The sequence below is a fragment of the Scyliorhinus torazame genome, chromosome 12, assembly GCF_047496885.1.
Source record: "Scyliorhinus torazame isolate Kashiwa2021f chromosome 12, sScyTor2.1, whole genome shotgun sequence".
Classification (NCBI taxonomy): Eukaryota; Metazoa; Chordata; class Chondrichthyes; order Carcharhiniformes; family Scyliorhinidae; genus Scyliorhinus; species Scyliorhinus torazame.
Genome location: NC_092718.1, coordinates 11,057,661 through 11,201,839, shown reverse-complemented (window position 1 = coordinate 11,201,839; position 144,179 = coordinate 11,057,661). Strand labels below are relative to the sequence as shown.

Sequence of the window (144,179 nt, the reverse complement as noted above, 5' to 3'; positions counted from 1 at the left end):
CCGTCGACGTGATGACCGTTCACGTCGACGTGAATCAAACCTCCTTTTCATCGGCGTGACCCGGTGCTCCAGGCTCACGCCGACCAGCGAGGAGGTGAGTGACGGCCTGGGGGGTTGGCTCTGGGCAGGAAATGGCGTGGCCGCAGACTGATTGCGTGAGGAGAGGTGTGTCTCGGCTTGTGTGTGTGTGTGTGCGGCGGGGGGGGGGGGAGGGGGGCGTGGTTAGAGTAGGCTGGGCTCCGGGGGAGTGCCGGGAGGGGGTCCGTGCTGGGGTGGAGGTTGGGGGGGGTCCGTGCCGGGGTGGAGGTTGGGGGTTGGGGGGGGTCCGTGCCGGGGTGGAGGTTGGGGGTTGGGGGGGGTCCGTGCTGGGGTGGAGGTTGGGGAGGGGGTCCGTGCCGGGGTGGAGGTTGGGGGTTGGGGGGGGTCCGTGCTGGGGTGGAGGTTGGGGGTGGTCCGTGCTGGGGTGGACGTTGGGGAGGGGGTCCGTGCTGGGGTGGAGGTTGGGGGTTGGGGGGGGTCCGTGCTGGGGTGGAGGTTGGGGAGGGGGTCCGTGCTGGGGTGGAGGTTGGGGGTTGGGGGGGGTCCGTGCTGGGGTGGAGGTTGGGGAGGGGGTCCGTGCCGAGGAGGGTGATGGGAGGGCAAATGAGTTGGTCCACCTGGCCAGGTGCCAGCCTCCAACAGTTGTACCCATGCGGTCCATGCCACCTGGCTGGGGGGAGGAGGGGATATGGGCAATGATGACATGTCGTCGTTCCCCTCCCCCCCACCAGGCCGTCATGTTTTCAGATCATCCAGCGATGTTGGCCGCCGTGGTGGCAGCCGCTCATGTCTATGTTGCCCTGGATGAGGAGGAGGAGGAGGAGGAGGAGCGTGCCAGAGAGGCGGCGCAGGCTGCCACAGAGGGGCAGGCGGCAGCCGCCCAGGCTGGAGGGACACCTGACCGACAGGACGAGGAGGGGGAGGAGGACGTCGCGGCCCCACGGCAACAGAGGCACCCGAGGGCGCCCCGTGTGTACCGGCCCCGGCAGTCATACCAGGACCTCACGGACCGGGAATGCAGGAGGAGACTCCGGATGAGCCGGGAAACCGTGGCACACATCTGCCACCTGCTGGCACACCTGTCACCGCGTGGCACTGGCGGGGGACACCCTCTCCCCGTGTCCGTCAAGGTTACGGTGGCCCTGAACTTTTATGCAACGGGGTCATTCCAGGCACCGAGTGGGGACCTGTCCGGCATATCGCAGACATCGGTGCACCGGTGCATCCGGGCAGTGACAGATGCCCTTTATGCCATGGCGCACCGCTACATCCGCTTCCCCGTGGACGGGGCCAGCCAAGATGCCCGGGCCGTGGGCTTCTCTGCCGTGGCCGGGTTCCCCATGGTCCAGGGCGCGATCGATGGGATGCATGTCGCCGTGCGGCCACCTGCAGATAACAGGGCCGTGTTCACTAATAGGAAGGGGACCTATTCGATGAACGTACAGGTGGTCTGCGACCACCGCATGATGATCCTGCACGTCTGCGCCCGTCACCCAGGCAGTGTACACGACTCATTCGTGTTGTCGCGGTCATCCATCCCCGGCATGTACGAGGGACGCCATCCCCGGCTGAGGGGCTGGTTGCTGGGCGACAGGGGCTACCCATTGCGATCGTGGCTGATGACGCCTATACGGAGGCCGCGCAATGAGGCGGAGAACCACTACAATGATGCCCATGTAGCGACAAGGGGAGTGATCGAGAGGTGCTTTGGCGTGCTGAAGATGCGTTTCAGGTGCCTGGACCTCTCTGGGGGCGCCCTCCAGTATCGGTCAGATAGGGTCGGCCGCATCATTGTGGTGTGCTGCGTCCTGCACAACATAGCCCAGCAGAGGGGCGATGTGCCGCAGGCAGAGGAGGGCGGAGTGGAGGAGCAGCAGGAAGAGGCCCAGTCCTCCCCAGATGAGGGGGATGGGGGCAATGGTCAGGGCAGACGGAGTAGACACAGGCGGGTGGCTGTCCACCGTTACCGGCTGGCACAGCGGGCACGGGACAGACTGATAGCCGCCCGCTTCACTGACTAGATGGGCGTGGGAATCGGGTAGTATGGTCACAGACCGCACACCATGGCAACAGCCGACCACCCACACCCCCCACCCCATCCACCCACCCAGCACCCTCACCCCCCTCCCCAACCCCACCCACCCCACCCGCATGCACACCACCCCCCCCCCCCCCCCCCATTGCCGATCCACCTGCGGCACAACGGGCCGGGCTCACACAGTTGCGGGTGGACGCGTGTCTATCGCAGGCCATGGAGGATGATGACAACCCGCCCTGCGATGAGCTCCTGGCTCTACATCGTTGGACTATGTCTGACCCATGGCCACAGTACCACCATCCACCCGGACCATCCCTGCATGCGGCTGTGACACTGCAGCGCACGGTCCCGTCCTCTGCCCGGGGGATGTTGATGGCGGCCCAGGGGGAAGGGGGCAGACTCACCTGGGGCTGAGATAAGACCACCCCTCACACACACACTTGCGCTCAACGTACATGACACGCCCGCACACTTTGGACAGAGCACAAAGGCAGCTTCGGTAGGTGTAACATTGACTTTAATAACCAAAGGAGTTCATGCACGTGCCCTAGCCCCTAAAACTCATCTGTGCCCTGCACCCGTGCCAACTTACTCAGTGTCTAATTGTTTGGCCTTACGGGCCCTTTGACTACGTCTACGTGGTTCCCCAGACGGTACAGCAGAACTGGAGGTGGACTCCTGTGATTCCTGCCCTCTGACACTGGATCCCTTTGGCGGCCGTTTCCTGGGGCGTCCTGGCCTAGATGGGCCAGGCTGCGGCCCGGGCGACTGGGATGGCGAGCTGCCAGCCTGTCCTGCCCGTTGCCCACCCGATGCACCTGGGACGGAAGGGGGGAGTCCGACGTGTCGCGGTGTACCGGGACCTCCCCTACAGAGGGAGCCGGGACGGACCACACCACCTCCTCCTCCCTCGGGGTGCCCGATGGCCCCCAGGCCTCTACATGGGTGGGGGATGCGAACGGACTGGCCATCCGACGCCCCCCCCGACATCTGGCGCTGCCAGTCCTGGAGGCCCGTGCTGGTATCGACAGGGGTCTGCAGGTTTGCAGCCATGGAGCCCAGGGTGTTGGCCAACCCTGTCTGTGACAGTGCGACGCCGGCTCGCACATGGCCACTGGCGCCGATGCCCTCAGCGATGGCCTGCTGAGACTGGGCCATGGCCTGCAGAGACTGGGCCATGGCCTGCAGAGACTGGGCTATGGCGTTGAACGCCTCTGCCATCTGGCGCTGGCACTGGCTCATAGCCTCCTGTGAGAGGGCAGCCATTTCCTGGGCCACAGACGCCGCCTGCACGGAAAGCCCCAGGCCTCGCAAACCGTTCCCCATGTCTGACACCGTCGCAACCATTGCCTCCACCGCGGACGCCACCCGTGCGGTGTCAGCCTGGGTGGCACGCATGACCGGGACCACTCCCAGCTCCTGGACGCGGGTGGACTCCTCCACCTGCGACCGCAGCCGCCGCAAGCCGCCCGTCACCCTCTTCGCTCGTCTCCGGGTCGGTGGTTGCATCGGATCTATGTGTGGGTGTGGTAACTGCAGGAACCCGGGATCCATCTGGGCGGCAGATGTTCGCTTGGCCTGGGCTGCCCTCCGACCGCCGGGTCCCTCTGCTGCTCCTACCTCCACCTGCTGTACCGGGACGGCTGTGTTGTGCGCACCAGTGAGTGTACCAGACGCCTCATCACTAAAGTGCCCAACCGTGGTGAGTGTTTCTGCGATGGTGGAGGGTGTTGGTGACAGCAGTGGCGTTGTGTCGTGCTCTTCGTCCCACTCTGACTCCATGGCACTTTGGGGTGGGGGTTCGTCTCCACCCATCCACTCTGAGTCACTGTCCGGTATTTCGTCTTCCCGGGTAGGGGTGTCCTGGGTAGTGCTGTCCCGGGTAGGGGTGTCCTGGGTAGTGCTGTCCCGGGTAGGGGTGTCCTGGGTAGTGATGTCCTGGGTAGTGGTGTCCTGGGTAGTGGTGTCCTGGGTAGTGGTGTCCTGGGTAGTGGTGTCCTGGCTCGGATGTGACGGGGGCCTGTGGCTGCCCCCCTCATCGCTGGGTGGTCGCTCCTGCACGTGACGGGGGTGTCGTCTCCCTGTTGCTCCAGGTCTCTCCGTCTCCCGTGGTGTGCGAGGGGCATCCTGCGGGCGTCGCATGCTGGAGGGTCCGGGTCTCTCCGTCTCCCGTGGTGTGCGAGGGGCATCCTGCGGGCGTCGCATGCTGGAGGGTCCGGGTCTCTCCGTCTCCCGTGGTGTGCGAGGGGCATCCTGAGGGCATCGCATGCTGGAGGGTCCGGGTCTCTCCGTCTCCCGTGGTCTCCGAGGGGCATCCTGCGGGCGTCGCATGCTGGAGGGTCTGGGTCTCTCCGTCTCCCGTGGTGTGTGAGGGGCATCCTGCGGGCGTCGCATGCTGGAGGGTCTGGGTCTCTCCGTCTCCCGTGGTCTCCGAGGGGCATCCTGCGGGCGGTGTGCTTCTGCGGGGATGGGTGCCTGGACGTTTGGTCCTGCGATACACAATGAAGCATGCATGGTTAGACATCAGGCAGTGATCAGGTGATACGGGGGAGGGGGATATAGGGGAGGGGGGATATGGGGACGGGCTGTCGGTGGCTCACTTGCTGGTGGGCCCCCGACCTCTGCATCAGCAACCTCCCGGTCCTCAGGTCCGCCAGCCAGTTCCAGGGCCCTTTCCTCGTGTACGGTCAGTGGCCTCTCATCAGCGGGCCCTCCTCCAGTCCTCACATGCTCCCTATTGTTGTGTGCGCGCTTCTCCTGTGGTGGGGGGGGGGGGTGGTGGCAGGGGTAAAAGGCAACAGTGTTAGGCAGGTATATGAATGCACGCCATCGGTTGCGCGTGCATTGCAGAGGTTAAGGTTAGGGCTGGATTCACTTGGGGATATGGGGGAGGGGGGATATGGGGGAGGGGGGATATGGGGGATATGGGGGAGGGGGATATGGGGGAGGGGGGATATGGGGGAGGGGGGATATGGGGGAGGGGGGATATGGGGGAAGGGGGATATGGGGGAGGGGGGATATGGGGAGGGGGGATATGGGGGAGGGGGGATATGGGGGAGGGGGATATGGGGGAGGGGGGATATGGGGGAGGGGGATATGGGGGAGGGGGGATATGGGGGAGGGGGGATATGGGGGAGGGGGGATATGGGGGAGAGGAGGTATGGGGGAGGGGGGATATGGGGGAGGGGGGATATGGGGGAGGGGGGATATGGGGGAGGGGGGATATGGGGGAGGGGGGATATGGGGGAGGGGGGATATGGGGGAGGGGGGATATGGGGGAGGGGGGGATATGGGGGAGGGGGGATATGGGGGAGGGGGGATATGGGGGAGGGGGGATATGGGGGAGGGGGGATATGGGGGAGGGGGGATATGGGGGAGGGGGGATATGGGGAGGGGGGATATGGGGAGGGGGGATATGGGGGAGGCTCACCCTGCCTGCTCTGACGAGGTCGTTCACCTTCTTGTGGCACTGGGTGCCTGTCCGTGGTGTTAGGGCCACAGCGGTGACGGCCTCTGCCACTTCCCTCCACAGACGCCGGCTGTGGCGTGAGGCAACTCTGCGGCCGTGCCCGGGATACAGGGCGTCCCTCCTCTGCTCCACCGCATCCAGGAGCGCCTCCACATCGCGTGACTCGAACCTCGGGGCTGAGCGACGGCCAGCCATCCAGTCGGGTGTTGCGGTCGGGTGTTGCGGTCGGGTGGGGGGGAGCTGCGCGGCCTTATGAGCCGTCACGCCGTGCAGCGCGTATGACGCTGCACGGCGTGAACCACTGCGCAAGCGCGGATCCCGTTACGTCGCTGCTAGCCCATTTCGGGCCGGAGACTATCGTCCCATTTTTATGACGTGACGCAAGTGGGATTTGCGCCGTTTTTGGAGCCGATCGGCGGACTTTCCGCCGATAACGGAGAATTTCGCCCCAGTTGTGGCATCAAAAAAGAGCTAGGTAAGTAAGCCTCGGGGTAAAAATGCAGGGCTATAGGGAAAGGGCCACGGAGTGGGGCCGGCATAATTGTTCTTGCATTGAACCAACACAAAGGTGATGGGCTGAATGGCATCTCCAGTGCTGTAACTATTCTATGATTCGAGAATGTAAACTGGACTAGAGATGTAGGTTCAAAATGGTATGAATGGAAATTTATCATAGAATCTCTACAGTGCAGGAGGGGGCCATTCGGCCCATCGAGTTTGCACCGGCCCTCTGAGAGAGCACCCAAACCTAGGCATACCCTCCCCACCACCCCACCCTACAATTGGATTCTGTGGTGGGGAAGGATGGGCTTCAATGGTGGAAGGATTTGGGTTATTCAAGACACAGTTAAGTAGCTGGGAAGTGATGCTCCAGCCATCATGAGTTTGGGGCAAGCTTGATTAAGGAGCTGGCCTTTTCCTGCCCCTCATTTTCATCAGGTAGCGATCCCGTGATCCCAGGCTACCCACTGAGCACGGATTCTGCCAAAGCAACGATAAACCACGGCATCCTCCACAAAATCTCCCAGGTCCAGAGTTTGGATCCTTAAACTGTACAGGAGAGGAAGGAGGAATGAATAGTAATAATAATAATAATAATAATAATAATAATCGCTTATTGTCACAAGTAGGCTTCAATGAAGTTACTGTGAAAAGCCCCTAGTCGCCACATTCCGGCGCCTGTTCGGGGAGGCCGGTACGGGAATTGAACTAGGAGCAGGAGTCGGCCATCTGGCCCCTCGAGCCTGCTCCGCCATTCAATGAGATCATGGCTGATCTTTTGTGGACTCAGCTCCACTTTCCGGCCCGAACACCATAACCCTTAATCCCTTCATTCTTCAAAAACTATCTATCTTTATCTTAAAAACATTTAATGAAAGAGCCTCAACTGCTTTACTGGGCAAGGAATTCCATAGATTCACAACCCTTTGGGTGAAGAAGTTCCTCCTAAGCGCAGTCCTAAATCTACTTCCCCTTATTTTGAGGCTATGCCTCCTAGTTCTGCTTTCACCTGCCAGTGGAAACAACCTGCCCGCATCTATCCTATCTATTCCCTTCATAATTTTATATGTTTCTATAAGATCCCCCCTCATCCTTCTAAATTCCAATGAGTACAGTCCCAGTCTACTCAACCTCTCCTCGTAATCCAACCCCTTCAGCTCTGGGATGAATCTCCTCTGCACACACTCCAGCGCCAGTACGTCCTTTCACAAGTAAGGAGACCAAAACTGAACACAATACTCCAGGTATGGCCTCACTAACATCTTATACAACTGCAGCATAACCTCCCTAGTCTTAAACTCCATCCCTCTAGCAATGAAGGGCAAAATTCCATTTGCCTTCTTAATCACCTGTTGCACCTGTAAACCAACTTTTTGCGACTCATGCACTAGCACACCCAGGTCTCTATGCACAGCAGCATGTTTTAATATTTTAGCATTTAAATAATAATCCCTTTTGCTGTTATTCCTACCAAAATGGATAACCTCACATTTGTCAACATTGTATTCCATCTGCCAGACCCTAGCCCATTCACTTAACCTATCCAAATCCCTCTGCAGACTTCCAGTATCCTCTGCACTTTTTGCTTTACCACTCATCTTAGTGTCATCTGCAAACTTGGACACATTGCCCTTGGTCCCCAACTCCAAATCATCTATGTAAATTGTGAACAGTTGTGGGCCCAAAACTGATCCCTGAGGGAGACCACTAGCCAACCAGAGAAACACCCATTAATCCCCACTCTTTGCTTTCTATTAATTAACCAATCCTTTATCCATGCTACTACTTTACCCTTAATGCCATGCATCTTTATCTTATGCAGCAACCTTCTGTGTGGCACCTTGTCAAAGGCTTTCTGGAAATCCAGATATACCACATCCATTGGCTCCCCCTTATCTATCGCACTGGTAATGTCCTCAATAAATTCCATTAAATTAGTTAGGCACGACCTGCCCTTTATGAACCCATGCTGCGTCTGCCCAATGGGACAATTTCCATCCAGATGCCTCGCTATTTCTTCCTTGATGATAGATTCCAGCATCTTCCCTACTACCAAAGTTAAACTCACTTGCCTATAATTACCCGCTTTCTGCCTACCTCCTTTTTTAAACAGTGGTGTCGCATTTGCTAATTTCCAATCCGCCGGGACCACCCCAGAGTCTAGTGAATTTTGGTAAATTATCACTAGTGCATTTGCAATTTCCCTAGCCATCTCTTTTAGCACTCTGGGATGCATTCCATCAGGGCCAGGAGACTTGTCTACCTTTAGCCCCATTAGCTTGCCGATCACTACCTCCTTAGTGATAACAATCCTCTCAAGGTCCTCACCTGTCATAGCCTTATTTCTATCAGTCACTGGCATGTTATTTGTGTCTTCCACTGTGAAGATCGACCCAAAACACCTGTTCAGTTCCTCAGCCATTTCCTCATCTCCCATTATTAAATCTCCCTTCTCATCCTCTAAAGGACCAATATTTACCTTAGCTACTCTTTTTTGTTTTATATATTTGTAGAAACTTTTACTATCTGTTTTTATAATCTGAGCAAGTTTACTCTCATAATCTATCTTACATTTCTTTATAGTTTTTTTAGTGGTAGCTTTGTTCTGCATTATAAGCCAGCTGTTTAGCCCAGCAAAAGCATGAACATTCAAGCAGAGTTTACACAGACGTCTTCAGATGGAGTCGGCAGGGAAGAAATCTACTTGAAGAAGGTCACAGACTGCAATATCTCTTTTAATCTTTTACTGCGTATGCCCAACGCACTGATCTTGGAAAATGTCATGAGTCCAATGAAAGCAGGTCACCACATCACAGCTCTGGTTATAGCTCTACACCCGACACGGAAAAAGCCCACAGACAAAACACAAAACTCAAAAACCGGGAGGGGGAGATTTAATATTCAAAATTAAATAAAAGTCATCACCAACCCTTGCTGCAACACAATTTCTAACCCTCCTGAAGTCTTCTGGAATAAACAGCGGAAAGATCATAGGGTGGGTGGGAGGAGGGGCCAGGGGGTGGGGTGTTGCAGTTAAAAATGTAATTCTTACGGTGCCGAGGTCCCAGGTTCGATCCCGGCTCTGGGTCCCTGTCCGTGTGGAGTTTGCACATTCTCCCCGTGTTTGCGTGGGTTTCGCCCCCACAACCCAAAGATGTGCAGGGTAGGTGGATTGGCCACACTAAATTGCCCCTTAATTGGAAAAAATGAATTGCGTACTCTAAAGTTATTTTTTTTAAATGTAATTCTTTTGAATAGTTGCTTATTAGCCTGGTGGGGTTGTGTAAGGTGATGTAACTTCCAATGAACCCAACCTTACTTGACAACTCTATAACCCTGAACAAGCAGCTCACAGAATCCAAATTGGTATTACAGCAACTCCCCACCCACTCCATCCCCAACACCTCACTCTTTCGTTGGTGAACTTCAGCTGATTTGCTCTTTCCAGATTAAAGGAGATATTTCATTTCACTCAACGTGGATAGAAAAATGAAAATCGCTTATTGTCACGAGTAGGCTTCAATGAAGTTACTGTGAAAAGCCGCTAGTCGCCACATTCCGGCACCTGTTCGGGGAGGCTGGTACAGGAATTGAACCGTGCTGCTGGCCTGCCTTGGTCTGCTTTAAAAGCCAGCAGTTTAGCCCAGTGAGCTAAACCAACCCCTAAACCAGATTTGGAGAGGGTCAGCACGCTGACGCAGTGGGTTAGCACTGCGGCCTCACGGCGCCGAGGTCCCAGGTTTGATCCCGGCTCTGGGTCACTGTCCGTGTGGAGTTTGCACATTCTCCCCGTGTTGGCGTGGGTTTCACCCCCACTACCTAAAAATGTTCCTGGTAGGTGGATTGGCCGCGCTAAATTGCCCCTTAATTGGAAATATGAATTGGGTATGCTAAACTTATTTTTTTTGAAAAAGAATTGGAGATTATTGGCTCCCCTTCATGGGGAAGTCAAGTGCTGCATATCGTAACTCAAGGAAAATAATGAATTATTTGCAGATAGATGTAAAGGGCTTTGATATAGTTGGGATTACGGAGACATGGCTCCACGGTGACCAAGGATGGAAACTAAACATTGAGGCTATTCAGTTTTTAGGAATGACAGACAGAAAGGAAAAGGTGGTGGAGTTGCTTTGTGGATTAAAGATGATATTGAGGAAAGATATTAGGACAGATGATGTGGAATCTGCCTGGGTGGAGTTAAGAAACATCAAGGGGCAAAAAACATTGATAAGGGTGGTGTACACACCATCAAATTGCAGTGGTAATATTGGGAATAGCATTGGACAGGAAATCAGAGATGCCTGTGAATTAACATGTGTGATTATGGGTGACTTTAATCTGCATGTAGATTGGGTGACTCACGTTTCAAGTCTGGATAACTCTTTGTCAACGAGAGTTTGGAAATGGGGTCAGATTTATACTGTAGTGGGAGGGAGCATGGACTGGTGGGACTGGCTAGGGGGCCAGCGATAGGTGGAGATAGACAAAGATGTCGAGGACAGAAGATAAAAGGTATGTAAATGGGGGTGATTAAGGCTAAGAAGGATGACACATAAGGAGATTAAGATGTGAAACATAAAAACTTTGGGCGGAATTCTCTGACCCCCGCCGGGTCGCAATTCTCCGCACCATTGGCGCCAGCGTGGTCGGCACGGTGCCGGTCGGGGTATGCGGCGACTCTCCGGCCCGGATGGGCCGAGCGGCCGTCATCAAAAAGCCAAGTCCTGCCGGCGCTATTCTAACATCCACTGAGCCGGCAGAACCTCGGCGCTGAAGGGTCCGGGGGCGGCCTGTGGGGGGGAGGGGGAAGGGGGGTTCGACCCCAGGGGGGGGGCCTCCGTAGTGGCCTGGCCCGCGATTGGGGCCCACCAATTGGCGGGCCGGCTTCTCAGCACCCCAGCCTCCTTTCCTCCCCGCTGGGTCCTGTAGCCCTGCGTCATTTGGCGTCAGGGCCAGCATGGGGAAGAGGGCCACTGCACATGCATTAGTTGGCATCGGCTCCAGCGCCGTGCTAGCCCCTGTGGGCCGCAGAATGAGGTCCTGGAACGGGCGCCGATGCTGGAGTAAAACATTCCCGTTTTTACACGGCGTCGGCACATAGCCGCCCATTGGGAGAATCCCGCCCTTCACTGGGTGTGGTAGGCTATATTAGGGGTATCGCGGTACCTAGGTGGGATGTACCTTATACTGTAGTTTGAGTGGTAGAACCTGCCTGCTGGTTCCGCCCAGCAGGCGGAGCATAAGAGTCTGTGTTTCACCCACAGCAGTCATTCTGTCCCGGAGCTGCTGGGGTAACTACTTGTTCATTAAAGCCTTCAATTGGACTACAATCTCGCTTCAGTAGTGATTGATCGTGCATCATTAGGGAAAGGTAAAAACTTTAAAAAAATAAATGTAAAGTACCCAATTCATTTTTTTCCCAATTAAGGGGCAACTTAGTGTAGCCAATCCGCCTACCCTGCACATCTTTGGGTTGTGGGGGTGAGGCCCACGCAGACACGGGGAGAAAGTGCAAACTCCACATGGACAGTGACCCGGGGCTGGGATTGAGCCCGGGTCCTCGGCGCCGTGAGGCAGCAGTGCTAACCACTGTGCCGCTGTGCCGTCCTCGGGAAACATAAAAACCGACTGTAAAAGTTTTGATAGGTATGTATTGAGAAAAAGATTGATAAAAACGAATGTAGGCCCCTTTAGAAACGGTGGAACTCCTAACAGGGAACAAAGAAATGGTTGAGGAACTAAATTTGTACTTTGCTCCTGTCTTCACAAAGGAAAACATGAATAATGTACTGGAAATTCTGAGAAACACAAGTTTTAGTGAGGAACTGAAGGAAATTAGTATTAGTAAAGAAATAGTTATGGGGAAATTAATGGGATTGAAGGCGGACAAATCTCCAGGGCCGGATAATCTTCATCCCGGAGTACTTTAAAGAAGAGGCCCTATGAAATGAAATGAAAATCGCTTATTGTCACAAGTAGGCTTCAATGAAGTTACTGTGAAAAGCCCCTAGTCGCCACATTCTGGCGCCTGTTCAGGGAGGCTGTTACGGGAATTGAACCGTGCTGCTGGCCTGCCTTGGTCTGCTTTCAAAGCCAGCGATTTAGCCCTGTGCTAAACAGCCCTAGAAATTGTAGATCCAATGGAAGTCATTTTCCAAAATTCTTTGGATTATTTGTTATGGGCCAGGGTTCAGAGAACACCAAAGTATATCATGGAGTTCACCTGACCTACAACTGTTTCTAGATTTTGGTTACGATGAGCACACGGGCCTACTTTCAGGTGTTATGCAACAGAATTCTTAGACGCTTTTAATGAAAAAATCAGCTTTTGTGAGGAGGATGCACAGATGCTTCAACAGGATTTGGACAGGCTGAGTGAGTGGGAAGATGCAGTATAATGTGGATAAATGTGAGGTTATCCGCTTCGGTAGCAAAAAATAGATGGACAGATTATTATATGAATGGGTGTAAACTGAGAACGTTGGATATTCAGCGAGACTGTGGTGTCCTCGTGCATCAGTCGCTGAAAGTAAGCGTGCAGGTACAGCGGCAGTAAAGAAGGCAAATGGTATGTTGGCCTTTACAGCGAGAGAAGTTGAGTACAGGAATAGAGATGTTTTACTGCAATTGTATAGGGCATTGGTGAGGCCACACCTGGAGTATTGTGGGCAGTTTTGGTGCCCTTATCTGAGGAAGGATGTTCTTGCTCTCGAGGGAGCACAGCGAAGGTTTACCAGACTGATTCCTGGGATGGCGGGACTGTCATATGAGGAGAGACTAAGTCGGTTATGATTATATTCATTGGAGTTTAGAAGAGTGAGAGGGGATCTCATGGAAACTTATAAAATTCTAACAGGATTAGACAGGTTAGATTCAGAAAGAATGTTCCTGATGGTGGGGGAGTCCAGAACTAGGGGTCAAAGTTTGGGGATAAGGGGTAAACCTTTTAGGACTGAGGTGAGGAGAAATGTCTTCACCCAGAGAGTGGTGAATCTGTGGAATTCGCTACCACAGAAAGTAGTTGAGGTCAAAACATTGTGTGATTTGAAGATGGTGCTACAGATACCAAGACATAAGGGGGGGAAGGCGCGATCAGGGTTTTGAACTTGATGATCAGCCATGATCATAATGAATGGCGGAGCAGGCTCGAGGGGCCAATAGCCTCCTCTTGCTTCTATTTCCTATGTTTCTGTGTGTAGTGAGGCATCACAGGAGAATGCTAGTTAATATCCTTGAGACATGTAAAATTCGTAGAGGGCCTTTATGTTTCTACTCCAGTTGCTGGAAAGAGGAAATGCTGGTATATATAAATGATTTGGAGGAAAATGTAACTGGTCTGATTAGTAAGTTTGCAGACGACACAAAGGTTGGTGGAATTGCGGATAGCGATGAGGACTGTCTGAGGATACAGCAGGATTTAGATTGTCTGGAGACTTGGGCGGAGAGATGGCAGATGGAGTTTAACCTGGACAAATGTGAGGTAATGCATTTTGGAAGGGCTAATGCAGGTAGGGAATATACAGTGAATGGTAGAACCCTCAAGAGTATTGAAAGTCAAAGAGATCTAGGAGTACAGGTCCACAGATCACTGAAAGGGGCTACACAGGTGGAGAAGGTAGTCAAGAAGGCATACGGCATGCTTGCCTTCATTGGCCGGGGCATTGAGTATAAGAATTGGCAAGTCATGTTGCAGCTGTATAGAACCTTAGTTAGGCCACACTTGGAGTATAGTGTTCAATTCTGGTCGCCACACTACCAGAAGGATGTGGAGGCTTTAGAGAGGGTGCAGAAGAGATTTACCAGAATGTTGCCTGGTATGGAGGGCATAAGCTATGAGGAGCGATTGAATAAACTCGGTTTGTTCTCACTGGAACGAAGGAGGTTGAGGGGCGACCTGATAGAGGTATACAAAATTATGAGGGGCATAGACAGAGTGGATAGTCAGAGGCTTTTCCCCAGGGTAGAGGGGTCAATTACTAGGGGGCATAGGTTTAAGGTGAGAGGGGCAAAGTTTAGAGTAGATGTACGAGGCAAGTTTTTTACGCAGAGGGTAGTGGGTGCCTGGAACTCGCTACCGGAGGAGGTAGTGGAGGCAGGGACGATAGGGACATTTAAGGGGCATCTTGACAAATACATGAATAGGATGGGAATAGAGGGATACGGACCCAGGAAGTGTAGAAGATTGTAGTTTAGTCGGGCAGTATGGTCGGCACGGGCTTGGAGGGCCGAAGGGCCTGTTCCTGTGCTGTACATTTCTTTGTTCTTTGTTCTTTGTTCTTTGGAAATGCACTCAGGTCTGGCAGCATTGCCAGAGGGGGAAACATAGTTAATGTTTCACATCAATATCCTTTCACCTGAACTTCTCAAGTGCCACAAGCAATTCCACCCAATATAATCACCCAATTAAGTCCAATCATTCACATGGAGTTTCTCATCTCAGCTGTGATTTTCTTCCCTTGTCAGTGTCTCTCATGTACATTCATGACCCGTTGATGCCCTCCACTACTTTAAATTAATTTTAATGGGCGGCACAGTAGCACAGCGGTTAGCACTGTTGCTTCACAGCGGCAGGGACCTGGGTTTGATTCCCGGCTTGGGTCACTGTCTGTGCGGAGCCTGCACGTTCTCCCCGTGTCTGCGTGGGATTCCTCCAGGTGCTCCGGTTTCCTCCCACAAGTCCCGAAAGATGTGCTTGTTAGGTGAATTGGACCATGTTCCCGATGGTGGGGGAGTCCAGAACTAGGGGTCATTGTCTGAAGATAAGGGGTAAACCTTTTAAGAAAGAACAAAGAACAAAGAAACATACAGCACAGGAACAGGCCCTTCGGCCCTCCAAGCCTGCGCCGACCATGCTGCCCGTCTAAACTAAAATCTTCTACTCTTCTGGGTTCCATATCCTTCTATTCCCATCCTATTCACGAGCTGGTTTAGCACAGTGGGCTAAACAACTGGCTTGTAATGCAGAACAATGCCAGCAGCGCGGGTTCAATTCCCGTACCGGCCTCCCTGAACAGGCGCCGGAATGTGGCGACTAGGGGCTTTTCACAGTAACTTCATTGAAGCCTACTTGTGACAATAAGCTATTAATATTATTATTATTCATGCATTTGTCAAGACACCCCTTAAACATCACTATCATCCCTGCTTCCACCACCCCCTCCGGCAGCGAGTTCCAGGCACCCAATACCCTTTGTGCAAAAAACTTTCCTCGTACATCTCCTCTAAACCTTGCCCCTTGCACCTTAAACCTATGCCCCCTAAGACCCCTCTACCCTGAGGTCCTAAAGTGTACCTGAACAGGCACCGGAGTGTGGCGACTAGGGAGTTTTCACTGTAACTTCATTGCAGTGTTAATGTAAGCCTACTTGTGACACTAATAAAGATTATTATTATTATTAAATTCACGGCCCGAATTGTGCCTTCCTCAGCATCAACCTCAAGTCCCTCTACAACTCCATCCCAGAGGCGGGGTTTTACAATGAAACAGACAGTGCTACCGCGCCGGTTAGCACTGTTGCTTCACATCTCCAGGGTCCCAGGTTCGATTCCCGGCTTGGGTCACTGTCTGTGCGGAGTCTGCACGTTCTCCCCGTGTCTGCGTGGGTTTCCTCCGGGTGCTCCGGTTTCCTCCCACAAGTCCCAAAAGACATGCTTGGTAGGTAAATTGAACAATCTTCATTCTCCCTCTGTGTACCTGAACAGGTGCAGGAATGTGACGACTAAGGGCTTTTTACAGTAACTTCATTGCAGTGTTAATGTAAGCCTACTTGTGACAATAAAGATTATTATTATAGTACAGTTGACAAGGGGGAGCCAGTGGTATATTTGGACTTTCAGAAGGCGTTTGACAAAGTCCCGCATAAGAGATTATTGTGCAAGATTAAAGCGCATGGAATTGGGGACGTGTATTGAAGTGGATAGAAAACTGGTTGGCAAAGAGGAGACAAAGGGTAGGGATTAATGGGTCCTTTTCAAATTGGCAGGCAGTAACCAGCGGGGTACGACAGGGATCGGTGCTGGGACCCCAGATATTCACAATATATATTAATGATTTGAATGAGACAACAAATGTAACATCTCAAAGTTTGCAGATGACACCAAGTTGGGTGGGAGGGTGAATTGTGATGAGGATACAGAAATCCTACTGCATGATCTGGACAGGTTGGGCGAGTGGGCAAATCAATGGCAGATGCAGTATAATTTGGATAAGTGTGAGGTTATTCACTTTGGAAGCAAAAACAGGAAGGCAGATTACTACCTGAATGGTTGTAAATTGGGGGAGGGGAGTGTGCAGCGGGACCTGGGTGGCCTTGTGCACCATTCGCTGAAGGTAAGCATGCAGGTGCAGCAGGCGGTAAAGAAGGCTAATGGCCTTCATTGCGAGAAGTTTCGAAAACAAAAGCAGGGATGCAGGGCCTTGGTGAGGTCACACCTAGACTATTGTGTGCAGTTTTGGTCTCCTTCTCTGAGGAAGGATGTTCTTGCTCTCGAGGGAGAGCAGCGAAGGTTTACCAGACTGACTCCAGGGATGGCGGGACTGTCACATGAGGAGAGATTGACTAGGTTGGGATTGTTCTCGCTGGAGTTCAGACGAATGGGGGGGGGATCTCATTGAGACTTATAATATTCTAACAGGACTAGACAGGGTAGATGCAGGGAAGATGTACCCGATGGTGGGCATGTCCAGAACCAGGGGTCACAGTCTGAGGATTCAGGGTAAACCATTTCGGACAGAGATAAGGAGACACTTCTTCACACAAAGAGCGGTGAGTCTTTGGAATTCGTTACCACAGGAAGTGGTTGATGCTAAAACATTGAATATATTCAAGAGGCGGCTAGATATAGCACTTGGAGTGAATGGGATCAAAGGTTATGGGGTGAAAGCAGGACTAGGCTATTGAGTTGGATGATCAGGCATGATCGTGATAAATGGCAGAGCAGGCTCGAAGGGCGAAAAGGCCTCCCCCTGCTCCTATCTTCCATGTATCTATGATTGGTGGAATCCCCTTAGAGAGACAAAACACTGTCCCAGACAAACAGATGTGGTGGAGACTTGAGCAGTTCGGACGGATCGCCCGATTGTCTGGTGTGAAGTTTCTGAACTTTCCTTTAGTGAAGCAGTAGCCAGCTTTCCTGCATTCAGGCCCAGCAGCCTGAGGCTAAAGTGAGGTCGCCCACCTTACATCGGGGTGCCACCCTCAAGACCTTCCGCAAGGACCATGGAGGAGGCACTGGCCAATGGCTGTTGAGGGGAGCAGCAGGGCGACCCTTTTCCTCCAGGGAGGGAGAGCGGGAAACCAACCACGGCTAGAGGCCCGGCCACCTGAGTGAGAGGTGAGCAGTCGGGAGGTGCGAGGGCCAGCAGGGTTTTCATGGAGCAGCGGGAAGACTCAACCAGAGGCCAGGGCTGAGAGTGAGGAGGGCTGGACAACTGGGCTGGCCAGGGCGAGAGCAGAGGCCAGGCTAGATGGCACTGTGTGAGGGTGAGCGGCTCAGGAAGGCACTGATGTCATTAGGGCTGGGGCTTGACATCATTGGGGTGCCACATCACCAGAGGGTGGGGTATGAGTTGTAAGTCTGCCTCTGTTCCATCTCCACTAGTTAATCCTGAGAGCTTTCCACTTTTTCCTTCAATAGGGGCTGGTTTAGCACAGGGCTAAAGAGCTGGCTTTTGAAAAGTAGACCAAGGCAGGCCAGCAGCACGGTTCAATTCCCGTACCAGCCTCTCCGAACAGGCGCCGGAATGTGGCAACTAGGGGCTTTTCACAGTAACTTCATTTGAAGTCTACTTGTGACGATAAGCAATTTACATTTCATTTTCATTACATTTCACTTGTCCCCATCCACCACAACCAGCCTCTTCCACCTGGCTGGCCTTGTGCTCACAGTGACCAAAGTTCAGCAGTTATGGTGTAATTGCAAATCAATTTGAATTTGAAACATTGGGCAGAACTTTCCGCTCCCGTTTTCAGACCTCAAAACTGAAACACAGTTTCCCAGGTTTTACCATTGCTTATTATTCTCCTCCAGGTGCCTTCCATAACATTCTCCTCGAATTCTAGACCCAGGGGTCAGGGAGCAATGCTACCAAGTATTCCACCTGCACCCCACATGTCCTAGGATTGCTTTAGATGTGTATCAGGGTGGGGAGTTCCTGAGATATGTCAGGAATTCCATGCAATTCACCAACGGATCCAGGAGGGACCTCATTGTCAGTGCAGCAAGCTTCCATTCTGACTTCCTTCAGCAGATTCCATGGAAATCAGTGAAACACCCCTTCAAGGGCAGGGGCTGGTTTAGCACAGGGCTAAATCGCTGGCTTTTAAAGCAGACCAAGGCAGGCCAGCAGCACAGTTCAATTCCAGCCTCCCCGAACAGGCGCCGGAATGTGGCGACTAGGGGCTTTTCACAGTAACTTCATTTGAAGCCTACTTGCGACAATAAGCGATTTTCATTTCATTTCATCCCAGCCGTCCTCATTACACTAACAACCTTGACTTCCCAATTTGATATTGGGTTAGTGTCAACCATAATAGATGATTGGGAGTCCACTTTCAGCACACTTCCATCTGTCCAGTGGGGGTCCCAGAATTTAAGAACTGGGGGACAATTTCTTAGGCCTGTTTGCGTGCAAATCCATTTATGGCCACTAAATCTCGCAAGATTTACGGCAGCAAGATCTCAGTTTGAGATCTTCTCCAACTAACCGCCCCCCCACCCCCCAGGCAGTGACGGGATCAGGTTCATGCCCAAGAAGGATGTGAATCTGATTTCCATTACTTTAAATATAATTAAACAGCTTTACGCCAGGGCAGCACGGCGACGCAGTGGTTAGCACTGCTGCCTCACGGCGCCGAGGTCCCAGGTTCGATCCCGGCTCTGGGTCACTGTCCGTGTGGAGTTTGCACATTCTCCCCGTGTTTGCGTGGGTTTCGCCCCCACAACCCAAAGATGTGCAGGGCAGGTGGATTGGCCACGCTAAATTGCCCCTTAATTGGAAAAAATGAATTGGGTACTCTAAATTTATTTAAAAATTTAAAAAAGTTGGTCTGGAATTGACCACGCACTGGCCCAGGGTCTCGTGACATAAGATAGAAAGCTGTGTTTACACACAGACGTGGGACAGATTGAAATATGCTTCTGAACTAAAGTTGATTAGGCTGACATTAATATCTCAGTTATGCTCTGGTACAACATGGGTTAGTGTTTAAAAGGGGGGAAAGCGGGAACCGGTTACAGGGTTGGATGATCAGCCATGATCATAATGAATGGCGGAGCGGGCTCGAAGGGCCGAATGATCCTATTTTCCACGTTTCTAAACTTTGAGAATGTCCCTATTTCGCTTCTTGAACCCCACCTGCTGCAGTGCCCTGGTTTACTCTCTGTAAGGTCTGGAGTCTCACTCCCTATAATTCTCACATACTCCAGGAAGACCTGTTTCACTCCCTGTAATGCCCAGAGCCTCACTCCCTGTAATTTCCGCCTACCTCACTCTCTGCGGTGCTCCTCTCTCACTCCTTATCAAATTGCATAACACCTACTGCCAGCTAATTGCTATTCTTAAAATTTCAAGAACACCTCTACAACTGAGTGTGGCACTTAATTACACATTCAACAAAATGATGCCATATATATGCAATTACAACAGCACTCATTCCTGACATAACATTTAAGTTTGCAGAGCATTAATTAAGTCTCACCTTGACTCCAAAGACATTTCTGAACTTCTTTTAAACAATGTTAACACATCGGTTTCCCATCTGCAAAACCCAGTCAAGGTTATTTGAAACTCACTGTAGAGAATCAATGTATAATTAAACTCAGTTGACATGAAGTTAGCTTCGAGCTTCCTGAAAATTAAACAGCAGATTAGAAATTCTTAAGATGCCAATTGCAGCACTGAATTACCAGAATGGGAGTGAGGAAAACTGTACTGTTTCAGGGACACGGTGTACTGAATAAAGGAGAACAGGGTCTAACTTCTCTTCCCTCTCTGGGTTCGGAGTTTTACCATTCTATTCCTGAAAATACTGACTTACTGGATTTGTTTAACACAGATTCTCCATTAAGTGACGATGCTTCAGGTCTGAAATGTAGGAAACCTGGTGAGCAATCTGCACACTGCAAGATCCCATAACGAGCCATGACTTAAATGGCCAGTTAACCTGTGTAAGGAACTGGCAAATCCTCGTCTGTTTCGGGTTTCTCGTTTTCATCCCTGCCCCTGCAACATTGTAGTTTTTGCTTTAAACTGCAGACTTCAGTCAAACTGAAAACACCCCTGGTCTAATGCACTGGCCCAGATGTCCCCTTGATGCTCTGTGGCATAGCCCGTGATGTAATTTTGATGCACTTGGCACGCAGCCAATGGGTGCCTGTGAAATTCTGGGACATCACCTCTTATCTATTCTGACACCCAGGGTGTGGTAACACCTGCTTCAGTGATTTAGGTTGAGGGAGAAATATTGAAAAGGATGCCAGAGAGAACTCATTCCCCGTCTTTGAAATAGGCCCACCGGATCTTTTACATCCACTTGAAGACAGGTTAATGTCTCATCCAAAAGCTTTGGACGGGTCAGTGTAGATTCAGTCCACAGTGACTGTTAGGCCTCAGGCTTAAATTTGGAGGATACGTTGCATTAACTTAGTTTGTATTCTCAGGTATTGGTGCTTAACATGTTGAAAGGATTTGATAAAGCAGATAGAAGAGTGTCATAGTAATGAAGGAAAGCACCGAATTACATATGAAAAAAATGAACTATAAATAAGAACTGAGTTTTAAAAAATGGACACACAAACCCAAGGATTGGAGAACGTAAAGTCAGCCATTGGCTGAATTGCTGGGGGTATAGTTAGTGTGATACACCAAGAGACAGTGGAACCCAACCCTGTCTCTAAAGCATCCAGAAACTAATTACCATCTCCAGTAGAGACGTAGTGGCCACCTCACACTTTACGGTGTCCATGTACATAGATCCCTGAAAGTTGCCACCCAGGTTGAGAGGGTTGTTAAGAAGGCGCACGGTGTGTTAGCTTTTATTTGTAGAGGGATTGAGTTTCGGAGCCATGAGGTCATGTTGCAGCTGTACAAATCTCTGGTGCGGCCGCATTTGGAGTATTGCGTGCAATTCTGGTCGCCGCATTATAGGAAGGATGTGGAAGCATTGGAAAGGGTGCAGAGGAGATTTACCAGAATGTTGCCTGGTATGGAGGGAAGATCTTATGAGGAAAGGCTGAGGGACTTGAGGCTGTTTTCGTTAGAGAGAAGAAGGTTAAGAAGTGACTTAATAGAGGCATACAAGATGATCAGAGGATTGGATAGGGTGGACAGTGAGAGCCTTTTTCCTCGGATGGTGATGTCTAGCACGAGGGGGCATAGCTTTAAATTGAGGGGAGATAGATATAAGACAGATGTCAGAGGTAGGTTCTTTACTCAGAGAGTAGTAAGGGTGTGGAATGCTCTGCCTGCAACAGTAGTGGACTCGCCAACACTAAGGGTATTCAAATGGTCATTGGATAGACATATGGACGATAAGGGAATACTGTAGATGGGCTTGAGTGGTTTCACAGGTCGGCGCAACATCGAGGGCCGAAGGGCCTGTACTGCGCTGTAATGTTCTATGTTCTATGTTCATCTCAAGAGATCTTGTAAGTAATGCCCAGACGGAATTGTGGATTCTGCCTTCCACTTTAAATATACAAAGGGTTTAAGGCCAGATGAAAGCTGCTCCGCATTGTTTGTGCTCTGTGAGAAGAAGTGCCTGCCAGTTTTGACACAAAACAGCAAGCACAGACACCATGCTCCTTAATAATCATTTTTGCAGGTATATCTCAAATCACTCTCTCTCTGACTGTAGAAGCCAGCCAAGTCAGCAAAAGACCACAGCTGAAAAGAGAACTGGGAAGTTTCTTCACCAAACTACAGAGCACTGGAATCACAAAACCACTATTCGCCTGCTGAAGTCAACTCTACTGTGACCTCAAAACTGACCATTTGCCCACTGAAGTCATCCCTATTGGAACCTCAAATCATGGCGGCTGCAACACTCCATCATCTACTCCTCACTTGCCAAGGACTGTTCCGTATACTTTATTTATATACTTACGTTTGACTCATTCTCACTTCTAATCTGCATGAATGCATGAGGTTTACCATGTTCTTCTAGCCTTTAATAATTAACAAGCTCACTCGATCTTTAATTCACGAGGGTCTGGTTAAATTTTTAAAAAAGTAAATTTAGAGTACCCAATTCTTTATTTACAATTAAGGGGCAATCCACCTACCCTGCACATCTTTGGGTTGTGGGGGTGAGACCTACCTGGACAATGACAAGTTGACTGGTCTTGCCTTGATCAACAAACTCTGGGTGAACCTCCCCTGAGGGGTGGTCGTTATAAGAAAAACTGGTGGGGAACATGGAGAGCAAATCAAGAACTGATTCACATCTTGGTCTTCAGTGGAGTCGGCCCGACCAGTCTCCTCCGGTCACAGCACCCTCCAAGATCCCTGCACTCCCCCAATTTTAGCCTCTTGCTGATTTTCACCGCTGCACCATTGGCAGCCAGGTCTTCAGCTGTCTGGACCTGGAAAGACCGGGGACACACCACCACCACTTTAAACAGCACAAATTCTGCTCTGTGACAGTGATACGTGAAAGGCCCATTCGATTTAAAAGCTGATGTTTACCAGGGAGAAAATAATCGATCACCATTTCTCATTCCCGAATGTAAGGTTGTTGTCAAGCTTCCCTGCGCCTGTCACAATTTGAGTCATGGGAACAACAGCTTGCTTTGTCTTTGTCTGGGAGATTGATTTTAATTTAACATAATCAATGAATATATTGCTCCTAATTGCTCATACACCTGCAGATTCAATATAATTTATAATGAAAGAAACCTATTAACTAATGAGCATAATTTGCATAAACAAATTACATCAGATTTGTATTATTGGTTAAAATGTTTTCCATTTTAACATAGTGAATAAGCTCATGCATTATAAAGAGAGGATGTGCCGCTTGAATTGTTACCTCTATCAGGTCGCCCCTCAACCCCCGTCGTTCCAATGAGAACAAACCGAGTTTATTCAACCGATCCTCATAGCTAATGCCCTCCATACCAGGCAACATCCTGGTAAATCTCTTCTGCACCCTCTCTAAAGCCTCCACATCCTTCTGGTAGTGTGGCAACCAGAATTGAACACTATACTCCAAGTGTGGCCTAACTAAGGTTCTATACAGCTGCAACATGACTTGCCAATTCTTATACTGAATGCCCCGGCCAATGAAGGCAAGCATGCTGCATGCCTTCTTGACTACCGTCTCCACCTGTGTTGCCCCTTTCAGTGACGTGTGGACCTGTACACCTAGATCTCTCTGACTGTCAATACTCTTGACGGTTCTACCATTCACTGTATATTCCCTACCTGCATTAGACCTTCCAAAATGCATTACCTCACATTTGTCTGGATTAAACTCCATCTGGCATCTCTCCACCCAAGTCTCCAAACAATCTAAATCCTGCTGTATCCTCTGACAGTCCTCATCGCTACCTGCAATTCCACCAACCTTTGTGTCGTCTGCAAACTTACTAATCAGACCAGTTACATATTCCTCCAAATCATTTATATATACTATGAACAGCAAAGGTCCCAGCACTGATCCCTGCGGAACACCACTAGTCCTCCAATCAGAAAAGCAGCCTTCCATTGCTACTCTCTGCCTTCTATGACCTAGCCAGTTCTGTATCCATCTTGCCAGTTCACCCCTGATCCCGTGTGATTTCGCCTGGGCTTGCTAAATCCTACCAACTGTCCTGGCTTGAGCCAATTTCTTTAACCTGGGGTTACCCCTCTCTCTGGATCTGTAAAGACTTAATTACCTGCAAATGCTCGCATTCTAAGCATCGTCTTGCATCTTTGACTTTGTCTATATATATGTTTCTGGAACCCACCTCTTCATTCACCTGAGGAAGGAGCTGTGCTCCGAAAGCTAGTGATTTGAAACAAACCTGTTGGACTTTAACCTGGTGTTGTAAGACTTCTTACTGTGCTCACCCCAGTCCAACGCCGGCATCTCCACATCAATGGGGAAAGGCAACTGTCTAAGACTCTCTCGCCATAGTTCGCAGAGGAGCTGGAAACTGTGTAAAACCCATCAGGTCGTACGTTTGACATGAAAAGATAGCAAATATAAGGGGCTGGATTCTCTGTTGGCTGATGCCGAAGAATCTGTTCCGATGGTAAAATGGCGGCGGGTGCCGATTTGACGCCAAATCTCATTTCCCCGTCATGTCGACATCGGCGTCAATGCATTCCGGAACGCATGTACATGAACACCGTTTGCATGTCATTAGTGGGCCCGACCCGGTATTCTCCAGGGCCTCCATGATGCTCCCGCTCCGGCGATGCAGTTCACTTGCGCTTTTAAAAAACAGGTGCTGTGGCTGCTGAGGGAGAGAGGGTTAGGGTTAGGGTTAGGGTTAGGGTTAGGGTTAGGGTTAGGGAAAGTGCCCAACATCGCCAGAGTTTGCTGACAGCCGTGCCGCTGGCCAGGGGGCTTCTGCCAGGGCCGGGGGGAGTAGAGGGGGGTGGCCAGGAGGTGGGCTGTGGGGTTGGGGTGGACGGGCACGGAACACCATTGCTGCAGCCGGAAAGGCAGCCATGCAGCTGCACACGCCGCTGACTGCCCACGGTGAACTTAGTGCCACGGGTCGTTTGAGTGTCCCTCCAGGCCAACCCCTCTGGGTGCCCGCTGGCCCCAGCTGACCCATCAGCTGTACGGGCATGCTCCAGCACAACCAGTGCCACCTTGTTGGCTGGGATGAGTGTGTGTTGGGTGTGTAATGTGTGTGTGCGGCTGGGATGAGTGTGTGTGGGGAGTGTAATGTGTGTGTGCGGCTGGGATGAGTGTGTGTGGGGAGTGTAATGTGTGTGTGCGGCTGGGATGAGTGTGTGTGGGGAGTGTAATGTGTGTGTGCGGCTGGGGTGAGTGTGTGTGGGGAGTGTAATGTGTGTGTGCGGCTGGGATGAGTGTGTGTGTGGGGAGTGTAATGTGTGTGCGGCTCGGATGAGTGTGTGTGGGGAGTGTAATGTGTGTGTCTGGCTGGGATGAGTGTGTGTGGGGAGTGTAATGTGTGTGTGCGGCTGGGATGAGTGTGTGTGGGGAATGTAATGTGTGGGCGGCTGGGATGAGTGTGTGTGGGGAGTGTAATGTGTGTGTGCGGCTGGGATGAGTGTGTGTGTGGGGAGTGTAATGTGTGTGCGGCTGGGATGAGTGTGTGTGGGGAGTGTAATTTGTGTGTGCGGCTGGGATGAGTGTGTGTGGGGTGTGTAATGTGAGTGTGCGGCTGGGATGAGTGTGTGTGTGGGGAGTGTAATGTGTGTGCGGCTGGGATGAGTGTGTGTGGGGAGTGTAATTTGTGTGTGCGGCTGGGATGAGTGTGTGTGGGGTGTGTAATGTGTGTGTGCAGCTGGGATGAGTGTGTGTGGGGAGTGTGTAATGTGTGTGTGCGGCTGGGATGAGTGTGTGTGGGGAGTGTGTAATGTGTGTGTGCGGCTGGGATGAGTGTGTGTGGGGAGTGTGTAATGTATGTGTGCGGCTGGGATGAGTGTGTGTGGGGAGTGTAATGTGTGTGTGCGGCTGGGATGAGTGTGTGTGGGGAGTGTAATGTGTGTGTGCGGCTGGGATGAGTGTGTGTGGGGAGTGTAATGTGTGTGCGTGCGGCTGGGATGAGTGTGTGTGGGGAGTGTGTAATGTGTGTGTGCGCTGGGATGAGTGTGTGTGGGGAGTGTGTAATGTGTGTGTGCGGCTGGGATGAGTGTGTGTAGGGAGTGTGTAATGTCTGTGTGCGGTTGGGATGAGTGTGTGTGGGGAGTGTGTAATGTGTGTGTGCGGCTGGGATGAGTGTGTGTGGGGAGTGTGTAATGTGTGTGTGCGGCTGGGATGAGTGTGTGTGGGGAGTGTGTAATGTGTGTGTGCGGCTGGGATGAGTGTGTGTGGGGAGTGTGTAATGTGTGTGTGCGGTTGGGATGAGTGTGTGTGGGGAGTGTGTAATGTGTGTGTGCGGCTGGGATGAGTGTGTGTGGGGAGTGTGTAATGTGTGTGTGCGGTTGGGATGAGTGTGTGTGGGGAGTGTAATGTGTGTGTTCGGCTGGGATGAGTGTGTGTGGGGAGTGTAATGTGTGTGTGTGGCTGGGATGAGTGTGTGTGGGGAGTGTGTAATGTGTGTGTGCGGCTGGGATGAGTGTGTGTGGGGAGTGTAATGTGTGTGTGCGGCTGGGATGAGTGTGTGTGGGGAGTGTAATGTGTGAGTGCGGCTGGGATGAGTGTGCGTGGGGAGTGTGTAATGTGTGTGTGCGGCTGGGATGAGTGTGCGTGGGGAGTGTGTAATGTGTGTGTGCGGCTGGGATGAGTGTGTGTGGGGAGTGTGTAATGTGTGTGTGTGCGGCTGGGATGAGTGTGTGTGGGGAGTGTGTAATGTGTGTGTGCGGCTGGGATGAGTGTGTGTGGGGAGTGTGTAATGTGTGTGTGCGGCTGGGATGAGTGTGTGTGGGGAGTGTGTAATGTGTGTGTGCGGCTGGGATGAGTGTGTGTGGGGAGTGTGTAATGTGTGTGTGCGGCTGGGATGAGTGTGTGTGGGGAGTGTGTAATGTGTGTGTGCGGCTGGGGTGAGTGTGTGTGGGGAGTGTGTAATGTGTGTGTGCGGTTGGGATGAGTGTGTGTGGGGAGTGTAATGTGTGTGTGCGGCTGGAATGAGTGTGTGTGGGGAGTGTAATGTGTGTGTGCGGCTGGGATGAGTGTGTGTGGGGAGTGTAATGTGTGTGTGCGGCTGGGATGAGTGTGTGTGGGGAGTGTGTAATGTGTGTGTGCGGCTGGGATGAGTGTGTGTGGGGAGTGTGTAATGTGTGTGCGGCTGGGATGAGTGTGTGTGGGGAGTGTAATGTGTGTGCGCGGCTGGGATGAGTGTGTGTGGGGAGTGTAATGTGTGTGTGCGGCTGGGATGAGTGTGCGTGGGGAGTGTAATGTGTGTGTGCGGCTGGGATGAGTGTGAGTGGGGAGTGTAATGTGTGTGTGTGGCTGGGATGAGTGTGTGTGGGGAGTGTAATGTGTGTGTGCGGCTGGGATGAGTGTGTGCGGGGAGTGTAATGTGTGTGTGCAGCTAGGATGAGTGTGTGTGGGGAGTGTAATGTGTGTGTGCGGCTGGGATGAGTGTGTGTGGGGAGTGTGTAATGTGTGTGTGCGGCTGGGATGAGTGTGTGTGGGGAGTGTGTAATGTGTGTGTGCGGCTGGGATGAGTGTGTGTGGGGAGTGTAATGTGTGTGTGCGGCTGGGATGAGTGTGTGTGGGGAGTGTAATGTGTGTGTGCGGCTGGGATGAGTGTGCGTGGGGAGTGTAATGTGTGTGTGCGGCTGGGATGAGTGTGAGTGGGGAGTGTAATGTGTGTGTGTGGCTGGGATGAGTGTGTGTGGGGAGTGTAATGTGTGTGTGCGGCTGGGATGAGTGTGTGCGGGGAGTGTAATGTGTGTGTGCGGCTGGGATGAGTGTGTGCGGGGAGTGTAATGTGTGTGTGCGGCTGGGATGAGTGTGCGTGGGGAGTGTAATGTGTGTGTGCGGCTGGGATGAGTGTGTGTGGGGAGTGTGTAATGTGTGTGTGCGGCTGGGATGAGTGTGTGTGGGGAGTGTGTAATGTGTGTGTGCGGCTGTGATGAGTGTGTGTGGGGAGTGTGTAATGTGTGTGTGCGGCTGGGATGAGTGTGTGTGGGGAGTGTAATGTGTGTGTGCGGCTGGGATGAGTGTGTGTGGGGAGTGTAAGGTGTGTGCAGCTGGGATGAGTGTGTGTGGGGAGTGTGTAATGTGTGTGTGCGCTGGGATGAGTGTGTGTGGGGAGTGTGTAATGTGTGTGTGCGGCTGGGATGAGTGTGTGTGGGGAGTGTAATGTGTGTGTGTGGCTGGGATGAGTGTGTGTGGGGAGTGTAATGTGTGTGTGCGGCTGGGATGAGTGTGTGCGGGGAGTGTAATGTGTGTGTGCAGCTGGGATGAGTGTGTGTGGGGAGTGTAATGTGTGTGTGCGGCTGGGATGAGTGTGTGTGGGGAGTGTGTAATGTGTGTGTGCGGCTGGGATGTGTGTGTGGGGAGTGTGTAATGTGTGTGTGCGGCTGGGATGAGTGTGTGTGGGGAGTGTAATGTGTGTGTGCGGCTGGGATGAGTGTGTGTGGGGAGTGTAATGTGTGTGTGCGGCTGGGATGAGTGTGCGTGGGGAGTGTAATGTGTGTGTGCGGCTGGGATGAGTGTGAGTGGGGAGTGTAATGTGTGTGTGTGGCTGGGATGAGTGTGTGTGGGGAGTGTAATGTGTGTGTGCGGCTGGGATGAGTGTGTGCGGGGAGTGTAATGTGTGTGTGCGGCTGGGATGAGTGTGTGCGGGGAGTGTAATGTGTGTGTGCGGCTGGGATGAGTGTGCGTGGGGAGTGTAATGTGTGTGTGCGGCTGGGATGAGTGTGTGTGGGGAGTGTGTAATGTGTGTGTGCGGCTGGGATGAGTGTGTGTGGGGAGTGTGTAATGTGTGTGTGCGGCTGTGATGAGTGTGTGTGGGGAGTGTGTAATGTGTGTGTGCGGCTGGGATGAGTGTGTGTGGGGAGTGTAATGTGTGTGTGCGGCTGGGATGAGTGTGTGTGGGGAGTGTAAGGTGTGTGCGGCTGGGATGAGTGTGTGTGGGGAGTGTAATGTGTGTGTGCGGCTGGGGTGAGTGTGTGTGGGGAGTGTAATGTGTGTGTGTGGCTGGGATGAGTGTGTGTGGGAGTGTAATGTGTGTGTGCGGCTGGGATGAGTGTGCGTGGGGAGTGTAATGTGTGTGTGCGGCTGGGATGAGTGTGTGTGGGGAGTGTGTAATGTGTGTGTGCGGCTGGGATGAGTGTGTGTGGGGAGTGTGTAATGTGTGTGTGCGGCTGTGATGAGTGTGTGTGGGGAGTGTGTAATGTGTGTGTGCGGCTGGGATGAGTGTGTGTGGGGAGTGTAATGTGTGTGTGCGGCTGGGATGAGTGTGTGTGGGGAGTGTAAGGTGTGTGCGGCTGGGATGAGTGTGTGTGGGGAGTGTAATGTGTGTGTGCGGCTGGGGTGAGTGTGTGTGGGGAGTGTAATGTGTGTGTGTGGCTGGGATGAGTGTGTGTGGGAGTGTAATGTGTGTGTGCGGCTGGGATGAGTGTGTGTGGGGAGTGTAATGTGTGTGTGCGGCTGGGATGAGTGTGTGTGGGGAGTGTGTAATGTGTGTGTGCGGCTGGGATGAGTGTGTGTGGGGAGTGTAATGTGTCTGTGCGGCTGCAGCTTCTCAGCCTCCCGAGTGTCAATCACGAACCCGGCGAATCCGGCCCCGTTTCTCATTGGAATCGATGGTGTTCCACGCAGTACACCGCCAGCCCCTCCACAGTCGCTGAATCGGTCCAGGTGCGGCACCAGTCTAACTGTCGTGAAAGTCCACGAATTCTGCCCCGGCGTAAACTCTTAGCCTCAGAAATGGTGAATCCCGCCCAAGTTGTGGTTTTAAGTGTATTAGGTTTTCTCTTGCGGCTAAAGGGATCAAGGGATATGGGGGGAAGGCGGGATCAGAGTACTGAACTTGATGATCAGCCATGATCATTATGAATGTCAGAGCAGGCTCGAAGGGCCGAATGGCCTCCTCCTGCTTTTATTTCCTATGTTTCTGTGCGTAGTGAGGCATCACAGGAGAATGCGAGTTAATATCCTTGAGCCACATAAAATTCTCAGAGGGTCTGACAGGGCAGAGGCTGAGAGGCGGTTCCCCCTGCTGGACAGCCTTGAACACGCGGGGCCCTCGTCTCAGGGAATGGAGTTGCCCATTTAGGAGAGGGACAAGGAAGAATAAATCCGTTCAGAGAGCTGCGAATCTTTGAATCTCAGACACTATTCTGCTAGCTAATATGACGTTGTTGTCAGCACTATTTTAAGGTAATCACTAACCTATTCTTAATAATTGAGTTAAAGATGGCGTTAAAATGGCATAGAGAAGACTAAACCCAGACTAATCATAGAATCATAGAATTTACAGTGCAGAAGGAGGCCATTTGGTCCATCGAGTCTGCACTGGCCCTTGGAAAGAGCACCCCACTTAAGCCCACGCCTCCACCCTATCCCCGTAACCCCACCTAAGCTGTACGGGCGCGCTCCAGCACAATCAGTGCCACCTTGTTGGCTGGGATGAGTGTATGTGGGGAGTGTAATGTGTGTGTGCGGCTGGGGTGAGTGTGTGTGGGGAGTGTAATGTGTGTGTGCGGCTGGAATGAGTGTGTGTGGGGAGTGTAATGTGTGTGTGCGGCTGGGGTGAGTGTGTGTGGGGAGTGTAATGTGTGTGTGCGGCTGCAGCTTGTCAGCCTCCCGAGTGTCGATTACAGATCCGATGAATCTTTTCTGGACACTAAGGGACAATTTAGCGCGGCCAATCCACCCAACCTGCACAACTTTGGACTGTGGGAGGAAACCGGAGCACCCGGAGGAAAACCCACGCACACACTGGGAGAACTGAAACAACTGTGCTAACCACTGTGCTACCGTGCTGCCCGAATCGATGAATTACAAATAGCGTGGAGACTAATTAAAATCTTTGGGGTAAAATCAGGACATGTAATATTAATTTAATGGATTCTCAACCCAATCAGTTGCATTTATTCACCTGTTTTAAGATTAATAACATTAATTCAAATTTCAGCAATTGCACTCCAATGCTTTCACCTCTTTGGTGTTGTTTTCTTCGTATATGATCTGCTGCCCCCTATTGTTGGTGTCCAACTTATGCATGATGCCTTGGGCAGGAGGGTCTTGTGCAAAAAGAGGCTGAGGCACTTGAGAAAGATGCCTTGAACATCAGTTTAAAGGAGAGATTTATGATCATCTTCTTATCGGAATATAGGACATTCGACATTTGCCAGTAGATGCGATTAAAAGGCAACATACAGGAACGCAGGCAGGGCGTAATTAAAAGTGATGGCATTTCTAGTTCACCTTCTGCCATCTTGGTCAAATAATAATAATAATCTTTATTGTCACAAGTAGGCTTACATTAACACTGCAATGAAGTTATTGTGAAAAGCCCCTAGTCGTCACATTCCGGCGCCTGTTCGGGAGAATTCAGAATGTCCAATCCACCTAACAAACACGTCTTTCGGGACTTGTGGGAGGAAACCGGAGCACATGGAGGAAACCCACGCAGACACGGGGAAGACGTGCAGACTCAAGCTGGGAATCGAACCCGGGACCCTGGTGCGGTGAAGCCACTGTGCGACCATGCCGCCCACTAATCCAGCGATAATGGAATTGTTGGCTAATCACAGTGATCAATCACATTCAATGAGTCCACACCTGACCCAGGTAAGAGAGGAGGGAGGCTCCAGAGGTGGAGACCTCCAGGAACCGCACACCCAAAGTCACCTGTTGCTCCAAACATGCTACACTGACCATAGGCCCCCCGTAATTATATGTAAGGACTGAAGACAATTTTGTGACCCTGCTCCAAACTGTTTCCTACCTACCAATCCCATCGCTCTCCCTGGCAGCAGGCTAAGGTTAAGCCGGTCTGTTTGCAACCTTGGCGTCACATTTGTTGAGCTTCTGACGTCATAGTGAATGAATCACCCAGACCGCCTATTTCCACCTCCGTAACGTCGCCGAACGTTACCCGCCTCGGCTTATCTGCTGCAGAAGCTCTCACTCATGCCTTTGTTACCTCTAGACTCGAACATTCCAACGTACACCTGCCTGGTCTCACACATTATACCCTCCATCAACTTGAGGTCATCCAAAACTCTGCTGCCCATGACTTAACTAGCAGCAAATCCCATTGCCCTATCACCTGTGCTAGTTAACTTGGTTCCCAGTCAAGCAACATTTTGATTTAAAATTTGCATCTCTGTTTTCAAATCCCTCCATGGCCCCTCTCCTTCCCTCTCTCTGCCATAGAGTCGTAGATGTTTACAGCACGAAAACAGGCTCTTCGGCCCAACTTGTCCATACCGTCCAGTTTCTATCACTAAACTAATCCCAATTGCCCGCATTTGGCCCAAATCCCTCTATACCCATATATCTGTCCAAATGCTTTTGAAAAGACAGAATTGTACCTGCCTCTACTACTGCCTCTTGCAGCTCATTCCAGACACTCACCACCCTCTGTGTGAAAAAATTGCCCCTCTGGACCCTTTTGTATCACTCCCCTCTCACCTTAAACCTATGCCCTCTATTTAGACTCCTCTGTATTCTCCTTCAGCCCCCCAATCTCCAAGTCACCAACGTTCCCCTAATTCTGGTCTCCTGTGCATCCCCATTGATAGCTGTGCCTTGTTATCCAGGCCCCGAACTCTGGTGTACCCGTTCAGCACCTTTCCTAGTCTCTAATACACCTCTCTAATACACCTCTCTAATACACCTCTCTAATACACCTCTCTAATTCACCTCTCTAATACATCTCTCTAATACATCTCTCTAATTCATCTCTAATATACCTAATACATCTCTCTAATACACCTCTCTAATACATCTTTCTAATACACCTCTCTAATTCACCTCTCTAATACATCTCTCTAATACACCTCTCTAATACATCTTTCTAATTCACCTCTCTAATACACCTCTCTAATACATCTTTCTAATACACCTCTCTAATTCACCTCTCTAATTCACCTCTCTAATTCACCTCTCTAATACATCTCTCTAATTCACCTCTCTAATACACTCCTTAAAACTTAACTCTTTGCTCATAATTTTCTCTATGTTGCTCAGTTGCATGCTTTATTTTATGAAGCTCCTGTGGAGCGCTTTGGGACATATCATTGTTTTTAAAAAGGCACTATATAAATATAAGTTGTTGTTGAGCACCACACCTCAAATGATTCATATTTTCCGGGAGACAGCGAAGCTGCATTGGATGGATGAATACTGTCTGCTTTCACTGTTTCTCCAGGGAGCCCATTTCATTAATTAGCTTGGAACTCCACCCCACACCTTCAAGTGTAGGCTGTAGCCCCTGGTACTCGCCAGGGCAAGGTGACTTCGAGTGAGAACATGCCCAACTCATACAATCACTCCTCCTAATCAAATCCCAGCGTTCCCCTCAAACATTCCTGTTCCTCTTGTCTGTATCCTGCCAAAAGCGGCAAAAACTGTTCTCTCTGTCGGCGACCAGAACTTTACAGAGTGCAGTCACTCTAATGATTTGTACTCTGGTTGTAGAAATAGCAGGGTGGGGGGGGGGGGGGGGGGGGGGTGGGGGGGGGGGGGGTGGGGGGGTGGGTGGGGGGGGGGGGGGGGAGTACACTTTGCAACCTCTGAGAAAAAGGAACAAAAACTTGACTCAAAAATATCAAACTTGGCTCTTCGGTCACCACAAACAAATGACCCTGATTAATAAATTACCTAGACTCCGGGAAAATGGGCAGATTGTGGAGGAGGCGCCAGAATGGTCAGAATCCCAGAATAGAACTTCTGGTGGTGGCCATCGATAATAATAATTGCTTATTGTCACAAGTAGGCTTCAATGAAGTTACTGTGAAAAGCCCCTAGTCGCCACATTCCGGTGCCTGTTCGGGGAGGCCGGTACGGGAATTGAACCCGCGCTGCTGCTCTTGTTCTGCATTACAAACCAGCTGTTTAGCCCACTGTGTTAAACCAGCCCAGAGTGAGCGGTTGCACATTTGGTGGCTCCCGCTCAATGTGGATTTTTTCAGTCCTTTCCCCAACCGAAGGGCGAAGCATTTGAGCGCAAGAGGTGCAGGAGTGCCTGAGGGTGGTTTTACTCCTCTGGTGTGGCTGGTGGATGGATCCACGGACTTGGAGTGGGGTGAGAAGGGAAGAGCTGCTGGAACTGGAGAGTCTTTGCGGTACGCCACAGGGTAAGATGGCGAAGGGCAAGGAGGGCTGCTTGCCCGCCCAGTGGTCAACGGAGCAGCTGATAAGAGTTCCTCAATGAAAAGTTTTGCCAGCAGAGGAAGGAGGCCCTGGAAGACTTTGACCGGCACTTGGAGGTTGACCGAGCGCACAGGGCGCTGGTGAGGCCACAGGTGGGCGAACCGCCAAGGGCAATAGTGGTGCGGTTGCACCGCTTTCTGGATGGGAAGATTCTCCAATGGGCAAGGCAGACTGGGAAATGTACCTGTGAAGGGAACGAACTGCGGTACCAGGAATTGGGAGCAGAACTGGCAAAGAAGAGGGCTGGGTTCAACCGGGTCAAGGCTGCCCTCTTTAAAAGGGGGGCAAAGTTCTGAGTATTTTACCTGGCCCACCTGTGGGTGACTTTCCAGAAGCGAGAGTACTATTTTGGCACACCAGAGGAGGTGATGGACTTTATGAGGGACAATGGACTGGGAGGAGAGGACATTGAACTTTGGAGGCGTTTGTGTCTTTTTTAAAGATTTTGATGGTGGGTTTCTTGGAGAGCAGGTTTTTCATGAGGGAACATTGAAGATGAGTTCACCTTTTGTTATTCTTAGGAGTGTACGGTTAGGGGGGAGGGGAGCTGGGGGAGGTCGGGAGCTTGGAGGCCTTGGCGGGGCCACCACGCTAGCTGGTGGGCTAGTTAACAGGAATTAAATGGGGGTTATCAGGAGGCAGGCCTGGCCCGGGGGGGGGGGGGGTTGGTGTTTTGTTTGAGGGTGGGGTGGGGGAAAGAGTTGCTGACAAGGGTGTGGCGCAGTTGGAAAAGGATCGATGACGGTGGACTACCAAGGATGGGCCTAGAGGGTCGCATGACACGGGCCAGGAGCTGGTCAAAGAAGGGTTATGGCTGATCAACAGGGGAGGGGGATGTGGAACCAAATCAATGAGTGTCTTGAAGACGGAGGGGGCTGGGTTCTTGATTATTAAGAGGATCGGGGCTTATGGGGAGAAGACAGTAGAATGGAGATGAGAAAAGTATCAGCCGACATCGAATGGCAGAACAGACTCAATGGGTCAAATGGTCTTAAGGTTGGTAGATGAGATTTTGAGGGTAAACACAAAGTTTTCGGAAGCCCCGGAGGCAGAACTGTTGAAGGAGAGGCAGAGGCTCCAAATGGATTTAGGGCTGGTATCCATGGGGAAGGCGGTGAGTCCGTTATGGAAGGCCAGAAGGGCAGTATCTGAGTACGGGGCGAAAGCATGCAGGATGTTGGCCCATCAGTCGAGGAAGCAACAGCCGGTGAGGGAGATTGAGAGTGAGGGATGATAAGGGTATGGTGATGGGCCCAGAGGGGGTGAATGGTGGGTTTGAGGCGTTCTGCAGAAGGCTATACAAGTCTGAGTCCCAAGCTGGGGTGGCAGGGTGCAGCAGCTTTTGGACGGGTTGGAGTTTCCCAAAGTAGAAGTGGGACTGAGGCCCCAGTTGGGTTGAGGGAGGTGATGGAGAGCATCGGGGTGATGCAGGTAGGGAAGGCCCCAGGACCAGACGGATTCCCAGTGGAGTTTTATACAAGGTTTGGGGTGGACCTGGGCCACTGCTGGTGAAGCGAGGGAGAGGGGGGACTCCCTCTACATTGTCGCAGGCTTCCATCTCCCCGATATAAAAAAAGGATATGGATCCGGAGCAGTGCAGGTCGTTCCGTCCGATATCATTGCTGAACGTAGACACTAAGCTGTTCGTGAAGGTGCTGGCCTCGCAGATCGAGGACTGCGTCCCGAGGGTGATCGGCGAGGATCAAACAGGTTTTGTGAAGTGTAGTAGTTGAAGGCGAACATGAGGAGGCTGCTTAATGTAATCATGCTGTCTCCGGAGGGGCAGGTAGTGATGGCGATTGACATGGAGAAGGCGTTTGACTGGGTGGAGTGGGAGTATCTGCTGGAGCGGTTCAGGTTCGGACAGGGGCTTACCGGTCGCAAGTGTGCAGCTGAACCGAGTGAGGTTGGGGTATTGTGGGCTGCTTCAGGGACAAGCAGAGCTGTCCACTCTCCCCATTGCTTTTCACCTTAGCAATGGCACTTAGGGCATCAAGGGACTGGAGAGGGATTGAGCGACATGGGGGCATCATGGATAGGGTTTCACTGTATTTTGACGACCTGTGGTTACATATTTCAGACCCATTGGTTAGTATCAGGGACATCATGGGGATTTGGGAGGAATTTGGCCAGTGTTTGGGGTACAAGTTGAATATGGGTAAGAGAGGTGTTCCCGATTGAGACTAGAGGGTGGGAGAGGATTATGGGAGCTGCCATTCAGGGTGGTAAGGGCAAGCTTTAGTTCATTGGGTATCCAGGTGACTCAGGGTTGGGCACAGCTGCCCAGGGTATCCAGGGTTGGGTGGCACGGGAGCATAGTGGTTAGCACTGTTGCTTCACAGTGCCAGAGTCCCAGGTCCGGTTCCCACTTGGGTCACTGTGCAGAGTCTACACGTTCTCCCCGTGTCTGCGTGCGTTTCCTCCCACAAGTCCCGAAAGACGTGCTGTTGGGTGTATTGGACATTATGAATTCTCCCTGTGTACCCGAACAGGTGCCGGAATGTGGCGACTAGGGGATTTTCACAGTAACTTCATTGCAGTGTTAATGCAAGCCTATTGTGACAATAATAAAGATTATTGTTACAAGTTAAACCTGGCTCGGCTGGTGGAGAAGATGAAAGGGGACTTTAGGAGGTGGGATGGGCAGCTGCTGTCGCTGGCAGGACGGGTGCAGACAGTAAAAATGACAATGCTGCCAAGGTTTGTGTTGGTGTTTCAGAACCTCCCAATTTACATTCCAAAATCTATTTTTAAAAAGGTTAATGCACTGATCTCTGGGTTTGAGGGTGGGGAAGGCCCTACGGGTTAGGAGGGTTTTTCTGGAGCGGGGGGTGGGTAGAAAGTGGGTGTTGGTTATTTATAATGTTGTTCTGCTTTTGTTTGTTCATATGAAAAGCCCTGGAATAAAATATTTTTTTAAAATACCAGAAAAATAAGGCATGGCACATTCTAGCACTGGGGCACACCTCAGCCACAGATTAGGCCAAATCTGCCCTCACCTGCTATCAATATTTAAAGAAACAACTTGCATTTATATCAGTATCGTCACACAGTGAAAACATCCCAAGGTGCTTCTCTGAAGCATCATTAAACTAAAATAGACACTGAACCACATAAAGAGATATTAGGACAGGTAACCCAAAGGTAGGATAAAAGAATGTGTTATAAGCAACACCATGAAAGGTGATTGGGGTTAGTGAAGGAATTCCAGAGTTTAGGGCCTCAACACCTGAAGGCACCAGAGCCCTAACAGTGGGCCGATTAAAATTGGGGATGCACAAGAGGTCAAAATTGATAAGAGCGCAACAATCGTTTTGAGCTGCTGGATAACAGCAATGAGGTTTATAAACCAGTTCTTCCAAACCAGAACTCGTTGCTCTTGCCTCCCATTCGATTGAGATTAACACTCCATCGAAGGACCAGGATTAAAATTGAGGCATTTCAGATGTATCAGTTGTCCAGAAGTTGAACCTGTCGATTTTTTTGTCTGCGAGACGTGGGTCAGCTTCGTTTACATGCAGCCCTGGTCGTGACCTATTATTGAAGTGCTGGTGTGAGCAACATTGATTCTGAACGCAGGTTATTATCTCAAGTGCTGTGCTGTGTCCTTTTGAAATCACTGGCTAAATCAATTTAAATGACGTTTAACATTTTGCCCTATTTAGGGAAGATGCATATGTAATAGATTAAACAGCCACAGCTCACTCAAGTATCACTCAGCATCACAAACAGCTCTGAAATATTGCAGCTGTGGTTTATTTAAAAGCACATATGCGGGGTTAGTGAGATTTGATCAGCTTCCACCTGTTCACACATCAGCGAAGGGAGGTAAACAATCAGAATTCCCCTATTCAGATTTTATCCAGCTACTCGGACTAGGATTCATGTGGGCGGGGCAGTGGCAGTGGTTAGCACTGCTCCCTCGCAGCTCAAGGGACCCGGGTTCAATACCAACCTTGGGTGACTGCCCGTGTGGAGTTTGCACTTTCCCCCCCCATGTCTGCCTGGATTTCCTCCCGTAGTCCAAAGATGTGCAGGTTAGGTGGATTGGCTATGCTAAATTGCCCGTGTCCAGGAATGGGGTTACGGGGTGCAGGGCAGGGGAAGTGGGCCTGGGTAGCGTACTCTTCCAGGGGGATGGTGGCGGCTCAAAGGACCAAATGGCCTCCATCTGCAGTGTGGGGGTTCTATGAATATTGGGTGAAAGAAATGCAGGACTCTAATTGCGATCGCCCAGCATGAACAAGCAGTTGCCCACATTTGTGTGTTCACACGCGATTCAGGCATTTAGATAACAAGGAGTTGATGGCCAGCAGCTTGAGTAGATGTGATCAAATTTAGCCAGGACAGAACATTCCCATTTTCATTTCTTTCCCATTCTTTTGATTGCCTCACACACTGCACTATTGTACAGCCGAACAATCAGAGAAGTGATCAGCATCCAAATCTCTGCCAATAAGGGTTCTTAAAGCAAGCACAATATGCAAAAGAGTAATTCACCATTTATTTCCCCACATAGGATTGAACCACACAAGTATTAAAGCCCAGGCATACCAATTTATACCGCTGTATACTCTGCATTCCCCATTTCACAAAACATTTCTTTCACAAAACCCACTCTCACCTTGCATGTACCTGCCTGGCCATGGTTAAGTTGTAAAGGGACTTGGTGTTTTGAAGACTGTCCATGGCTTGGACTTACAAATGCCTTAAGTTTCAGTGTGGAGTTTGTTTTTCCACAGGTGTGTTTTTTGCTTGTCCATTTACATAAGAACATAAGAACTAGGAGCAGGAGTAGGCCACCTGGCCCCTCGAGCCTGCTCCGCCATTCAATGAGATCATGGCTGATCTTTTGTGGACTCAGCTCCATTTTCTGGCCCGAACACTATAAACCTTAATCCCTTTATTCTTCAAAAAACTATCTTTATCTTAAAAACATTTAATGAAGGAGCCTCTACTGCATCACTGGGCAAGGAATTCCATAGATTCACAACCCTTTGGGTGAAGAAGTTCCTCCTAAACTCAGTCCTAAATCTACTTTCCCTTATTTTGAGGCTATGCCCCCTAGTTCTGCTTTCACTCGCCAGTGGAAACAACCTGCCCACATCTATCCTATCTATTCCCTTCATAATCTTATATGTTTCTATAAGATCCCCCCCTCATCCTTCTAAATTCCAACGAGTACAGTCCCAGTCTACTCAACCTCTCCTCATATCTATTTATACAACTTTCACTATAATTATTCAGTTTAATGGCAAATAGCCTATTGTATTTAATAATCAACGCATGTCTATCCTTACTGTAACAAAGACATTACCAGCAAACCTTGTCCGATGCATCCAGGACATGTTCACTGACATTTCTCCATTCACCATCCACCAAAGAATGCCCCCTTACTACCACCCACTCATCTTTGAACGATGCCCTACTACCCTGATGTGTCAGCCCAGGGTAGAGGGGTCAATTACTAGGGGGCATAGGTTTAAGGTGAGAGGGGCAAAGTTTAGAGTAGATGTACGAGGCAAGTTTTTTTACGCAGAGGGTAGTGGGTGCCTGGAACTCACTACCGGAGGAGGTAGTGGAAGCAGGGACGATAGGGACATTTAAGGGGCATCTTGACAAATATATGAATAGGATGGGAATAGAAGGATACGGACCCAGGAAGTGTAGAAGATTGTAGTTTAGTCGGGCAGTATGGTCGGCACGGGCTTGGAGGGCCGAAGGGCCTGTTCCTGTGCTGTACATTTCTTTGTTAACATGCTCGTGATGGTGGTTCAGTCATAGAATTTCATAGAATTTACTGTGCAGAAGGAGGCCATTCGGCCCATCGAGTCTGCACCGGCTCTTGTAAAGAGCACCCTATCCAAGGTCAACACCTCCATCCTATCCCCATAACCCAGTAACCCCACCCAACACTAAGGGCAATTTTGGACATTAAGGGCAATTTATCATGGCCAATCCACCTAACCTGCACATCTTTGGACTGTGGGAGGAAACCGGAGCACCCGGAGGAAACCCACGCGCACACGGGGAGGATGTGCAGACTCCGCACAGACAGTGACCCAAACCGGAATCGAACCTGGGACCCTGGAGCTGTGAAGCAATTGTGCTATCCACAATGCTACCGTGCTGTCGTGCTCTCCCGTCAGAATGCTGTGGGTCCAATTCCCACACTGAGAACAGACCACAAAAAACTTGGCCGATTACTGCAATTGAGGGGGTGCTGCAGTGGTGGTGGTGATATTTCAGATGTGCCATAAAGAACCCATTAACCTATGGAACTATTTTGAGGGAATGTCTGAACAATATTTATCCCCGAGCCAACAGTGCTAAAACAGATGATCTAACCATTATCACATTGTTTTGTCTGGGAGCTTACACTGAGCAAATTGGTTGCCATATTTCCTACAACAATAACTAAGTTTCATAAATTGACTGTAGCGTGCTTTGAGATCCCAAGGTTGCAAAAGGTGCTATCAAAATGAAAGTTCTGTATTCTACAGACAATCTGCTTTCCAGCGATGGGTTTTTGCTGAAAATGTTGCCATGCAGAAAGGCTGCAAAGGAACAAATCAACAAAGATGTATTTACAGCACAAATTCAAGCACACAAATCAAATGGCATTCTCATTTAGTTATGCCCTCATTATGGTACATAGTCTACCCCGGCTATTAAACTGAAAAGCTGTCATCTCTGAAAGCTCAATCTCAAACGGGTCAGATGTCTTGTCCAGCTGTCTATTTGTTCCAGACTCTCTCTAGATGAGCATTTATAGTTGCCCTTTTGAGTGTAGGATGACTGTTCCAATTATCCATCCTTGAAAAAGCATCAAGTTTCGTTGATTAACTGATTGCATTTTATGATTCACATGTAGCACATTAACTTGAGAGTATCATTGTCACACCGTGTACAGAGAGTCTGAATGGAATATAAAACTTAATACGGCTGCCCTCATACATAATCACTCTGAAGCTCAGTAAAGATTTACATTTATTCATACAAGGCAATTAGGTAAATGGGTACTTGAAATGTATAAAATTCTAGAGGACTTAACAGAGTAGATACGGAGAAGCTGTATCCTTTTGGTTGGGCAGTATAACTAGAGGACTAGGATAAGAGAACTACCATTTAGGACTGAGGTGAGGAGCAATTTATTCTCTGAAATTTATGAATCGTTGGAATTCTCGATCCCAGAAGGCTGCCAATGCGCAGTCATTCTGTACATTCAAACCTGAGACTGATGAGATTTTCTATGGAGGAGTGCAGGAAAGTGGAATTGGGGGTCGATAAATCATTATCTTATTAAATTGCGGAACAGTCTAGAGCAGTGTTCTTCAAAGTCGGGGGCGCGACCCGGGGATGGGTCGCGGGCGGGTGTCGGGAGAGCCACGGAGCCGTTGCCCGCGGCACTCCCGATCGCGCAAATCCCAGCACAACAGCCAGCTTTTCACAATGCTGGCTGCAAGCAGCCGTGAACATGTTTTTAAAAAAAATTTGGCCGCTTTGCGCATGCGCGCACGATGATCGCGCACATGTGCTGTGCGGCCGCTATTTTTTTAAAAACGGTTGCAGCTTTTTGTTTCACAAGTTCTGCAGTGGTTTTATTCATTTATTTTATTCATTTAATTTTTATTTTTTTCATTTATTTTATTCATTTTATTTTTTTTACAAGTTCGGGGGGTTTTTATTCTTTTTTTTCAATTATTTTACTCTTTTTTTTAAACAAGTTCGGGGGGGGGGTTTATTTGTTAAAATTTTACAGGAAAAAAATTCAGAACTTTGGACAGATGGAGGCTCCATACTTTCCGACACCGGAAGGCTTCACCTTCATCCAACAGGTTCCATTGGAGGAGCGTGTACGAGGGCCAAACGGACCCAAAACCATTTCCTCCATTTTTGTCAGCAGCAATCAAGGTAAGAGAAAATGGTGGGTCGCGCAGGTCGGTAGGCGTCGGTCGCGAAGGTTGGTCGGGTTGGGTCCCGAAGGTTGGCCGGTTGGTAAAAATGGGTCCCCGGAAAAAAAGTTTGAAGAACACTGGTCTAGAGGGACCAAATGCTCTACTCCTACAATGCAAGCTTAACTTTAGATTGTTCCCCCTTAAGTAGGCAGAGAGAGCAGTCATAAAACAAAGTCATTCTCATAAAAAGATTTTACTGGAATATATAAACAAAGGATGCATTTTTTATCCATGCACTGGAAATCCTGATGTATGTGGAGTTGAGCATCAAACTGGATCTCTCATTTACAGGTGCAAGATCGCAGCATTGCCCCAATCCTTCAATAAACACACAGACTAGGAGGTGGCTACAGGCTCATTTGTAACACAGCACATTGATTAAAAAGTTTGAATATTGTGCAACATCAGATACAAACACAGATAAGGCAATCTTACAAAAAGTTGTTTTTTAATAAATTTTATATAGCTCTGAGCCTTTTGTAAGATTGACCTCCACAAAGAATTTTATTTTTAAGAATGTGTAGCAACCCAACAACCCCGTTCCTGTTACAAAGTCAAACCAAACCAGGGTTGACGGGACTTTTCTCCAGTTGCAACCCCCTAGTCTTCCTTCCCGCTGATTTCAGTCCCATCGATGTAGGCCATGCGGGTTTTCTCATGTACGATTTGTGCAGGAACAGAGCTGGCCTTTGAATAGTACAACTGTTGGGCAATCCCGTCCCAGACACCCCCCCCCCTCCCCTCCCCACCTCGTCCCAGCACCTTGCACAGGCTTTTCACACTTGTGATTCACTGCAGTCCTTTGTGTAGATTGTTTGAAGGCCAAGCAACAGTCTGTGCCACTGTGAACCAACTTCAGCAAAAGTAAGCTCTCATTAACCAGCAACGGTTTCAGCCAAAAAAAAGTTTTGCACAATTGGATGGCCTTTTCCTGATGGGTTTGTGGGTTACGCAGACTTTGCGAGTGTGGTATTGATCCGCACACATCAGGAAGATTTCAAATCTGGGTTAACTGGCTTCAACCCACGCAGCCATAGCAGAATATTCAGTCAGGCAGGGCTGCCACTTGATCACTGTTTAATGACTTCAAAGTTCATCATGTGCACACATAATATGGTTCACACACACAAAGAATGGCCATCAAAGAATGGTGCCAGAGGGCTGGCTGCTCAAACCTGTGGAATTTTACCTCCCAGTCTGAGTCAGCACCTTCAGGAGAGAAGGAAGAAAAGGGAGGAGCAAAGAATATTGGATATTTAAATTTCAGTCCATCGTTCCTGCAAGAATCAAATTGCCTTACTCTTCAAAATTCATTGACAGATCGTTTCTTCCTCCTTACGGACTGAGCGTGTTGGAAATGGAACAACTTTTCCACAGTCAGCATCAAGCACTCAAATATCCACACATGCAGCACCAAGCACATTAAAACCCAGCTTGTTCTATCAAGATCTACAAAAAAAAGTCACAATGACATTTTTGGCTATCCAGGAAACTAATGTTTAAAATACTTCACCAGTCACAAATAGAGAAAATCCCAGCAGGTCTGACAGCGTCAGTGGAGAGAGAAACCGTTAACACTGAGTCTGTATGACTCTTCCGAGCTGAAGAGAGGCAGGAATGTGATGGATTATATACTGTACAAGAGGGGTGGAGCAGAACAGAAGGTCAGTGATAGGTGGGGGCTGGGAGAGGTAGATCACGAGACAGAGGAAGTGTTAATGGCTGCGTGAAGGACTATGGAAGGCGCTGATAGCGACGCACGGGTAAGATAGCAGAACGGGTTCATAGACGAACAACGGTCAGTGCTCAGTGAAAGCAAAAGTTAAGGACAAATGCAGAGAGGGGGTGGTGCGGGGGACACCAAACAAAAGTAGCAATTTATTTATTTTTTATTTTAAAAGGAGGGGTCAAGATGGAGGAGTGCGGTCAGTTTAAAATTGAGACAATTCAATGCCGAGTGCCAAGGGCTGTAATGTGTCCAACTGGAAGGTGAGGTACTGCTCCTCCAGTTGATGTTGGGTTTCACTGGAATGTTGACTGGGGTGGGTGATGCGTTTTGTGGTGGCATCATGCTAGCGTTGGCAGAAATGGCAGAAGATGACCCTATCATGAGAGGGAGGGAGAGGGGCAAGGACAACCACAGTTAAAGGAAAAAGGCAGACATGTCAGAATCGGCATATTTGAAAGTGGCATCATCAGGACAGATGTGACGGAGACCGAGAAACTGGGAGAATGGTCTGGTATCCTTACAGGAAGCTGGGACTGGAGTCCACCGGTGGTCAGTCTATCACCAGAAATGGACACAGGGAGATCAAGGAAAGGAGAGAGGGGAAGTGTTGGAGATGGACAATGGGAAGGAGAGATGGGTGGAAACAGAAGTAAAAAACATTAATTATTTCCAGGTGTATAAAAGAGCATGAAGCAGTATCGACAGTCATCAATGTAGCAGGAAGAGAGTTGTGGGACAGGGTCAGAGTAGGACTGAAACCAGGAAATGTTCCACATGCCACACTAGCTGACAGGCATATGTGGGGTCCATGGAGGTACCCATAGCCACACCTTTTATTGGCAGGAAGTGAGACAAGTTAAACGACAAATTGTTGAGTGACAGTATCAGTTCAACTAGGCAAAGAAGTGGTGGTTTAACAGGAATCAGGTTAAATCAGGGTGGGGGACTCCCTCCCAAAGAAGGGAGCGTGGAGGCAAAGGTTTGAAATAGGGCGAGTGCTGCTGCTGGAGAGAGAGAGAGGGGTAGAGTATGTACATATGCCAGTGCATGGCACTGAGTGGGGATCTCAGAACATGGCGAGAACAGCAATCCAAGGAGCATTGTATGTCCCGGAGAGGTCTGCAATCCTGAGTGGATTCAAAACTGCAGGGATGGAACCCGAGTTGGGCGAGTCAGAGACAGTCACTGAGGAAGGAAATGCGGCTGTGGAAGTAGGTTTTGGTAAACACTGTGTCAAACACCAAGAGGAAAATGGAAAGCAATAAAGGTGAACATGGTAAAAGACACAAACAGAAATCCCGGAGAGAAGAGTAGCATTTCTTCAAGGTACGTATTCCTGGAAGAGAAATGGCAGTGAATTAAACCAAATTGGGAGTTATTATTTTAAAAAACATCTGCCTTCTTTTCTTCAGACATACACAAAGTGCTTTCTCTTTTCAATAACGTTATCTTTCTTCCTTTTTATATACATCATCTGTCTTGTATTTTCTTTACATATATCAACTATAATTGTCACATTATCAATATTCAATAAATAGTTTTAACACAACAGACGTCATAATCACTCATTCCTCGCAAGTCCAGAGTGCAGCCTCAAACTCAATTGAGGCTCTCAAAGGTTTTTGGAGAACCGGACAATGGAGATAAAAGTAAGGTGCAAAGTTCAGGAGCACGAGCTGGAGCATAAAACTAAAATGGCCAATAAAGATCACAAGACTGATACAGAAAGAAGAACAGCAAATCTCGTTAGAGAAAAGGGAGGGCAGTGTGCTGTCGCTAAACATACCTTGGGTCAGCACCAAGTGGAGAGGGAAAGGAGAAAGGGGACAGGGAAAGAAATGCTACCATTGGGCAGGAGTGGTGGAACATATTAAATGCCGGGAGGTAGAGGCACGTGGGAAGTGGGGGGCTTTAAAAAAGTCAAATGAGAGCCTCAGAAAGGAGTGAGAAGGTTAGGAGGAATCAAGTAGTAAGCACCACAGTTCAAAATTCTGTTGGAAAAGACAAACGGAAATACTTGCGTGTAAGTTGTGTTTGTGTGCTTATGTTGTTATTGGTATCCGATGGTCTGGTCCAGCATGCATTTTAAGTGGCTGTATTTTAACTACTATGTTTTGGAGAGAGAAGGGATATGCTTAGGATGTACACAGTGACACACAAGGAAAGAGGGTTGGTGAGCCGATGATCGGGCACGCATGCAGTGCAGCCGCTTTTTTTTTTATAAACGGTCGCAGCTTTTTGTTTTACAAGTTTGGGGGGGTTTATTCATTTATTTCATTTATTTTATTCATTTAATTTTTTTTTTTTTTTTTTTTTTTTTTTAAAACAAGTTCGGGGGGGGTTTTATTTAATAAAATTTTACAGGAAAAAAATGCAGAACTTTGGACAGATGGAGACTCCATACTTTCCGACACCGGAAGGCTTCACCTTCATCCAACAGGTTCCATTGGAGGAGCGTGTACGAGGGCCAAACGGACCCAAAACCATTTCCTCCATTTTTGTCAGCAGCAATCAAGGTAAGAGAAATGGTGGGTCGCGCAGGTCGGCCGGCGTCCCCGAAGGTTGGCCAGTTGGTAAAAATGGGTCCCCGGAAAAAAAGTTTGAAGAACACTGCTCGAGGTGAAAATCTCGATGATACACCCCCGGTGACCCGCCACTGCGTGAAGATTTTGTTGGAATATGTTTTTACACATGCAAAAGTTATATTGTGCAAGTTTATCCTTTTCTTTAGTTTTGAATTAGTTAATTTGAAGAAAGAATAATCAAGACCATTGATGGAATTGGGTAGCACGGTAGCACAGTGGTTAGCACTGTTGCTTCACAGCCCCAGGTCCGAAGTTCGATTTGCGGTTTGGGTCATTGTCTGTGCGGAGTCTGCACGTTCTCCCCGTGTCTGCGTGGGTTTCCTCCGGGTGCTCCGGTTTCCTCCCACAAGTCCCAAAGACTTGCTGTTAGGTGAATTGGACATTCTGAATTCTCCCTCGGTGTACCCAAACAGGCGCCGGAATGTGGCGATTAGGGGATTTTCACAGTAACTTCATTGCAGTGTTAATGTAAGCCTACTTGTGACAGTAATAAAGATTATTATTTCTTTCTAAATAAGTGGATGTGTTATTTTGCTGCTTTGATTTGAGTTGTATGTTGTAAAGGTAATTGTCGCAGGAATGTAGCATGTGGAAGCTACAACCAGTGTGTGTACAATGTGAACGGGAGGGAGTTTAAAATGTGCTACCTTCCCTGGATTGTAATTTTACACAGGACTTTCAACACTTTGAATTCACAATGAGGATTGAGAGAAGCATAATGGGAAAATGTAATTAAATAAGCTAAATATTTTACGTTCCAAGTTCAAGTTGCGATTTCTGGCCAAAAGTCACAACTCTAACAAATGCTGAGCAACATGCGAATCTTAAAGAATATTCAAGGAGGTTTCAAAATCCTTGGAACTTGCTCGAAAATGTTGACAAAACCGAAGAGAATTCTTCATTTAAAAACACACAGCAACTTGAACAGATCAGGGGTTCTGGGGAGAAGGCAGGAGAATGGGAATGAGAATATATCAGCCATGATTGAATGGCGGAGCAGACTCGATGGGCCGAGTGGCCTAATTCTGCTCCTACGTCTTATTAGTCTTTGCTCAATTATTAAAAATTCTCTGGTTTCGGCTAATTGATTGCTGCATATAGCAGCATGCATGTTAAGTGTACCAACAACTGCTCTCAAGGATTCCAACCCCCCAGTTGGGTTAAAAAAAAAAAAAATCAATCCAACTGGATAAAGGACAAAAAAAAAAAATAGACTCACGACTCCTTACAGAAAGTTATTAATAAACAAAAAAAAAAAACATTTCTTAAACTAAAAACGGGATATTCAAGGAGGAAGAAAACAAATTATTTGATTTAATCTCCTGTCACATTTCTCCAACAAAAAGCCAGGAGTAGAATTAATAATCATTAATGCCAAGGTCCACAAAAATGGCTCACACATGACACTCGCAACTTCATTGCTACAGGCAACACGGATACAGTGAGTTGTTGATTGGTTCATCTGTACAAAAAAAATTACATAAGGAAAACCTCATCAAAATGGCAACACATGAAGGATAAAAAGTATTTTAATTACCAAAGTCACACTGCTTTGCGATGATATTCAGGTGGTGCCACTTCATAATCACTTGGACTGAAGAGACTTGAAGCATTCTTCACCAAGTACCTGAAGAGGATGGGCAAGAGAAGGAATTGCCAAGTTATGCAAACATAGTAATAGATCACCAGGAAAGTTACCGAGATGTTAGTGACAGGTTTAGTTTCCCCCCTCTACATTCAACAAAGTTGTTCTTTGGAAATTCAAACATCAAAGCACCGGAATCTCAATACCAAGGGTGGCGTACAATAAGTGGCAAAGCAGTTAAACATTCACAGACTACAAAAGAGTGAGCAGGTAGGAGCTCAGAGACAGAAAGCGGGTGAGGAGGAGCCACGAGAGTGAGAGAGCGGACGAGGAGGAGCCGCGAGTGAGATAGAGCGGCGAGGGGGAGCCGCGAGAGTCAGAGAGCGGACGAGGAGGAGCCGCAAGTGAGATAGAGCGGCGAGGAGGAGCCGCGAGAGTCAGAGAGTGGACGAGGAGGAGCCGCGAGTGAGATAGAGCGGCGAGGGGGAGCCGCGAGAGTCAGAGAGCGGACGAGGAGGAGCCGCAAGTGAGATAGAACGGCGAGGAGGAGCCGCGAGTGAGATAGAGCGGCGAGGAGGAGCCGCGAGAGTCAGAGAGTGGACGAGGAGGAGCCACGAGTGAGATAGAGTGGGCGAGGAGGAGCCGCGATGTGAAAGAGAGCGGGCGAGGAGGAGCCGCGAGTGTGAGAGAGCGGCGAGGAGGAGCCGCGAGTGTGAGAGAGCGGCGAGGAGGAGCCGCGAGTGAGACAGAGCGACAAGGAGGAGCCGCGAGAGTCAGAGAGCGGACGAGGAGGAGCCGCGAGTGAGATAGAGCGGCGAGGAGGAGCCGCGAGAGTCAGAGAGTGGACGAGGAGGAGCCGCGAGTGAGATAGAGCGGCGAGGAGGAGCCGCGAGAGTCAGAGAGCGGACGAGGAGGAGCCGCGAGTGAGATAGAGCGGCGAGGAGGAGCCGCGAGAGTCAGAGAGTGGACGAGGAGGAGCCACGAGTGAGATAGAGTGGGCGAGGAGGAGCCGCGATGTGAAAGAGAGCAGGCGAGGAGGAGCCGCGAGTGTGAGAGAGCGGCGAGGAGGAGCCGCGAGTGTGAGAGAGCGGCGAGGAGGAGCCGCGAGTGAGATAGAGCGACAAGGAGGAGCCGCGAGTGTGAGAGAGCGGCGAGGAGGAGCCGCGAGTGAGATAGAGCGACAAGGAGGAGCCGCGAGAGTCAGAGAGCAGACGAGGAGGAGCCGCGAGTGAGATAGAGCGGCGAGGAGGAGCCGCGAGAGTCAGAGAGCGGACGAGGAGGAGCCGCGAGTGAGATAGAGCGGCGAGGAGGAGCCGCGAGAGTCAGAGAGTGGACGAGGAGGAGCCACGAGTGAGATAGAGTGGGCGAGGAGGAGCAGCGATGTGAAAGAGAGCGGGCGAGGAGGAGCCGCGAGTGTGAGAGAGCGGGTGAGGAGGAGCCGCGAGTGAGATAGAGCGACAAGGAGGAGCCGCGAGAGTCAGAGAGCGGACGAGGAGGAGCCGCGAGTGTGAGACAGCGGGTGAGGAGGAGCCGCGACTGAGATAGAGCGGCGAGGGGGAGCCACGAGTGTGAAAGAGCGGACGAGGAGCCGCCGCGCGTGAGATAGAGCGGGCGAGGAGGAGCCGCGAGTGTGAGAGAGCGGCGAGGAGGAGCCGAAAGTGTGAGAGAGCGGGTGAGGAGGAGCCGAAAGTGAGAGAGAGTGGGCGAGGAGGAGCCGCGAGTGAGAGAGAGCGGGTGAGGAGGAGCCGAAAGTGAGAGAGAGTGGGCGAGGAGGAGCCGCGAGTGAGAGAGAGCGGGCAAGGAGGAGCCGCGAGTGAGAGAGAGCGGGCGAGGAGGAGCCGAAAGTGTGAGAGAGCGGGTGAGGAGGAGCCGAAAGTGAGAGAGAGTGGGCGAGGAGGAGCCGCGAGTGAGAGAGAGCGGGCAAGGAGGAGCCGCGAGTGAGAGAGAGCGGGCGAGCAGGAGCCGCGCGTGAGATAGAGCGGGCGAGGAGGAGCCGCGAGTGTGAGAGAGCGGCGAGGAGGAGCCGCGGGTGAGAGAGAGCGGGCGAGGAGGAGCCGCGGGTGAGAGAGAGCGGGTGAGGAGGAGCCGCGGGTGAGAGAGAGCGGGTGAGGAGGAGCCGCGAGTGTGAGAGTGCGGCGAGGAGGAGCTGAGAGTGAGGGAGAGCGGGTGAGGAGTTGCAGTGCGCGGGCAAGGAGGAGCCACGAGTGTGAGCGCGCGGGCGAGGAGGAGCCGCGAGTGTGAGAGAGCGGACGAGGAGGAGCCGAAAGTGTGAGAGAGCGGGTGAGGAGGAGCCGAAAGTGAGAGAGAGTGGGCGAGGAGGAGCCGCGAGGGTGAGAGCGCGGGCGAGGAGCCGCGAGGGTGAGAGAGCGGGCAAGGAGGAGCCGCGAGTGAGAGAGAGCGGGCGAGGAGGATCCGCGAGGGTGAGAGAGCGGGCGAGGACGAGCCGCGAGTGTGAGAGAGCGGGCAAGGAGGAGCCGCGAGTGAGAGAGAGCGGGCAAGGAGGAGCCGCGAGGGTGAGAGAGCGGGCGAGGACGAGCCGCGAGTGAGAGAGAGCGGGCGAGGACGAGCCGCGAGTGTGAGAGAGCGGGCAAGGAGGAGCCGCGAGTGTGAGAGAGCGGGCGAACAGGAGCCACAAGTGTGAGAGAGCGGGCGAGCAGGAGCCGCGAGGGAGAGAGAGAGCAGGCGAGGAGGAGCCGCGAGTGTGAGAGAGCGGGCGAGGAGGAGCCGCGAGGGTGAGAGAGCGGGCAAGGAGGAGCCGCGAGTGAGAGAGAGCGGGCGAGGGGGAGCCACGAGTGTGAAAGAGCGGACGAGGAGGAGCCGCGCGTGAGATAGAGCGGGCGAGGAGGAGCCGCGAGTGTGAGAGAGCGGCGAGGAGGAGCCAAAAGTGTGAGAGAGCGGGTGAGGAGGAGCCGAAAGTGAGAGAGAGTGGGCGAGGAGCCGCGAGTGTGAGAGAGCGGGCGAGGAGGAGCCGCGAGTGAGAGAGCGGGCAAGGAGGAGCCGCGAGTGAGAGAGAGCGGGCGAGCAGGAGCCGCGCGTGAGATAGAGCGGGCGAGGTGGAGCCACGGGTGAGAGAGAGCGGGCGAGGAGGAGCCGCGAGTGAGAGAGAGCGGGCGAGCAGGAGCCGCGCGTGAGATAGAGCGGGCGAGGAGGAGCCGCGAGTGTGAGAGATCGGGTGAGGAGGAGCCGCGAGTGTGAGAGTGCGGCGAGGAGGAGCTGAGAGTGAGGGAGAGCGGGTGAGGAGTTGCAGTGCGCGGGCAAGGAGGAGCCACGAGTGTGAGCGCGCGGGCGAGGAGGAGCCGCGAGTGTGAGAGAGCGGACGAGGAGGAGCCGAAAGTGTGAGAGAGCGGGTGAGGAGGAGCCGAAAGTGAGAGAGAGTGGGCGAGGAGGAGCCGCGAGTGTGAGAGAGCGGGCGAGGAGGAGCCGAAAGTGTGAGAGAGCGGGCGAGCAGGAGCCGCAAGGGAGAGAGAGCGGGCGAGGAGGAGCCGCGAGTTTGAGAGAGCGGGCGAGGAGGAGCCGAAAGTGAGAGAGAGAGCGGGCGAGGAGGAGCCGCGAGGGTGAGAGCGCGGGCGAGGAGCCGCGAGGGTGAGAGAGCGGGCAAGGAGGAGCCGCGAGTGAGAGAGAGCGGGCGAGGAGGAGCCGCGAGAGTGAGAGAGCGGGCGAGGACGAGCCGCGAGTGTGAGAGAGCGGGCGAGGATGAGTCGCGAGGGTGAGAGAGCGGGCGAGCAGGAGCCGCGAGGGAGAGAGAGAGCAGGCGAGGAGGAGCCGCGAGTGTGTGAGAGCGGACGAGGAGGAGCCGCGAGTGAGAGAGAGCGGGCGAGGATGAGTCGCGAGGGTGAGAGAGCGGGCGAGGAGGATCCGCGAGTGAGAGAGAGCGGGCGAGCGGGTGCCGCGAGGGAGAGAGAGCGCGGGCGAGGAAGAGCCGCAAGTGAGAGAGAGTGGGCGAGGAAGAGCCGCAAGTGAGAGAGAGTGGGCGAGGTGGAGCCGCGAGGGTGAGAGAGCGGGCGAGGATGAGTCGCGAGGGTGAGAGCGCGGGCGAGGAGGAGCCGCGAGTGTGAGAGAGCGGGCGAGGAGGAGCCGCGAGTGTGAGAGAGCGGGTGAGGAGGAGCCGAAAGTGAGAGAGAGCGCAGGCGAGGAGGAGCGGCGAGTGTGAGAGAGCGGGCGAGGAGGAGCCGCGAGTGTGAGAGAGCGGGTGAGGAGGAGCCGCGAGGGAGAGAGAGCGCAGGCGAGGAGGAGCGGCGAGTGTGAGAGAGCGGGCGAGGAGGAGCCGCGAGTGAGAGAGAGCGGGCGAGGAGGAGCCGCGAGAGTGAGAGAGCGGGCGAGGACGAGCCGCGAGGGTGAGAGCGCGGGCGAGGAGCCGCGAGGGTGAGAGAGCGGGCGAGGAGGAGCTGCGAGTGAGAGAGAGCGGGCGAGGAGGAGCCGCGAGTGAGATAGAGCGGCGAGGAGGAGCCGCGAGTGTGAGAGAGCGGGTGAGGAGGAGCCGAAAGTGAGAGAGAGCGCAGGCGAGGAGGAGCGGCAAGTGTGAGAGAGCGGGCGAGGAGGAGCCGCGAGTGTGAGAGAGCGGGTGAGGAGGAGCCGCGAGGGAGAGAGAGCGCAGGCGAGGAGGAGCGGCGAGTGTGAGAGAGCGGGCGAGGAGGAGCCGCGAGTGAGAGAGAGCGGGCGAGGAGGAGCCGCGAGAGTGAGAGAGCGGGCGAGGACGAGCCGCGAGGGTGAGAGCGCGGGCGAGGAGCCGCGAGGGTGAGAGAGCGGGCGAGGAGGAGCTGCAAGTGAGAGAGAGCGGGCGAGGAGGAGCCGCGAGTGAGATAGAGCGGCGAGGAGGAGCCGCGAGTGTGAGAGAGCGGCGAGGAGGAGCCACGAGTGTGAGAGAGCGGGCGAGGAGGAGCCGTGAGTGTGAGAGAGCGACAAGGAGGAGCCGCGAGAGTCAGAGAGCGGACGAGGAGGAGCCGCAAGTGAGATAGAGCGGCGAGGAGGAGCCGCGAGTGTGAGAGAGCGGGCGAGGAGGAGCCGTGAGAGTGAGAGCGGGCGAGGACGAGCCGCGAGGGTGAGAGCGCGGGCGAGGAGGAGCCACGAGGGTGAGAGCGCGGGCGAGGAGGAGCCACGAGGGTGAGAGCGCGGGCGAGGAGGAGCCACGAGGGTGAGAGCACGGGCGAGGAGGAGCCACGAGGGTGAGAGCGCGGGCAAGGAAGAGCCGCAAGTGTGAGAGAGTGGGCAAGGAAGAGCCACGAGGGTGAGAGAGCGGGCGAGGATGAGTCGCGAGGGTGAGAGCGCGGGCGAGGAGGAGCCGCGAGTGAGAGAGTGCGGGCGAGCAGGAGCCGCGAGGGAGAGAGAGCGCGGGCGAGGAGGAGCCGCGAGTGTGAGAGAGCGGGCGAGGAGGAGCCGCGAGAGAGAGCGAGGACGAGCCGCGAGGGTGAGAGCGCGGGCGAGGAGGAGCCGCGAGGGTGAGAGAGCGGGCGAGGAGGAGCCGCGAGGGAGAGAGCGCGGGCAAGGAAGAGCTGCGAGTGTGAGAGAGCGGGCGACAGGAGCCGCGAGGGAGAGAGAGAGAGCGGGCGAGGAGGAGCTGCGAGGGTGAGAGAGCGGGCAAGGAGGAGCCGCGAGTGTGAGAGAGCGGGCGAGGAGGAGCCTCGAGGGTGAGAGAGCGGGCGAGGACGAGCCGCGAGGGTGAGAGCGCGGGCAAGGAGGAGCCGCGAGTGTGAGAGCGCGGGTGAGCAGGAGCCGCGAGGGAGAGAGAGAGCAGGCAAGGAGCAGCCGCGAGGGTGAGAGAGCGGGCAAAGAGAAGCCGCGAGTGTGAGAGAGCGGGCGAGGAGGAGCCTCGAGGGAGAGAGCGGGCGAGGACGAGCCGCGAGGGTGAGAGCGCGGGCAAGGAAGAGCCGCGAGGGTGAGACAGCGGGCAAGGAGGAGCCACGAGTGTGAGCGCGCGGGCGAGGAGGAGCCGCAAGTGAAAGAGAGCGGGCGTGGAGGAGCCGGGAGTGAGAGTGAGCGGGCGAGGAGGAGCCGCGAGTCTGAGAGAGCGGGCGAGGAGGAGCCGCGACTGTGAGAGAGCGGGCGAGGAGGATCCGCGAGTGAGAGAGAGCAGGCGAGGAGGTGCCGTGCGCGGGCAAGGAGGAGCCACGAGTGTGAGCGCGCGGGCGAGGAGGTGCCGCAAGTGAAAGAGAGCGGGCGAGGAGGAGCCGTGAGTGAGAGAGAGCGGGCGAGGAGGAGCCGCGAGTGTGAGAGAGCGGGCGAGGAGGAGCCGCGAGTGTGAGAGAGCGGGCGAGGAGGAGCCGCGTGTGAGAGAGAGCGGGCGAGGAGGAGCCGCGTGTGAGAGAGAGCGGGCGAGGAGCCGAAAGTGAGAGAGAGCGGGTGAGGAGGAGCCGAAAGTGACAGAGAGAGTGGGCGAGTAGGAGCCGCGAGTGAGAGAGAGCGGGTGAGGAGGAGCCGCGAGTGAGAGAGAGCGAGTGTGGAGGAGCCGAAAGTGTGAGAGAGCGGGTGAGGAGGAGCCGCGAGTGAAAGAGAGCGGGCGAGGAGGAGCCGCGAGTGAAAGAGAGCGGGCGAGGAGCCGCGAGTGTGAGAGCGCGGGCGAGGAGGAGCCGCGAGTGTGAGAGAGCGGGCGAGGAGGAGCCGCGAGTGTGAGAGAGCGGGCGAGGAGGAGCCGCGAGTGTTAGAGAGCGGGCGAGGAGGAGTCGCGAGTGTGAGAGAGCGGGCGAGGGGGAGCCGCGAGTGTGAGAGAGCGGGCAAGGAGGAGCCGCGAATGAGAGAGAGCGGGCAAGGAGGAGCCGCGAGTGTGAGAGAGCGGGCGAGGAGGAGCCGCGAGTGAGAGAGAGCGGGCAAGGAGGAGCCGCGAGTGTGAGAGAGCGGGCGAACAGGAGCCGCGAGGGTGAGAGAGCGGGCGAGGAGGAGCCGAAAGTGTTAGAGAGCGGGTGAGGAGGAGCCGAAAGTGTGAGAGAGCGGGCGAGGAGCAGCCGCGAGTTAAAGAGAGCGGGCGAGGAGCCGCGAGTGTGAGAGCGGGCGAGGAGGAGCCGTGAAAGAGAGCGGGCGAGGAGCCGCGAGTGTGAGAGAGCGGGTGAGGAGGAGCAGCGAGTGAAAGAGAGCGGGCGAGGAGCCGCGAGTGAGAGAGCGGGCGAGGAGGAGCCGCGCGTGAGCGAGTGGGCGAGGAGGAGCCGCGAGTGAAAGAGAGCGGGCGAGGAGCCGCGGGTGTGAGAGAGCGGGCGAGGAGGAGCCGCGCGTGTGAGAGAGCGGGCGAGGAGGAGCCGCGAGAGAGAGAGAGCAGGCGAGGAGTTGCTGTGCGCGGGCAAGGAGGAGCCACGAGTGTGAGCGCGCGGGCGAGGAGGAGCCGAAAGTGTGAGAGAGCGGGCGAGGAGGAGCCGCGAGTTAGAGAGAGCGGGCGAGGAGGAGCCGCGAGTGTGAGAGAGCGGGCGAGGAGGAGCCGCGAGTGAGAGAGAGCGGGCGAGGAGGAGCCGCGAGTGTTAGAGAGCGGGCGAGGAGGAGCCGCGAGTGTGAGAGAGCGGGCGAGGGGGAGCCGCGAGTGTGAGAGAGCGGGCAAGGAGGAGCCGCGAATGTGAGAGAGCGGGCAAGGAGGAGCCGCGAGTGTGAGAGAGCGGGCGAGGAGGAGCCGCGAGTGAGAGAGAGCGGGCGAGGAGGAGGCGCGAGTGTGAGAGAGCGGGCGAGGAGGAGCCGCGAGTGAGAGAGCGCGGGCGAGGAGGAGCCGAACGTGGGAGAGCGGGCGAGGAGGAGCAGCGAGGGTGAGAGAGCGGGCGAGGAGGAGCCGCGAGTGTGAGAGAGCGGGCGAGGAGGAGCCGCGAGTGAGAGAGAGCGGGCAAGGAGGAGCCGCGAGTGTGAGAGAGCGGGCGAGCAGGAGCCGCGAGGGTGAGAGAGCGGGCGAGGAGGAGCCGAAAGTGTTAGAGAGCGGGTGAGGAGGAGCCGAAAGTGTGAGAGAGCGGGCGAGGAGCAGCCGCGAGTTAAAGAGAGCGGGCGAGGAGCCGCGAGTGTGAGAGCGGGCGAGGAGGAGCCGCGAGTGAAAGAGAGCGGGCGAGGAGCCGCGAGTGTGAGAGAGCGGGTGAGGAGGAGCAGCGAGTGAAAGAGAGCGGGCGAGGAGCCGCGAGTGAGAGAGCGGGCGAGGAGGAGCCGCGCGTGAGAGAGTGGGCGAGGAGGAGCCGCGAGTGAAAGAGAGCGGGCGAGGAGCCGCGGGTGTGAGAGAGCGGGCGAGGAGGAGCCGCGCGTGTGAGAGAGCGGGCGAGGAGGAGCCGCGAGAGAGAGAGAGCAGGCGAGGATTTGCTGTGCGCGGGCAAGGAGGAGCCACGAGTGTGGGCGCGCGGGCGAGGAGGAGCCGAAAGTGTGAGAGAGCGGGCGAGGAGGAGCCGCGAGTTAGAGAGAGCGGGCGAGGAGGAGCCGCGAGTGAGAGAGAGCGGGCGAGGAGGAGCCGCGAGTGAGAGAGAGCGGGCGAGGAGGAGCCGAACGTGAGAGAGCGGGCGAGGAGGAGGCGCGAGTGTGAGAGAGCGGGCGAGGAGGAGCCGCGAGTGAGAGAGAGCGGGCGAGGAGGAGCCGAACGTGGGAGAGCGGGCGAGGAGGAGCCGCGAGGGTGAGAGAGCGGGCGAGGAGGAGCCGCGAGTGTGAGAGAGCGGGCGAGGAGGAGCCGCGAGTGTGAGAGAGCGGGCAAGGAGGAGCCAAAAGTGTGAGAGAGCGGGTGAGAAGGAGCCGAAAGTGTGAGAGAGCGGGTGAGGAGCCGAAAGAGAGAGAGCGGGCGAGGAGGAGCCGCGAGCCGCGAGTAATAACAATATTAGGCGGGAACTGAAGAACATAGATTGGGGGCGGTTGTTTGAGGGCAAATCAACATCTGACAAGTGGGAGGCTTTCAAGTGTCAGTTGAAAGGAATACAGGACCGGCATGTTCCTGTGAGGAAGAAAGATAAATACGGCAATTTTCGGGAACCTTGGATGACGAGTGATATTGTAGGCCTCGTCAAAAAGAAAAAGGGAGGCATTTGTCAGGGCTAAAAGGTTGGGAACAGACGAAGCCTGTGTGGCATATAAGGAAAGTAGGAAGGAACTTAAGCAAGGAGTCAGGAGGGACAAAAGGGGTCATGAAAAGTCATTGGCAAATAGGGTTAAGGAAAATCCCAAGGCTTTTTACACGTACATAAAAAGCAAGAGGGTAGCCAGGGAAAGGGTTGGCCCACTGAAGGATAGGCAAGGGAATCTATGTGTGGAGCCAGAGGAAATGGGCGAGGTACTAAATGAATACTTTGCATCAGTATTCACCAAAGAGAAGGAATTGGTTGATGTTGAGTCTGGAGAAGGGGGTGTAGATAGCCTGGGTCACATTGTGATCCAAAAAGACAAGGTGTTGGGTGTCTTAAAAAATATTAAGGTAGATAAGTCCCCAGGGCCTGATGGGATCTACCCCAGAATACTGAAGGAGGCTGGAGAGGAAATTGCTGAGGCCTTGACAGAAATCTTTGGATTCTCGCTGTCTTCAGGGGATGTCCCGGGGCATTGGAGAATAGCCAATGTTGTTCCTCTGTTTAAGAAGGGTAGCAAGGATAATCCCGGGAACTACAGGCCGGTAAGCCTTACTTCAGTGGTAGGGAAATTACTGGAGAGAATTCTTCGAGACAGGATCTACTCCCATTTGGAAGCAAATGGACGTATTAGTGAGAGACAGCACGGTTTTGTGAAGGGGAGGTCGTGTCTCACTAACTTGATAGAGTTTTTCGAGGAGGTCACTAAGATGATTGATGCAGGTAGGGCAGTAGATGTTGTCTATATGGACTTCAGTAAGGCCTTTGACAAGGTCCCTCATGGTAGACTAGTACAAAAGGTGAAGTCACACGGGATCAGGGGTGAACTGGCAAGGTGGATACAGAACTGGCTAGGCCATAGAAGGCAGAGGGTAGCAATGGAGGGATGCTTTTCTAATTGGAGGGCTGTGACCAGTGGTGTTCCACAGGGATCAGTGCTGGGACCTTTGCTCTTTGTAGTATATATAAATGATTTGGAGGAAAATGTAACTGGTCTGATTATCATAGAATTTACAGTGCAGAAGGAGGCCATTCGGCCCATCGAGTCTGCACCGGCTCCTGGAAAGAGCACCCTACCCAAGGTAGTAAGTTTGCAGACGACACAAAGGTTGGTGGAATTGCGGAGCGCGATGAGGACTGTCTGAGGATACAGCAGGATTTAGATTGTCTGGAGACTTGGGCGGAGAGATGGCAGATGGAGTTTAATCCGGACAAATGTGAGGGAATGCATTTTGGAAGGGCTAATGCAGGTAGGGAATATACAGTGAATGGTAGAACCCTCAAGAGTATTGAAAGTCAAAGAGATCTAGGAGTACAGGTCCACAGGTCATTGAAAGGGGCAACACAGGTGGAGAAGGTAGTCAAGAAGGCATACGGCATGCTTGCCTTCATTGGCCGGGGCATTGAGTATAAGAAGTGGCAAGTCATGTTGCAGCTGTATAGAACCTTAGTTAGGCCACACTTGGAGTATAGTGTTCAATTCTGGTCGCCACACTACCAGAAGGATGTGGAGGCTTTAGAGAGGGTGCAGAAGAGATTTACCAGAATGTTGCCTGGTATGGAGGGCATAAGCTATGAGGAGCGATTGAATAAACTCGGTTTGTTCTCACTGGAACGAAGGAGGTTGAGGGGCGACCTGATAGAGGTATACAAAATTATGAGGGGCATAGACAGAGTGGATAGTCAGAGGCTTTTCCCCAGGGTAGAGGGGTCAATTACTAGGGGGCATAGGTTTAAGGTGAGAGGGGCAAGGTTCAGAGTAGATGTACGAGGCAAGTTTTTTACGCAGAGGGTAGTGGGTGCCTGGAACTCACTACCGGAGGAGGTCGTGGAAGCAGGGACGATAGGGACATTCAAGGGGCATCTTGACAAATATATGAACAGGATGGGAATAGAAGGATACGGACCCAGGAAGTGTAGAAGATTGTACTTTAGTCGGGCAGTATGGTCGGCACGGGCTTGGAGGGCCGAAGGGCCTGTTCCTGTGCTGTTCATTTCTTTGTTCTTTGTTCTTTGAGTGAGAGAGAGTGGGCGAGGAGGAGCCGCGAGTGAGAGAGAGCGGGCGAGGAGGAGCCGCGAGTGAGAGAGAGCAGGCGAGGAGTTGCCGTGCGTGGGCAAGGAGGAGCCACGAGTGTGAGCGCGCGGGCGAGGAGGAGCCGCGAGTGAGAGAGAGCGGGCAAGGAAGAGCCACGAGTGTGAGCGCGCGGGCGAGGAGGAGCCGCAAGTGAAAGAGAGCGGGCGAGGAGGAGCCGCGAGTGAGAGAGAGCGGGCGATGAGGAGCTGCGCAGGTGAGGAGGAGCTGCGAGTGTGAGAGAGCGGGCGAGGAGGAGCCGAAAGTGAGAGAGAGCGCGGGCGAGGAGGAGCCGCGAGTGTGAGAGAGCGGGCGAGAGGAGCTGAAAGTGTGAGAGAGCGCGGGCGAAGAGGAGCCGCGAGTGAGAAAGAGCGGGCGAGGAGGAGCCGAAAATGTGACAGAGCGGGCGAGGAGGAGCCGAAAGTGTGAGAGAGCGGGCGAGGAGGAGCCGAAGGTGAGAGAGAGAGCAGGCGAGGAGGAGCCGAAAGTGAGAGAGAGTGGGCGAGGAGGAGCCGAAAGTGTGACAGAGCGGGTGAGGAGGAGCCGAAAGTGAGAGAGAGAGCAGGCGAGGAGGAGCCGAAAGTGAGAGAGAGTGGGCGAGGAGGAGCCGAAGGTGTGAGAGAGCGGGTGAGGAGGAGCCGAAAGTGTGAGAGAGAGTGGGCGAGGAGGAGCCGAAGGTGTGAGAGAGAGTGGGCGAGGAGGAGCCGCGAGTGTGAGAGAGCGGGCGAGGAGGAGCCGAAAGTGTGAGAGAGAGTGGGCGAGGAGGAGCCGAAAGTGAGAGAGAGAGCGGGCGAGTAGGAGCCGCGAGTGTGAGAGAGCGGGCGAGGAGGAGCCGAAAGTGAGAGAGAGAGCGGGCGAGGAGGAGCCGAAGGTGTGAGAGAGCGGGCAAGGAGGAGCCGCGAGTGAGAGAGAGTGGACGAGGAGGAGCCGCGAGTGTGAGAGCGGGCGAGGAGGAGCCGCGAGTGTGAGAGAGCGGGCGAGGAGGAGCCGCGAGTGTGAGAGAGCGGGCGAGGAGGAGCCGCGAGTGTGAGAGAGCGGGCGAGGAGGAGCTGAGAGTGAGGGAGAGCAGGCGAGGAGTTGCCGTGCGCAGGCAAGGAGGAGCCACGAGTGTGAGAGCGCGGGCGAGGAGCCACGAGTGTGAACGCACGGGCGAGGAGGAGCCACGAGTGTGAACGCACGGGCGAGGAGGAGCCGCGAGTGTGAGAGAGCGGGCGAGGAGCCACGAGTGTGAGAGAGCGTGCGAGGAGGAGCCGAAAGTGAGAGAGCACGGGCGAGGACGAGCCACGAGTGTGAGCGCACGGGCGAGGAGCCACGAATGTGAACGCACGGGCGAGGAGGAGCCACGAGTGTGAGCGCACGGGCGAGCAGGAGCCGTGAGTGAGCACACGGGCGAGGAGGAGCCGCGAGGGTGAGAGAGCGGGCGAGGAGGAGCTGCGAGGGTGAGAGAGCGGGCGAGGAGGAGCCGCGAGTGTGAGCGCACGGGCGAGCAGGAGCCGTGAGTGAGCACACGGGCGAGGAGGAGCTGCGAGGGTGAGAGAGCACGAGACCAGGATGAATATAAATAGCGGTTCAGAAAACGTGGGACCAACCAAAGCAGCCGATTGATGAGCAAGTCCGGCTGAGTATTTTCACTCTTTTAAACAAAGTCATTGCTTAATGCTAAGGCAGGGACTAAAACAAAAATAAAACCCGTGTACAGAATAGTACTTACTATTATAATAGAAGTGTTCGGTAAGAAACAAGGTTTCTCGCTCAACGTAAATAAGGCCCTAGCTAACATAAAAACATTTTCGGCAGAGAGCAAATAGCTTAATCGTAAGGGACATCATGGCAGGAGACCTCAGGCCTTGCAGGTAATGCTCCTCCTGCACATTGTGGGAAATGAGGGACCCGTTGCACAGGATTGTCCAAACGCCGCTTCCAGCTCACCAGATTCCAGAGCTGGAGCTGTGGGAGGACTCACTGTGGACCCAGGAAGTGTAGAAGATTGTACTTTAGTCGGGCAGTATGGTCGGCACGGGCTTGGAGGGCCGAAGGGCCTGTTCCTGTGCTGTTCATTTCTTTGTTCTTTGTTCTTTGAGTGAGAGAGAGTGGGCGAGGAGGAGCCGCGAGTGAGAGAGAGCGGGCGAGGAGGAGCCGCGAGTGAGAGAGAGCAGGCGAGGAGTTGCCGTGCGCGGGCAAGGAGGAGCCACGAGTGTGAGCGCGCGGGCGAGGAGGAGCCGCGAGTGAGAGAGAGCGGGCAAGGAAGAGCCACGAGTGTGAGCGCGCGGGCGAGGAGGAGCCGCAAGTGAAAGAGAGCGGGCGAGGAGGAGCCGCGAGTGAGAGAGAGCGGGCGATGAGGAGCTGCGCAGGTGAGGAGGAGCTGCGAGTGTGAGAGAGCGGGCGAGGAGGAGCCGAAAGTGAGAGAGAGCGCGGGCGAGGAGGAGCCGCGAGTGTGAGAGAGCGGGCGAGGAGGAGCCGCGAGTGTGAGAGAGCGGGCGAGAGGAGCTGAAAGTGTGAGAGAGCGCGGGCGAAGAGGAGCCGCGAGTGAGAAAGAGCGGGCGAGGAGGAGCCGAAAATGTGACAGAGCGGGCGAGGAGGAGCCGAAAGTGTGAGAGAGCGGGCGAGGAGGAGCCGAAGGTGAGAGAGAGAGCAGGCGAGGAGGAGCCGAAAGTGAGAGAGAGTGGGCGAGGAGGAGCCGAAAGTGTGACAGAGCGGGTGAGGAGGAGCCGAAAGTGAGAGAGAGAGCAGGCGAGGAGGAGCCGAAAGTGAGAGAGAGTGGGCGAGGAGGAGCCGAAGGTGTGAGAGAGCGGGTGAGGAGGAGCCGAAAGTGTGAGAGAGAGTGGGCGAGGAGGAGCCGAAGGTGTGAGAGAGAGTGGGCGAAGAGGAGCCGCGAGTGTGAGAGAGCGGGCGAGGAGGAGCCGAAAGTGTGAGAGAGAGTGGGCGAGGAGGAGCCGAAAGTGAGAGAGAGAGCGGGCGAGTAGGAGCCGCGAGTGTGAGAGAGCGGGCGAGGAGGAGCCGAAAGTGAGAGAGAGAGCGGGCGAGGAGGAGCCGAAGGTGTGAGAGAGCGGGCAAGGAGGAGCCGCGAGTGAGAGAGAGTGGACGAGGAGGAGCCGCGAGTGTGAGAGAGCGGGCGAGGAGGAGCCGCGAGTGTGAGAGAGCGGGCGAGGAGGAGCCGCGAGTGTGAGAGAGCGGGCGAGGAGGAGCCGCGAGTGTGAGAGAGCAGGCGAGGAGGAGCTGAGAGTGAGGGAGAGCGGGCGAGGAGTTGCCGTGCGCGGGCAAGGAGGAGCCACGAGTGTGAGAGCGCGGGCGAGGAGCCACGAGTGTGAACGCACGGGCGAGGAGGAGCCACGAGTGTGAACGCACGGGCGAGGAGGAGCCGCGAGTGTGAGAGAGCGGGCGAGGAGCCACGAGTGTGAGAGAGCGTGCAAGGAGGAGCCGAAAGTGAGAGAGCACGGGCGAGGACGAGCCACGAGTGTGAGCGCACGGGCGAGGAGCCACGAATGTGAACGCACGGGCGAGGAGGAGCCACGAGTGTGAGCGCACGGGCGAGCAGGAGCCGTGAGTGAGCACACGGGCGAGGAGGAGCCGCGAGGGTGAGAGAGCGGGCGAGGAGGAGCTGCGAGGGTGAGAGAGCGGGCGAGGAGGAGCCGCGAGTGTGAGCGCACGGGCGAGCAGGAGCCGTGAGTGAGCACACGGGCGAGGAGGAGCTGCGAGGGTGAGAGAGCACGAGACCAGGATGAATATAAATAGCGGTTCAGAAAACGTGGGACCAACCAAAGCAGCCGATTGATGAGCAAGTCCGGCTGAGTATTTTCACTCTTTTAAACAAAGTCATTGCTTAATGCTAAGGCAGGGACTAAAACAAAAATAAAACCCGTGTACAGAATAGTACTTACTATTATAATAGAAGTGTTCGGTAAGAAACAAGGTTTCTCGCTCAACGTAAATAAGGCCCTAGCTAACATAAAAACATTTTCGGCAGAGAGCAAATAGCTTAATCGTAAGGGACATCATGGCAGGAGACCTCAGGCCTTGCAGGTAATGCTCCTCCTGCACATTGTGGGAAATGAGGGACCCGTTGCACAGGATTGTCCAAACGCCGCTTCCAGCTCACCAGATTCCAGAGCTGGAGCTGTGGGAGGACTCACTGTGGAGTGGAGCATCCATGATACTGAGGAATTTGTGGATAAAACGTTTAGCGAGCTGGTCACACTGCAGGTGAGGATTGCATAGGCAGAAAGGGAATGGGTGTCCATCAAGAAAAGTAAAAGACTGAGGAAGGTAGTGCAAGAATCCCCTGTCATCATCCGCCTCTCAAACAGATAGTGTTTTGGATACTGCTGGGGGTGGGGGAATGACCTCTCGGAGGAAAGCAGCAGCAGCCAAGTTCACGGAACCATGGGTGGCTCTGCTGCTCATATGGGTGGGCTATAGTGATAGGGGATTCAATAGTTGGGAGGCAGAAACAAACCCGTGGCACAAATATGAATCAAGGATAGCATGTTGCCTCCTTGGTGCCAGAATCCGGGATGTCATGGAATGGCTGCAGGGCATTCTGGGGAGGGAAGGTGGAAAGCCAGTGGTCGTGGTACACATTTGTACCATTGACACAAGGGATAAGGACCTGCAAGCGGACTACAGGAAGTTAGGACATAAACTAAAATGCAGGACCTCAAAAGTAGTAATCTCAGGATTACGCCAAGTTCCACACGCTAGAGAGAGCAAGAACAGGAGGATAGATCAGATGAATGCATGGCTGGAGAGATGGTGTAACCGCGAGAGATTCAGATTCTTGAGGCACTGGGACCAGCTCTGGGGAAGCTGGAACCTGTACAAACTGGACGAGTTGCACCCAGGCAGAGCTGGGGCCAATATCTTTGCGGCGGCTTTCGCTAGTCTTGTTGGGGACTATTGAAACTAATGTTGCAGGGGGATGGGATCCCAGGGGTAGGATCAGTCGGTCAAATTCAGATCAGGAAAATGGAAGGTAGAACTTGAGCTGGTGATGTGGAAGTTGTAGTGATAGACTCGGAGAAGCAAAGTTTGGCCAGCAAGGCAAAACTGCAGAGTTAAAATGTTTATACTTCAATGCAAGGAGTATTACAAACAAATTAGATGAGTTAAGGGCACAGGTAGACACATGGCAGCAGGATGTCATTGCTATAATGGAAAAATGGCTAAAGGAGGGGCAAAATTGTCCGCTCAATATCCCTGGTTAAAGAGTCTTCAGACACAATAAAGTGGGAGATAGAAAAGGAGGGGGAGTAGCACTAATGGTTAAAGAAAAAATTCTAAATGGGTCAACAAATGAGGCTTTATGGGTTGAGCTTGGAAATAAAAAAAAGGGGCAGTGAAATTCGCTTATTGTCACAAGTAGGCTTCAAATGAAGTTGTGAAAAGCCCCTAGTCGCCACATTCCGGCGCCTGTTCGGGGAGGCTGGTACGGGAATTGAACCGTGCTGCTGGCCTGCCTTGGTCTGCTTTCAAAGCCAGCGATTTAGCCCAGCGTCCTAAACCAGAACGCTACTGGGAATATACTACAGACCCTCAAATACTGAAAGGGAGATAGAAGATGAAATATGTAGGCAAATGCCTGCCTGCAAGAACAAGCGGATAATAATAGTAAGACACTTTAAACTATCCCAATATCAACTGGGATACAAACATTACGAAGGGAACTGAGGGAGAAAAATTAATTCCGTGTGTCCAGGAAAGTTATTTCAACCAATTAGTGACAAACCCAATGACAGGAGGTACAATTCTAGACCTAGTCTTGGGGTAACCATATCAGGCATCCTGATCATCACAATTCAGTATTAGCATGGACAAGGACAGAGACAAAGCAGGAGTATTTGAGGAGGCGGGGGGGGGGGGGGGGGGGGGACGACTTGTCTGATGTAGGATGGCCAGCATTGCTAGAGGTTAAATCTGTGAAAAGCACTCAAAAGTGAGATCTTAAATGTACAATTGGACATGCCCCCTCAGAGAATAAGATGGTACAGCCAAATCTAGGCCTCCCTGGTTGTCTCGCGAGTACAGGAAAAGATCAAACAGAAAAAGAAAGCGGAAGATAGGCACCAAGAACTAAGTACTGCAGATAGCCTGGAAGAGTATAGAAAGTACAGGGACAAAGTCAAAAAGGAATAAGGAAATTAAAGAGAGGCCATGAAAAAAAATTTGCAAGCAAAGTTAAAGAAAACCCAAAAATGTTTTACCAATATATTAATGGTAAACGGTTAGTTCAGGAAAGAGTGGGACCTATCAGAAATGAAGACTGGAATTTGGGTGTAGATGCAGAGGCTGTGGGAATGGCTTTAAATGAATATTTTATCTCCGTGTTTACAAGGAAATGGATGATGCAGATATAGTAGTCCAGGAGGAACACAGATATTGGATGGGATAATTATAAAGAGGAAGCGCTCAAAGGGTTCGAATCCTTGAAAGTTGATAAGTCACCAGGGCCAGATGGATTGTTTCCGAGGCTACTGAAGGAGGTCAGGGAGGAGATAGCAGATGTTCGGAGGATGATTTTCCAATCCTCACTAGATACAGGGGAGGTACCGGAGGACGGGAGAAATGCAAACGTGGTTCCGAGGGATCAAAGGAAATGCCAAACAATTACAGGCCAGTTAGTCTTACATCGGTGGTGAGCAGATTGTGTTATATATTAACAATTTGGACGGGGGCACGATTGGGAAATTTGCAGATTGGTCAAGTGGTGGATAGTGTAGAGGATGGCTATAATCTCCAAAATTATATAGATGGGTTCGTGGACTGGGTGATAAAGTGGCAGATGGAAGTGTGAGATCATGCATTTCGGGAGATCAAACAGTTTTAGGGAGTACACAATAAATGGGAATATACTAAGAGGGGGTAGATGAAGTGCAAGATCTCAGTGTACAGGTACACAGGCCCCCAAAGGCAGTAACTCAAGTAGTCAAGATTGTAAAGAAAACATATGGAATACTCTTCTTCATTGGCAGAGGTATAGAATACAAAAGTAAGGATATAATTAGGGCAGCGTGGTAGCACAAGTGGATAGCACTGTGGCTTCACAGCGCCAGGGTCCCAGGTTCGATTCCCCGCTGGGTCACTGTCTGTGCGAAGTCTGCACGTTCTCCCCGTGTCTGCTTGAGTTTCCTCCGGGTGCTCCGGTTTCCTCCCACACTCCAAAGACATGCAAATTAGGTGGATTGGCCTTGATAAATTGTCCTCAGTGACCAAGAAGGTTAGATGGGGTTATTGGGTTACGGTGATAGGGTGGAAGTGAGGGCTTAAGTGGATCAGTGCAGGCTCTATGGGCCGAATGGCCTCCTTCTGCACTGTATGTTCTATGTTCTAATAATGTTGGAATTGTATAAAACTATGGTGAGGTCACAGCTGGAATATTGTGTCCAGTTCCTGAAGGACAGAATTGCTCAGGAGAGAGTGCAGAAGAGGTTTCCAAGAATGTTGGCATGGCTAGAAGAGTGTAGCTACGAGGAGAGATCGGATAGGTTGGGGTTATTTTACTTGAAGCAAAGAAGATTATGGGTGACTTAGTTGAGATGTACAATATTTTGAGGGGAAGTGATTAGAGTGGACAGGGTAAAATTGTTTCTCTTGGCGGAGAATTCTAGAACCTGGGGGCATAGATTCAAGACACGTGGTAGAGTGTAGAAGGGATATGAGAAAGAACTTTATGCAGAAGGTAGTGAGAGTCTGGAATTTGTTGCCAGAGTTGGTAGTGGAGACAGAGACCATAATCTTTTAATACGTACCTGGATCTGCACCATAAGTGCTGTAAGCTCCAGGGCTATGGAATGGGTGCAGGAAGGTGGGATTAGAAAGAGCACCTGGGTGTCCTCGAGCTGGCATAGACAAGGTGGGCCGAATGGCCTCCTTCTGTACTGTGACTTTTCTATGGTTCTAAACTGAAGTTTTAAAAATTAAATTTAGAGTACCCAATTCTTTTCTTTCCAATTAAGGGGCAATTTAGCTTGGCCAATCCACCTACCCTGCACATCTTTGGGTTGTGGGGATGAGACCCATGCAGACATGGGGAGAATGTGCAAACTCCACACGGACAGCGACCCGGTGCCGGAGTCGAACCCGCACCCTCAGCACCATCAGGCAGCAGTGCTAACTACTGCGCCACCCAGTTCTAAACTGAAGTTAGCGAACATAAGAAATAGAAGCAGGAAGAAGCCGGACCTGCTCCACTGTTCAAGAAGATCATGGATGTTCTTCTAAGTCAACTCCTCTTCTTTGGGCAAGAACTTTAAAAATCAAGACATTGCTGGACTGTAAGCCGATGTAGGCGAGAAAGCACAGAGAAAACACAAGATGATAGGAGGACAAGTTAAGTCAAATTCAGCAGAGTTTTGGATGACCAAGTTTTCAGAGGGTAGACAGGAGTAGGTTAGAATAATCAAATCTAGTGGTAGGGAAGACATGGGAGGCATTTGCTGATTTTATATCTTGAAATTTACACAAATTTCCCACAGTACACCAAGAAATTTTAAACATTTTCCACTGGGAAATTCGATACTGACTTCCCTTATAGTGATTGTTGATCAGAGGCTTGCAGCGTACAAGAAGCCATTGGGCCCCAATGAGGACATACCCGTGATGGCTGAAGATTTAACAATTCTACTTACTTTAAGAAATCATGCAAGTAATTCAGCAGCAAGGCTAGACTCTTCTCATCCAGAGGTGTATATGCCAACATTGCTCCTATTCGCACTAACAGAAAAAGCAGGGCACAAGATCAATACAGTGGCATTGCATTAGTATTTACAGCACAGAGACCAGCCGTTCAGCCCATCAGATTCCGTATGTTCCACGTCTCCTCCCACCCTTCATCAACACCAGATACCTAAAAATCAGGTGTCAACCTGGTGAAGCCACAACTAGGTTTTTCCGCTTTAAGCTCTCCAGCCATAAACAGATATTAAAAGAACTTACCTGCCAATCGACAACATTTGGCTCATTCAATCACAGACTGGTTTCAGAGCCCACCAGTGGCCAACGTACAGAGGAACCAGCCGGTGATTGCCTGAGCGGATTTGAGCATTTAAAAAAAAATTTCTGGGAAGCTTGGAATTTGAACACTTGGGAGGACGTGACAGACACTTAAAAATGCCTCGCGGGCCACATCCAGCTTACTGGGTGGGTCTTGGACAAGCCTGACCTACAAGGACAAGGACAGCAGATACCTGGGAACACCACCACCTGGAGGTTCCCCTCCCAAGACACTCAGCATCCTGACTTGGAAATATTTCGCCGTTCTTTCACTGTTGCTGGGTCAAAATCTGGGAACTCCCTCCCTTCCTTAATTCCTGCGACTACTTCATTAACAGCATATTCCCTAGAGGTTAAAAAGGCACTAAGCAACCAGCAGAAAACCTATTTTAACAAAATCAGCTTCTATTTGGATGAATCAAGGCACGAGAATGAGCGCCTAGTCAGAAACCAGAGATCGTGCGCCAGCCTTTAACATTCTGCAACGGCATTCTTAAAAGATTTATCCTCATTTCTTGATTTATTTTTTGACATTTAACTTAAATCTGTGTCCTCTGATCATCAATCCTCCAGCTTCTCTCTCATCTTCACCAACAGTCTCGCTCCCAATTTCTTTGCTAGCCCTACCTTCCCTCGTGCCTGAAGATTAGTTTCATCATATTTGTGTGCTCGTCCTCAGCCTCATGGTGTGCGCCTTGCTCTCTTCTCTCTGTCTCGTCTGTTATAATGCTATAACGTTTTGCATGAGCCTCTCTGTGCAACATATTCTATCAGCTACTTATTCCAAGTGAGGAATTTCATAACACAATAGATAAAAAAACAATAGTAACCAAATATGAAGTTTTCAAAACACACTATTCTCCCGTACATTTTTCATTATAGCTAAAAAAAATTTCTTCCCCAAAGAAAACCACTTACCAAGGTGACTGCAGTCTGGAACAATTTGACGTCAAGCACACCAATCAAACACTGTACATTTATGTCAGGATAGCTCCAGCTGCTAGTAACTTTCAATCTTCAACAAAGCGGTCCTGATCATCAAGCGAAACCACGAGAATGGGTTCCCGCAGAGGAAGGGGGTGGACAGTTACCGACATCAGTTTCTACACAGGGTTCCACCCCAAGTCACAGAACGAGTTCCAGTGTACCTGCACCACATGGGCTGCAGCGGTTCAAGAAGGCACCTCGCCACCACCTTCTTAAGGGCAACCAGGGATAAGCAATAAATGTTGTTCTACCCAACAATGCCAACAAACTAATTTGCCATCAAGCGTTTTGCAACATCCTGAGAGCACCGTACAAATGAGAATTAATTCTTATAAAGTATTTAATTGGATCAGGGTAGGATTAGGCTGTCCTGTGTTCAGTGGCCTAATACGTACTGACTGTTCTCAAGTGAGGAGGCACAGATAAGGACGAGTTAGCAGTGGGCTGTGACCATATCCAATACAAAAGAGGGAAAAAGAACTAAAACCAATTCTTAAAATCAACAGAACTCACCAAACAATCGAAGGAGATGTGGAGCTCCGTAAATCTGTGACATAGGTGCATCTGGATGATCGGCCAAGATTTCTGCGTATTGTGGTCTCTCAAATTTGTACAGCAGTTGCGTCCCCAACATCACATTGAAATATTCCTTAATTCCTGCGACTACTTCATTAACAGCATATTCCCTAGAGGTTAAAAAGGCACTAAGCAACCAGCAGAAAACCTATTTTAACAAAATCAGCTTCTATTTGGATGAATCAAGGCACGAGAATGAGCGCCTAGTCAGAAACCAGAGATCGTGCGCCAGCCTTTAACATTCTGCAACGGCATTCTTAAAAGATTTATCCTCATTTCTTGATTTTTTTTTTGACATTTAACTTAAATCTGTGTCCTCTGATCATCAATCCTCCAGCTTCTCTCTCATCTTCACCAACAGTCTCGCTCCCAATTTCTTTGCTAGCCCTACCTTCCCTCGTGCCTGAAGATTAGTTTAATCATATTTGTGTGCTCGTCCTCAGCCTCATGGTGTGCGCCTTGCTCTCTTCTCTCTGTCTCGTCTGTTATAATGCTATAACGTTTTGCACGAGCCTCTCTATGCAACATATTCTATCAGCTACTTATTCCAAGTGAGGAATTTCATAACACAATAGATAAAAAAACAATAGTAACCAAATATGAAGTTTTCAAAACACACTATTCTCCCGTACATTTTTCATTATAGCTAAAAAATGTTTTCTTCCCCAAAGAAAACCACTTACCAAGGTGACTGCAGTCTGGAACAATTGGACGTCAAGCACGCCAATCAAACACTGTACATTTATGTCAGGATAGCTCCAGCTGCTAGTAATTTTCAATCTTCAACAAAGCGGTCCTGATCATCAAGCGAAACCACGAGAATGGGTTCCCGCAGAGGAAGGGGGTGGACAGTTACTGACATCAGTTTCTCCACAGGATTCCACCCCAAGTCACAGCACGAGTTCCAGCAATCATTCCAAGCATTGGCCGACTGCATTATATTGAAAGCCAATCACCACACCGAAAAAGAATCTCACTCACTTGTTATTGTCTGTGTTCCCACGTGACTTTTTGTAGTTGGCATATTCTTCCAAGACTGTGTCTACATTCTTTTTAGCAGGCAGGTGAAACAGCTTTAGCGAGAGGAAAGATTACTCATTAGGTTATGTAGCTGTGAAAGAGTGTGCAAACCTTGATCAATACTAATTTATAATGCAACACCCATTCTCAATTACTAAAAATAGCAATTTATCAATTGGGCCAAAGATTTCTAATTATATTGTCTGAAAGATTTAAAATTGATGTTGTGGCTCATATATTGATTATTTTATCTAATTGATGGCTATAAATCCTGCAACGCTAAAGGCTAAAAGAATACAGTAATACAATTACCAAAATGTAACATACAGTTTTATCACTTCTGAATACAAGAGCTTTCAGCACGGATCTCTTGCCAACGCTTCAATTACATTAGCAGCAATTTAATGCGACAGAAGGAAATGCCAAAGTCTAGCAGTGAACATGAGTCAGTATAACTAGTCTGCAAGATATTCAGACAAGGCCACTGACCTTTGTCCAGATAAAGGTGGATCGTGTTCACCGTCAAAACAAACTGACGGCAACATGGAATTACATAATATCTCCAGCACAAAGAGGCGCCAATTGGCCCAATAATGTTGTTTGTATGCTGCAAATGAGCATCCTCCCACTGTTAATCCAACCTCATCCACATATTCCTCCATTCGTTCCTCCAGCATTGCAGACTACAGAAATCTAATTCATGTGTTTTCGGACAAATCAGCTTCACAACCAATCTTCATACAAAAAAAATAAAAAGAGGGTGGGCCCACACCTCTGCTGTCACTGGTCCAATCGTACAACAACATCACTGTCTTCCTATATTCTTGCAAAGTCACAGCCCATTCCACCCACAAGTGAAATGTGTTAAGAGCTGTCTCCACTTAGTTTAAGCTTATCCCGGTGTATAGTTATAAATCAAAGTCTTTAAGGACTAGCTCAGTTTAAAAGCATTCTATGTATTGTTAAAACATGTTGAACATGCAAGTGATCTTTGGGCAGCACGGTAGCACAGTGGTTAGCGCTATGGCTTCACAGCGGCAGGGTCCCAGGTTCGATTCCGGCTTGGGTCACTGTCTGTGCGGAGTCCACACACACTCCCAGTGTGTGCGTGGGTTTCCTCCGGGTGCTCCGGTTTCCTCCCACAGTCCAAAGATGTGCAGGTTAGGTGGATTGGCCATGCTAAATTGCCCTTAGCTTCGATGGGGATGGGGTTACGGGGATAGGGCGGAGGTGTGGGCTTAGGTAAGGTGCTCTTTCCAAGAGCCGGTGCAGACTCGATGGGCCGAATGGCCTCCTTCTGGCGCTGTAAACTCTATCATTCTATGAACCCAGAACTACGCCATCAACACGTTGACCAATTTATAAAATTACTTTCTAGATCCAACTGGGTGCAGGATGTATGAAGCTTTATATTCTAACAAACGGGAGACTCATTTCCCTTCACATTTTCCCTCTGCAACATTGCTCCTCCCCATAGAAATACATTACAGTCCGGCATTATGAGCAACATTCATTATATTCAAGGAGTTTAACCTGCACAATTTTCGAGAGCTGTAATCTCATGGGAACTAAAGCACATCATTGGAAAGCAAAGTCATTGTGAACTTCACCTTGCCTTGCTGCAGAAAGAGGAGCGCAGATCTGTTAAATCCAAGAGACTGACAGCAAAAAAGGTTTACATTTTACTTTGAAATAAAAGTTACAGCATAGCCAGGTAGCTTCCTCTACTCAGGCCAAAAACATGCTGTGATCTCAAGGTTCTTGACAACAATTTTCAATTTACAACACTGTGGCTTGACGGGAGACTGTCAATTCAGTAATTACTGCTGAATTAGGAACGGATGTGTGCTGTGGGCTTCTGTTAAATTTGAATCCGAGTCAAGGTTGTAAATGATTTTCACTGAACCCCTACCCCAGGTCTCAAGGTGGAACCCCTACCCCAGGTTTCAAGGTGGAACCCCTACCCCAGGTCTCAAGGTGGAACCCCTACCCCAGGTTTCAAGGTGAAAGAACATAAGGAGCAGGAGTAGGCCATCTGCCCCTCGAGCTACTCCACCATTCAATGAGATCATGGCTGATCTTTTGTGGACTCAGCTCCACTCTCTGGCCCGAACACCATAACCCTTGATTCCTTTATTCATCAAAAAACTATCTTTATCTTAAAAACATTTAATGAAGGAGCCTCAACTGCATCACTGGGCAAGGAATTCCATAGATTCACAACCCTTTGGGTGAAGAAGTTCCGTCTAAACTCAGTTCTAAATCTACTTCCCCTTATTTTGAGGCTATGCCGCCTAGTTCTGCTTTCACCCGCCAGTGGAAAAAACCTGCCCGCATCTATCCTATCTATTCCCTTCATAATTTTATATGTTTCTATAAGATCCCCCCTCATCCTTCTAAATTCCAACGAGTACAGTCCCAGTCTACTCAACCTCTCCTCGTAATCCAACCCCTTCAGCTCTGAGATTAACCTAGTGAATCTCCTCTGGCACACCCTCCAGTGCGTCCTTTCTCAAGTAAGGAGACCAAAACTGAACACAATACTCCAGGTGTGGCCTCACTAACACCTTATACAATTGCAGCATAACCTCCCTAGTCTTAAACTCCATCCCTCTAGCAATGAAGGACAAAATTCCATTCGCCTTCTGAATCACCTGTTGCACCTGTAAACCAACTTTTTGCGACTCATGCACGAGCACACCCAGGTCTCTATGCACAGCAGCATGTTTTAATATTTTAGCATTTAAATAATAATCCCTTTTGCTGTTATTCCTACCAAAATGGATAACCTCACATTTGTCAACATTGTATTTCATCTGCCAGACCCTAGCCCATTCACTTAGCCTATCCAAGTCCCTCTGCAGACTTCCAGTATCCTCTGCACTTTTTGCTTTACCACTCATCTTAGTGTCGTCTGCAAACTTGGACACATTGCCCTTGGTCCCCAACTCCAAATCATCTATGTAAATTGTGAACAATTGTGGGCCCAACACTGATCCCTGAGGGACACCACTAGCTACTGATTGCCAACCAGAGAAACACCCATTAATCCCCACTCTTTGCTTTCTATTAATTAACCAATCCTCTATCCATGCTACTACTTTCCCCTTAATGCAATGCATCTTTATCTTATGCAGCAACCTTTTGTATGGCACCTTGTCAAAGGCTTTCTGGAAATCCAGATATACCACATCCATTGGCTCCCCGTTATCTACTGCACTGGTAATGTCCTCAAAAAATTCCACTAAATTAGTTAGGCACGACCTGCCCTTTATGAACCCATGCTGCATCTGCCCAATAGGACAATTTCCATCCAGATGCCTCGCTATTTCTTCCTTGATGATAGATTCCAGCATCTTACCTACAACCAAAGTCAAGCTAACTGGCCTATAATTACCCGCTTTCTGCCTACCTCCTTTTTTTAAAAACAGTGGTGTCATGTTTGCTAATTTGCAATCCGCCAGGACCACCCCAGAGTCTAGTGAATTCTGGTAAATTATCACTAGTGCATTTGCAATTTCCCAAGCCATCTCTTTTAGCACTCTGGGATGCATTCCATCAGGGCCAGGAGACTGGTCTACCTTTAGCCCCATTAGCTTGCCCATCACTACCTCCTTAGTGATAACAATCCTCTCACCTGTCATAGCCCCATTTCCATCAGTCACTGGCATGTTATTTGTGTCTTCCACTGTGAAGACCGACCCAAAAAACCTGTTCAGTTCCTCAGCCATTTCCTCAACCCCATTATTAATTCTCCCTTCTCATCCTCTAAAGGACCAATATTTACCTTAGCCACTCTTTTTTGTTTTATATATTTGTAGAAACTTTTACGATCTGTTTTTATATTCTGAGCAAGTTTACTCTCATAATCTATCTTACTCTTTTTTATAGCTTTTTTAGTAGCTTTCTGTTGCCCCCTAAAGATTTCCCAGTCCTCTAGTCTCCCACTAATCTTTGCTACTTTGTATGCTTTTTCCTTCAATTTGATACTCTCCCTTATTTCCTTAGATATCCACGGTCAATTTTCCCTCCTTCTACCGTCCTTCCTTTTTGTTGGTGTAAACCTTTGCGAGCACTGTGAAAAATCGCTTGGAAGGTTCTCCACTTTTCCACCATGAAGTCTTTGCTCCCAGTCTATCTTAGCTAGTTCTTCTCTCATCCCATTGTAATCTCCTTTGTTTAAGCACAAAACACTAGTGTTTTATTTAACTTTCTCACCCTCCATCTGTATTTTAAATTCCACTATATTGTGATCGCTCCTTCCGAGAGGATCCCTAACTATGAGATCCTGAATCAATCCTGTCTCATTACACAGGACCAGATCTAGGACCGCTTGTTCCCTCGTAGGTTCCATTACATACTGTTCAAGGAAACTATCGTGGATACATTCTATAAACTCCTCCTCAAGGCTGCCTTGACCGACCTGGTTAAACCAATCGACATGTAGATTAAAATCCCCCATGATAACTGCTGTACCATTTCTACATGTATCAGTTATTTCTTCGTTTGTTGCCTGCCCCACCATAATGTTACTATTTGGTGGTCTATAGACTACTCCGATCAGTGACTTTTTCGCCTTACTATTCCTGATTTCCACCCAAATGGATTCAACCTTATCCTCCATAGCACCGATGTCATCCCTTACTATTGCCCGGATGTCATCCTTAATTAACAGAGCTACACCACCTCCCTTACCACCCACTCTGTCCTTCCGAATAGTTTGATACCCTCGGATATTTAACTCCCAGTCTTGACCATCCTTTAACCATGTTTCAGTAATGGCCACTAAATCATAGTCATTCACGATGATTTGCGCCATCAACTCATTTACCTTATTCCGAATACTATGGGCATTCAGGTAAAGTACACTTATGTTGGTTTCTTTACCTCCATTCTGAATCTTAACACCTCAATCAGTAACCTCTCCTAAATTATATTTTCTCTTAACTTTTCCCCTAATTTTCCTTGTCGTTGAACCCATATCTTCATGGAACAACCTGTCGCGTCGCTTACCATTAATGTTTTTACTTCCAGTTTTATTCCTTTTAGTATTCCTGGTCCTATTCACTGAGCTCCCCTCAGTCACTGTACCTTGTACTGTCGCCCTTTTTGATTTTTGACTATGGCTTCTCTGCCTTACACTTTCCCCCTGTTTTACTACCTTCCAACTTCCTGCATCGGTTCCCATCCCCCTGCCACATTAGTTTAAACCCTCCTCAACAGCTCTAGCAAACACCACCCCCAGGACATCGGTTCCAGTCGTGCCCAGGTGCAGACCGTCCGGTTTGTACTGGTCCCACCTCCCCAGAACCGTTTCCAATGCCCCAGGAATTTGAACCCCTCCCTCTTGCACCATCTCTCGAGCCACGCATTCATCCCATCTATCCTGACATTCCTACTCTGACTAGCTTGTGGCACTGGTAGCAATCCTGAGATTACTACCTTCGAGGTCCTACTTTTTAGTTTAACTCGTAACTCCCTGAATTCAGCTTGTAGGACCTTGTCCCGTTTTTTACCTATATCGTTGGTGCCTATGTGCACCACGACAGCTGGCTGTTCACCTCTCCCCCTCCCCCAGAATGTCCTGCAGCCGCTCGGAGACATCCTTGACCCTTGCACCAGGGAGGCAACATACCATCCTGGAGTCTCGATTGCGCCCGCAGAACCACCTGTCTATTCCCCTTACGATTGAGTCCCCTATCACTATAGCCCTGCCATTCTTCTTCCTGCCCAGCTGTGCAGCAGAGCCAGCCACGGTGCCATGAACCTGGCTGCTGCTGCTGCCTTCCCCTGGTGAGCCATCTCCCTCAACATTATCCAAAGCGGTATATCTGTTTTGCAGGGAGATGACCACAGGGGACACCTGCACTGCCTTCCTACTCTTGCTCTGTCGTTTGGTCACCCATTTTCTATCTCCCTCGGTACCTTTCACCTGCGGTGTGACCAACTCGCTAAACGTGCTATCCACGATGTCGTCAGCATTGCGGATGCTCCAAAGTGAGTCCATCCGCAGCCCCAGAGCCGTCAAGCGGTCTAACAGGAGCTGCAACTGGACACACTTCTTGCACGTGAAGGAGCCAGGGACAGTGGACGTGTCCCTGAACTCCCACATCGCACACGAGGAGCATGACACGGGTCTCAGATCTCCTGCCATGTCTTAAACTTTCGGTTAATTTCAACAACTACAATTTCCCCCAAAAAAAAAACAAAGAAGAAAAAATAAATAAATATACCAATGAAAAGAAAAAGAAAACCAAAAAACTACTTACCAGGGATGAAAAGCACTTCCTCCCCACCCTGCTTTGAATTCCCACCTAGATTCAAATTCCCAAACTCACTCTATGCTGTCTCACTCTGGCTCTCTCTTCTCTGGCTCACTGGGAGTGAGTTTACAAGTTGCTCTTTTTAAATTGGCCTGAGTTGACTCCCCTCCCCCACCTGCTTTTAGATCAAAGTAGATTTAAAGTGACTGACACTTAACTGCCAACCAGTTATGAGAGTGGGTGGGGCAGCCCTTGTTAACCTACACTGCACAATTCTAGGTTAATTTAAATTAATTTAATCTCCTGATTAAATTTAAAAGGAGCGGACTTACTGATTTGATTAAATTCCCACCTAGATTCAAATTCCCAAACTCACTCTTTGCTACCTCACTCTGGCTGTGTCTGCTCTGGCTCACTGGGAGAAAGGCCAGTATGTCCATCACGAAGAGTGGCTCGGTAATACCACCACAGACGGAGCAGGCCGGGGCCGAAAGCACACAGCTGCTATACTGGGACTGCGGCAGGTGGCAAGGGACCCAACAAGAGGGAGAAACATGCTCGACTTCAACCCCACCAACCTGCCTGCTGCAGATGCATCTGTCCATGACAGTATCGATAGAAGTGACCACCACTGCACAGTCCTTGTGAGGACAACAAGGACGTCTACATCAGACTATTTATTAACGACAGCTCCACCTTCAACACCATAATCCCAGCCAAGGTCATTTCAAAGCTCCTAAGCTTAGGATTTGGCTCCTCACTCATTGGGGCAGCACGGTAGCATTGTGGATAGCACAATTGCTTCACAGCTCCAGGGTCCCAGGTTCAATTCCGGCTTGGTTCACTGTCTGTGCGGAGTCTGCACATCCTCCCCGTGTCTGCATGGGTTTCCTCCGGGTGCTCCGGTTTCCTCCCACAGTCCAAAGATGTGCAGGTGAGGTGGATTGGCCATGATAAATTGCCCTTAGTGTCTAAAATTGCCCTTAGTGTTGGGTGGGGTTACTGGGTTATGGGGATAGGGTGGAGGTGCTGACCTTGGGTAGGGTGCTCTTTCCAAGAGCCGGCGCAGACTGGATGGGCCGAATGGCCTCCTTCTGCACTGTAAATTCTATGATACTCTGCAACTGGATCCTCGACTTCCTGACCCATAGACCACAATCAGTAAGAATGAACACCACCACCTCCTCCACGATAGTTCTCAATACCGGGGTCCCACAAGGCTGCGCACTTAGCCCCCTACTACACTGACTATACACCTACGACCGCGTGGCAAAATTTGGATCCAACTCCATCTGCAGGTTTGCTGACGACACGATCGTAGTGGATCGGATCTCGAACAACGAGAGTCAGAATACAGGAGGGAGATAGAGAACCTAGTGGAGTGGTGCAGCGACAACAATCTATCCCTCAATGCCAGCAAAACTAAAGAGCTGGTCATTGACTTCAGGAAACAAAGTATTTACATACTGCATCAACGGGGCCGAGATGGAGGTGGTTGACAGCTTCAAATTCCACTTACTACCTTTTACAGGTGCACCATAGAAAGCATCACATCTGGCTGCATCACAGCCCAGTATGGCAATTGCTCGGCCCAAGACCGTAAGAAACTTCAGAGTCGTGAACACAGCCCAGTCCATCACACGAACCTGCCTCCCACCCACTAACCCTGTCTACTCCTCCCACTGCCTTGGGAAAGCAGGCAACATAATCAAATGCCCCTCCCACCCAGCTTACTCACTGTTCCAACTTCTTCTAATGGGCAGGAGATACAAAAGTCTGAGAACGCGCAACAACAGATTCAAAAACAGCTTCTTTCCAAGATGGCGCCGGAGCGAGGCGACTCTCTGCGAGCTCTCCCAAACAGATCCACTTTTTACTTAACCTATACTCGTTCTAATCTTTTAAAAATTAACCCTAGGACTTCCGGGTGCGGCGATGACCAGCTAAGTCGCACGTTTCGGCAGCTCCCGGTGGAACGGACTTTAGGGCTCTTGATAGGAGCCCCAACGGCAATTTTAACGGCTAAAAACACCGTGCGGTAAACCAGAAGGGTGTTCCCCCTGGACACGGATGGAAAAAGGAGAGGAAAGTGGCCGGATTGCAGCGGATCCTTTGGAACAACGGCAAGGAAGGCAAGCAGAAACCAAGATGGCGGCGGAAGGTGGCAGTCTCATATGGGGCCCTGAACAACAAGAGTTCTTGAAATGCTGTGTGGAAGAGATCAAAAAGGAAATGAAGAAAGAGCTGTTGGCCCCGATACTACAGGCGATCGAAGGGCTAAAGTTGGAACAAAAGACCCAGGAGCGGGAGCTTCGGGTCGTGAAGGCAAAGGCAGCCGAGAATGAGGACGATATACAGGGCCTGGTGGTGAAGACGGAGACGCAGGAGGCACATCAGAAACGATGTGTGGAAAGGTTGGAGGCACTGGAAAACAACGCAAGGAGAAACAACCTGAGGATTCTTGGTCTTCCTGAAGGTGTGGAGGGAGCGGACGTCGGGGCATATGTGAGCACGATGCTGCACTCGTTAATGGGAGCGGAGGCCCCGGCGGGTCCGTTGGAGGTGGAGGGAGCATACCGAGTGATGGCGCGAGGACCGAGAGCAGGAGAAATTCCCAGAGCCATAGTGGTGAGATTCCTCCGTTTTAAGGATAGAGAAATGGTCCTTAGATGGGCGAAGAAAACTCGGAGCAGTAAATGGGAGAACGCGGTGATCCGCGTTTATCAAGACTGGAGTGCGGAGGTGGCGAGAAGGAGGGCGAGCTTTAATCGGGCCAAGGCGGTGCTTCATAAAAAGATAAAATTTGGAATGCTGCAACCGGCAAGACTGTGGGTCACATATCGAGGGAGGCACCACTACTTTGAGACGGCGGATGAAGCGTGGACTTTTATTGTGGAAGAAAAACTGGAATGAGCGGGTTATTAAAAAGAACGTTCGAACAAAGTGGTGGGGCGAATGTGGGGGGCAAAGAGGGGTTTTATGTACTAATCCTGCGATGTGGTAACTTTTCTCTCTCCCACAGGTGGTGATGGGGGGAGGAGGGGAGGTGGAGGAGATGGGGCGTTGGCCATTGGGGGCGGGGCCGAGGGAGAAGCGCGGGCTTGGTTCCCGCGCTATGATAATCATGGCGGGAATAGAGAAGCAGGAAGGAGGGGGCGTCGCACAGTGCGAGCCGAGGTCACAGGGGGAAGCCGAGGTCAGCCAGAGTTTGCTGACTTCTGGGAGCAACATGGGGGGAGTAATTACGCTAGCGGGGGATCTAGCGGGGGGGGGGTGGGAGGGGGGAATTACTGGGTTGCTGCTGCTGGGGAGAGGGGGGAGCTGGTATGGGAGAGGATGGGCGGGGGGGGCACCGCCTGGGGGAGATACAGCTGCGTGGGAACTGGGTGAGGAGCTGGAAAAAGGTGATGGCTAATCGACAAGGGGGGGGGTAGGAAGCCCCCCAACTCGGCTGATCACGTGGAACGTGAGAGGGCTGAACGGGCCGATAAAGAGGGCACGGGTACTCGCACACCTTAAGAAACTTAAGGCAGATGTGGTTATGTTACAGGAAACGCACCTGAAACTGATAGACCAGGTTAGGCTACGCAAAGGATGGGTGGGGCAGGTGTTCCATTCGGGGCTAGATGCGAAAAACAGGAGGGTGGCTATATTAGTGGGGAAGCGGGTAATGTTCGAGGCAAAGACTATAGTGGCTGATAACGGGGGCAGATACGTGATGGTGAGTGGCAAACTACAGGGGGAGACGGTGGTTTTGGTAAACGTATATGCCCCGAACTGGGATGATGCCAATTTTATGAGGCGGATGCTAGGACGCATTCCGGACCTAGAGATGGGAAAGCTGATAATGGGGGGAGATTTTAATACGGTGTTGGAACCAGGCTGGATAGGTCGAAGTCCAGGACTGGAAGGAGGCCGGCAGCAGCCAAGGTGCTTAAAGATTTTATGGAGCAGATGGGAGGTGTAGACCCGTGGAGATTTAGCAGACCTAGGAGTAAGGAGTTCTCGTTTTTCTCCTATGTCCATAAAGTCTACTCGCGAATAGACTTTTTTGTGCTGGGTAGGGCATTGATCCCGAAGGTGAGGGGAACGGAGTATACGGCTATAGCCATTTCGGATCACGCTCCACACTGGGTGGACTTGGAGATAGGGGAGGAAACAGGAGGGCGCCCACCCTGGAGAATGGACATGGGACTAATGGCAGATGAGGGGGTGTGTCTAAGGGTGAGGGGGTGCATTGAAAAGTACTTGGAACTCAATGATAATGGGGAGGTCCAGGTGGGAGTGGTCTGGGAGGCGTTGAAGGCGGTGGTTAGAGGGGAGCTGATATCAATAAGGGCACATAAAGGGAAGCAGGAGAGTAAGGAACGGGAGTGGTTGCTGCAAGAACTTTTGAGGGTGGACAGACAATATGCGGAAGCACCGGAGGAGGGACTGTACAGGGAAAGGCAAAGGCTACATGTAGAATTTGACTTGCTGACTACAGGCACTGCGGAGGCACAATGGAGGAAGGCACAGGGTGTACAGTACGAATATGGGGAGAAGGCGAGCAGGTTGCTGGCACACCAATTGAGGAAAAGGGGAGCAGCGAGGGAAATAGGGGGAGTGAGGGATGAGGAAGGAGAGATGGAGCGGGGAGCGGAGAGAGTGAATGGAGTGTTCAAGACATTTTATAAAAAATTACATGAAGCTCAACCCCCGGATGGGAGGGAGAGAATGATGGGCTTCTTGGATCGGCTGGAATTTCCCAAGGTGGAAAAGCAGGAAAGGGTGGGACTGGGAGCACAGATCGAGGTAGAAGAAGTGGTGAAAGGAATTAGGAGCATGCAGGCGGGAAAGGCCCCGGGACCGGATGGATTCCCAGTCGAATTCTATAGAAAATATGTGGACTTGCTCGCCCCGGTACTGACGAGGACCTTTAATGAGGCAAAGGAAAGGGGACAACTGCCCCCGACTATGTCTAAAGCAACGATATCGCTTCTCTTAAAGAAGGAAAAGGACCCGCTACAATGCGGGTCCTATAGACCTATTTCCCTCCTAAATGGAGATGCCAAGGTCCTGGCCAAGGTAATGGCAATGAGAATAGAGGAATGTGTCCCGGGGGTGGTCCACGAGGACCAAACTGGGTTTGTGAAGGGGAGACAGCTGAACACGAATATACGGAGGTTGTTAGGGGTAATGATGATGGCCCCACCAGAGGGAGAAACGGAGATAGTAGTGGCGATGGATGCCGAGAAAGCATTTGATAGAGTGGAGTGGGATTATTTGTGGGAGGTGTTGAGGAGATTTGGTTTTGGAGAGGGGTATGTTAGATGGGTGCAGCTGTTGTATAGGGCCCCAGTGGCGAGCATGGTCACGAATGGACGGGGATCTGCATATTTTCGGCTCCATAGAGGGACAAGGCAGGGATGCCCTCTGTCCCCATTACTGTTTGCACTGGCGATTGAGCCCCTGGCGATAGCGTTGAGGGGTTCCAAGAAGTGGAGGGGAGTACTTAGGGGAGGAGAAGAGCACCGGGTATCTTTGTATGCGGACGATTTGCTACTATACGTGGCGGACCCGGCGGAGGGGATGCCAGAAATAATGCGGATACTTGGGGAGTTTGGGGATTTTTCAGGGTATAAATTGAACATGGGGAAAAGTGAGTTGTTTGTGGTGCATCCAGGGGAGCAGAGTAGAGAAATAGAGGACCTACCGCTGAGGAAGGTAACAAGGGACTTTCGTTACCTGGGGATCCAGATAGCTAAGAATTGGGGCACATTGCATAGGTTAAATTTAACGCGGTTGGTGGAACAGATGGAGGAGGATTTCAAGAGATGGGATATGGTATCCCTGTCAATGGCAGGGAGGGTGCAGGCGGTTAAGATGGTGGTCCTCCCGAGATTCCTCTTTGTGTTTCAGTGCCTCCCGATGGTGATCACGAAGGCTTTTTTTAAAAGGATTGAAAAGAGCATCATGGGTTTTGTGTGGGCCGGGAAGACCCCGAGAGTGAGGAAGGGATTCTTACAGCGTAGCAGGGATAGGGGGGGGCTGGCACTACCGAGCCTAAGTGAGTATTATTGGGCCGCTAATATTTCAATGGTGAGTAAGTGGATGGGAGAGGAGGAGGGAGCGGCGTGGAAGAGATTAGAGAGGGCGTCCTGTAGGGGGACTAGCCTACAGGCTATGGTGACAGCCCCATTGCTGTTCTCACCGAGGAACTACACCACAAGCCCGGTGGTGGTGGCTACACTGAAGATTTGGGGACAGTGGAGACGGCATAGGGGAAAGACTGGAGCCTTGGGGGGGTCCCCGATAAGAAACAACCATAGGTTTGCCCCGGGGGGAATGGATGGGGGATATGGAATGTGGCAAAGAGCAGGAATAACGCAACTGAAAGATCTGTTTGTGGATGGGAAGTTCGCGAGTCTGGGAGCGCTGACCGAGAAATATGGGTTGCCCCAAGGGAATGCATTCATGTATATGCAACTGAGGGCTTTTGCGAGGCAACAGGTGAGGGAATTCCCGCAGCTCCCGACACAAGAGGTGCAGGACAGAGTGATCTCAAAGACATGGGTGGGGGATGGTAAGGTGTCAGATATATATAGGGAAATGAGGGACGAAGGGGAGACTATGGTAGATGAACTAAAAGGGAAATGGGAAGAAGAGCTGGGGGAGGAGATCGAGGAGGGGCTGTGGGCAGATGCCCTAAGCAGGGTAAACTCGTCGTCCTCGTGTGCCAGGCTAAGCCTGATTCAGTTTAAGGTATTACACAGGGCACATATAACTGGAGCACGGCTCAGTAAATTTTTTGGGGTGGAGGATAGGTGTGCGAGGTGCTCGAGAAGCCCAGCGAATCATACCCATATGTTTTGGTCATGCCCGGCACTACAGAGGTTTTGGATGGGGGTGACAAAGGTGCTTTCAAAAGTAGTAGGAGTCCGGGTCGAACCAAGCTGGGGGTTGGCTACATTTGGGGTTGCACAAGAGCCGGGAGTGCAGGAGGCGAGAGAGGCCGATGTTTTGGCCTTTGCGTCCCTAGTAGCCCGGCGCAGGATATTGCTAATGTGGAAAGAAGCCAAGCCCCCGGGGGTGAGACCTGGATAAATGACATGGCGGGGTTTATAAAGCTAGAGCGGATTAAGTTCGTCCTAAGGGGGTCGGCTCAAGGGTTCACCAGGCGGTGGCAACCGTTCGTCGAATACCTCGCAGAAAGATAGACGGAATGGGAAAAAGAAGGCAGCAGCAGCAGCCCAGGATCGGGGGGGTGGGGGGGGGGGGGGGGGGGGGAGGAGGAGGAACCAGAAGGACTCTCAGGGTTGTTAATATATACTGTATAGTATGTATAGGTCGTTGCTACAGATAATTATATATTGGACTGTTAAATTATATTTTTGGAGAGTGTTTCTTGTGATAAGGCAGTTGCCAATTAGGGCTAGTTTTCATTTTTGTGATTTATTATTTATTCATTTTTTGTTTATAAAATAGGTCATTGTTATTTGTGTTGTTATAATATTGTGTAAAGGATGCACAATGTACTGTGTTGGTTGACCAAAAATTTTCAATAAAATATTTAATAAAAAAAAAAACAAGGTGCAGTGCAGTAACTCACCAAGGTTCCTTAGACAGCACCGTCCAAACCCACAATCACAAAATTTACAGCGTAGAAGGAGGCCATTCGGCCCATCGAGGCTGCACCGGCCCTTACAAAGAGCACCCTACTCAAGCCCACATATCTACCCTATCCCCGTAACCCCCACTTAAGTTGCCCTTGGTGTCCAAAAAAGTTAGCATGGTCAATCCACCTAACCCGCACATCTTTGGACTGTGGGAGGAAACCGGAGCACCCAGAGGAAACCCACACAGACACGGGGAGAACGTGCAGACTCTGTACAGACAGTGACCCAGCTGAGAATCGAACCTGGGACCCTGGAGCTGTGAAGCAACTGTGCTAACCACTATGCTACCGTGCTGCCATGGTAGCATCTAATTCACTACCATCTAGAAGGACAAGAGCAGCAGGTACCTGGGAACCCCACCGCCCGTAGAGTCCACTCCAAGTCACTCACCACCCTGACTTGGAAATATATCGCTGCTCCTTCACGGTCACTGGGGCAACATCCTAGAACTCCCTCCCCAACAGCACAGTGGGTGGATCTACATCCCAAGGACTGCAGTGGTTCAAGTAGGCAACTCCCCACCACCTTCTGAAGGGCAACTAGGGATGAGCAATAAATGCTGGCCTAACCAGGGACGCCCACATCCCATAAGTGAATAAAAAAAGAAAAATTGGGATTCTGGACTTGCTCACCAATCGATCGGTGGAATGGATTTGCTGCCGTGACGCAGATCAATGAGTTTTCCCTGAAGGCCATTGTTCTGTTCAATTTCTTGAACGCCATCTCATTTCACAGCAATTGCAGGCTTCCTCACTTCCTGTCAGGTTCAGGATAAAGGTTTAAAGCAGAAGCAAAAATACTTGTTTTATGCCAACTGCACGGCAATGCTAGATCCATGAGAGATTTAGTTATTGAAATAGTTTCAACCTGTCAACTCCCAAAGTCTCTGAACTGCAGCATCAGAGAATAATGACTTCTGTGGATCTCACTGACACAATAAGTCTCTCATTGAAGAGATGGATAATACCAAGGGTTGCAGTATTAGACAGATTACTTGTAACCAGTTAATGACATCTATTACACAACCCCGTCTGGCCAATCAGCATCCTGCATCTGCGAGGACAAGGACAGGGTGTGCATGGGAACACCACAACCTCCATATTTCCAAATTAACGTGGGATACAATTGCCATTCCTTTATGGTCGCTGAGTCAAAGTCCTGGAACTCCCACCTAAACACCACAAAGGGAGCACAGCCACCACACAGGCTGCAGCCATTCAAGATGATGGGGTTACCTTAAAACCCAAAACATTATTCTAACTAAATGCTGTAGGATGCACCTGTGCTTGCTGGCAAAGAGAAGAAAATATCGATTCTGTGAACCAAGGCTACCTCTGCTTCTTCGGATGGACAAACAACCAACTGGTAGAAAGCGGATTCAGGAATCCGTGCCAATATTACTCCCTCAGCCAATGCCATTAATTAATTGGTCTTTCATTTCACTGCAGACTGTGGGACCTTGCAGTTGTTAAGCGAGTTGCTGTATCTGCCTACACTTCAAAGAATTCAATGCATGTGAAGCGTGAAATGCTGTTAAGGCTCTCAATATTCAGAGTAATATACTGTATAAAATCTTCCAGCTAGTGCCAAGTCATGTATCTCCACTGCATATATATCTGGACTAAACATTTTCCACAGATGAAGAGAGACAAATGTGATGCAAAGTTTACAATGTGACAGGTTGGTTAAAAATAAACAAAATTAAACACAAAACACAAAAATCATTCAGATGACCTTCAAAAAGCTTAGCCTACAATCATTCTGCCACAACTCTGCGATCAGAGGAGAGCTGGGAAGTTGGATACAGAACTGGCTTGGGCATAGAAGACAGAGGGTAGCAGTAGAAGAGTGCTTTTTTGAATGGAAGGTTGTGACTAGCGACGTTCCACAGGGATCAGTTCTGGGACCTTTGTTGTTCGTGGTGTATATAAATGATTGGAAGAAAATGTAGCTGGTTTGATTAGTAAATTCGCAGACGATCCAAAAATTGGTGGATTGCAGATAGTGAAGGATTGTCAGAGGATACAGCAGGATATAAACTGGTTGGAGTCTTGGGCGGAGATGGCAGGTGGAGTTTAATCCAGACAAGTGTGAGGTAATGCACTTTGGAAGGTCCAATGTATGTAGAAATTACACAATAAATGGTAGAACTCTTGGGAGTACTGACAGGCAGAGAGATCTGGACATGCAAGTCCACCAATCACTGGAAGTGACAACACACGTGGATAAGGTGATCAAGACAACATACGGCATGCTGGCCTTCATCAGTCGTATTGGCAAGTCTGTACAGGACCTTGGTTAGACCTAATTTGGAATAGTGTACACAATTCTGGTCGCCACACTACCAGAAGGATGTGGATGGTTTGGAGAGGGTACGTTAGCGGTTTACTGGGATGTTGCCCAGTATAGAGAGCATTAGCTATGATGAGAGGTGAGATAAACTCGGTCTGTTCTCACTGGAACGACAGAGGTTGAGAGGCAACTTGATAGAGGTCTACACGATTATGAGTGGCATGGATAGAGTGGATAATCAGATGCTCTTTCCTTGGGTGGGAGAGTCAAGTACTAGGGGGCATCGGTTTAAAGTGCATGGGGTAAAGTTTAGAACAGATGTGCGAGGCAAGTTTTCTTTTACACAGAGGGTGGTAAATATATGGAACGCCCTGCCTGGGGAGGTGAATGGCATTTAAGGGACATCTAGACAAATATATGACTAGGGTGGGAATGGAAGGATACGGACTCCGTACGTGCAGACGGTTTTAGTTTAGGCAGGTACTATGGTTGGCGCAGGCTTGGAGGGCTGAAGGGGCTGTTCCTATGCTGTATTTTTCTTTGATACAGAACAGAAGGAAGCCACCTAACGTTTGTGCCTTCAGTAGAGCAATTCAATTTGTCCACAAACTCTTTTTGCCCCTCTGTGCAGCAGGATTCTTGACTTCCTCACCAACAGACCACAATCTGTCAGGATAGGTAACAGCACCTCCTCCACAATAGTCCTCAACACCAGGGCCCCGCAAGGATCTGTGCTCAGTCCTCTACTGTACTCCCTATACACACACACGACTGTGTGGCAAGATTCAACTCCAATTCAATCTATAAGTTTGTAGATGATACGACTGTGGTGGGTTGTAGCTCAAATAACGACGAATCGGACTACAGAAGGGAGATAGTTCACTTGGTTGCATGGTGTACCGAAAACAACCTCTCTCTAAATGTTTGAAAGACCAAGGAACTGCTCATCGACTTCAGGAAGCGCAGCACGACACACACTCCCGTCTGCATCAATGGCTCCGAAGTGGAGACGGTCGATAGCTTTAAGTTCCTGGGGGTCACCATCACCAACGGTCTGTCCTGGTCCACTCACGTTGATGCAACAGTCAAGAAAGCCCAACAACATCTCTACTTCCAAGGAAGCTAAATAAATTTGGCATGTCTGCATCGACTCTCACAAACCTCTGCAGATGTGCCAGAGAGAGCATCCTATCCGGCTGCATCACAGCCTGGTATGGCAACTGCTCGGTCCAAGATCGCAAGAAACTGCAGAGTGTTGTGAACTCAGCCCAATGCATCACACAAGCTTCTCACCCCACATTGATTCTGTCTACACCTCCCACTGCCTCAGGAAGGCAGGCAGCATCTTCAGAGACCCCTCCCACCCAGGCTTTGCCTTCTTCCAGATCCTTCCATCAGGCAGAAGATACAGAATTGTCTGAAGACTCGCACATCCAGACATAGGAACAGCTTCTTCCCCACAGCTACAAGACTCCTCAACGACTCCCCCTCGGACTGATCTGTTCCCTGTTAGAACACTATTCATGACGCCCTATGTTACTCTTGTTTGGCCCTCGTTTCGCACTGTGACCAATCACTATTTGTTGATGTACCATTCAGTGAGGAAGCTGACATCAGCAAGGTAAACGCAAGAGCCCGCCTGACCGTCATTCCCCACAACCCGAGCTAAATCATCGACAAGGGGAAATTAAAATCCTCCTGTTGCAGAGTATTTGCAGCACAGTGACAGGCATTCGGTTCAACAGGTCTGTGTCTAAACTACGCAGGAAAGTTGCTCCAACCCTTCTTTATCTCTCTCCAACAGCACACCATTCTATCCCTTTCTCCCTCATCTGGTTAACTAGCTTCCCCTTCGATTCATTAAAATGCCAGCCACCTGAACTACTCGTGGCAGCAAACCCTGCAGCAAGCAGGAGATGACGCGACTGGATGGAGTGCTTACCTGTTTTTGACGAGTGATCAGGTCCCAATCATCCACGAGCCAGGGTTTCAACTCCTCGGGAATTTTAACCTTTACTTCGACTCTGTTCATAAATGTCTCCTCCTGCAGAAGCCAAGATTTTACCAAGTTAAGGCATCTCCTCAGACAATCCCACTGAACTTGCTGCACTCTGCCGTCTCAAAATACACATCTGCAGTCTCAACGCAACCGCAATCTGTGCGAAGCATTATGAATTCACATTATTACTGCAATTGCAGCAAACACAAAAGCAGGCTTCCAACCACCTGGAAGCCTGTCACCAACCTATCATTCCGGGGGGGCAGGTGTTAGCCCACAGGTGGCCTCTATCTGGAGAACTGCATTCAGTTCGGGCACATCTCACTTCAAGAGAAAAATATATCAACATTTGGAGGCAGGGACGTGGCCCACATTGGTTGGCACGGTAGCACAGTGGTTAGCACTGTTATTCACAGCTCCAGGGTTCGATTCGCGGCTTGGGTCACTGTCCGCGTGGAGTCTGCACGTTCTCCCAGTGTCTGCGTGGGTTTCCTGCGGGTACTCCGGTTTCCTCCCACAAGTCCCGAAAGACCTGCTGGTTAGGTGAATTGGACATTCTGAATTCTCCCTCAGTGTACCCGAACAGGCGCCGGAGTGTGGAGAATAGGGGATTTTCCTTGCAGTGTTAATGTAAGCCTATGTGTCAATGAAGATTATTTTTTAAAAAACATTCACCAGAATGATACTTGGGCTAAAAGGGTTAAATTATTAGGTTTGGCTACATAGACCAATATAGAAAATTGGACGTGAATCAACTAATGTGCTCAATGTGATAAAAAATTTGACAGGATAAAAAGAGAGGAACTATCTCTTCTTATGGAGAAGTCCAGAACATGGAAGTGCAACTTCCTTTGAGCTAGGCCATTGAGGGATGATGTCAGGAAAGACTGGCTTCACACACAGCATAGTGGAAATCTGGAACTCACTCTCTCTCTAAAAGCTGAACCTGGGGGTCAACTGTAAATTTGAAATCTGAGGAATATCCATCCAATCCAATTGGATTTTAACATTTTGTAAAAAAATATCCCTACAATCCCTGGATGAAACAAAGTTATTTTAACATTTGCTATTTAGTATTTAAGATGAAGGTCCCGCTAGCACTGGAAACAGTGGGCCTGTACCACAAGTCCAGGATACAAGGCACTTACCTTTAATACAGCGTGTACATTAAATTACACATTAAACAAGATACAATGCTTATTGAATGAAACTATTTTTTTCTTCACTTGGGACCATTAAGGGTTGCAGGACATGAACACAGCCACACTGCAGATCTTTGGTAGAACTGGGTAGTTATATCATGATGAAGTAATGAAAAGTTAAACCAGCAGGTAATCAAAAGCCAATAAGCAAGCAGCTGTTGCCAGCAGCTGTAGCAAATTAGTCACAGTTCAAGACAATCAGTTGGTATATTAGCTGAAGGGAAAATACACTTGGTTGTTCAGTACCTTTTTTATTATTCCATCCACGAGGAAATCTCATTTTGTCCCAATGTCTTTTCCCTCCACTCCCTGAAAGTTGTGATTTTTCCTGGGGTGCTGTGCTGTGGATGCCAGCAATCGAGGAGTAATCCAGGACATGCCAATATCTGATGTCTGAACAAGTGTACTTGCCAGCAGGCATCTCCGGACAGTGATCAGGAGCAGAAACCTGGCCAACCGTATAAATTTACAGCACCCAATTAATTTTTTTTCCAATTAAGGGGCGATTTAGCGTGGCCAATCCACCTACCCTGCACACGTTTGGGTTGTGGGGGCAAGACCCACGCAGACATGGGGAGAATGTGCAAACTCCACACGGACAGTGACCCGGGGCCAGGATCGAACCCGGATCCAGGATCTGACCCAGGTCCTTGGCACCGTGTGGAAGCAGTGCTAACCACTGCGCCGCCTTGCTGCCCAACCTTTTTAAAAAAAAAATCTCCCCAACCAAGGGGCTCAGAGGTCAAGTTGTGGCATCAACCCCATCACGTCCAGTGCTCCAATTATTGCTTTGGCCAAGACAAGTTAACTCGCAAGAGAGCCGGAATTGAATCTGAAACCTTTCCATCTTGGTGGGTTAACAGCTCAATTCAAATGTGCCATTGAATACTCAACTGAGGGAGGGAAACTGGACCAATTTCCTCATGGAGTACTCACCATTATAATGAAACACTGAAAGATCGTATGTTAGCATCCAGGCATCAAATGCATAGGCTCTTGTAAATTATGGCATAGTACAAGCTCTGTTCGCAGAGCCATTACCGAAATACATGAATACATCTGTATAATATCAGACATTTGAGGCCAATTATCACTTAGGATTTCAGTTTAGGCCAATTTAAATTCTGGATCTCCTACTGGATGTTAGACACACGTTCAGTCACTGTCACATTCTAGCAAACTACATACACTTTCCATTGTGGGGTCCACTCTTGCCCTTTTCTTCCTGGGTGGTTGCGGCGTTTCACTAGTGCTACTTCCATCACCAGCTGTGGGGGCTAATAAAAGATCAAACACATTATTCACAGAAGGGCAATCCTACAAGTACCTACCATTAGCTGCAGCACTGGTTTAAAAAAAATATTGACTTACACAGGCTACTGGCAATTACTCCAGACTAGTGGTGAGAATTGAAACACATATTAAAGGATTTTTCATGCCTTGCTTAATAATGTTTGATATACTGCCACACTAACTCTGCTTGAGTTGCATTCAACAAGAGGAGTGATGCCCATTTTTGTTAAATCACAAAAGTGCCTGTGATAATCATGGTGTTGCTCTTATTATTATCTCTATAATTGACATGCTTATATTCCACCGTACTGCATCCTGTCACGTAGCTCGAAGTGGAGAGAGAGAGAGGCAAAATGCAAAGTAAAGGATACTTAATCACACAACAGGATGTTATTCATACTTCATATTTCAATAAACTCCAATCCGTTCCTCCTGCCATGCTACCCGCAACCCAACTGCACCCCTGACCCACCAACCCCTCTCCTCCCGTGCCCACCCCCATTCCCCACACTCAACCCACCAACGCGGCCCCCACCACACCCCCCCTGCCCCAGGACAGCCAGAGGGCAGAAAGGAAAGGGCGGAATTCTGTGATCCAAAACTCGGAATTCCAAACGGCAGAAGTTCCTCACCTCTGAGCATACCTCTGGGGCCTGGGACGTGGGCACCACAGACATGCCCGCATTGATTGCCCATTGTCAAATGGCCCTGGAGATTGTCCAAGCAGGCTGACCTCTGAATAATAAGCCCTTCCTGGGGGCTGGCAAGGAACTGAGAAAATGAAGGGGATAGGTGCTTCTGCAAGACAGTCACGCACACGAGGTTGGGTGGCGGTGGGGGGAACGTTGGTTGACTGTGGTCATTCAGTACAATTAGGGAATGAGCAAGTGCTGGTTTGCCATATCCCATAAAAGAATAAAAACATGATAAAGATATAAACACTTCAATTGAACAAATGAAGCTTTCAATTGTTCAATTATAACATTTCAAATCAAAGCTAAGTTTTAAGTGAGCCTACCTTTCTGTTTATTCTTCTTCGTTTTTCTGAAACAAAAGTTGTAAATATGGATACCAATTATATGTGATTTTTTAAATCTCATCAGCAAATTGACAACTTCCAATGGTAAAGCTGTGACAGATTTGATTGTACCTTCTTCAGAGCCAGCACTGTCTGAACTGGATATGCCTGACATCATATTCAGTGAATATGTAAAAGAGAGATCCACAATTTTAGCTTCCACCGCAACAAGATTAGTTATGCTGCAAAGATGACTGATTTTTAGCTTTATTTTTGGGTGGATAAGGGATATAGAAGTCTTATTCCATTGTTGCAACAACCAATTCTCCTTCACCACTCAACCCCCACAATACTTCCAAACACAATTCCACACATCACTGAGCCATGGTAGACATATTTTAAAAACCATGCACCTAAATGCACGTATGATATTGGCATAAAGGACCAAAATGTTGAATTGATCTGGGTGGAAATAAAAAAGGGAAAAAACTCTTTGGTAGGAGTAATTTTCATACCCCCAAGCAATACTTCCAAAGTGGGGCACAGTATAAACCAAGAAATAATGAGGGCTTGTGAGAAGGGCACAATGGTAATCATAGGTTATTTTAATACGCATATCGACTGGATTAATCAAATTGGCACAGGTTGGGCAGCACGGTGGCGCAGTGGTTAGCACTGCTGCCGATGGCGCTGAGGACCCGAGTTCAATCCCGGCCTCAGGTCACTGTCCATGTGGATTTTGCACATTCTCCCCGTGTCTGTGTGGGTCTCACCCCTACAACCCAAAAAGATGTGCAGGGTAGGTGAATTGGTCACGCTAAAGTGCCCCTTAATTGGAAAAAGAAATTGGGTATTCTAAATTTAAAAAAAAAATTTTTTTTTTAATATATAATTGGCACGGGTAGCCTCGAGGGAAATTTCATAAGAGTGTATGAGGGATTGTTTTGTAGAGCAATATGTTATAGAGCCGACCCGGGAACAAGCTATTTTAGATTTAACATTATGTAACAAAGAAGGGTTGATAAATAGTCTTGTCGTTAAGGATCCTCTTGGAAGGAGTGATCACAGCATGCTAGAATTTCAAATTCAGATTGAGCGAGAGAAGTCAGAGTGCCATACGAGAGTTTTAACGTTGAGCAGAGGTAATTATACAGGTCTGAGGAAAGATTTGGCCCAAGTAGACTGGGCACAAATAATTGAGGGTAGGACAGTTGAGGAACAATGGCGGATGTTCAGGGAGATATTAAATACTTATCAATGGAAATATATTCCTGAGAGAAAGAGCAACAGTAAAATGGAGAAAATCTTTCATGGCAAAACAAGGAAGTCAAGTAAGACAAAGACAAAAACTAGGGCACATCATACTGCAAAAGCTAGTGGTAATCTGGAGGATTGGGAGAACTTTAAAGTTCAGCAAAAAGCTATTAAAAATAAAATCAAATGAGCCAAGATGAACAATGAAAGGAAACTAGCAGAAAACAAACACTGATACTAAATGCTTCTATAAGTATATAAAGAGAAAGACAATAGCTAAAGTAAATGTTGGCCCTTTAGAGGACGATACTGGTGAGGTATTAATGGGGAATACAGAGTTGGCAGAGGCACTGAACCAATATTTTGCCTGTCTTCACGGAAGAGGATAATTAAAAAATTCCAAAAGCTATAGTTAATGCAGAGGAACTTGGTACAATAAACATTACTAGGGAGAAGGTATTGAATAAACTAATAGGATTAAAGGCAGATAAGTCTCCAGGATCTGGTGGCCTACACCCTAGGGTATTAAGGGAGGTGGCAGCAGAGATAGTGGATGCACTGGTTATGATATTTCAGAATTCCTTGGATTCTGGAAGGGTTCCAGTGGAATGCAAACATGCTAATGTGACACGCCTAATCAAAAAGGGAGAGGGGCAAAAAAGTAGGAAACTATAGACCAGTTAGCTTGACCTCTGTGGTGGGGAAGTTACTAGAATCAGTCGTTAAGGAGGAGATGACTAGGGCGGCATGCAGTGCAGTGGTTAGCACTGGGACTGCGGTGCTGAGGACCCGGGTTCGAATCCCGGCCCTGGGTCACTGTCCGTGTTGAGTTTGCACATTCTCCCCGTGTCTGCGTGGGTTTCACCCCCACAACCCAAAGATGTGCAGATTAGGTGGATTGGCCACGCTAAATTGCCCCTTAATTGGAAAAAATGAATTGGGTACTCTAAATTTATAATTAAAAAAAGATGACTGAACATTTGGAAAGTCAAAGCTCTATCCACTATTGTCAGCATGGTTTTATGAAGGGCAAGTCATGCTCGACAAACTTGCTCGAGTTCTTGGAGGATGTAACCAGCAAGACGGATAATGGGGAATCTGTGGATGCGGTTTATCTAGACTTCCAGAAGACATTTGACAAGGTGCTGTATAAAAGACTGGTCTAGTTAGCACGGCTGCCTCACGTCGCCGAGATCCCAGGTTCGATCCTGGCTCTGGGTCACTGTCCGTGTGGAGTTTGCACATTCTCCCAGTGTTTGCGTGGGTTTCGCCCCCACAACCCAAAAGATGTGCAGGTAGGTGGATTGGCCTTGCTAAATTGCCCCTTAATTGGAAAAAATGAATTGGGCACTCTAAACTTTTTTTAAATGATCTAGAAGGTGGATTGGGGGTAGAGTACTAGATTGGTTTGAGGATTGGCTGACTGACAGTGTCAGGATAAATGAGTCCTTCTGACTGGAAAACTGTAACTAGCGGGGTGCCACAGGGGTCAGTCCTCAGGCCTCAACTGTTTACAATTTATATAAATGATCTGCAAGCAGGGACAGAGTGTAACAAAGCAAAATTTGCAGGTGATACTAAAAGAGGTGGGAAAGCAGACAGTCAAGAGAAGATAACATTTTACAGACAGATATAGATAGGCTAAGAGATTGGGCCAAAGTTTTGCAGATGGAGTTTAATGTAGATAAGTGAGAGGTTATCCATTTTGGCCGAAAAAATAAAAGGCAAATTATTGTCTGAATGCAAAGCAGATTCAAAATGTGTCCGGACAGAGGGATCTGGGTGTCTTTGTTCATCAATCGCAGAACGTCGGAAGCAGGTTCAACATGTAATTAAAAAGGCAAATTGAATGTTAGCATTTATTGCAAAAGTACTGGAGTATAAAAGTAGAGAAGTGTTGTTGCAATTGTTTAGAGTCTTGGTGAGACCGCATCTGGAGAAGTGTGTCCAGTTTTGGTCTCCTTATTTGAGGAAGGATGTGGTGGCATTGGAGGCAGTTCAGAGGAGATTCACCAGGTTGATTCCAGGGATGAAAGGTTTGAAATAAGAGAGACTGAACAGTTTGGGCTTATACTCCCTGGGGTTTAGAAGGATATGGGGGGATCTGATCGAGGTACATAAAATACTAAAAGGGATTGATAAAGTAAACGTAGACCAACTGTTCCCCCGTGTGGGGCAATCTAGAATGTGAGGTCACAGATATAGGTTGAGAGGCTGTAGATTTACAACTGAGATGAGGAGGAGTTATTTCTCGCAGAGGGTGGTGAATTTGTGGAACTCGCTGTCCCATAGTGCGGTGGAATGAGTCATTAAATAGTTTCAAGAAGGAGATAAGTTATATTTCCGATTTTTAAAAATAGGTTAAAGGGATTTGGGGAACAGGGAGGGGGGTGGATTTGAGACCAGGAAGAGATCAGCCTTGATCTAACCGAATGGCGGAGCAGGCTCAAGGGGCTGAATTGCCGACTTCTGCTCCTAATTCCTAAGCGTTGATCCAGGGCGGCACGGTAGCACAGTGGTTAGCACTGTTGCTTCACAGCGCCAGGGTCCCAGGTTCAATTCCCGTCTTGGGTCACTGTCTGTGTGGAGTCTGCACGTTCTCCCCACGTCTGCGTGGGTTTCCTCCGGGTGCTCCGGTTTCCTCCCACAGTCCAAAGATGTGCGGGTTAGGTGGATTGGTCATGCTAAATCGACCTTAGTGTTCAAAAAAAGGTTAGGTGGGGTTACAGGGATAGAGTGGAGGTGTGGGCTCGAGTAGGATGCTCTTTCCAAGGGCCGGTGCAGACTCAATGGTCTTTCTGCACTATGAAATCCTCTGTGCTCGATGGTAATGGTGATGGATGTGCTGGGTGATGAAGTTACAGATTGTGACTGAACACAATTCTGCTGTTGATGTCTGCACTTGTGAACTAGGGGTTTGAAAAGGGCAAGAAAGACTCCATCTGATCACGGTTTAGGAAACTGGACAGAAATGGAAACTGCGGTGCTAAAATTGTTTTCAAAATAAGGAACTCGCATGGAAAGCTTTTAGAGGAGCTAAACATCCCAAGTTACTTACATTTCAACATTCTTCTGTTGCATGGTGGAAGCCTTCTTGGCTGGTGCAGCGCCTCTCATCTTGCCCTCTGCCCATTGCTCTCTGAATTGCAAACAAAATAAATAGAAGAACACTTTTCAAACAGCAGTATCAACATTGAAAACGTTCAGAGTGCACTGAAACATCATACAGTCACTTGCCATTCCTATTATAAAACCCTGCGTTCACATTTATAATAGAAACCAGCTTTGTGAACTTCTCATTATAATTATATCCTCTTTCTGTCAGAGGTGAGCATCAGTGGGATGTAAAGATCACACATTGTTATTTAAAAAAAAAGAGATGGGGAATTCACTCCAGTGTCCCAGTCAATATTTGTTCCTTACCCATCAAATTCTTGTTGGTGGCTGTGTCAAAACATTACAACAACCGATGGTACTTTATAAAAATATACAACTGGCTGTAAAATGCTGGGTGTCCGGAGGCTGTGGAAGGTGTCAACTGCAAGTCTTTCTTTCTCTTTACAGAAATGTATAACACATTTAGAAAAATAAGGGCAGAATAAACTCTACCTGACAACATCATTTGCCCTTCACCCTCCACACGCAATAGCATACAATTTTGACTAGAGTCAAACCTGCAGCTATACATTTCCAACAGTACCTTAATCCCTATACCCAGAGCAGCACTAATGATCTCAAGAGGGAAATTGACTTTGTCCAGCGTGGGAGTGTCACTGATAACTCCAGAATACAGCAGGGATTTGCTCACTTACCGAACAAGAACCTAATATTTTCCTTTTACAATTGGAGAATGGCTTCCTCAATTACCAACTCAATGAACGCACAGCTCTGAAACACACATTTCCTGAGAATGTGCTTTTGTTAGCTTGCCAACAATTACACAGCAAATCAGCCATTATTTCTTGTTCGAAGTGAAATTTCACAGCACAAATTTGTGGGTCTCGCTGGAACAAAAAGAAAACTCCAGGGAATTGAAGCACTTGCTGGAGAAGGCGCAATGTGGAATTTTGTAATTGTTCATTTAGAATCCAGTCAGAATGTGAATGCTTAACCAGGCAAATAAAGTATTCAAGACAGATGTCAAATCCAAAAGTTTGGGCATTTCTAAAGGCAGGGAGACAGCAAGACCTTTCATTCGCGTGCAAGATTAGAAAGCTAGCCAGAATTGCTACAGCAGGTTATAGACACAACAGCAGAAAACCATACAACATGACAAATTGGGCCGCACGGTAGCACAGTGGTTAGCACTGTTGCTTCACAGCTCCAGGGTCCCAGTTTAGATTCCCGGCTAAAATCACTATCTGTGTGGAGTCTGCACGTTCTCCCAGTGTCTGCATGGGTTTCCTCCGGTTGCCTCCCACAGTCCAAAGATGTGCAGGTTAGGTGGATTGGCCATAGTAAATTGCCCCGTAGTTTCCAAAAAAGATTAGGTGGGGTTACTGGGTTCTGGGGATAGGTGGAGGTGTGGGCTTAAGTGGGGTGCTCTTTCCAAGGGCTGGTGCAGACTCAATGGGCCAAATGGCCTCCTTCTGCACTGTAGATTCTATGACAACACATCTGAATAGTACCAGCAATGTCCACTTAGAAAAAGATATGCATTCCGAGACGAAAACCAATAACTTCAGCATTTTCTGGGTCAATTTTCAAATAAGGAAAATAATTACTTCCTGCTATAATACTCAAGTCAGTCTTGATTCAGGCACTCCTCCCAGTCAGAGGGTCATGGACACAGACCAACACCCCCTGGTGCAATACCGCGGAAGCAGTGCACATTCAAAGGTACTATCTTTTGGATGAGATATTAAACGGAGGGCTAGAGTGTCCGCTCAAGTGGATGCAAAATCCCAGGGTTCCAACATCACCAAAACAGATTATCTCGCAAACTGTTTCTTTGCTATTTGTGCGTTCTTGCTGTGCCCAAACTATCTTAGTCACATTTCCAATAACCAGAACAGCAATTAAAACAGGACTGCAACAGGCTTTCAAATAATCACCTTTCAGAACTTCGGGACATCGCAAAGTGCTTCACATTTGAGATGTAGTCACTGTTGGAATGTAGCGTGCACGCCAATCAATTCTGCACACAGCAAGCTCCCACAAATAACCTGCTTTATTTTAGTGATGTTGGCTGAGGGGGAAATATTGGAGAAAGCATGGAGGGGTGGGGGCTGGAGGTGGCGAAACAGGACAAACATACCCTTCTTTCAAACAACAATGTGAGATCTATCCCATCCACCCGAGGGGGGCAGACAGAGACTTGGCTTATTGTTTCATCTTAAACTCCAGGCAGCGGTCAGAGGTTGTACAAGGCTATATATAAATATGCATTATTTATTTTATTTTGTGTATTCCTACAAAGTGCAATGTTTGTAGGTGAGTGAGGGAAAACAATCACCCTGTTCCTTTGTTTCAACCATGGCCAAGCTACAAGGAATATGTATGTATAAAAATGGGATTCAGTTAATTGTTCTCAAGGTAGCATCATTATGCCTGGTACATCACCTGGCACAGGAAAGAGGTACGTGTCACCCATCTGCGAAGAAGAGCAGCCCAACTCAACAGAAATCCTGTTGCAAATTTTTTTTTTTTTTTTTTACACAATGGTTTTAACATTGTTGGAAATCAGGCTGCAGCAGAAGTTTATCTGCATTAACTTGCCAAGTTGTGCTCATCACAATATATAACACGTCTTTTGAATAACCCTCAGCAACAGTAAAAACAGATTGTAACACCAGGTTTCAGATTCTGCTAAAATGGCAGCAGTGGTGGATTAGTGTGTTGGAGTTCAGCCTCCAAGCCAGTGAGAATCAATCCCATGTAATGCAGCTGGAGTGCAGCACGGAAATGCCCTAGGACCTTTTTCCGACAGTTCCATTTTCTAGCATGTATTTATCATGCTATATTTGAGATAAGACCACAGGTTATCGTTGCAAATATTCAAGACAGATGCCAAATCCAAAAGCTCTAGCACACCTAAAGCCATTGCGGGGAAACATTAAGACCTTTCATTGTCATACAAGATTAGAAAGCTAGCTAGAGTTACTGGAGCAGGCTACATACATATTATGCTCAACAGCAGAATACCATATGAAAACACAGCTTCATAGGACCTGCAATGTTCACTCAGAATGGAAAAATAATGTGCTCTGTTTCACAGAGACATGGCTCACCCCCGCCTCACCGGACTATGCCATACAACCTGAAGGCTTCGCAATTCACCGGGCAGACCGCACCGTGTCATCAGGCAAAGCAAAGGGTGGAGGGGTTTGCCTCCTCATCAACTCCTCTTGGTGCTTGGATGTGGCGACCCACTGCTCCCCGGACCTGGAATACATGACAGTGAAGTGCCGCCCATACTATCTTCCACGTGAGTTCACTTCAGCCATTATCACAGCGGTCTACATCCCACCCCAGGCAGAAGTGAGGAAGGCGCTGTTCTGTACAGTTATAAACAACAACGAAACAGAACACCCGGAGACCTTGTTCATCATGGCCAGAGACTTCCAACAAGGCCAACCTCAAGAGTGTACTGCCAAAATTCCACCAGCACTTCTCCTGTCCCACCAGGGGCGACAACACTCTTGACCACTGCTACTCAAAAATCAAGGGCGCTTACTGTTCCATCCCCCGACCGCACTTTGGGAAATCAGACCATAAGACGGTGCTCCTTCTCCCGGCATACAAGCAGAAACTCAAGCGGGAGAATCCAGCTAAGAAGGTTGTGCAGTGCTGGTCCGACGAAACAGAAGAGCTCTTATGCGACTACTTAGAGACAGTGGACTGGTCCACATTTAAGAACTCAGCGACAAACTTAAAGGTGTGACACCACCATCAGAGACTTCATCAGCAAATGTGTGGACGACTGCGTGGCAAAGAAAGCAGTACATACGTTCCCCAGCTCAATCGCAAGATTGACTCCCTACTGAAGGACAGATCTGAGGCGTTCAAGTCAGACAACCCTGACCTATACAAGAAATCCAGGTACAACCTCCGCAAAGCCATCCGAGATGCCGAGAGAGAATATCAGACCACGCCCATAACAGCCCATAACTCACCCATACCCACCATCACAGCTTCCGAAGTCAGATCGGCCTTCCTGAAAGTGAACCCTCGGGATGCGACGGGCCCGGACGGGATCCCTGGTCGTGCACTCAGAGCCTGCGCGGACCAGCTGGCAGACGTGTTCGCGGACATCTTCAACCTGTCCCTACTCCACTTCCGAGGTCCCCACCTGCTTCAAGAAGACCACCACCATACCGGTGCCAAAGACGAACCAGGCAACGTGCCTCAATGACTATCGTCCAGTGGCCCTGACTTCAGTTGTAATGAAGTGCTTCGAGAGGTTGATCATGAAGCGCATCACCTCCATACTCCCAGATGGCATTGATCTACTGCAATTTGCATACCGTCGCAACTGGTCCACAGCAGGCGCCATTTCCCTGGCCCTACACTCATCCCTAGAGCATCTCGACAACAAGGATTCCTACATCAGACCCCTATTTATTGACTACAGCTCCGCCTTCAACACCATAATCCCAGCCAAGCTCGTATTAAAGCTCCAAAACCTAGGACTTGGCTCCCCACTCTGCAACTGGATCCTCGATTTTCTGACCAACAGACCACAATCAGTAAGAATGAACACCTCTTCCACAATAGTCCTCGATACCGGGGCCCCGCAAGGCTGCGTACTTAGCCCCCTCTCTACTCCCAGTACACACACGACTGCGTGGCAAAATTTGGTTCCAACTCCATCTACAAGTTTGCTGACGATATGACCATCGTGGGCCGGATCTCGAATAACGACGAGTCAGAATACAGGAGGGAGATAGAGAACCTAGTGGAGTGGTGCAGTGATAACAATCTCTCCCTCAATGCCAACAAAACTAAAGAGCTCTTCATTGACTTCAGGAAGCAAAGTACTGCACACACCCCTGTCAGCATCAACGGGGTCAAGGTGGAGATGGTTAGCAGTTTCAAATTCCTAAGGGTGCACATCTCCAAAAATCTGTCCTGGTCCACCCATGTCAACATTACCACCAAGAAAGCACAACAGCGCCTATACTTCCTCAGGGAACTAAGGAAATTCGGCATGTCCACATTAACTCTTGCTAACTTTTACAGATGCACATAGAAAGCATCCTATCTGGCTGCATCACAGCCTGGTATGGCAACTGCTCAGCCCAGGACCGCAAGAAACTTCAGAGAGTCATGAACACCGCCCAGTCCATCACACAAACCTGTCTCCCATCCATTGACACCATCTATACCTCCCGCTGCCTGGGGAACGAGGGCAGCATAATCAAAGACACCTCCCACTCGGCTTAATCACTCTCCCAACTTCTTCCATCGGGCAGGAGATACAAGAGTCTGAGAACACGCACGAACAGACTCAAAAACAGCTTCTTCCCTGCTGTTACCAGACTCCTAAATGACCCTCTTATGGACTGACCTCATTAACACTACACCCTGTATGCTTCATCCGATGCCGGTGCTTATGTAGTTACATTGTATAACTTGTGTTGCCCCATTACCTATTTTCTTTTATTCCCTTTTCTTCCCATGTACTTAATGATCTGTTGAGCTGCTCGCAGAAAAATACTTTTCACTGTACATCGGTACACGTGACAATAAACAAATCCAATCCAATCCAATAATGCTCGCCTTAAATAGTGTGGGCAGTACAATTTTTGTCGCGAGTGACATAGGCCTGCACAAGCATTACACAAGTTCTCTCTCCCTAATGTTCTCTTTGCCCCTCCTGAAAGCACCGACTTGTGCCCCAGAAGCCAGCCTCAAGTCACATAAACAACAGTTCCATTTTTCCATTCACCAGCCCTGCTCACTTATACTCACTGATTAGCCTTTTGTAGTTCCTTCTGCTTTTGCAGGTTTGTGTCCACATACTTCAGCACGCGGCTCTCCGGAACCCATTCATCCCAACTAAAAACCAAGAGAGAAAGTAATAAGACAAGACGGAATCGCTAATGCACAAGAAGTGTTCACAACTAAAACCGAAATTAAAATTATGCATTCAAAGCTTGGTCTCATCTTTAGTTTAAAAAAGCAGGGAAGAAATAAAACAGATACTAACTGAAAAATAACAGTTCAAGCAATTGGAGCTAGACAGGTAAAATATACTGACAGTTAACTGGAAAGAGAGTGACTTAAAACCAACGATAGGAGAAGTAAAAGCTTTTCAGCTACTGTACAGCAGTATAGAGCACTATAGGTTACACATCATTAAATTAAGCTAGTCTGTCCCCTAATTGAGCTGAACAAGTTATAACAATGTACCTCTTGCAGTCTTAAAAGGGACGCAGAAGATTCTACACCATGCTACTTCAGGTGAATACACCTGTATTCACTCCATAATTAGCTTGGTACTCAAGCGAGGATACCCTGAGCCACCTTGAGCAGACAGGTGACAGACCTTTTCCTGTGTAAAAGCATATGATCGAGGCATTCCCATTTCTGAAAATAACTCAGTAAGAAGTCTTACAACACCAGGCTAAAGTCCAACAAGTTTGTTTGGAATTATTAGTTTTCAGACCATAGCCCCTTCAACAGGTGATCACACTAACCTAACGAAGGAGCTACACTCTGAAAGCTAGCGATTCTAAACAAACCTGTTGGACTTTAACCTGGTGTTGTGAAACTTCTTACTGTGCCCACCCTAGTCCAACGCTGGCACCTCCACATCATGAAAATAACTGAACAGTTCTCCTATGGTAGAGGCCAGTCAACCACCCAATAAAGGTTAAATCATGCCTAAGCAGCTGGCTATTTGGACACTGGCAGTCGCAAGCTCATCCAACAATAAGCACAAGTAGGATTTTAAGTACAGGTTCACATCATCCTTGCAACTTCTACAGTACTATTACACCAATAAAACTAAATAACCAATTTTAGAGGGGTTATCAAACTCAAGATATAATAAAGCAATGGCTGATGCTTTGTATTCAACGGTTAACAAATACTAATTTGCACATGAACCCCTACACTGGGTAGATTACACTCAGGCAGCCACTGAGAACATTCCAGTCTGCATGCTGTTTATTCCAGCAGTTCTTGCTCCTCAATGCAGTCAGCAGCCCAGATGCTGCTCAAACACCAAGTCAGTATAGCGCAGAGCCAAAAACATCCTAACCTTCAAGCTGAAGGGGGAAATTTCAAAGTTCTGATCAGCAATCAGGAATATTAATTTTCCGAGGAGTATTCAATGGAATCATTAGTCAATTGTGTGTACTAATTTCTGCTACATACAATAGAGTTCCTCTAGCTCCCTTTGACTTCTCCCTGCTCCCTCATCCTCTGTCAAACCCCGAATTTCAAATTCCCCATCCATTTGCACTATGGACAGTGAATCTTCCATTCCATCCAATGCTATTCACCAGCTCCAACTGTAGCCATCTGGGACGGCCACTTCCCGATTACAAAATGGACACTTTGCAAAGATTGCAGGGAAAATGGGCAATACCGAGAAAACAAGCAGGTACAGGGTTTGTCTGCATATTGGAGCCGCAGCTCCCAGACAAAACCAAAACTGTAGGCCCATTAGCATACTAATAGACCATCTCCGGGAACAAACAAGTAACATTTAAGTAACCGATACTAAGGCAGACACCCCGGCGCCAGAGGAGACTGAAACAAAGCAGGCCAATGGCCACCTAGGACACGCCCAGCCATCAGGGCACCCACCCCTTTATTGGATGAAATCAATAGGAATGATCAAGAAACTGCCCAATTGATTGGGGCCAAGTTGAAGGCCCGCCAAAAAGAGCGCGAAGCCCCTTTGGGTATAAGGAGCCCCCAAGAGAGAATCGTTCTCTTGGACCCGGCTCTCACCGAGGAGAGACCTGTCCACCAGCTACACCAGAAGCAAGTCAGTCCAAGGTCAACGCTCGCTACCAGACAGACGACCGTGGCTGTTCCCCTTTACCAGTTCGGCAGTCTCAGAACCGAACAACGGCCATTGTTCCTCTGACTGAGTGGGCGCCCGAAGCTAAGTATAGGCTTTAGCAGTAGTGATAGTTTAGTCTGTAGAGTTTCGTGCATGAGTATATTTAACTGTGTGTGTAAACAAATAAGCATTAACTTTGAACTAACTAACTGGTGTATCGAGTCTTTGATCAGTATTCGGTTTTGAACCTTGTGGCGGTATCGAAAGATACCTGGCGACTCTGGAGCAAACGTAATTAGAATTAAGGAAGGCGATCATATTGACCACCATATTCAGAGCCAACCAAAGAGAGCAACATTTACTGGCGACCTCTGACGGGACTCGACCTAGAAGTGGCCTAGTCACTCCGAGAGAACCCAAATTTGAATCCAATTGGAAACAGCAAAACCACAAGTGTGAGAACGATACTGATCAAACATCCGAGAGTCAGAAGTGTGTTAATGCATGCGTACTAACAGGGATACAAGGTAAACCTGAGAGATTTTGTTGCATAAAACTGTCGGGAGTTTTGTAGGCCGGAAAATAGCGTAAGCCGTACCCGTGTTTACATCACCACTTTATCACCTCCTGCTCCAAATTCAGTAGAGAACCCAGAGATAGAGAGAAAATGGCAATGAAGGTAATGGAGCACCTTATGAACCCCCAGGAATTCGAGGTAGCAGCGACCAGTAGAGTAGAACAGTGTCCCGTATGGGAAGAAGAGATCAGAAAATATCACAAAGGGAAAGGATGGCCCCTTTGGAGTGAATTCTGCGCCAATGATGAAACAGGCCCCCGGAGTATAGGACATACTTGGTGGGAGAACCTGTCAGAGATTCATAAGCAGAGCTTAGGGAAAGCTCGCAAGCCGATAGCAATCGTGTCCTGCTTGGCACAATTGCGAGGTACAGAGGTGGTCGTTAGGACGCTCCATAGAGAGATTGAGGAGACAGAAATAGTGAGGGAGATGTGAGCGAATTTGAGAAGGAGAATAAGGAGTTAAGAGAACAGTTAGCAGCGAGGGACAGAGAGGCGGATGATGCCAAGTGGGTACACCAGTCTTGTCTCGCCCATTTAAGTAGTTTTCAGACCCAGTACGATAAGGCCTACCAGACACGCAACGCGCGGTCTTGGTAAGACAAGAAGGTAGAGCAACAGGTAGAGCAATTGCAGAAACAGGGCAATGATTTAAAAGCAGCCCTACGAGCGCTCCACACTTCCACGACGGAACAAAGGCAGAGCTCCGTAGATCACGCTAAGTGCCGGAAGCAAATTGCAGAATTGCAATCTCTGCTTTCTGTCCAGAATGGGTTTCAAAGTACGTTTGGATCCCAGTTAGACCAAGAAAATGGCCCCGATTGGCAGGAGTTAAATGAAACTGCCCACAGGTACGTACATGGGACATGTACGCAAGAAAAACCACAAAAGAGAAAAGCACCCCAACTCCCTACTGAACAGGCAGAACACACCATGAACCCTGTAACCACACACTGCATGGCCGCAGCAGAAGGAAACGCAGATTTCCTATATACAACCCCGTTAGCCGTGACCCAATACGGGACTCGTGTGGAAAAATTACACCGTTCCTTCCCACATCAGACCCCCACCAGTTTTTCGCTAGAGTTAAACAGCAGGCTACCATGTACGGCCTGGACGAAAAGGAGCAAGTGAAGCTCACAGTTTTAAGCCACGACCCTTCAGTCGTGGCAGCCCTTCGCGACCCACAGAACGTAGGAGGAGGCACACTCCAAGAAATGCACACAGCGATCCTGGATGCGATCGGCTATAACAGAGGAGACCCCGTAGAAGGACTAAACAAGTGTAGGCAAAAGAAAACAGAGCACTCCACAGCGTTTGTTGGACGCTTGTGGGTACATTTCACAGCAGTATTTGGAGAGTTAGCCCGCGCCCATTTGGCCACGGATAATATGGTCAAATGGACTTGAATCCTAGTCTTGCATGCGATAGAGGCAGGACAGAGAGTTTGTGCAAATTACAACCCCTCAGATGAGGCCCACAACGAGAAATTGGTTTTGAAAAGATTGTCCCGCACTTGGGAACAATCCGCCCAAGGCAAAACCGCATTTGCAAAACCAGTGGAAGAGCAGGCAGACATGAATCCAGTTAGGACGCACCATAACCCCGCATGGGTAAATGAGGACAGGAACAGCCCACAGCAGCCCAAATCCCAGGAATGCTACAATTGTGGACAGTTCGGACATTACGCACGAGAATGTCAAGCCCCCCTGAAACAGCAACGGAATCAGCCCACCAATGCCCCCAAACCAGCAATGACACCAACAGCCCCGCCTCCCCACCCAGGGAACCATACCCAAGGGAACAATTCACCAGAGAGCCTGCTCCACGGGGTCCCAGGGTCATGTTACAACTGTGGGCAGTCAGGACACTTCGCCCGAGATTGCAGGAGACCCCCACCACCAGCTAGACTCGCCCCCAGATATGAAAGAGAACACCACCCACAGCAGCTACAAGGTCCCAGCTGCCCCATGCAAATTGTGAGCACTTACCCACCACTTCTCATGGCAGCGATACCTCAGCAATGCCACTTCATTTTTGTTTCGCTCCTCCTTCCTCTCTTCTTCGGTCACACTACACTCCCCCCATATGCTAGTTACACCCCAGTCCAAATGTGATTTACGATGTCCTGTATTCTGATGGAACCTGCACCATGTTTGTCTTATGTTTGTTCGTTTAATGTACATGTTAAATGTTGTTTGTGAATTTAAAAGTTTTCATGGCCCCACGCCACCACTCTTTTAACGCCCACTGGCAGTTAATGGAACAAGTTTGTCGACAGACAACCGTTCAGAGGAACTAGTTCAGAGGAACTAGTTTGTCGGCAGACAACCAATCATAACTACTCTCCTGATTTGAAGGTAATCACGAGAGGCAGCTCCCACGACGACCACATTCTTACCCGTTCTTGCCAGTCGCTCAGGCAGTGGAGAAACGGTACTGGTCCCCGCCCTGCCTGAGGACCCCCCTCTGGTCAGCTACACGCGGGTAGAGCACAAACGGCACTGATCACCGTCCTACACGGGGATTCCACCCATTCTTAGCCGCCACGGCCCATATGCACCCCATTTTGGCTCGTTAAGTTCCAAATTCTTTTGTTTGTTTCTGGCGACCCTTAGGTTGCTTCCGTATGCTATTTACATTCTCAAACACTAGGATGGTAGATCGCACAGGCTGCGAGACGGCTCGCACTATGTCAGTATTTTTCTTGGATGTCTTGCCCAAATATTCATTTATTTATTTTTTAAAATGAGTGAGTCACAGATGGTGACCAATTATAATGGGTAATTGGCAACAAAGGACACAGACAGACAGACATACGAGATGTCAAGCAAGATAATAACAGATATCATGCTTGCGTCCATAGAACTCCAGAACCTCAGGAACCCCAGAGGAAGAAGAAGACAGAAAGACGGAAAGATGAAGACAACCTTCACGTTTTTCACCTGGATCTTAGCGGGATCCCTTTCAGTTGCGCGTGGACGCTACCCCCCCCTGACCCCTATCACACAGGCCGTGAATGATTCCCACCCCTGCATACACTGTACCCTAGTTACCCCCGAGACAGGGACCGACACCCTGACCTGGTGTGACAGGTTTATCACCTGGTATTCCTATCTTACATTGTAGAAGCACTCTTAGCACTGGCGATACTCTGCAGTGTCGTGCAGACACTTAAGACTCAGGAAAGGGCGAAGGAGAGCCTCCCGCAACCGCATTCTGGTATATACATTTAGGTCCCCTATTTTCGGACTCCAACAAACCCCCCAATCCCTTTAAGTGAATTAAAGTGCATCCGTTTTTCTTTGTGTGTGTTTTGTTCGTTCAATAAAGAAATGTAAACCTGTGCTTGACTGCCAAGCCAGAGAAACTTGTGTTCCTGCTATTTGTACAGTTTAAAAAGTGTTGTAGAGTATTTTAGATTGTTTGAGTGAGGATAGTTTATTTGGGATAGTTAGATGGTCCAGTTTATTATTTTGTAATGCATGCCTGAATGTCATAGCGCCCCGTAGAGTTTTATAATGATTTATAATGATGTATGTATGTAAAATGATTTTAGATAAAAATTGCGATTCATAGGATAGGGCAGCGTAGAGCCCGTGAAGTGCTTATGGGTGCCCCGCTTGGTCAGAGAATGAAGACGACGCGGTAATGTGATCCTTCACGCTTCGCGTTGAGGATCACAAGGAGGTAGTGTAGCCATCTGGGACGGCCACTTCCCGATTACAAAATGGACACTTTGCAAAGATTGCAGGGAAAATGGGTAATACTGAGAAAACAAGCAGGTTCAAGGTTTGTCTGCATATTGGAGCCGCAGCTCCCAGACAAAACCAAAACTGTAGGCCCATTAGCATACTAATGGCCTATCTCCAGAAACAAAAGAGTAACATTTGAGTAACCGATACTAAGGCAGACCCCCCGGCGCCAGAGGAGACTGAAACAAAGCAGGCCAACGGCCACCTAGGACACGCCCGGCCATCAGGGCACCCACCCCTTTATTGAATGAAATCAATATGAATGATCAAGAAACGGCCCAATTAATTGGGGCCAAGTTCAAGGCCCGCCCAAAAGAGCGCAAAGCCCCTTTGGGTATAAGAAGGAGCCCTCAAGAGAGAATCGTTCTCTTGGACCCGGCTCTCACCAAGGAAAGACCTGTCCACCAGCTGCACCAGAAGCAAGTAAGTCCAAGGTCAACACTCGCTACCAGACAGACGACCTTAGCTGTTCCCCTTCACCACTTCGACCCCAGCAGCCTCAGAACCGAACAACGGTCATTGTTCCTCTGACTGAGTGGGCGCCGGAAGCTAAGTATAGGCTTTAGCAGTAGTGATAGTTTAGTCTGTAGAGTTTCGTGCATGAGTATATTTAACTGTGTGTGTAAATAAAGAAGCATTGACTTTGAACTAACTAACTGGTGTATCGAGTCTTTGATCAGTATTCGGTTTTGAACCTTGTGGCGGTATCGAAAGATACCTGGCGACTCTAGAGCAAACGTAATTAGAATTAAGGAAGGCGACCATATTGACCGTCATATTCAGTACCAACCAAAGAGAGCAACACAACTACCCGCTAACATTGGCTCAGGCGCATGCCTAATCACGATATTCACCACCAAGCCTTTACCACACACATGCAAGCATCCATCGGAGCTACTCAATCCTCTCCCACCAATTGTCATCTCGAATCCCACCCTATCCATTGACCCTCGCTTTAATGTCGTGTAGTAATTTAGTAAATTAAACAAAGAAAAACTACTGCCCCCGAGTGGCTGGAGAGTCTGTGGCTAGAGAGCACGTGTTTTAAGATAATCTCAAGAACAAAAAGAAGTGAATTGGGAGAATCTCCCTCGAGTAGAAAAAGTGGAGTTGTTCAAAAGCATTGCAGATTTTGTAAGAATAAAAAGAGAGATGACTTCCAGGGGCAGACGAGTTGGTAATCAGAGAAAACAGATTTAAGATAACTGGCAGAAAATAAATTGGTGATGTGTAACAATTCACAGTGCATTGTTGCACATTGCCTGATAAAGTGGGAGCAGGGGTAGGTTCAATAATAACTTTCAAAATAGGAATTGGATAAATACGTGAAGTGGTAAAGTTTGCACGGCTATGGGGAAAAAGTATATGGGGAGATGACTAATTGGGTAGCTGTATCAAACAACTGACACCGCCCATGATGGGCCAAACCACTTCCTTCAGTATTTGTGTATCTACACATTTGTATTATTACATAATTGTTCAGACATAGAATATCCACTGGAAATGGATGGAAACAAAAATGTGGACATTTTTGAAAGGGAAGAGTATAAATATTTCAAGAGAAAACAGTGCTCGAGGAGAATGGCAGGGAAATTGGGATCAGTGGATAGTTTGAGAAAAGTCAGTCATGCAGGCAGAAGGCCTCTGCACTGTAAAAGTCCTACAAGACAATATTTATCTACATAGGCAGCCATGAACATGCATATATCACTTTAAACTCGAGCAGATTTTTCCCATTACTCTGTCACACGAGCTGTCAATGCAAGGCTAAAGCTGCACTGGGAGATTACGCAAATGAAAGATGACCCTACAAAATCAGTACAAGCCACCTCAAGTGTTTCGCAGACAAGCTCGGGCAAAACGGTCTACACCTAGCATAACAGATATTACCCAGCATAAAGAATCTGGGTTATCGAGAGACAACTTCACAGTCTCATCACTGCATGTTGCTGAAATTGAAAATATATTGGAGTCGTAAACAAATTATGTTCTTGGATACAAGGACGGAGCTGCAGATTCCAGAATGTGAGGCCACCAGCTGTGAGATCTTGTAACTGCAGATTGTAATCACAACTGATTAAATTTGTGCCTTTATGTTATTGGAATGTTCTTCCTAAAACCCCTCTGGCCCGGTCAAGCAGCAGCTTCGATCAGATTGTCGTATCCCCATCCGAATCTTGGGGTTCGAGCTCCACCTCAGGACTCGAGTGCATAATCCAGGCCGACACTCTTCAAACACCATTACAAAGAAGAATAACTCTTCAGTTGGCATTTGCTGTTTGTGGGAACTTGTGTGCAATGCTTGCTAATAATACAACTTGACTTCAAGCTCATTTGGGCATTCTGAAGATGCAAAAGGGCCACATAAATTACATTTTACTTTCCTGCTCCACACCTCTCCCCAAGCTTCCAAACAAAAAAACCCTTCCGAACTCGTCTCTACAACCGTGCAATGGGTCGAACATGTCTCATTTTACAGAAGAATCAGAGGCGACGGCAGGCCATTTTGTTTAGTCCTGCGAGATGATACAATCTAGAAACTGATTCAATAATACCTTTCAAAAAGGGTACTAGATAAACACTGGAAGCGGAAGAACTTGCAGGACTTATGGCGGAGAGTGCAGGGGGCAGGGGAACTAACAGGATAACTCTTTCAAAGAGTTGGCACAAGCACAGTGGATCCAATGGCCTCTTTCTGTACTGCATCATTCTCCATTTACCCCCTGTTCATTTTGAGAAATGGCATTCAATATACAAATACAAGTTATTGGAGTGGCAACACTGATTTTAGTAGATCATTAAAACCAGTCTACCTAAAGCAACCTCAGAGCTTTCTGACTTGCAGTAGTGAGTAAAACATTTCAATTTGATGGCAAGATCAGATAACGAACTGTGGTAACGAAAAGCATGACTGGTTGAAACATTTATCAACAGTAGTGGTAATCTGACACTGCATGAGAGGGGGTCAGTCTAACAACACCATCTTCCCTCCTTAAACACAAAAAACTAACTTAAGACACCTCATTAGAGAACGGGTGAAACCAAACAAGATCTGCACTGATATCAGTAGATTGTGTCATTAACCCAGGGTTTTCCCACAAGTTCATTTCTTATGTTAGTTTAGCTTCAACAATTAAAAATCTTGTTCCCTCCTCCGCATAGCTGTCAGAATTTAGTGACACAGGCCCAGCAACCTCCACATCCAAATGGCCATTCTTCATGTTGGATAGTGTGTTGGCAGGCTAGTTGGCCATGACGCACATCACACTTGACTCAATTTTGATTTCAGCTCTTGGCTGCACATGAACACTAGGAGTTAGCAGCTAGTCAGGAACAGAAACCCTGCCTGAATGAATTCGGGAAGAAAACCAACTACTAGTCTTAAATGTATTGGCCCTACAGCTGAGACCAACCTAACTTAGCACAGACCTGGAGCTGAAATGGGAACAATTTGAACATTCCTCCCACCTTATATTTGGAAGCAACTTAATAGCTATTGCCAATATTTGTATAAATTTCATCGACTTTACACCAAGTTGTGTTAATTTTCTTGGAAAACAATCTTGTGGGTTTATACAGTTTCAAAAACCAAATAAAAATAAAATAATTCTGTGAACCAGCATGGAAAAACAATGACATTTTATTTTAGACTAAGTAAAATAATTCTAACTAGTCTTTACAATACCTGTAATCTTGAAGATACCACACACCTAAGCTGTTTGAATAGGTGAAACAATAAAGAATTACATATTTAGCATTTTGTCTCATTAACCTAACCTATAGTTAGATGTAAACAATGCATATCTTCAGGACCCAACTCTAAACATAATGGCATTTAAGTTTTTTGTTGTTGAAGGAAGCAGTGTTGTGGGCACCGCGACAAAGCATCAATTTTGGGACGATTACTTTTCTGAGAAGGGAGTCATCTCTTTGTAATGAGTAAATGCATTTTAAAAATTTGTCCTTGGGATGAGGGCATCGCTGGCCAGCATTTGTTTAGACCATTTCAATGTAATCTCTTACTGTCACATGGTCACAATTCCCGTACCAGCCTCCCCGAACAGGCGCCGGAATGTGGCAACTAGGGGCTTTTCACAGTAACTTCATTTGAAGCCTACTTGTGACAATAAGCGATTTTCATTTCATTTTCATGCAGGCTTCAATGAAGTTACTGTGAAAAGCCCCTAGTCACCACATTCCGGCGCCTGTTCGAGGAGGGCCGGTACGGGAATTGAACCCGCGCTGCTGGCCTTGTTCTGCATTTCAAGCCAGCTGTTTAACCCACTGTGCTAAGCCAGCCCCAGTAAAGGACATTAGTGAACCAGATGGGTATTTACGACAATTAGGAATGGTTTCATTAGACTTTTAATTCCAGATTTACTTTATTAAATTCAAACTTCACCGTCTGCCATGATGGGATTCGAACCCTGGACCCCAGAGCATTACCCTGGGTCTCTGGATTATTAGTCCAGGAACAATATTACTATGGCACCTCCTTCCCTGTTGTAACCAGTAATTTTTTGGCAGGTTGCTCACTGGTCTCTTCTAATATAGTTTCAATATTCAGTAAAACATCCTAATTTTTCTTTTATATAATACTCCCAAGAATGAAAAATAAAGTCACGAATTTCAGTGGTCATGATTTTTCTTTTTACAAATTTACATGCTATTACCTTTGCTAATTTAACTGTCAAACCACTTGAATGCATTGAGCAAACTACAATTTTTTACCAAAATATACAGATCTTACAAGCTGAAGTACAAGCAATTTAAAATTTAGTTTCCTTTCTGGGGGTTTCTTTCTCTCCTTCTGCAGGTATAACGTTTTGCAGGAGTGCAGCTCCAGTTAGTTGGACCCCTCAAGTACTTCCATCGCCCAAGGAACCTGAGCCAAGTGTGCACATCAACCGACGCATCAGTGCAGAAAACAAACCCACCCCCAGTCCCAGCGCTCCTCCACAGGTCACCGAATAGTTGTCAAGAATGAATAACGTTCCCTCAAACATTTTATTTTTGATCTGGACGTATTAATTTTAGTGCGCAGGCATTTTAGACCTTTCACACTGTAATCAAAATGTGCTGACTGGTGTTCAGTCTGCTCAGGAATCTCTGGGTCATTATGCAGCCATACAGCTTGCAGGAAATATTGATGCAGAACCCTGATCACCCCCGTTTCTCCATGTCCCCACTCCCCCACAACCCATCTCGATTTCTCTACATGCTGCCATCGCTCCCAGCATCTTCAAGTCTCTTTGTGCCATTCTTTCATCAAGAAGACAAAGGTCACAAAAGCCCACAACTCTCACTGGGCGCAAACCAGTCACAGTGGCCACAGAAGAGCTGTCAGGGCCCATTCACTTTAGTCTCCCTTCTCTTTATGTTTGAGTTTGTGGGCAGCACAAGTGGCTAGCACTGTGGCTTCACAGCGCCAGGGTCTCAGGTTCGATCCCCACTGGGTGACTGTCTGTCCGCACGTTCTCCCCGTGTCTATGTGGGTTTCCTCCGGGTGCTCCGGTTTCCTTCCACAGTCCAAAGACGTGCAGTTTAGGTGGATTGGCCAAGCTAAATTGCCCTCAAGTGTCCAAAAAAGGTTAGATGGGGTTATTGGGTCAGGGTGGAAGTGAGATCTTAACTGCTGCAGATTCAATGGACCGAATGGCCTCCTTCTGCACTGTATGTTCTATGCTTGTAGAGCAGCACCTGGCCACCAGCCATGGCCAGTCCAGTAGTTTGACCAAGATCAAAAAGCATAGAATCATGGAATTTACAGTGCAGGAGGAGGCCATTCATCCCATCGAGTCTGCACCAGCCCTTCGAAAGAGCATGCAACTTAAGCCGACAACTCCACTCTATCCCTGTAATCCCATCTAACCCTTCTGGACACTAAGACCAATTTAGCATGACCTAACCTGCACATCTTTTCACTGTGGGAGGAAACCTGAGCAGCTGGAGGAAACCCACGCAGACACGGGGTGAACGTGCAGACTCCGCACAGACAGTGACCCAAGCTGGGAATCGAACCTGGGACCCTGGTGCTGTGAAGCCACAGTGCTAACCACTGTGCTACCTTGCCGCCCCAGATCAAAACCTTAGGAATTAGGAGCAGAAGTAGCCAATTCAGCCCCTTGATCCAGCTCCGCCATTCAATTAGGTCAAGGCTGATCTCCCTACCATATCCCTGTAACCCCACCTGGGGTAATTTAGCATGGCCAATCTACCTAACCTGCACACCTTTGCACTGTGGGAAGAAACCGGAGCACCTGGAAGAAATCCACAGAGACACGGGAAGAATGTGCAAATGCCATACTGACAGTCACCCAAGACATTAATTGAATCCGGGTCCTTGATGGGCTTTTCAACCTTGGAGTATTTTACCTTTCATTTTGCCTGTGGTTATGTTCTAACCTGCTCACTAACAATGGGACAGTAGAACTAGAATTCTCCAGTGAAATTTTCACTAACATTTACTAAATTATTGATCAGTAGAGATCTATGAAGCCTATAAATTGCCGCTAGCAGACTTCCGGTTGCGGTGATGCCTTGCTAGCCGCACGTTTCGGCGGCTTCAGCTCCGACGGACCTTCGGGCTCTTTTAAGAGCCCCAACAGGGAATTTTTTGACAACGCAACCCGGTGTGGGGTGTGTAAGAAGGGAGTCCCCCCCCCCCCCCCCCCCCCCCCCCAAACGAAGGAGGAAAAAAACGGCGGCGGCGGCTGCAGCGCGAGGAATCGTCGACCAAAGGGTCAGAAAGAGAGAAGTACAAGATGGCGGCGGAGAAAGCGCAGGCGACATGGGGGCCTGAGCAGGATGAAATTGTGAGACGGTGCGTGGAGCTGCTGAAGAGGGAGGTGCTGACCCCGATGCTACAGGCAATTGAGGGGCTCAAGGAGGCACAAAGGACCCAGGAGATAGAGCTCCGCGTGGTGGAGCAGAAGGTGACGGATAATGAGGACGAGATCCTGGGCCTGGCGGTTAAGACACAGACGCACGAGGCACTTCATAAAAAGTGTACTGAAAGGATCGAGGCCCTAGAAAACGAAGCGCGAAGGAAGAACCTTCGGATACTGGGTCTCCCTGAGGGTGTGGAAGGAGAGGACTGTGGAGCGTATGCAAGTACGATGCTGAGCTCACTGATTGGTGCTGAGGCCCCTACGGGCCCCTTGGAGGTGGAGTGGACAAATCGGATTCCGGCGAGAAGACCAAAAGCGGGAGAACCACCCAGGGCGATAATCGTGCGATTTTACCGCCTTAAGGAAAGAGAAGAGGTCCTGAGATGGGCTAAAAGGGTGCGGAGTAGCAGATGGGAGAATGCAGTGGTACGGGTGTACCAGGATTGGAGTGCGGAGGTGGCGAGAAGGAGGGCGAGCTTTAACCGAGCCAAAGAGGTGTTGCATAAAAAGGAAGGTGAAGTTCTGGATGCTGCAGCCGGCAAGACTATGGGTCACGTATCAGGAGAGACACCATTATTTTGAGACGGCGGAGGAAGCATGGACCTTTATCAAAGAGGAGAAATTGGATCGGAACTGAGGCTGCAGGAAATGTTATTGTTAATGTTATGGTTGAAGTTAATTGAGAAGTAAATTGGGAAGGGGGGAGACATTGGGGAAATGTGGGCGCCGGTGAGGGGGGAAAGACGGGACATAGTTGGAGAAAGGGGAAGGGGAGGGGGAGGGGAAAGGGAGCTGCGCCATAAGAGGCGGGTCAGGTAAAGGGATGTTCCCCGCGCCAGAAAGAATAAGGCGGGAAGACAGGCGCAAGGCGGATGGGAGTTCCCCACACGGGGGGGGGGGGGTCGAGGAGTGAGCAGGAGAAGCCGGGGTCAGTTGAAGTCAGCTGACTTACGGAAGTAATATGGGGGGAGCAATCACGCTAGAAAGAGATCTAGCGCCCGGGGGGGGGGGGGGGAAGAGAGAACTGGGTTGCTGCTGCGGAAATCCAAAAGGAAATGGCTAAAGAGTGGGTGGGCGGGGATGGTGTGCGACGCTGGGGGAGCAAGAGGGAGCGCGGAGGTGGGATATGGGACTGGCCTAGAGAAGGTAATGGCTAGTCGACACGGGAGGGGGGCAGGTAGCCCCCTAGTGAGGCTGATCACGTGGAACGTGAGAGGCCTGAACGGACCGATAAAAAGGGCCCGAGTGCTCGCGCATTTGAAAGGACTAAGGGCAGACGTGGTTATGCTCCAAGAGACGCACCTAAAGGTGGCGGACCAAGTTAGGTTAAGGAAAGGGTGGGTGGGACAGGTGTTCCACTCAGGACTGGACGCAAAGAATAGAGGGGTGGCCATTTTGGTGGGGAAACGGGTAGCATTTGAAGCAAAGAACACCGTAGCAGATAGCGGAAGTAGATATGTAATGGTGAGTGGCAGGCTGGAGGGAATGGAGGTCGTGTTGGTTAATGTGTATGCCCCAAACTGGGACGATGCGGGATTTATGAGACGGATGCTGGGGCGTATACCGGACCTAGAGGTAGGAAACTTGATTTTAGGAGGGGACTTTAATACGGTGCTGGACCCGGGGCTAGATAGATCCAGCTCAAGGACCGGAAGAAGGCCGGCAGCGGCCAAGGTACTTAAGGGGTTTATGGACCAAATGGGGGGGAGTGGATCCATGGCGATTTCTTAGACCTAGGGCTAGGGAGTTCTCCTTCTTCTCCCATGTCCATAAAGCGTACTCCCGGATAGATTTTTTTGTTTTAGGAAGGTCGTTGATCTCTAGGGTGGAAGAAGCGGAGTACTCAGCCATAGCGGTTTCGGATCATGCCCCACATTGGGTGGACCTGGAATTAGGTGAGGAAAGGGAGCAGAGAACACTCTGGCGATTAGATGTGGGACTGATGGCGGATGAGGGAGTGTGTGCAAGAGTGCGGGGGTGTATTGAGAGATTGAGAGATACCTGGAGGTCAATGACGACGGCGAGGTCCCTGTGGGAGTGGTATGGGAAGCACTAAAAGCAGTGGTCAGAGGAGAGCTGATCTCCATTGGGGCCCACAAAAGGAAAACAGAGGCCAAGGAAAGGGAAAGAGTACTGGGGGAGATTTTAAGGGTGGATAGGGAATTTGCAGAGACCCCGGAGGAGGAATTGTACAGGGAGAGGAGACGACTCCAGACGGAGTTTGACCGTCTGACCACCAGAAAGGCGGAGGTACTGTGGAGGAAGGCACAGGGGAGGAGGTATGAATATGGGGAAAAGGCTAGTCGCCTGTTGGCTCATCAATTGCGAAAGAGGGCAGCAGCGAGGGAGATAGGAGGAATTAGAGACGAAAGGGGAGACACGGTGCGAAGGGCAGGAAAGATAAATGAAGTGTTCAAGACCTTCTATGAGGAACTGTATCGGTCGCAACCCCCAGGGGGAGAGGAGGGGATGCGGCAGTTCCTGGACCAATTGAGGTTCCCGAAAGTGGAGGAGCAGGAGGTGGTAGGCCTGGGGGCACCGATTGGGGTGGACGAGGTTATTAAAGGACTGGGAAGCATGCAAGCAGGGAAGGCCCCGGGACCAGACGGGTTCCCGGTGGAATATTACAGAAAATATGTGGACTTGTTGGCCCCGTTGATGGTGAGGACGTTCAATGAGGCCAGGGAAGGGGGGACTCTACCCCCGACAATGTAGGAGGCGACGATATCGTTAATAAAGATCCGTTGCAGTGCGGGTCCTATAGACCCATTTCATTATTGAACGTGGACGCCAAATTGTTGGCAAAGGTACTGGCATCGAGGATAGAGGACTGTGTCCCGGGGGTAGTGCACGAAGACCAGACAGGGATCGTAAAAGGGAGACAACTGAATGTTAACGTGCGACGACTACTAGGGGTGATAATGATGCCCCCAGTGGAGGGGGAGGCAGAGATAGTGGCGGCAATGGATGCAGAGAAGGCATTTGATAGGGTGGAGTGGGAGTATCTATGGGAAGTGTTAGGGAGGTTTGGGTTCGGGAACGGGTTTATTAGCTGGGTTATTCTTCTTTATGGGGCTCCAACGGCAAGTGTAGTTACAGGTCGACATAGATCGGAGTATTTCCGACTATATAGGGGAACAAGACAGGGATGCCCGCTGTCTCCATTGTTGTTCGCGTTGGCGATTGAACCTCTGGCCATGGCGTTGAGAGACGCCAGGAAATGGAGAGGGGTGATTAGAGGGGGAGAAGAACACCGAGTCTCGCTATATGCAGATGACCTATTGTTATACGTGTCGGACCCAGCGGGGGGGATGATAGTTTATGCGAATGTTGAGGGAGTTCGGGGATTTCTCGGGGTATAGGCTAAACATGGGGAAGAGTGAATTATTTGTGATACATCCAGGGGACCAGAGTAGAGAGATAGAAGGCCTGCCTCTAAGGAAAGTGGAAAGAAACTTCCGATACCTGGGGATTCAGATCGCTAGGAGCTGGGGAACCTTGCACAGACTTAATCTGACACGGCTGGTAGAACAAATGGAGGAGGACTTTTAGAGGTGGGACATGCAGCCTCTGTCGCTGGCAGGCAGGGTGCAGGCAATTAAGATGATGGTCCTCCCGAGGTTCTTATTTGTATTTCAATGTCTCCCTATACTAATCACCAAGACCTTTTTTAATAAAATAGACAGGAGCATCACGAGTTTCGTGTGGGCAGGGAAAGTTCCGAGAGTAAGGAGGGGGTTCCTTCAGCGCAGTAGGGACAGAGGAGGATTGGCACTACCGAATTTGGGCGATTACTATTGGGCCGCCAATGTGGCAATGATACGTAAATGGATGATGGAGGGTGAGGGAGTGGCGTGGAAAAGACTGGAGAGAAAGTCCTGTAAAGGAACGAGTTTAGAGGCACTGGTGACGGCGCCGCTACCGTTCTCACCTAAAAGGTTTACCACGAACCCGGTGGTGGCGGCAACTTTGAATATCTGGGGTCAGTGGAGGCGACAGAGAGGGGTGCGGGGAGCCCTGGTGGGGTCCCCAATCAGGAACAACCATAGGTTCGCCCCAGGAAGAATGGATGGAGGATTTCAGAGCTGGTACCAGTGTACCAGTTGGGAATTGGGAGGGTGGGAGATTTATTTATAGATGGTACTTTTGCGAGCTTGGAGCATTGGAGGAAAAGTATAAGTTGCCCCGGGGAAATTTCTTGAGATATATGCAGGTGAGGGCGTTTACTAGACAACAGGTGAGGGAATTTCCGTTGCTCCCGACGCAGGGGATACAGGACAGGGTGCTTTCAGGGGTGTGGGTCGGAGAGGGCAAGGTGTCAGAGATTTACCGAGAGATGAGGGAAGAGGGGGAGGAATCGGTGGGCGAACTAAAAGGAAAGTGGGAAGAAGAACTAGGGGAGGAGATAGAGGAGGGTATGTGGGCTGATGCCCTAAGCAGGGTAAATTCCTCTTCCTCATGCGCCAGGCTTAGCCTGATTCAATTTAAGGTGCTACATAGAGCACACATAACGGGAGCAAGATTGAGCAGGTTCTTTGGAGTGGAGGACAAATGTGGGAGGTGTGGCGGGAGCCCGGCAAACCACGCACATATGTTTTGGGCGTGCCCGGCACTGGAAGGGTATTGGAAGGGAGTGACGGGAGTGATTTCGAAGGTGGTGAAGGCCCGGGTCAAACCAGGCTGGGGGTTAGCTCTATTTGGAGTTGCGGATGAGCCGGGAGTGCAGGAGGCGAAAGAGGCCGACGTTGTGGCCTTTGCGTCCCTAGTAGCCCGGCGCAGGATCCTACTCATGTGGAAGGAGGCGAAACCCCCGGACTGGAGGCCTGGGTAAATGATATGGCGGGGTTCATTAAATTGGAGCAGATAAAGTTTGCCCTGAGAGGATCGGCTCAAGGGTTCACCAAGCGGTGGCAGCTATTTCTCGACTACCTAGGGGAACGTTAGAGGGAAGACAGATGACCAGCAGCAGCAACCCAGGGGGGAGGGGGGAGTTTAGTTTAGTTAAGGTCAAAAGATAATGGGGTTTTGTTATTGGTGTATTGTTAAAAATTTCTGTATTGTTACGTTTGTTTTGTAAGAGGGGGAAAATTGTTGTTTGGGAAAAAAATTTCAATAAAATATATTTTTTTTTTTTAATTGCCGCTAGCACAAAACATTTTGCTGCTGGCCACTGGTATTATTTGGGGGAACAGCCTTTTAATTTGAACAGTAAGAAGTCTCACAACACCAGTGTTAAAGTCCAATAGGTTTATTTGAAATCACAAGCTTTTCGAAACACTGCACCTTCATCAGGTGAAGGTTAATTTGAAGACAGTTTGCCATATTAGTGAGGAAGTACAGCTATTTCTGCCCAAAACAAACAGAGCTGGTACACCACCATGACCTCCAACTTTGAAACTGACAATGTAAAGATTATCCTTTTTGAGCAAGGGCTGCCTGTTTTAAACATGGACATTTCAAGGTGGGGGCTGCAGATTGGACTCCACGACAGGTTATGCAATGAGAATCCCCATCATAAATGTGACAGTAAAATGAAGTCATGCTTGCCTATTTGTTTCAGCCTGATTAACAGAGCTCAAGTTTGTTTCTTGATTTGTTCATGGGGTGTGGGCTTCACTGGCTAGGCCAGCCATTTACTGCTCATCGCCAGTTGCTCTCGAGAAGGTGGGGATGAGCCGCCTTATTGAACCGCTGCAGCCCATGTGGTGTAGGTACACCCACTGTGCTGTAAGGGAGGGTACCCAGATTTTGACCCAGCATCAGTAAAGGACCAGTGATGTATTTCCAAGTCAGAATGGCGTGTGGCTTGGAGGGGAACCTACAGATAGTGGTGTTCCCATGTGCCTGTTGACTTTCTAGGTGGCACACACTGCTGCCACTTTGCATAGTAGAGGGACCAAGTGTTTGTAAAGGGGTGCCAATCTAGCGGCCTGCTTTGTCCTAGATTGTGTCAAGCTTCTTAAGAGTGTTGTTGGAGGTGCACACGTTCAGTAAGTGGAGAATATTCCATCACACCCGTGCCTCGTAGATGGTGGAAAGGCTTTGGGGAATCAGAATTCTCCCCCAATGGGCAAATTCAGAGCAACCCATCCCAAATTGCAAACCATCCCAACATCAATATGCCAGAGGACTTAAAGACCAACATTCACAATGTGGTCACTTTTTTTCGTAGAGATCATAGAATTTACATTCGGCCTATCGAGTCTGCACCGGCCCTTGGAAAGAGCACCCTACTTAAGCCCACGCCTCCACCCTGTCCCTGTAACCCCACCTAACCTTTTGGACCCGAAGGAGCAATTTAGCATGGCCAATCCACCTAATCTGCATAACTTTGGACTGTGGGAGGAAACCGGAGCACCCGCAGGAAACCCACGCAGACACTGGGAGAAAGTGCAAACTCCACACAGACAGTCACCCAAGGGCGGAATTGAACCCGGGTCCCTGGAGCTGTGCGGCAGCAGTGCTAACCATTGTGCTACAAATGATGGCTCTCCTGATGTTTCCCAACACCACGTGTAAAATTTCACAGAATCAGGCGGGTGACTGGCACAGCACCCATCATGCCACCCAATTTTATGCCCCTGCACCCCAGCCTGCCACCCCTCTCGGGAGGATGGTGGTGGTGGGGGGGGGGGCACAAAATTCACACCCACATTTATGCAACAATGCTATGAAATGGCACCTAGTATCCAAATTCCCAAATCCCCTGCCTCTCCTCAAAGTAGAATTTTCAGCAACAATTTTATGGTTCAGCATCTCTATCCTCCTTCAATTTACAACTTATTTCAAACGATAAATCTCTCTCTTGCTTCAAGGATAGTTTCAAGTATTAATACTGTGGCATTCTTGATGCCGGGTCCACAACATTCAGGCAAAATTTCTGCAAAATCAACTTTAATGGGCTAGCCACTATGCCTGGGTGGCCTTTTCTGACTCAAAAGGCTAGGCTCCCGGGCAGGGCAAAGAAAACATGTCAATGACCCTCTGAAGCTTCTTGGAGCACCGGGTCATTGGCCTGACTGGCTGTGAGAAGCTCGCTACCAATCACTCAGAATGACACCTTGCCCTATAAGCTGCATCATGCCTCGAGCCCCAACAACTTAATGACGGAAGCGGAATGGGAAAAGAAAGGATTCAAATCCTACACTCCAGATCCCATCACCTTGTGGGACATCCTGCCCCACGTGACCAAAGGTCTGCAGGTTGATAATTGGCCTACTCAGTCACATGACAACCCTTGGCAGAAATCCATCCTCTTGAGTAGACATCATCCTTAATTCGAGGAACAGCTATGGCTGCAGCATCTATTCTTCAAGGTTACAGAGAAGGTCAGTGTTTGAACAATGTAGCATTAACAAGACGAATAAAATTGAATTCCAATTTCTTTTTTAAGTCTGGGTAACAAATGGCTATTCAAACCATTGAAGTTCTTCTCTCTCACGCAATTTTACCTGGACCAGGTTTCTTTTTTAAAAGAAGTATTTTTATTCCAAATTTTCAACTTTTTATATTTTACAAGAAACCCAACACATTAGAACACACCCAACCCCCCCCCCCCCCCCCCCCCCCAACAGTAATCAACTCTCCAAAATGCAGATGAACCAACCGCAACTCCTGTGGAACCCATCACACGCCCACACCTTAGAGCAAATTTCACCTTCTCCAGTACTGAAGCTAAAGAAATTTGGCATGTCTGCATCGACTCTCACAAACTCTACAGATGTGCAATAGAGAGCATCCTATCTGGCTGCATCACAGCTTGGTATGGCAACTGCTCGGTCCAAGATCGCAAGAAACTGCAGTGTGGTGAACTCAGCCCAACGCATCACACAAGCTTCTCACCCCACATTGATTCTGTATACACCTCCCGCTGCCTCAGAAAGGCAGATAACATTGTCCAAGACCTCTCCCACTCAGGCTTTGCCCTCTTCCAGACCCTTCCATCAGGCAGAAGGTACAGAAGTCTGAAGACCCGCACATGCAGATATAGGAACAGCTTCTTCCCCACAGCTACAAGACTCCTCAACGACTCCCCCTTGGACTGATCTGTTCCCTGTTAGAACACTACTCACGATTCCCTATGCTGCTCTTGCTCATGTATTTGCTTTGTTTGGCCCCTTGTTCCGCACTGTAACCAATCACTGTTTGTCGATGTACCATTTGTCAATGTTCTCTTTTGATTATTCTTTTTGTTTACCATGTACATAATGTGTACGTTCCCTCGCCTGCAGAAAAATACTTTTCACTGTACTTCGGTACATGTGACAATAAATCAAATCAAATCCAGCAGGTCCTCCCTGCCACCCCGAGGCACAGGGTGGACAAGCTGACCTCCACCCCAACAATACCCGCCTGGGAGCAATCAGCAAGGTGAAGGCTAAGACATCTACCCCCGCACCCACCTTCAGCTCCGGCCAGTCCGACACCCCGAATATGGCTTTAGGGGACCGGGCTCCACGTCTATGTGCGGAACCCCGAAATGGTGATGATAACCACCCTCCAAAACCTTCCCAGCTTCAGGCAAGACCAGACACATGCACATGATTCGTAGGGCCCCTCCCACATCGCTCCCAGATATCCTCCACCCCCTCGAACAGCCGGCTCATCCTGGACTTTGTTAGGTGCGCCCTGTACACCACCTTCAGCTGGATCAGCCCCGGCCTCACACACAAGGTTCGGGCATCCACCCTCCACGGTACCTCACCCCCCCCCCCCCCCCCCCCCCCCCCCCCCCCATTAACCCAAAGGTCTCATTCAGCTCCTCCAAGCTACCTGGGTCATGTTTGATAGAATACCTTGGATTTGTATCCAAGGTATACTAATAAATCGACATTAGACAATACCTTTCCCATTCAAGCATATTCACAATCTTGATGGAACCTCTTATCGTCTGTATTTTATACTTACTTTTTATTCCAGCCACTATAATGTATGAAGTACTTCACTTGTTTGTCCTTTATAGCAACCTTTACACACTAGAATACAAAAAAAAGAAAATAAACTAGATTAAGTTCAGCACTATTTAAAACACAGCGACGTTTGAGGTATCATTAGAAATAGTACACATAGTACAATACATTTTTGATATACTTAAAATGATGTAGAAGCCAAAGGTATGTTCATCGAATAGCAGCTTAATATTGTAAGACTACTTGCAAAGAATAGCTTGCTTGAGAAAGAAAAAAATAGTAACCATCCCAAGAGAAAGGGCAAATGTGCGTGATCCTCTAAGGTACCTGTCGCCAATCATAGAATCCCTACAGTGCAGTCTACACAGACTCTCTGAAAGAGCACCTTACCTAGGCCCACTCCCCCACCCCATCCCTGTAACTCCATAACCCCACCTTACCTTTGGACACTACGGGCAATTTAGCATGACCAATCCACTTAACCTGTTCATCTTTGGATGGTAGGAGGAAACTGGAGAACCCGGAGGAAACCCACGCAGACATGGGGTGACAGTGTAAATTTCACAGTCACTCAAGGCCGTAGCTGAACCCGTGCCAGTGGCTTTGTGAGGCAGCAGTGCTAATCGCTGTGCCACCGTGCTGCCCCGGGTCCGTGAGGCAGCAGTGCTAACTGCTGTGCCGCCATGGGTCCCTGTGAGGCAGCACTGCTAACCACTGTGCCACCGTGGTGCCCTGGCACTGTGAGGCAGCAGTGCTGACCACTGTGCCACCCTGGCACTGAGGCAGCAGTGCTAACCACTGTGCCACCCTGGCATTGTGATGCAGCAGTGCTAACCACTGTGCCACCGTGGTGCCCTGGCACTGTGATGCAGCAGTGCTAACCACTGTGCCACCGTGGTGCCCTGGCACTGTGATGCAGCAGTGCTAACCACTGTGCCACCCTGTATCAAATGCATTTTGAAAATCCATATACATCAGATCAACAACTTTTTCTTCCTCAAAAAACTCCAGGAAGTTACTTAAACATGATTTTCCCTTAATGAATCCATGTTGGCTTTCCTTAATTATCTTGTACTTGTCTAAGTGACCTGATTTTGCCCCGAACTATAGTTTCCGGAAGTTTCTAATGAAGCCAGGCTGACTGGTCTGTAGTTGCTGGGTTTAACCTCACATCCATTTTTGGACAATGATGTAACATTCCCAATTCTCCAGTCCTCTCAAACCACCCGTGTCCAAGGAAGACTGGAAGACTATCATTGCTCTGTAATTTCTACTCTCATCTCCCTCCGCATCCTTGGATACTTACTTATATACTCACAGAAGACATTGGAATTCCCTTTTATGTCAGCTGCAAGTGTTTTTGCATGCTCCTTCCTTGTTTTTCTAATTAGCTTTTTCACTTCCCCTCTGGTCCTTCTGTATTCAGCCCCTAATTCCCCATTGTATTTTCAACCTGACATCTGTCATAGGTACATTCCTTCCTTTTCATCTTCACCTCTATCTCACTTGTCATGCAGGGTACTCTGGATTTATTATCCCTACCTTTCCCTTTCAAGCAGATATGCCATGACATTGCCTGCAACACTTTTTCTTTGAATCTGTCCCATTGTTCAGCCACCAACTTTTCTGCCAGTAACTGATTCGATTCAAATGTATTCTTATCTCATTGAAGTTAACTCTACTCCCCCCAGCCACCCCATCTCCCCCAGACACCCGTCACCCCGAATCCCCCAGACACCCCCCTCGCCCCTATATATAGGTCAGCTATGTCCCAATCTCTGTTCCCACTGTTGTAACAGAACAAGCATTCCTTCACCACAGCCAAGGCACGGTATGCTCTCCATCCATCTAGGAATGACTGAATAACCCCAATGAGATTTAACCTCAATATCTCCTGGCCTAAGCTCTGATATTCCAATATAGTTACCAAACCTTTCCAATTAAATGCCAACTGCGGATAAATAAAACCAAAGTATGGAATGAATTTCTGGGGCTAAGCAATAAACTCCACTTACAATACTGTACCCCTAAAACACAAGCCGATATTCATATATTAAACAGAACAGTCAGGTTGTAAACAAATAAATCAAAGCTAGTGCCACTAATTTAAGTTGCACTGAAAAAACAGACTGAATAAAATAGATCAATCCTCAAAACTGCTTGAAAAGATTCCAGAATGCCACTGCATTTGACTGGGCAATATTAAGAGTTTGGGGCAGCACGGTGGCACAGTGGTTAGCACTGCTGCATCACGGCGCCAAGGGCCCAGGTTCAATCCCAGTCCGGGGTCACTGTCCTTGTGGAGTTTGCACTCACCCAGTATCTGCGTGGGTCTCACCACCACAACCCAAAGATGTGCAGGGTATGTGGATTGGCCACGCTAAATTGCCCCTTAATTGGTTAAAAAAAAAATTGGGTACTCTAAAATTAAGAAAAAGACTCAAATTCATAGAATCCCTACAGTACAGAAGGAGGCCATTCGGCCCATCGAGTCTGCACCGACCCTCCGAAAGAACACTCCACCTATGCCCACTCTACCGCCCCATCCCTGCAGCCCCATGACCTAATCCACACATATTTGGTCACTATCCACCTAACTTGTATATCTTTGGACTGTGGGAAGAAACCAGAGCACCCAGAGGAAACCCACGCAGACACGGGGAGAAAGTGCAAACTCCACAGTCATACAAGGTCGGAATCAAATCCAGGTCCTCGGCGCTGTGAGAGAGCAGTGCTAACCAGTATCCACCCAACATCCAGTACTCTAAAATATCAAAAACCTTCACTCTCACGTAATAAAATGGACTGAACTGGATCAGTCACTAAAATCAATGAATTTAATATTATTCCCCTAAACGGAATACAAGCACTCATGAAAGGGAAGACATCAGTTTCCAATTTTGATTGAAGTTTACCTACAATGTTATACAAACCGGGTGCCTCCCCAAAATAATTCAGTGCCCGTCTTTGCTGCCAGAGCTCTGGGAGGAACAGCAGGAAAGGGGCAAGCGTCAGCCTTTGTCACCCTCCCAGGGAATTTAAAGTAGATGCTAAAACCTGGATTTCTGGTTAGGTCAGCATCTATTGCCTGTCTAATTGTCTCGAGTCAGTGCTGGTGAGCCACCTTCTTTAATTGCAGCAGTGCATACAAAATAAGAGTAAGCAGCAGGTGCACGTCACTCGGCCATTCAATAAGATCATGGCTGATCTGATTGTAACTGAAACGTGGCCTTTCCAGCTACCCCCAATGATGCGGTTCCCAGCATCTGCTGCCTTTGTCCTGCTAGGTGGTAAAGATCATGAGTTTGGAATGTGCTGTTGAAGGAGCCTTGGGTGACACGGTGTAGTGCATCTGGTGGATGGTGCACACTACTGCCACTTTGCATCACTGATGGTGGGAGTTCACATATGTGGGTGGGATGCCAATCAAACGGGATGCTTTTCCCTGTATGATATTGAGCTTCTTGCATGCATGTTGTTGGAGCTGCACTCACCCAGGCAAGTGGAGAGTATCCCATCACACTCCTGACTTGTGCCTTGTAGATGGTGGACAGACTTTGGGGAGTTAGGAGATAAGTTACTCTCCAAGAATTCCCAGCCTCCGGCCTGCTCTTGAAGCCACAGTATTTACATGGCTGGTGCAGCTCAGTTTCTGGTCCATGGTAATCCCAGAATGTTGATAGTAAGGGATTCAACGATGATAATGCCATAGAATGTCAAGAGGAGATGGCTGGATTCTCTTGTGGGTCATTGCCTGGCACTTGTGCAGCACAATGTTTATCACTTATCAGCCCAAGCCTGAATGTTGTCTCGGTCTTGCTGCATATAAGCACAGACAGCTTTAGCATCTGAGTCATAAATGGTGAACAGTGTGCAATCATCGTCAAAGATCCCCACTGCTGACCTTGATGAACAGGAGGTCATTGATGATGCAGCTGAAGACGGATGGGTCAAGGACACTATCTTAAGGAACTTCTACAGTGATGCCCTGGGACTGAGATGATTGACCTCCAACAGTCAAAACCATTTTCCTTTGACCCCAACCAGTGAAGAACTTTCCCTCTAATTCCCATGCTTTGCAAAGGCTCCTTGATGCCACATTCGGTCAAATGCTGCCATGTTGTCAAGGGAAATTACTCTCAATGGAGTTGAACTGCCTATCGATGGGCTCCTACTGGAAAGTGAATCGGCTGGGACACCAACGGAGCTATCGAGTTTTTAAGAAAGGAGCTTTAGAGGGATGAGAATTCCTACTTCAATTACACATTTCCAAATGGAGGCCAATCATGGCTTTAAAATGTACACTGTATATCCCTCAATTCGTTCCCTGAGAATTCCTTTGGAACTTAAACCTTAATTTGTAAACAAAAGTGGCCAATTTAATGCAGATCATAATTTCTCATTAGTACTCAAAGCCTTTTCCCTTTTTATCTCGCACTGATTTTTGTGCAACTGAAACTTGAAGGAGTTGATTAAATACACAGCGCCTACTGCACAACATGAGCAATTGGAGAAAATATGAAACCCATCAACGTGAAGTGCCCAGGCAATGCTTCAAACAGCTATATTAACAGGGCATGCTCGGAACAAATAACCTTGGATTCACGACATTTCAAAAAGAATCCCAGTCTGTGCAAAATGATCTGATCTCAGTTGGTAAGACGGTAAAGATATCACATACCCTCTTAGCCCTATGACAGGAAGGTGGGGAGAGGCCATTCCTATCATTTTTTTTTTTAAAACAAGGAATATCCGCCATGCTTGTGAAAGTAAAGTTAGTGAGTACCTTAAATAGACGAATGAAAAGTAGCCATTCTATGAAGACAGAAAATGACCGTGGCCTTTTGGGTGTCCTCCCAGATGGATTACCACCCATCGTACTGCCCTGCCCCCCCCCCCCCCCCCAATCCCACCCCAACATAAAAACACATCCAAGCCCTGTCCACCCAGATAGCCAAATCCTACGTTTCTGGTTTACAGGCTAAATTTTGTTGTCAGCACAAGAGATGAAAGAACCTTCCCTGCCTGAAAATGTAAATAGTTTAAGGAGGACAGGAAAAACAACACTGTTCATGACAGAAACGATCAAGGAGAAATTTAACAACAGGAATTTAAAATTATGAAGTTATGATAAACAACAACCTTGCATTCACATAGAGCCTTGAAGTAAGTGTTGGCAAGCTGTTCAAACACAGTGGCAGAACCAAGTCCAATCCTGCCAATGAACACACGCACTTGCTAATTAGAAGTTACTGGAAATGATGAGAAACAGGAACCCTTGTAATTAAAACAGAAAATAGTGGAGCACATATATTACATTTCGTAGCATTTGGGAGAAGAGCGAGCAGGCTCTTTGTTAGATTAGAAAAGGAAAAGCACTTTACCCAGTAGTGACCAACACAAAATGGGGAGAACAATTTCCTGCACTTTCATCATTGCTGTGAACATGTTCATTCATGTTCTTTATTATTTGTCCTGGGAAGCAGGTGATGCTAGCAAGAATACTTTGATTGCACATCTCCAAACAAAATAGACCCTTCAGTGCAGAAAATTGGAGACTTGTCAAGCAAGTGTGTTTAGGATTGTGGAACCAAACCAAATAAATGGAGTTACGGTACAGACTAGCCAAACAAACTCAAGACAGTTGTTCTGATGTTTAAAACTCTATAGTGTGTTGATTGGATTCACGTGCACACAGGGTAGGAATAACAGGTTCCTTTGGAGAATGGCATTGATGAATCAGTTTCATCGCTATGACAATCTGGCGGCAATTTAGTCATTTTGTTTTTATTTTCTGCCATTCGGAGGAGTTTTACAGAATGATACGCTGCAGCATATTCTCCCCATGTCTGCGTGGGTCTCACCCCCACAACCCAAAGATGTGCAGGGTAAGTGAATTCACCACGCTAAATTGCCCCTTAATAGGAAAAAAAGGAATTGGGCACCAAATTTATTTTCAATTTTTTTTAAAAAGAATGATACAATGCAGAACAAGGCTGTGCCTGCCATGCCTGTCAGCTCTTCGAAACAGCTACCCACTTAATCCCACTCCCCTTCTCTTTATCCATCACCTTGTAATGTATCTTCTTTTTCAAGTATTTATCCAATTCCTCTTTGAAAGTTACTCTTGAATCTGTTTTCACTGCCCTTTTCAAGCAGATAATAAAAACCCAGATAATTCTTCTCTCGCGATTTTTAAAGCCTATTTCTTTTCAGATGCCAACGAGCGTGCTATAGATATCAGACATGCAGTTTATGTTCATAGATATCAGATTTCCTTTCAAATCACCATCTTTGCAGTATCTGATGATTCTCTTATTGGGGTTGGTTCGCGCTCTTACTCTATTCTTTTGTGTCAATTCCCTTCTCAACCCATTGAAAACACGGTTAGGGTCCTCCAATGTGATAATTCCAATGCACATCAATACATTTTGAAGTCCATGACTTCAACATTCACCCCAAGCCCCCTTCCAGTGTAACTGAAGCAAATTATATTCTCCATATCCTTCATTCTACACAACTCACCCCCCACCCCTCCAATTTTTGTAGTCTTGTATAGCCTGCAAATCAGTGACTGCCATCTGTATGTTCTATGTATCTCTAACCTTTGGTGAAGGTTTCCTTCACCTACTGTGATTCTTGGCCTCATTATCAGCTCTTACATCAAATGAAACTTCCTTTATAGCTGTAACTAACATCATGGAGCAGAGTTCCCTTTTTTGTGCCAAATACAAAACTTCTGATTAAATTGTTAACTCTGTAAAGGCCAAATCTATCCAGCACTTACTGCTTCTATATTTGAACAGCCTCTTTTAGCAACTAACAATTCGGCACAGGATACAAGAACAAAACTGGTCTGATCAGTAGGATTCTCCCTCTCACCACCCCACAAACAGCAACCATTCTCATCTTTCTCTGTTTTTATTTGGTTGTAGTTCGGAAGAGCTGTGACAATCCTGCCATTCCTCCTAAACTGCAAATACATTGTCCTCCTTACTCATTTGGAAGCAAGACTAGTTTGCAGTCTCCAACTCTAACCCACTCTTTTCCAGGATGTGAATATGTGGACTCCTTATGCCCCTCTGCAACCCAAGCTTCAAATCATGAATTTACCTCTGCCGTCTTTTACTGTTCTTCAATCTTGGGAGTCTTCCCAGTAACTAAGAAACCCTTACTTGGGTATCTCAAGAAAAATAGCTCCATAGCCAGTACAAAGATAGAAAAAGTTGCATATGCTGCCTTACAAATAAAGCAGAAATGGTCAACAAACCAGTTTCAGTTCTGATGAATCCATAATTGAAACATCCCCCCCCTCGATACAAGCCAATTAATCGGTCATCTATGTCCAACAATTTCCTGTTATCACTTTCTCCCTAAAGACCATATTTACCAGGAGACAGATTTCAGATTGGTTTGCAGAGATATTGCTGCTTTATTGAAAAGAAAGATTATATTTTCCTGACTGAACAAATATACCAGCCGTAACTTGGTAATAGAAACCAAATAAAGATGCATTTCGCCAAACAGAAAACCTCTTGAAAGAAGAGTGCTTCTGGAGCACATACCTTTGCCTCATAAAGCAATGGCCCATGGAAACACAAGACACGTTCACCTGGTAAAAAAAAAGGGAACAAAAGTGATTCATTCCATAAAGGTTGACATTCAATCTTTAGTACAATTGCATTGAAATCAGCAAAATGACTAACACCGCCATCCACCCCACCGACCACATTTTTCCAGGAAATAACTTTTATATTCCAGTTTATTTAACTCCGAAATTATAACGAGTTGTTTAATTTGAATTAATATCACGCACACAACTTCGCTGGTGTTTTGTTAATATTGTTGAACTAAAATGACCAGAAGACTCAACTATTTTCCCAGCAAATACAACTTTGAATCACCAGGAATTGAGCACATTTTACTGAAACAGTCCACCATCTTGCTTTCTGGAGGTCAGTCACATCACATTCCCACTGCAAGTACTGGCAATAATGGTCTGGAGAGTATCTGCATATTTCAACAATTCGATGCCTGTCTGTGCTAACTATGCTGTTCAGCATTTCTATCTGGCCTCACTAATGCCCCATGTCCAGTGGCATGGGTTTGGGAGAGCTGGGAGTGAATCAAACAGAGGGGGTGCCCCCCCCCCCCCCCCCCTCCCAAATTCCTAGATCCCCTAGAAGAGGAAACATCCTCTTGGCAGCTACCGTGTCCAAGCCCCCTCAGGATGTGTTTCAATAAGATCACCTCTCATTCTTCTAAAATCCAACACGCGTAAGCCAAATCTGCTCAACCTTTCCTCATAAGACAACCTTTTCATGTAATGAATTCCCTTAATCCAGGAATCAGATCAGGGACCTTCTGTAAACGGCTTCCAACGCAGTTATACACAATACGCTAGTCGTACCAAAGTCAGACTGTGGTGGGAATGAGAGGGCAGCATTATATTACTTCAAATGGCAAACATTAGACCACGAACCAGCAGAATGTTTGAATCACTTTATAAATTTGAGAAGGGGGTTGAATTGAAAGAAGATGGATTGTATAGCATCTTATACAACCTCAGGACACGTCAAAACGCTCAATAGAAAATACCCAGTGCTGTCATAAGTGTAAGGTCGGAGGCACAGTATCCAATTTGTGTGGATCAAGGGCCCACAAACATCATCGATAAAGAAATCAGATCTGATTCATTTAAGTGCTGTTTGTTCGGCAATAAATATTGACCAGGACTTTATATACTGCATATACATACTGATTCAGAGGTTCGAAATGTTGAACCAGTGGCCACTCAAAGGTCTCATGCAGCTGCCACTGACATGTGCCTCATGTTAATGAGCCAGTCAGCCAGAAAACAGAGGGCTGGTGGGGAGGGTGAACCAAAGATGAAGGAGAGGATGTTTTTTTAATTAAAGGGGCCAGGGTGGGTGGGGGGGATTAATTTGAATCAGTGCATCATTAAATGTTTCAGTTCAAAATTAAAACTGAATAAGAATAATTACCTGGCCCTTATTGTTAGAAAAACAAAAGTAGTTTTTAAGGGATTTATATTTGTATTGGTAAACATAAGCAAGGTATAGTTTGAAGTGAGTTTAATTTAATGTTTCTGTGGAAAGAAGGGTAAAACCTTTTGCTCGATTAATGCTGGACAAAGGTGTTTCTGTGTTGATTCAGTTACAACTGTTTCTATTGTGCTTAGAAAGCGGCACGTCATGAAGAGCAAATAAACTGGAAGTATGTGGCCGTTGCTTAGCAACTGGGGCCTTGTAAGGTAGAAATGCTTTTAAGTTTTAGCTGGATACATTGCGATTGAAGAAAGACATCTGGGAGTGAGCAGCTCTCAATTTTGCAAGACTGGGGCAGGACTACAAAGTGGCAGGCATCGCAAAGAACCAGTAACTGCCCAGACATGCAAGGAAGTAGGACAGAACAAACGTCTTAAGACATCTTACTGTGCAGAAATTAGAATCATAGGGTGGTTAGAACAAAGGAGGCCAAGCAGCCTGTCAAGTCTGTGCCACCTCTTCGCAAGCCAACTCGGCCAGATGCTATAGGAAAGATAAAACAGGAGGTAAGAGAGGAGGGGGAGTTGCATTTTTGATTAGGGAGAATATCACAGCAGTACAGAGAGAGGATATATCCGAGGGTTCGCCCACTGAGTCTATATGGGTAGAACTTAAAAATAAGACGGGAGAGATCACTTTGATAGGATTGTATTACAGGCCCCCAAATAGTCAGCGGGGAATTGAGGAGAAATTATGTCAGGAGGTTACAGATAGCTGCAAGAAAAATAGGATGGTAACAGTTGGGGACTTTAACTTTCCCAACATTGACTGAGACAGCCATAGCATTAGGGGCTTGGATGGAGAGAAATTTGTTGAGTGTATTCAGGAGGGATTTCTCATTCAGTATGTGGATGGCCCAACTGGAGAGTGGGCAAAACTTGACCTCCTCTTGGGAAATAAGGATGGGCAGGTGACAGAAGTGTTAGTGAGGGATCACTTTGGGACCAGTGACCATAATTCCATTAGTTTTAAGATAGCTATGGAGAATGATAGGTCAGGCCCAAAAGTTAAAGTTCGAAATTGGGGCAAGGCCGATTTTGATGGTATTAGACAGGAACTCTCAAAAGCTGATTGGGGGAGTCTGTTGGCAGGCACAGGGACGGCTGGTAAGTGGGAGGCTTTCAAAAGTTGTTAACCAGGATTCAGGGTTAGCACATTCCTTTTAGAGTGAAGGGCAAGGCAGGTAGAAGTAGGAAACCCTGGATGACTCAGGATATTGAGGCCTTGGTCAAAAAGGAGGCATATGACATGCATTGGCAGCTGGGATCAAGTGGATCCCTAGAAGAGGATAGAGGTTGTCAGAGTAGAGTTAAGAGAGAAATCAGGAAGGCAAAAAGGGGACACAAGATTGCTTTGGTAGATAAGGCAAAGGAGAATCCAAAGAGCTTCTACAAATACATAAAAGGCAAAAAGTAACTAGGGAGGGAGTAGGGCCTCTTAAGGATCTACACGGTCATCTATGTGCAGATCCACATGTTTTGGGTGAGATCCAAAATGAATATTTATCATCGGTGTTTACTGCTGAAAAAGGCATGGATGTTAGGGAACTTGGGGAAACAAATAGTGATGTCTTGAAGAGTGTATATATTACAGAGAAGGCTTGAAGCACATCAAGGTAGATAAATCCCCATAACCTGATTAAATGCATCCCAGGAAGTTGTGAGAGGCTAGGGAGGTAATTGTGGGTCCCAGGCAGAGATATTTGAATCGACAGCCACAGGTGAGGTGTCTGAAGATTAGAGGTAGAAAATATTGAGCCTTTGTTTAAGAAGATCAGCAGGGGAAAGCCTGGGAACAACAGACCAGTGAGCCTAACATCTGTGGTAGGTAAGTTGTTGAAAGGTATTCTGAGAGACAGGAATATTGTGTACAGTTCTACACTTTCTATTATAGAAAGGATATGATTGAACTAGAAAGAGTGCAGAAAAGATTTACAACAATGCTACCGGGACTAGAGTGCCTGGAATGAGCTGCCAGAGGCTGTAGTAGAGGCGAGAACAATTTTGTCTTTTGAAAAGCATTTAGACAGTTATATGGTAAGATGGGTACAGATGGATATGGGCAAATGCAGGCAATTGGGACTAGATTAGTGGGTGGCATGGACAAGTTGGGCCAAAGGGCCTGTTTGCATGCTGTAAACCTCTATGACTCTATCTACTCTGTCCAGATTCCAAAAATGTGAACACCGCCATCAAATCTCATCTTCTGCAAGGAGGACACCCCCAGAGTTTCTCCAGTCTGTGTAGCTGAAATCCATCACCCCTAGACCCATTATCCCAAGTCATTTCTGCAGTCTCTAATGCCTTCACATCCTTCCTAAAGCATGGTGCCCAGAGCTGGACATACAACAGAAACCATTTTACAAAAGACCCACCATAACATAACCTTGTTTTTGTATTCTACGTCTTTATTCATAAAGCGCAGTAAGCCATGTGCCTTTTTAAACACTTTCTCAACCAGCTCTGTCAATTTCTTTTTTGCAATTGTTTTAAGAACATAAGATCCATCTGGCCCCTCGAGCCTGCTCCACCATTCAATGAGATCATGGCTTATCTTTTGTGGACTCAGCTCCACTTTCCGGCCCGAACACCATACCCTTAATCCTTTTATTCTTCAAAAAACTATCTATCTTTATCTTAAAAACATTTAATGAAGGAGCCTCGACTGCTTCACTGGGCAAGGAATTCCATAGATTCACAACACTTTGGGTGAGTGAAGTTCCTCCTAAACTCAGTCCTAAATCTACTTCCCCTTATTTTGAGGCTATGCCCCCTAGTTCTGCTTTCACCCACCAGTGGAAACAACCTGCCCGCATCTATCCTATCTATTCCCTTCATAATTTTATATGTTTTTATAAGATCCCCCCTCATCCTTCTAAATTCCAACAAGTACAGTCCCAATCTACTCAACCTCTCCTCGTAATCCAACCCCTTCAGCTCTGGGATTAACCTAGTGAATCTCCTCTGCACACCCTCCAGTGCCAGTACATCCTTTCTCAAGTAAAGGAGACCAAAACTGAACACAATATTCCAGGTGTGGCCTCACTAACACCTTATACAATTGCAGCAGAATGTTGCTACCATGTTAACTACCATGTTTCACCAAATAGCTCAACAGTTCCCCTCATTAAAAATTCCTGTGCATGCATTTATAATGGTAACTTCCTATGTAAACTTGTCACACCGCAATTATGCTGTCCTGCCAGCAGTGATATTTCAATACTCCAGTTTTGCATCTGCCTCATACGCAATCTGTATTGTACAGAAACCCTCCATGATCCAAAAAGCTGCACATTTAACTATAAAAATATAAAATCAAAGAATGGTCTTTCAGATTTGACAAAAGATCATTGACCTGAAGCATCAACCCTACCTCTCTCCACAGATGCTAAGTGATTCCAGCATATTCTGTTACATTAAAAGACAGCAAGCCCATCAGCACCTGAAAAAAAAGAAAATAAAGGCGGTTTCAGATGTAGACTGTTTGTCTGAAGAGTTCTGACAAAGGGTCTACACCTGAAATATTAAGCTATCTTTGCAGCTGCTAATGGACTTGCTGTGTACTTCCAACATTTTATTTATTCCACATTATAGTTAAGTATTTGCCAATACAGGTACACAGCCAGTATAAAGCAGCAACACAATCCGGACCTAAACGTGGCCATAAAAATCACCTCCCATTTGGCAATCATGTAACACATCAGAAAAATGTAATTTGAAGTTTCCCTGTGTATGGTCAATTTACTTACACTTTCAGCAAAACTATTATGCGAACTGAGATAGGGCATTTTCAATAAATATCAGCAATCCTAGAATTCCAGCTTTTCCTACCAGCAGGAACCCTGCATTTGAAAAGTGGAAACACTGCACGGTTTTGGCTAATCAAGCCACAGAAGGCATAGCTTAATCGGGCTGACTTATTGTAACCTCATGGAATTTATAGTGCAGGAGGCCATTCGGCCCATCAAGTCTGCACCAGCCTTTGGAAAGAGCATCCCACTTCAGCCCACACCTCCACCCCATCCCCACAAAACCCTTTTGGACACTAAGTGCAATTTATCATGGCCAGTCCACCTAACGTGCACATCTTTGGACTGTGGGAGGGAACCACAGCACCAGGCCGAAACCCATGCAGACACTAGGTGCAGACTCCACACAGACAATGACCCAAGCCGGGAATCAAACCTGGGACCCTGGAGTTGTGAAGCGACAGTGCTAACCACTGTGCTGCCATGCCACCCAAAACTATAACCTGCTAAACTATACACCTGGGAATGAGCAGACAATTTTAAGGATATTTAACAGGCCTGGAAGATGCACTACAATGTTCCATTGCAGGCAGCCAAGCGGAATGCAAAGTTTTTGGTCGTGGTTGCAAACGAGCCCCCAGCCCATCTGGGGAGGGGGGGGGGGGGGGTCTCAAACCTGAATTTAAGAGAAAACACAGAGCAGCTTTAACAAGAATCTTATGTTGCATGTTTTTTTTAAAGCGCGCACACAATTGGGTGGGAGTAATATTCTGCATTATTTGTTACGGCAGAATGAGCTGTAGTAAGGAAGGGCTGCAATGTGCTTACATACAAGGAGTCTAGGCAGCTGCAAATGTCCATTCAAGGCTCCCCTGGCTGCGCATGCGCACTCGGGCGGGCGGCCAGGCCGGGCCGGCGCCATTGTCCCGCTCGCTCCTCCGCCGCCGCGCCGCTCTGCGAGCCTCACCTTCCTGAAACTTCGGTCTCGGGTCCGGTTTCGGAGCCATCAAGTCAAACCGTCTCTTCGCGCTAAATCCGATTGCCTGTCCACCGCCTCTCTCTCCGAACCATAATCGCGGCCCGGGTCCGCTGTCGCACCGCCGCCGAGCCGCACGACGACCCCCCCCACCCCCCCCGGGTGAAGGCTCCTCGGAGTGACGCGGCACGCAACGGGATGACGACACGTAGCGCCGCGCATGCGGCTCCTCCGGGTGCACGCCGGGAACTGTAGTTCTTTCCCCCCCCCAGTAGAGCGCTACCACAACTTCCAATAGAGCCACACAACAACTTATGTTTCTTTTTTTTAATGTATTTTATTACAAACATGTATCAAAACAGGTTACAACAAATAAACACCCTGGGAAACATACATACTTCCCAGCAATTAACTATAGAGTCTGTCCAGATATTTTTCCCCCTTTTCACCCCCCCCCCTGTGACGAACAGCTCCTCAAACACGGTCACAACCATCCCCCACCTTTCCTCAAACTCCCCTGAAGAGACCCTTAACTCATACTTTATCTTCTCCAACCGCAGGAAGGCATATAGGTCACCTAAGCCGCTGCCCCCAGTGGCGATGCTGACCATCACTCCAGCAAAATTCGCCGTCGTGCAATCAGAGAGGCGAAGGCCACGACATCGGCCTTCCTCCTCTCCATGAGCTCCGGCTTCTCTGAAACCCCAAATATCGCCGCCAAAGGGTCCGTGTCCACCTCCTCCTCCACTATCCTGGCTAAGACCACGAACACTCCCGCCCAATATCTTCCCAATTTTTCGCAACCCCAAAACATGTGCGCGTGATTCGCTGGTCCCCGCCCACACCTCTCACACTCATCTGCAACCCCCTGGAAAAACCCACTCATCTCACCCGAGTCATATGCACCCTGTGCACCACCTTAAACTGTACCAGGCTCATCCTTGCACAGGAGGTTGTCCCGCTTACTCTACGCAGTGCCTCACTCCATACTCCCCAATTGATCTAACCTCTCAACTCCCCTTCCCATTTCTCCTTGATTTTCACCACCCGCTCGTCTCCCTGCTCCCCCAGCCACTTGTATATATCCCCAATTCTTCCCTCCCCTTCCACATCCGGAAGCAGCTGTGGCTCCAACAGGGTGTGTCCCGGCAACCTAGGGAACCCATCCAGACCTTTCGCGCAAAGGCCCTAACCTGCAGATACCCGAACTCACTCCCCCTCAGCAGCTCTACCCTCTCCATTAGGTCCTCCAGACAAGCGAACCCTTACTCCAAATACAGATCCCTCACATTGGCCAGCCCCACTTCACTCCACCTCCTGTGTACACTATCCATCCCCCCCGGCTCAAACCCATGATTCTCGCACAGCCCACCGGGCTCCCTAAATACCTACTCGGAGCAATTGACAATGCTGCCGTCACCATAGCCTTCACACTGGACCCCTTACAAGATTCCTCCTCCATCCTAACCCACTCTACCCCTTCTCCTTTCCATCATCGCTGCAACAACTTATGTTTCTGGAGAGAGAGTGTCTGCGTGGGTCTCACCCCCACAAGCCAAAGACGTGCAGGGTAGGTGGATTGGCCACACTAAATTGCCCCTTAATTGGAAAAAAAATGAATTGGGTACTCTGAATTTTTTTTTACATTTCTGGAGAGAGTCTGTGTGAGTCTTCAGAGCTGAAGAGACAATGAAATGTGTTGGATTTTGTACTGTTTAAGAGGGGATGGAGCAAAACAGAAGGTCAGGTTAGATGGGAGCTGGGAGAGATTTGAGAAATCTGGAGGCTATTCAGCACATTGTGCATCTACTAGCTCCTTGGTAGAAGTATCCAATTAAACCCATTCTGTTCCTCTTCCCCATAGTTCTACTATTTATCCTATTTTCTTTTAAATCTGCTTCCACATCTTTTCATTTCACTGCATTCAAAATTACAGCAACTCACTGTGTTGCCTACTGTTGCCACTGATTCTTTTGCCAATCACCTTAAATTTGAGTCCTCTGGTTACCAACCTTTCTGTCACCGGAAACAGATTTCTATATTTTCTCTATCAAAATCATCAAGATTTTGAACTTCTCTATGAAATGTTCCCTTACTCTTCTCTGCTCGGAGGAGCTTTTCCATAAATGGATTTGAGGGAATTTCTGGAATAGGTCATGAGTGAAAGGATTTATGTTTCCCTTCTGCTGGGATAGTGTAGATATGGGCACACCTGGTTACGAGAGCATCAGAGCTGGCTCCAGTGCCTAACATAGGGAAATAATATGCAAACTGTCAGACCTCAACCATGAAGAATGGTCGTTTACATATGAATGTTTGAAAAAGGCAAACAGGAAAAATGCATCCCCATTCAAATTGTGCTATGGGAGATGTTACATCCAGTTGAACGATCCCTGTTTAATCTTTTAAATGAAAAACAGTACCTGTGAAAATGCAACACGACATCAAGTTTGCAATGAAGTGTCAAAGACTAGATTCACAAGCTGCCGATCCTGGGTGCAGCTCGAGTTCACAGTTTTCCAACTTGGAGGTGAGAATGAAATTCAGCCATAGCTGCCAACCAGAACTATTTAAGTTGTATTATAGTGTTTACATTGCATTAAATGGTATCAGTAGTTATGTTGACGGCCGGCAGCATGCATTCATATTATCAACCATTTATGCTGCATTTAATCAAGTTTATCTTAATCTAAGATAATGCTTCATGTTGACATTGATAGAGAAAACAGTCCATTTCTCAGAAAAAGCATTTCTCATCTTGCTCAGACCACAGATCACAAGATAATTGATGCCCGTTGCCTGAGAGGATGGTCAAAGCAGATTTAGCTGCTATTTTAAGAAAGGAATTGGATAAATACTAAGGATGAAAGACTGGAGTCTCTGGGAAAGAATAAGGAAGTAGGACTAATTGGATCGATCTTTCAACAAGGCAGGACAGGCAGATTAGGCCAGAAGGCCTCCTGTGTTGTGTGAATCTAGAATAGTTAAGGATAAGGTCAGCTCATGTTACTCTATCCGTCCATCTAGCAAAATCCTAAAGATCTCTCATGATTTTCTCTTTAAGGATTCCAGGGTTATTGCCATCATCGCCTGGGGCTGGTTTAGCACAGTGGGCTAAACAGCTGGCTTGTAATGCAGAACATTGCCAGCAGCGCGGGTTCAATTCCCAGACCGGCCTCCCCGAACAGGCGCCAGAATGTGGCGACTAGGGGCTTTTCACAGTAACTTCATTGAAGCCTACTTGTGACAATAAGTGATTATGATTATTACCGTATCTATTCCATACGTTGAGAAAATGGGAATAGGCCATTCAGCCTCTCGAGCCTGTTCTGCCATATGTTCCTGCCGGAGAACATAGCTTAATATTGGTACTATGCAAGCTTGGTTGCTGCTACAATCTCAGATTGTAAAAACATGGCTCTTCATTTCCCAGAGAAAACCCAGCAGTTTTAAACTCACCATCCATCCCACCCCATCCCCCCGACATTAACCCACAAAATCTCTCTATGACTTAGCGCCATTACTCTCTGCCTTTACCCTATACCCCTGCACATTATTTCCATTTAAGTAATCATCTTGAATGCCTCAGTTGAACCTGCCTCCACCACACTTCCAGGCAGCGCATTCCGGACCCCAACCACTCAAAGTGCGAAAAGGATTTTTCTCACATCACATTTGCTACTTTTGTAAATTATTTTTGATCTATGCCCCTCGATCCTCAATCATTTTACAAATGTGACCAGTTTGTCCCTATCTACTCTGTCCAGCCCACTCATGATTTTAACATCTCTATCAAATCTCCTTCATCTCTCCAAGGAGATAAGTTTCAACCTCTCCAATCTATCCTCATATCTGAAGTTTCTCATCCCTGGAATCAATTTAGTAAACCTCTTCCGCAGTCTCTTCAATGTGTTACATCCTTCCTATAGTGTGGCGGCCAGTACTCCAACTGAGGTCTAATTAGTGTCCTGTACAATTTCAGAATAACATATAAACATAGAAAATAGGAGCAGGAGGAGGCCATTCGGCCCTTTGAGGCTGCTGCACCATTCATTATAATCATGGCTGATCATCCAACTCAACAGACTAACCCCGCTTTCCCCCCCCCCCATATCTTTTGATCCCCTTTGCACCAAGTGCTATATCTAACTGCTTTTTGAAAACATACAATGTTTTGGCCTCAACTACTTTCTGTGGTAACGAATTCCACAGGGCGAAATTTCTCCTCATCTCTGTCCTAAATGGTCTATCCCATATCCTCAGACTGTGACCCCTATTTCTGGACACATCCATCATAGGGAACATCCTTCCTGTATCAACCCTGTCTAGTCCTGTTAGAATGTGATAGGTTTCTAAGAGATCCCCCCTCATGCCCCTGAACTCCAGCAAATACAATCCTAACCGATTTAATCTCTCCTCGTACGTCAATCCCACCATCCCAGGAATCACTCTGGTAAACTTTCGCTGCTCTCCCTCTAAAGCAAGGAGACCAAAATTGCACACAATATTCCAGGTATGGCCTCACCATGGACCTTGTTGCTCTCTTTGGTTGTTTCTAAATATGGCGGTCAATATGGTCGCCGTCCTTAATTCTAATTACGTTTGCTTTAGAGTCGACAGGTATCTTTAGATACCGCCACAAGATTCAAACCCAAATACTGATCAAAGAGTCGGTACACCAGTTAGTTAGTTCAAAGTCAATACTATTTATTTACACACACAGCAATATCTACTCATGCACAAAATACTACAGACTAAACTATCACTACTGCTAAAGCCTATACTTAGCTTCGGGCGCCCACTCAGTCAGAGGAACAATGGCCGTTGTTCGGTTCTGAGGCTGCTGGGGTCGAAGTGGTAGAGGGGAACAGCCACGGTCGTCTGTCTGGTAGCGAGCGTTGACCTTGGACTGACTTGCTTCTGGTGTAGCTGGTGGAAGGGTCTCTCCGCTTTGAGAGCCGATTCCAAGAGAGCGATTCTCTCTTGGGGCCTTCTTCTTATACCCGGAGGGGGCTTCGCGCGCTTTTGGGCGGGCCTTGAACTTGGCCCCAATCAATTGGGCCATTTCCTGATCATTTGCATTCATCCTGACCAATAAAGGGATGGGTGCCCTGATGGTTGGGCGTGGCCGTTGGCCTTGCTTTGTTTCTGCTTTCGGTTTGGGCCTACAGTTTCAGTCTCATCTGGGAGCTGTTTCTCCAAAATGCAGACAGGCTCTGTGCCTGCTTGCTTTCTTAATATTGTCCATTATTCCCTGCAATCTTTGCAAATGTCCATTTTGTATTCTGGAAGTGGCCATTCCAGATGGCTACACACCCTCCTTGTGATCCTCAACGCGAAGCGTGAAGGATCACATTACCGTATCATCTTCGTTCTCCTCCCAAGTCGGGCACCCATAAGCACTAACAGGCTCTACACCGCTCTGTCCTATGAATTGCAACTTTTACCTAAATTATTTTAGGTACATACATCATTATAAAATTCGATGCGTCGCTATGACATTCAGGCATGCATTACAAAATAAAAACTGGAACCTCTAACTGTTCTTAACTAAACTATCCTCAATCAATCAAAATAATTTACAACATTTTAAACTGTACAATAGCAGCAACACAGGTCTCGCTGGCTTGGCAGTCAAGCACAGAGTTTTTCATTTCTTTATTCAAACGAAACGAACACACAAAAAACGGATGTACTTTAATTCACTTAAAGGGGTTGCGGGGTTTGTTGAAGTCTGAAAATAGGGGACCTGAGGGTGTATACCGGAGTGCGGGAGGCTTTCCTCCGCCATTTCCTGAGTCTAAGGGTCTGAACGACACT

At 49.0% G+C, this 144,179-nt stretch overlaps 1 protein-coding gene across 10 annotated transcripts; it reads right to left on the bottom strand.

Annotated features, from left to right (window-relative positions):
* Positions 1 to 38,502: 38,502 nt before the first annotated feature.
* On the bottom strand, positions 38,503 to 138,522 carry morf4l1 (mortality factor 4 like 1). Of its 10 annotated transcripts, none has more exons than XM_072470416.1 (15): positions 138,351 to 138,513; positions 137,008 to 137,076; positions 132,133 to 132,179; positions 129,710 to 129,844; positions 124,566 to 124,633; positions 102,391 to 102,477; positions 96,536 to 96,616; positions 92,224 to 92,249; positions 91,101 to 91,189; positions 88,654 to 88,755; positions 70,460 to 70,551; positions 69,416 to 69,588; positions 67,552 to 67,636; positions 47,822 to 47,911; positions 42,148 to 45,035 (listed from the first exon to the last, which is right to left on the bottom strand). In XM_072470416.1, exons 7-14 carry the CDS (start codon positions 96,592 to 96,594, stop codon positions 47,827 to 47,829), a joined length of 711 nt encoding a protein of 236 aa, XP_072326517.1. In that variant the 5' UTR covers positions 96,595 to 96,616; positions 102,391 to 102,477; positions 124,566 to 124,633; positions 129,710 to 129,844; positions 132,133 to 132,179; positions 137,008 to 137,076; positions 138,351 to 138,513; the 3' UTR covers positions 42,148 to 45,035; positions 47,822 to 47,826. The 10 variants fall into 10 exon arrangements, with proteins under 10 accessions (XP_072326512.1, XP_072326517.1, XP_072326518.1 ...); XM_072470417.1 differs by having other exon boundaries at positions 129,710 to 129,819; XM_072470411.1 differs by lacking the exons at positions 42,148 to 45,035; positions 129,710 to 129,844; positions 137,008 to 137,076 and adding exons at positions 38,503 to 40,828; positions 112,454 to 112,483 and having other exon boundaries at positions 138,351 to 138,522.
* Positions 138,523 to 144,179: the final 5,657 nt, after the last annotated feature.

What these genes read in the sequence shown, in the direction of transcription:
- morf4l1 (XM_072470411.1), bottom strand. Translation starts at nt 138,390, where the DNA reads ATGGCTCCGAAACCGGACCCGAGACCGAAGTTTCAGGAAG. An exon ending in TGGACCCCACAATGGAAAGT is followed by an intron (nt 88,756 to 91,100) that starts GTATGTAGTTTG and finishes TGGCTTCTGCAG; the next exon opens with GAGGAGACATTTATGAACAG. An exon ending in TACTTGCATGATTTCTTAAA is followed by an intron (nt 47,912 to 67,551) that starts GTAAGTAGAATT and finishes CATCCTCTTCAG; the next exon opens with GTACTTGGTGAAGAATGCTT.